General features: G+C 39.6%; 10 protein-coding genes, 1 long non-coding RNA gene and 1 other non-coding gene across 19 annotated transcripts; 8 read left to right on the forward strand and 4 right to left on the reverse strand.

Moving 5' to 3' along the window:
* Positions 1-751: 751 nt before the first annotated feature.
* LOC110059575 (mitochondrial transcription rescue factor 1-like) lies at positions 752-6619 on the forward strand. 3 transcript variants are annotated; one of them, XM_020766294.2, is made up of 4 exons: positions 752-1008; positions 1938-2010; positions 3537-3587; positions 4403-6619. In XM_020766294.2, exons 1-4 carry the CDS (start codon positions 779-781, stop codon positions 4475-4477), a joined length of 429 nt encoding a protein of 142 aa, XP_020621953.1. In that variant the 5' UTR covers positions 752-778; the 3' UTR covers positions 4478-6619. The 3 variants fall into 3 exon arrangements, with proteins under 3 accessions (XP_020621953.1, XP_020621951.1, XP_020621952.1); XM_020766292.2 differs by having other exon boundaries at positions 3537-6619; XM_020766293.2 differs by having other exon boundaries at positions 1965-2010; positions 3537-6619.
* On the reverse strand, positions 5020-30313 carry LOC110059570 (mannosyl-oligosaccharide 1,2-alpha-mannosidase IA-like). The gene is made up of 12 exons (XM_020766284.2): positions 29823-30313; positions 29409-29719; positions 23160-23375; positions 22572-22652; positions 20429-20523; positions 19006-19129; positions 18412-18505; positions 17950-18065; positions 11670-11768; positions 11152-11269; positions 10431-10603; positions 5020-9649 (listed from the first exon to the last, which is right to left on the reverse strand). The coding sequence occupies exons 1-12, from the start codon at positions 30079-30081 to the stop codon at positions 9425-9427; spliced, it is 1911 nt and encodes a 636-aa protein (XP_020621943.1). The 5' UTR covers positions 30082-30313; the 3' UTR covers positions 5020-9424.
* A 366-nt stretch (positions 30314-30679) lies between these two features.
* LOC110059571 (palmitoyl-protein thioesterase ABHD10, mitochondrial-like) lies at positions 30680-34192 on the forward strand. 2 transcript variants are annotated; one of them, XM_020766287.2, is made up of 3 exons: positions 30680-31169; positions 32617-32655; positions 33006-34192. In XM_020766287.2, exons 1-3 carry the CDS (start codon positions 30830-30832, stop codon positions 33503-33505), a joined length of 879 nt encoding a protein of 292 aa, XP_020621946.1. In that variant the 5' UTR covers positions 30680-30829; the 3' UTR covers positions 33506-34192. The 2 variants fall into 2 exon arrangements, with proteins under 2 accessions (XP_020621946.1, XP_020621947.1); XM_020766288.2 differs by lacking the exon at positions 32617-32655 and having other exon boundaries at positions 30750-31169.
* LOC110059676 (calcineurin subunit B-like) lies at positions 34108-42974 on the reverse strand. The gene is made up of 5 exons (XM_020766402.2): positions 42854-42974; positions 40443-40503; positions 38265-38504; positions 36770-36954; positions 34108-35425 (listed from the first exon to the last, which is right to left on the reverse strand). Exons 1-5 carry the CDS (start codon positions 42854-42856, stop codon positions 35369-35371), a joined length of 546 nt encoding a protein of 181 aa, XP_020622061.1. The 5' UTR covers positions 42857-42974; the 3' UTR covers positions 34108-35368.
* A 346-nt stretch (positions 42975-43320) lies between these two features.
* LOC110059648 (protein ripply1-like) lies at positions 43321-50144 on the forward strand. 4 transcript variants are annotated; one of them, XM_020766375.2, is made up of 5 exons: positions 43321-43725; positions 44050-44122; positions 44551-44617; positions 47042-47106; positions 48629-50144. In XM_020766375.2, exons 2-5 carry the CDS (start codon positions 44118-44120, stop codon positions 48816-48818), a joined length of 327 nt encoding a protein of 108 aa, XP_020622034.1. In that variant the 5' UTR covers positions 43321-43725; positions 44050-44117; the 3' UTR covers positions 48819-50144. The 4 variants fall into 4 exon arrangements, with proteins under 4 accessions (XP_020622034.1, XP_020622035.1, XP_020622033.1 ...); XM_020766376.2 differs by having other exon boundaries at positions 43321-43562; XM_020766374.2 differs by lacking the exon at positions 43321-43725 and adding an exon at positions 43732-43931.
* LOC110059646 (uncharacterized) lies at positions 49177-56763 on the reverse strand. The gene is made up of 7 exons (XM_020766371.2): positions 56562-56763; positions 54075-54256; positions 53751-53868; positions 53288-53431; positions 52141-52418; positions 51200-51310; positions 49177-50833 (listed from the first exon to the last, which is right to left on the reverse strand). Exons 1-7 carry the CDS (start codon positions 56761-56763, stop codon positions 50663-50665), a joined length of 1206 nt encoding a protein of 401 aa, XP_020622030.1. The 3' UTR covers positions 49177-50662.
* An 86-nt stretch (positions 56764-56849) lies between these two features.
* On the forward strand, positions 56850-61565 carry LOC110059647 (pre-mRNA-splicing factor syf2-like). Its single transcript, XM_020766373.2, has 7 exons — positions 56850-56922; positions 57047-57202; positions 57292-57417; positions 59463-59580; positions 59888-59978; positions 60271-60372; positions 61123-61565. Exons 1-7 carry the CDS (start codon positions 56902-56904, stop codon positions 61286-61288), a joined length of 780 nt encoding a protein of 259 aa, XP_020622032.1. The 5' UTR covers positions 56850-56901; the 3' UTR covers positions 61289-61565.
* A 3749-nt stretch (positions 61566-65314) lies between these two features.
* On the forward strand, positions 65315-99382 carry LOC110059645 (leucine-rich repeat serine/threonine-protein kinase 1-like). 2 transcript variants are annotated; one of them, XM_020766369.2, is made up of 34 exons: positions 65315-65558; positions 68022-68248; positions 68823-68863; positions 69300-69465; positions 70407-70445; positions 70726-70840; positions 72864-73121; positions 74092-74229; positions 75424-75788; positions 76529-77300; positions 78022-78939; positions 79561-79730; positions 80596-80741; positions 81106-81228; positions 81724-81991; positions 82462-82591; positions 83166-83257; positions 83608-83730; positions 83902-84208; positions 84869-85080; positions 85665-85826; positions 86148-86537; positions 87293-87477; positions 88374-88554; positions 89504-89697; positions 90608-90867; positions 91265-91460; positions 92306-92689; positions 93328-93477; positions 94014-94190; positions 95198-95340; positions 95831-96432; positions 96846-96899; positions 97599-99382. In XM_020766369.2, the coding sequence occupies exons 2-34, from the start codon at positions 68047-68049 to the stop codon at positions 97949-97951; spliced, it is 8016 nt and encodes a 2671-aa protein (XP_020622028.2). In that variant the 5' UTR covers positions 65315-65558; positions 68022-68046; the 3' UTR covers positions 97952-99382. The 2 variants fall into 2 exon arrangements, with proteins under 2 accessions (XP_020622028.2, XP_020622029.2); XM_020766370.2 differs by having other exon boundaries at positions 86148-86525.
* LOC149116955 (U5 spliceosomal RNA) lies at positions 87722-87842 on the forward strand. The gene has a single exon (XR_016205794.1). It is a non-coding gene; the product is annotated as a U5 spliceosomal RNA (small nuclear RNA).
* LOC149116956 (uncharacterized) lies at positions 98455-107381 on the reverse strand. Its single transcript, XR_016205520.1, has 3 exons — positions 106520-107381; positions 100757-104092; positions 98455-99796 (listed from the first exon to the last, which is right to left on the reverse strand). It is a non-coding gene; the product is annotated as an uncharacterized LOC149116956 (long non-coding RNA).
* Positions 107382-112096: 4715 nt separating this feature from the next.
* On the forward strand, positions 112097-118750 carry LOC110059634 (glutathione S-transferase 3, mitochondrial-like). Its single transcript, XM_020766357.2, has 5 exons — positions 112097-112258; positions 115102-115166; positions 116111-116168; positions 116992-117064; positions 118150-118750. Exons 1-5 carry the CDS (start codon positions 112136-112138, stop codon positions 118254-118256), a joined length of 426 nt encoding a protein of 141 aa, XP_020622016.1. The 5' UTR covers positions 112097-112135; the 3' UTR covers positions 118257-118750.
* Positions 118751-123833: 5083 nt separating this feature from the next.
* LOC110059593 (neuropilin-1-like) lies at positions 123834-140346 on the forward strand. Its single transcript, XM_020766320.2, has 13 exons — positions 123834-123946; positions 125480-125546; positions 126245-126422; positions 127654-127870; positions 128796-128897; positions 130634-130842; positions 131570-131729; positions 132406-132737; positions 134372-134546; positions 135890-135971; positions 136568-136614; positions 138174-138431; positions 139345-140346. Exons 1-13 carry the CDS (start codon positions 123886-123888, stop codon positions 139425-139427), a joined length of 1971 nt encoding a protein of 656 aa, XP_020621979.2. The 5' UTR covers positions 123834-123885; the 3' UTR covers positions 139428-140346.
* Positions 140347-141780: the final 1434 nt, after the last annotated feature.

Below are 141780 nucleotides of genomic sequence, written 5' to 3' on the forward strand. Positions count from 1 at the left end.
ATCGCTGAAACAAGGTGAGTTTCTTGAATTTTACTTCTTAAAAGTAAAGTTTCCTCTTTAGACGCAAACTTACAGCGAAGTTGTTGCTTTTTTTCCTTCAACTAGGTACATTTTTTTCTCAAACGCTAAGTTTCATCGGCTTAGGGTAGATGAATAACCGGTGGCAGACTAGAGACTTCATGTGAGTACAAACAGAGGCAAAGCTTATATTTAAGATAGTATAAGCTTTAATTAACGCTTAAGTTTCTTTTTGTTAGACAAGGCGATAATTTCTTACCAATTTAAACAAAGTTAAATATGACGTCTGAAATCAAGACAAGATGGGAGACTGTGCAGTCGATTATCTAAGGAAATATGGTATAAAATACCATGTCAAAACCAAAGACAAGAAAACACGCACCATGAGATTTGGCGTCTGTTTACTTCTCTTCAGTAATAAAGAGATGTATTTAGCCGATTTCCAGGGTCTCTTGTCCGAAATTGTATACAACTGAACCGAGCATTAGGCCTTCCCACTTCGAAAATCCCGATACTTAGGCAAACTCAAAGTGGGAGGAGTGTGTTAACCGCGCTCCCCTGGATGCAGGAAGTGAAAAGAGGTAACAGAGAGAGTGAAACCGCACAGCAAATTTGTGACCAAGCAGGATAGCAGTTTCAAGTGAAGCTTGAAGTGGGAGCACTTCACAGCTACATCAGCACCTCCAACTGGGCAAACTTTCGGCCCCTTTGGATTGCGTGACCGTGACGACTAAGAAAAGGCCTGCGAACGAAAGTAAACATGGCCGCCACGGCGATGTTTCAGCGTAGAAATATTGACTTGTTTAAAACCATTATATTACGTCTTCCTAGAAGCCGATTTTGCTCGGCAGATAGTAGTGATGAGGAGCAGCCAAACGAAAACATTTCTGATGATCCAGAAACTGTGCTTCAGGGGAAAAAGCTCGACTTAGTTGTGCCAAGCTTACGAGTGGACCGTGTGTTAGCCAGTGCCCTAGGCATAGGAAGAAGGTCGGTGGTCAATAATAAATTCTCTATGCTTGTTCCGTATATAGGTTACAAAAGTTTGTGGAAATTGTTTGAAACACCACGTGTCATTTGGTATATTGTAATGATCAACCGCAGTTTCAGAAAATATCCATACTACCCCCACAGAAGGGATTGGAATTTCCTTGTGGGTGGGGGGCTCCCCAAGACCAAAAAAATTGAAGAAATGTATGAAGATAAATTGGAAAATTATTTATTTCCAAAGCGGGTGGGGGGTGGTATTGATATTTTCTGGAACATGCACAATGTGCTTGTAGGGTCTCCCCAAAATTATGAACAAATTATTTGTAAGGCAACATGCGAATAATAGGAACATTTTCTTTACAAAGTGGAAAAAAAGTCTGCCCTCAATAATTTTCATGTAACCTTGATTGAAACCATACCAGAGATCAAACGGTATCCCAAAATTCTAGGATGATGAATGAAACTCTGAAATATTGCATAATTTACAGTATCCACCAGCTTTCTCTTTAACACATAAATTAAATTAAAGTTCTGACACACAACTTAAAGGAGTCAGAATTACCTGGTCATAAATGAATCACACACAAATTTACATAATTATGCCCATCAACTACTGCTCAAGATTGAAATACTTCTGGATGTAACCTGTCCCTTTGCCTTTTCTTTTTACATCTCCTGTGATATTCCCTCTGATGAGTTTTGTTTGAGCCTGCAATGTACTATGCATAACCCAGAGGCCATGTCTCAGTGGTGGGGATAGGGAAGGGGCACACATTTCCCCTGTCTACAGAATTTCAAACCTTTTCATGCACATTATTGTTAATTTATCTCATTGCTATCAGGATTTCATTTGTCATTTTATTGGCCTTCATGTTGCTGTTTCAATGCTTTGTTGCTTGCTGATCCTTAATCTTTAAAATAATTTGCAGCAAAGTGAAAGACTATGTTCTTTCCAGAAATGTATACCTCAATAAACAGATTACAAGCAAAGCAGCATCAGAAGTAAGCATATTCAGTTTCACTTTGACTGTATGCTTATGCATATACTGTTACTAATAAACATTCATTTTTTTGGTTTGACCTTCGCAAAGTCAATCATTTAAAACAATGAGTACAATAATATTTATATTTAAAGAGGCTCTACCTATCTTGAGCCTGACATTGAAAAAATCCCCAAAATGTATGTTTATAAAAATATATAAAATAAAATAAAAATCATTAACCCATTGACTCCTGTGCCGCCCGTAACCGGCCGTGATGAACCTTGGCCTTTGTTCCACTTCTGACATCATCACCTTTGACCAAAATTGGCATTGTCTATGCTCAGTTTCTACAGGAGGAAAAGATCTTTCCAATGATACCCAGATCAGAGTGATTGGCTCAATGGGGCCTGAAATATGCACAAAATGCTAAAAAAGTTGAGTGAAAAATTCAGAGTGAAATTTCATGCGACTACACGTGGCTACTCCATGGTAAAAATTACCCGTCTTGATGATACTTTCTCAGAATTTTTTGAACTGGAAGCAAGCCCACTAGAAGGTCAATCACTGCAGTAAGAAGAAAAGAAAAAGAGAGAAAGGAAAGGCGAAAAAATAAATTAAAAAATCGAAAAGCCTAAAGCCTAAATTTTGATTTCTGTGCATGCCTGAGCAAAAATGTCTTAAAATGTGATGCTTGTGGAAAGAAAGGCATGCTGTCATGTTGCAAATGCCTTTTTTGAGTAGAGTGGAGCTTATTTGGCCCATATCCAGCCTGAAAATCTCCAAAATGTCTCAAAAATGGGTTTGTGGCAAAAAGCTCTGTGAGTCAATGGGTTAGATAAGTACACTCAGAAGCCATGAAGCCATGAAATAACTGCTGCAATAGGTTGCACATGCACTAGGTTATGATGTGAGACTGAAAAAGTCTGGCTGTCAAATTCTGTTATTATGACTTACAAAAATCACGGTAAGTCTGTATTTGAGCCTTAAGTGGCCCATCAGGCCAGTGGTTATATCTGGTTCTCATAGCTTGAAGTGACTAGGGATATTTCTACTTCCTCGTGGATGGGACACAGTCCACAGTCCCTTGCAAGGCTACCCTCACATTTTAAAAAATTCTCTGTTACCGGTTGAAACTCCAGGTGGAGAGAGGCACTGTAAGTGTCCCATGAACACAATGCAATGAGTCACTGTCGTCTGTGACCGAGGCTGGTTGATCCATGTTCCAGCATACTAACTGCCGCACCTCCCACTTGAACTTAAATTACTTGGCAAACCACACATTACCAATCTCCCCAGTCATTTCAAGTCTAATGTATAGTCTTAAGACAGGGCTGGTCTTTGGGGTTGGGTGCAGGAGGTGCACACCCCCCCCCCCCCCCCCAAGATGAAGTCTTCTTCTTTGTATTTGCTTTTAAAATTTGTTTACCTCACCAGTCAGATATGCCATTCCTTAGTGGTGCACCTCCTCCTAAGAAAAATCCTGGATCTGTCCCTGTAAGATGTGCTCAAGTATTCACAGTAAATTTGCTTTTCTACCTTAATTAGGTGAATGAGGGAGATGAAATTGACCTCACAAGATCGAAAGAGGATGACAAGGTAGCAATGTTTAGGTTCAAGGTGTTAACAATTGACAAAGATTTTACAAAGAAAGCCAAGCGTCGCTTAAGTGGGATGCGATATGGCAGTCTGACAATACCAAGAGAGGATTTTGAGAAAGATTACACCCAGTCTTGGGACTGAAAAGTGTTACAATCTTTCAGTTGCTCAGTACATCCTGACCAAAGTATGCTGCTGCAGCAGATGGAGAATAATGAAATGACATAGAGCTGTAGTGCCCTTGTCAGAGGGGAAGTCAAGGATTGACAAATTAAGATGTTCGAACAAAACATTGTTGGTTATAGTGGTCAATGCGCTTAGCTAAACCTGGCTAGTTCACAGGCATGTCACTTAAACTGAAAGAAACAAATACATCAACCTACCATGATAGGCTTAAAATCCCAACTGGCAGGAGGCAGACCAGTTGGCTATTTACAAGGATGACCGAGGAGTTGATCTAGGGACTACTAAGACACAACTCCAGCTAAGTGGTCAAAGCGGGACTCGAACCCGCAACCTCTGGCTTTGAAGTCTGGCCCTAACCACTTGGCCACGTTGCCTCCTTTCAAGGGTGAATGAGATGACAGGAAACAAAAAGCATGTACTGAAACATTGTGTTCTTAATATCACAAATAATTTTGGTTATGAATAAGTTGCACAGTGAAAGTAAAAGCAACCTCCCACATTACAAATGAAATAGTTCAGTTGTCACTGGGATTCAAAACCATAAGCTGATGCCATTTTAAGCAAGATGGTGACCACACACAAACAATCGTAGTTATTAATTTTTTTTTCATGTATACTTATTCATGCAGCTTCATTGTTGCAATTCCATGCAAAATAAGGATTTAAACATTAAGAGAGATGTTTGTGGATGCATTGCACGGTAAGCTGATGTTAAAAGTTTCTTCAGGACAGTTCATTGTTCATAGAGAGAAGTGAATTGTTAAACTGATAGCCTGGTCCCTTTGAGTGTGGAGGCATGGTGGCCTCTTGGTCAGTGCATTTGTTTCCGGATTGATCGGTTTGGGTTTGAGCCCTGGCTAGGGACATTGCGATGTGTTCTTAGCTAGGCAATACACTTAATTGATCAATTAATCAATCAATCAATAAACTTTATTTAAGTGTCTAAAACTTCTAGTCAGCCCGAAGGCCCACTAATAATTTTGGGGACACTCCCAATAAAATTACTCTTTACTCTCACAGTGCCTCTCTCCACCCAGGTGTTTCAATGGGTACCAGCGAATTTAATGCTGGCAGGTAACCCTGTGATGGGCTAGCATCCCATCCAGCAGATGGAGTAGAAATACTCCTAGTCGCTTCATGCTACAGAAACTGGAGATAAGTGCTGGCCTGAGGAGCCACTTGGCTCATATGCAGACTTAACCTGGTCACTTTGTTAGGGTGCAGGGTTTGCGACAAAATGACAAGGTTCTATTCCTGTTTTTGTTGTTTTATTCTCACTACTCCTTCCACTTAGCATGTAACCAAAGGAAAAAAAAATCTTTAACATGACACAATGGATTTAGGGTGAAGTGTAGGAAGTAAAACAGATATGAATGATTATGAACTAATACTCCACGATATGAAGACTAATTATGTTACCCGAAATATTTAGTGTCTCCTGAGCTTATACATAGAAGAAGCCTTCCAAAAAGTACAAAGTACACTTGCTGATAATATGTACACAACCGTGCATTAAGTAAAATGTATTATAAAAGACCATAGTCTCAGCATTTGTTATGAGGCTATAAATTTTTCTCTCACTTCGTTATCATTCTGTGTATTGTGTGGATTAAGGTGATGCCAGACAAAGAACACAGTTCTTGCAAGTTGAAGAGACCATATATTTGTTCTAAAGCAAACAAATAGTCACTGCATGGTTGGGCCCAAACATTCAAGACAATTTGATTTAGGAATGGTGGAGCCTAAGCATCTAAGCAACCTTTCAAAATTGGAGAGTATTTAAAATATGACTAAGAGCAGTTTTCACTTGAGCGTTAAAGTTATTGGTTTTACATTACTACGCTGCACAATTGGCTAAAAAACTCCTGACACTTTTTCATCCAATCAGAAGTAAAACCAAAACCAATAATTGGTTTTGATTTTACTTCTGATTGGTTTTACTCTTTGGTTTTACTTTTTACTTCTGATTATTGTGACTTCTATGTGCAAGTTTACCTGCACTTCAGGTCAGCTACAGGTATTTATGTTGAGTTTTGATTGGTTCATTGGATTGTATGTTATTTTGACTGGAGTGATGACTTTGGTTTTGGTTTTATGACACTCAATTGAAAACTGCTTCACTATTTAATTCATTAATTATTCAATTAAATTCTGGCCTTTCACTGCCACTTCCATGATTTTAAAATAAACGTTTGCATTGCTTTTAAGAGGCCTGCCCCACCACCCAGTCATTAAGTATCATTAGCCTAATACCATCAAGTACATACCGTAATTTAATCCAAAGATGTGGAATAGAGCAATGCAAAACATGGTCAAAGTGTGTACTTCGTATAAGAGAAACAGTTAGAAAATAAGTAGACATTTTTGTGTGAACCTGTTATTTGTTCTATGACCAAAACATAAATAGCATGCATGATAGATAAAAATAATCTTGGCTAGTAATATAACACAATAAGTAAAAATACTGGGTCACAAGATTTTAATTTGAAAATTTAATAGAGATCATTGCATCATGGAATACAAAGAACATGTTTTCTATTTCTTTTAGGAAACACTACGAAAAAAGAAAGGAAAATCACTTGAGAATTCTATTTGCTTACACTGTCATTGTGTCAACAGCTCTTACTAGCTGCTTTTAACAAGTTACAGAACTAAGCCTTTTAGAGTGCTTTCTTATGAGAGGTTTCTGAGAGAATGGTATAGAATGCCTTCCTAACTGCTTAACATGAAACGACAAGCTGCAGAACTAAGTAAAACATGGACTGCATGTAGCGTAGCTCTGTTATAGTCATATGCTTGTATTGAATTTTTGACTTGTTGCCCAATAAAATGTGAAGGGAAGAGAACCTGTTTGAAGTCTGAAATGTTTCTGAACATCTGTTTGTGATCATGTATTAGTATGGTGACCCAGGATGAATTTGCAATTAGCATACAAGTAATAAACAAAATAATGACCCACAAAAACCCCACCCTTATCACTCTTACTATAAAAAAATACACCCAAGCTGCCCAGGGTGGTGTCAAAGGGATTTACCAAAGCTGGTGCAAAAACATTATCATAGAAGGAGCATTGTCACAATTAACACCAGTTTCCCCTTTTAAATTTCTAAGGTCATCGGTCTCGCCATATTTAGCAACATGTCTTGATTTTCTTCAACTTGACAAATTATCCTTATTCCTACTTTAATGGTTTTCTAACATAGAAAGCTATTACTCTAAGGTGATCTTTGATTTGATGACAATTTCTTAAAATTAGTTAATATGTTAAAAAAATAGCAACTATACACTGATGTTGCTCCATGCATACATGCACTGTAATAATTGTTGAAAGGTAGAATCATGATTTTGACATAACCCTGAGATTTTTGTCCATGAACTACATGATAAATGCTTTCAGTTGTTTTGTAGTCATTGGACATTGTCTATTCATTGTGACATAAACTTGCACAGATCCCACAGAAGTAAATGAGAGGAAAAAAGTTCATGTGAAGCCACAATAATTGAATACCTAAAAAAAGTCTTAAATCTGTGGAAAATAAACCCAAATTAAAATATAAAACACCCTGAATAAGGCAAGTCAAACCACAACAAAGCAGGCAATGATGCAGACCATAAAAGCACAGAAAAAAAATTAACCAGTATATGCTTATCTCAACCTTAACACCTTAACATACTGTATGTGCTAGAACAGAACATCCCCAAAAATATCCTAATTACATTTGATGACTCCAAACAACACCCAAATTGGCCTGTTGCATGCCTGAAATACACCCCAAAAATTCTTTAGGGTGTCAGTTCTTTCTTTGAGTGTCTCCTAGAGCAGATAAAATTTCAACTTTACCCATGAAAACCATGGGAGATTTTAAGACCAAGAGATTAAGATATCCACCATTGGCACCTTCACCTTGGTCAATAAACAACTTCTTTTAAGGCAACTTGCAGAAGAGGTGCTGTTTGATAATTTTGGATAGACCTGAACTTGGTGATGATCTTCAGGAACATATTGGTGAGACCACTTGGGTTAACCATTTTGTTCCTAATGTTTCTCACAACTCAGGGTCTTTTCTTTTGATGCTTTTTACATATTTACTCCAAATATTAACTCTGGATTAATAACATTAGATCCTTGGCTCACTTTGGTTGAGGTGAAGGCTTGAGACAATCATTAGGAAACTACTTCAAAATTTAGATCTTTATATCTATTGCACAATTAACTAAGAATTTTCATAACTGAAAACTAAAACAAAGGTGATCGTTGGATGTTGTGGTGATTGTTTGGACTCGCAATATCTGTTGTGTCGTATAGTTTGAGCTTCATTGGTTTAAAACCTCCAAAGTAGTTCTCTAATGGTCATTTCAGGCCAATAACTGACGCACTGTGTTTGACTAGTATTGTGACACATTTTACATGATCATGGATTAGATAAAAGCTATTGGATAAGTACAAGAATGAGCACAAGAAAACCCAAAGTGCACACCAAGGAGAAATAAGCACAAGAATAAGGAAAAAAGTTCCATTTTCTTGAGCTCATCTTCCTTGTGTCATCAAAGCAAACCCAAGCGAAACAAGTGTAATGACAAGCATGTTGCAACACCTTTCAGCAATGCTTTTGTCCCTAGATGTCCTCTGACATAATAGACTTCCATGCTGCATTATTGTTAGTGAGGACTGTGCATGTGTATATCCTTGAAGTTGATTGATTGAAGGTTCATTAAGCTTGTTAAGGCTCAAATGAACATAATTATGCTCAAATGCTCAAATGAACATAATTATGCTGGAAAGCAATGCAGAATATGGGGAGAGCACAGGGGTGGATCCAGGATTTTTCTTAGGAGGGGTGCACCACTAAGGAATGGCATAACTGACTGGTGAGGTAAACAAATTTTAAAAGTGAACACGAAGAAGGCTTCAACTCAGGGGGGTGCACACCCCGTGCACCCTCCTCCTAGATCTGCCCTGGAGCATACAGAACTTTCTTTCATGCTCTTCCTATTCTCCTCCTGGTTTGGTTTGCAACCTATCCATTTGTTCTGAAAAAAAATAATAAAGCCCGCCCAGACAGGCTAAAATTGACTTGTGCCCATGCTTATTGCAAGTGCAGGAACACCCCTGTGCTCAGTTTACTTATACTTATCTTGCAAATCTGGACCAGACTTAAAAAACAGTTCCAAGTTTGATTACATAAATCACTGGATATTGTCTTGTAATGGTGCATTGAAAAATGTACAGGAAGAATGCAAACATCTCTTACCTTGTTAGAATCCAAATATTATCATGAGCAGAGTAGTTATATTACTTATATTGAAATAACCTGTACATTTTAAGTTGTATGAATATTACTAAACCTACAGAACCTGGAAATGTAAGCTAATGTGTTGTTCCAGAAAATATCCATACCCCTCCCTGGAAGGTTTTTAAGTTTGAACCCCTACCCCACCCCCCTGGAAATTCCAGTTTAGCAACATAGTTTCTTTTAAAAGTTTGGTTTGTAGCCACCCTCCCCCCTGCCCCCCAACTAGAATTTCAATAAACCTTCCTTGGAGTGAGTATGCATGTTTTCTGGAAATGCACAATCTGTACATGTCAGGTTCCAAAATCTATATGTGAGTAATTTAATTTTAAACACATTAAAAGAATTAAGACGTCCTAACTATCTACTCTGCATTTTGCCGATTATAGGGAGTGGATGGGCCTCTGTGTTGAAGACCCAGTGGTCCAATGGAATAAGGCTGTCCTCAGAAAATATCAAGTACAAGTACTTCAGAGTTTCTGCCAAGAAAAAACTCTGTTGGACATCATCATGTGAAACTGCTGTTATGGCAACATCTCTAATTCCACAATATCCTACACCAACACGACAGTACTTCTCAATGTTCTAAAACATAACAGGAAAATAGCAAGGCGGTCAACTTAGGTAAACTGATACCTAAACAATTACATGAGTGGACTCTATAAAAAATAAATACCTCTTAGGTACTAACCGAGTTTGAGGTCCATACTGTAAGTTACGGACCAAGTTTTTTCCCCTTCAATTTATGGCCCAAGCGTGAAGCGTGCGGTTCATAAATTGAAGGGGAAAAAAATGAGGATCCGTAACTTACAATATGGACCGAGAAGACGAGGTTAGTAAAAGATATTTATTATATCTCTACTGTGTGCCTGACGGGTTTGGAAACGATTTCTATTCACGCGGACTCGGAAAGGCTTCAAATTTTTGACACACCTCGAAAGCAAAACGAGTAAGTTTGAAACTGTTTTTACGTCATTAGCACACTTCATTACATAATTTAGAGTATAAGAAAGTTTTAAACTTTCACTTGCTATAAAAGTGAAGAACACTTATCGATAAATCACGAAACAGTTTGGCAACAAAACCAACTTTAAATTTTAGCAGGCCATACAGGAGAGTACGGCCCGCTAAATTGACCAATCACAGCACGTGTACTAACTGAGAGATATAATAATAATAATAATAATAATAATTAATAGTTAATTACAATAATTATTCATGATTGTGGCGTAAGCTTGCAGTGTATGTGCCTAATGATACAAAAAGGCCAGTTAAATAAGGTTTGTCTGTCTTTTAGTCTGGCTTTGTTTGATTGGGAATATTTCAAGGTCAAACTGTGATGACTTAATCCTCGTTATATACTAACCTGAGCTGCCTCCCAGGCCCATTCTCGATATTTGGGATCATGCGTGTATCGCCACATGTAGAAGTATGCTTCGATAACTTCAGGTCGAAGTATGTAGTACCTCTCATTACCGCGCAGACCTACTGCTTCATGTGGTCCCTCAAATCTAAATGCCTCCGGGCCAATACCAGTAGCTGTAGAGATAGACAATCAGGCTATCATCTCTAACTTAGACAGCGTTGCCACAGCTCAGGAAATGGGCAAGGGGAAACATGCTTCAAGGCCAGGGAAAAGTCAGGGAATTTTATTTTGAGTCCAGGAAGATTGACATTTTAGAGAAAAGACAGGGAAAGACGAAATTATGACACCACTGTCTGATTTGATCTGAGTGAAGGTTGGCAAAATCACTTGAGGTCACTATTAATAAAATCTCAACAATATTTTTCCAGCAGGCACCTTTTTGGAAAACTTATCGGTACACGAATGTACGGGGAGGCCACTATTTTGGGCATTTTGTATTTGGTCAGGGAAACTTTGTTTTTATCAAGGAAAAGTTAGGAAAAAGTATGTGAATTTTTATAAATTTACATAATATCTGTGGGAACTATGTTTACATCGATTTGTGTGCAATATAGATAACCTAATTAATTGTTCAAACTGTGTAGTAATTCACTTGACTTGAACATATTCCTTTGTCCAGAGAAACTGATATGGGTAATCATTTTAATTCTCCCTCGATTACCTGTTTTGCGGTAGGATTCATGACAAGTGTTAGCAATCTCTCCTCCAAGATTAATGAAATGCTTCTCATTTCGAGAACCTTTAGCTCCAAGAGCAAACATTCCAGCGGTAAAACATGCCTTAAAATTGAGTTTAAAAGAGTAAAATTAATGTTGAATTTTTGATCAGATTATAAAAGGCAAAAACTCATGAGGAAGTCAAAGGCTGATCAACCCAGGCTACAACTAAATGTTGTAGCCTGTGCAAATATGCAATACATTTTGCAAAATGCAAAACACTTTGAGAGATGTTGTAAATTTCTGAAGTTTTGTTCATCTAAGAAATAAATTAGTCACTTTAGGCTCTGAGAAGAGACCACCAGTTTTTTACTTGGATGGCTTGCATTCTTGCTGTTAACCAGAAGGTATGCCTACGTTGAACACTATCATTATCATGTTAACTTGATAACTAAAGCTTAGCATTTTATTAAAGACAGATGTAATTCTGACATGAAACCAAAAGTCATAATGTGAGTCATACCAAGTGATCCATTTTGTGTTCCAGTCTGCCAAACTTGTACTCCGCAATATATGTAAGGTTGGATGGTGAAGACCTTTTAACCAACATTCTTTCTATTGCCTAATAAATGAATGAAGAAATTAGGACGATAAGAAAGGAGAAGGAAAGGGAGGGAGAGATAATGACATGGAGGCAGAGAAGAAAATAGGTAGGCAGTGGAGAGAGGATGGAAGGACAGGGAAGATATTCCACGTTTTCGCAGCGTACATTATAGAAAGCACTCTTTACGATATTTTGGGCCCCATCTTTGGAACAAATTAGACAAACCTGATAGAGAGAAGCCTAATGTTATGAGTTTTAAAAACAGTATCAAAAGTAAAGACTTATCACACTTAATAGATAATTGAAAGGACTGTGATATATGCTGCTACATACACATATTTGACATCTTTTAAGCTTTTTAAATCTTACTAAGTTCATCTATTTCATTTATTTATGTATTTACTTACTTATTTATTTACTTTATACATTATTCATTAAATTGTAAATAATTTTAACTTTAGCTAAAGTATATTTTAAAGAGTAAATAGTGTCCGAAATTAGTTTTTTTTGAAGCTAAGTACTAATGACACTCAAATAGTCATTCATTCATTCATTCATTCATTCATTCATTCATTCGTTCTTAGATTCTTCGTTGCTCCCTAACGTAACATTTTTTCAATTTTAGCCTTATCGTTTAAAATTTAATTTCCTTCAATGATTTTGGTATTGTTTGAAAGCTATTAGTGTCCTCTTTTATTGGTATGAAGATTGTTGAATTTACTTTTCGTTTGGCTGAGTAAGAGTCAAAATGAACAAAAAATGTTACATTAGGGAACATAGTTGTGGATTCGCCCAACTTTTATCCCATAAATCCAGAATTATGTGCTATCAGCGTTATAGAAAAGCGTCAACAAAGTGTACATATACCGTGGAACTTCCACAGAAGTTTTAGTTTGGAAGGAAAGGCGAGAAAAAATTCTGTAACGTTTTGATATACTTAACATGATCGAGTAAAGGTTTCAAGAAATCAAAAAGTCCGCAAAGGTTGCACTCTTTACAGAAAATTGTTATTACGGAAGTCTAATTCAATGAATTGTATTGAAACTCGTTGGGATGGTAGCTATATGTATTAAAAAAGTGCCACGAAAGTTTCAAGGCAATCCATCAAGTGGTTTTTGAAATATAGACATTTTTGTAAAGACTATTCAATAAGGCATAGAATGTTAAATTCCAGTTTTTACGTATTCTATCGAATTTCATGTGCGAAGCCGTATCGCTGTTCAAATACTATGGTTGATGGTGGAATTTTGGGCTTAATTTAAGCGATCTTTATATAACAAAAAGAAATCAATTCAAAAAATATATTGATATTTTTCTATGATTTAGGAAATGTTTCCCAAATTGTACATCGGTGCCGTAATGTTACAAAAGGGAACATTAGCGCATTTTTGAAAAAAAAAATATATTTTTGGCGTGATGTGATTTATTTTACATATCTAGACTTCCGTTTCACAAAGTATATACCACAGAACAACAGCCCTGTATTGATTTCATTTTAGATCTTTTTTTAATAGCCTGCATAAACCATTTCTTTTAAGTGACAAAAAGAAACATGGTCCGGAAAAAAAATGCCACTATGACATTTTGTCACTAACTATTTCTCGTGTTCTAGGTTTCTTTGTTATTTAACAGCTAATGCATGCAACAGTAGAGTTCTAACGCTGCAAAATGAATTTCCATACTTAAATGAAAATTATCAAACCGACGAGCGTGATACCTTCCACTACGTGTTAGGCGTGGTCAACAGAGCATCAAGCAACGTCAAGGTTACGACATTTTCATTTCTAGTTTTGAGTTTCTACGTCAGTTTGTTCCTCCTTTTAATTGTGCACATTTTCTGTTGCGATAGTTACACTGGTCATACAACATAGCTAACTGATAACATGGCACTTCGTCATCATCTTCCTGCCATGCCAGAAAATCCACGGCTATCATTTCCCTTTAAGTGCTGTAATTTAGGCCTATTTGTGGTACTGTGTGTCGTCCTGGTTCGCATTGCACAGCTCAATCAGAAATTGCCTTCTCAACTTTCATGGAGGAGACCTCTTAATGTGGATTGTCTAAATTGCTTTGTGCACAGAAAATGTTAAGTATCCAAGATGAACACGCACTGAACTAAAATGATCGCAGTGCTTGTCTCAAGCATGGACACAAGAACACAGTGCTCTGTCTTAAAACAGGAATTTTTCCTTAAAGGCCGCGCCCACTCAGGTCTTTCTCTGTTTGTTGACAGCCCTTACCCCAGAAAGGGCGTACACAGAGCGCATTCTCTTTCAAGTCCAGCGGGCATCGTTCACTACAGTGTTTGACATGATCTGATTTGACCCACACATCAAGTATATGGCACGTGTATCGTATGCGATGCGTCTTAAAAATGTAGTTCATCTTCTGAATGTTTTTTGATATAATAATAAAAATAATGATAAAATCTTTATTTATCCTGATAAATAACCGATCAGCTGAACCTAAGGGAGTAGCCGGTATAAACCGGTGATCAGCAATATAAAATATAGTCATCCAAAAATACATCCACACAATAATATCAGAAGAATATTAAAAATCAGAAAAATATGTACCCACTTACGAGCAGTACAATTATGTTCCTTGAGATCTACATCTAAGAAATACTAAAAAAAAAGCTTATTTTTAAAACCAAAAACAGAGCTGAGTTCCCTTAACTCTTTGGGAAGATCATTCCAGTCCTCCGCAGCAGCATACTTGAACGAAGACTGTCCCATAGCTGAAGACATAGTTCCCCTAAACCTAATAAGGTAGTATCCCTTAAAGATCGTTTGTTATCTCGATTTCTAATTGGAAAACAACTTCCAGTTGTATACCTGTAACTAGGAATTCACGTCGTTTAGGCATCAGTTAGTAATTGTAACTGTATCGAAAGGAGGACCACTCAGAGAGTAATCAGGCAAGAAAATTTCGAAATCAGCCTTGTGCCCCGTGTTCAGTCGGTTTTGGAATTGCGCGCATGATCACCCCCTAAATTGTGCTAGTCGATATCCAACTCTCAATTCATACGAGTGACATACGAGTACATACAAGTAACATAGGGATACATACCAGTACATACGAGTACTTACGAGTACACACGAGTGACATACGAATACATACCAGTACATGCGAGTACTTAGGAGTACATACGAGTGACTTACGAATACATACGAGTAACATAGGGATACATACCAGTACATACGAGTACTAAGGAATACATACGAGTACATACGAGTGAAATACGAGTACATACGAGTAACGCAGGGATACATACCAGTACATACGAGTAATTACGAGTACATAAGAGTGACATACGAATACATACCAGTACATGCGAGTACTTAGGAGTACATACGAGTGACTTACGAGTACATACAAGTAACATAGGGATACATACCAGTACATACGAGTACTAAGGAATACATACGAGTACATACGAGTGAAATACGAGTACATACGAGTAACGCAGGGATACATACCAGTACATACGAGTAATTACGAGTACATAAGAGTGACATACGAATACATACCAGTACATGCGAGTACTTAGGAGTACATACGAGTGACTTACGAGTACATACTAGTAACATACGGATACATACAGACGCATATGGTAACATACAGGTTACATACGAATATACTGGTTACATACGAATACATAGGAGCAACATACGATGGCAGGAGGGTAATAAACATGAAATGTATATACACTGACTAGTACATACCAGTACATATGAGTGACATCCAAATACAAACGAGTAACATAGGGATACATACCAGTACATACGATTACTTACAAGTACATATGAATACATACGAGTAACATACGAGTACATGCGAGTAACATACGGATACATACAGACGCTTACGGTAACATACAGGTTACATACGAATACATTGGTTACATACGAATACATAGGAGCAAAATACGATGGCAGGAGGGTAATAAACACCAAATGTACTATTTTTCTTGTTACATTACATTTTTACATGTGCGCGGGTCATGTTTTGCAGACACACATGAGCGTGTGCAAGTGCCACACATGCACGGGTACTGCACACATGCACGTGTGCCACATTTGCCACATGTGCCACATTGAATTGAACCTCTCTCCCTTTCCTCAAGTAAGGAGTAAAACGGTCTAACTTTTTTTTCAAATTTGCAAATTTTGATTATTCTCTTAACATAAGTACATTTAAAGTCCATATATATGTCCGTATGTATAAGTATGTTACTCGTAAGTAATCGTATGTTGTATGAACTCGTATGGTACTCAAATGTACTCATATGTATTCGTATGTCACTTGCATGTACTCGTATGTATCCTTATGTTATTCGTATGTATTCGTGTAGTGTTTTAGTCATGATCGGGCAAAACCGCTGCACATGCAGCTGATCGCGAAACTTTCGGCAGACTATGGTAGCCTATCAAGTGCTGATTTGTATATCCGTTATTGAATGAAACATAAATAAACTTATGCAGATCGTAGGAGTTTTAATAAGTCATGACATTTAATAAATGTGAACGCAGTATAAGTTCTTGACAGCAACAGTCAACCTTTCAGGAGATGAAAAACCTCACTGGACAACTCCGTCTCAATAATTGTTAATAAAGGTTCAAATGCAAAGCAAAATACTATGGGGAACTTAGTAACAGAAAACGGAACGTCAAATCATTTTGTCAACTTACGAACCTTACGAAACACGTGTCCTTTACCAAAGGTCTAACAGCAATCTTCTCTGACAAATAAAAACTTACATGTTCGTGCTCCGATAAAAGGAGAAGCTTAAATCTAAACTACAAAAATACAAGACTGCAGAACACTTCACGAAAGCTACAAAAAGTTTTAGGTGTTATTTTGTTGACTTAAGTTAAAGGCATCAAAATAACAAAAAAGAACAACAACAACAACCGAAACCATCGGTCATTGCTTTACTTGAAATTCATTATCAGCAGCTATTCCTTTTAAGACGAAATGCGCTCAAGTTTGCTTTGAACTGGAGTGAAAAATCAACCTAAGTCAGTAAAACTATGGATAACCTCAATACAGATTAAATTTTCTCTCGCAGGGTCAGCTTTAGAGCTAAAATCGTGGTAATTTCTTCCTGAAATGTTACCATGTTATGAGGTATTTTGGTAATAGTATTTTGGCTGTTATTGCTCCAATGCTTAGCAGAAACGGACGTAATATCCGACTAGTTTAAAAAAAAAAAATGAACCTAACGAAAATAGAGGCCTTCAGCGTAAAATTCAGTAAAAATAAGCGTTAAATGATATGAAAGCTATAAATAGCTAATTTGCATTGGAAGATTTAAGCCGGCTTAAATCTGCATTCGCCAAAACAACAAGTTTCAGCATTTAATACATTCCTCCTAAACAGAAAGATAAAAGAAAGAAGAAAACTGCAACTAAATAGAGCAGATTTACAAGTTAGAAAACACATCAGCCAGGTTACAAAAGGGAACTTGAGAAAGGTTACAAAAAGGAACACTTTTCTGGTCCCTTTTGTAACATGAATCTAATCATTCATTCATTCATTCATTCATTCATTCATTCATTCATTCATTCATTCATTCATTCATTCATTCATTCATTCATTCATTCATTCATTCATTCATTCATTCATTCATTCATTCATTCATTCATTCATTCATTCATTCATTCATTCATTCATTCATTCATTCATTCATTCATTCAAGGGGAAATGGAAAAGTAAAAGAGGGAGGAGGGGTAAGAGGATCCAGGAAGACATGGCAGGAAGGACATAGGGAAGGAGAAAGGGAAGAAGGGAGGGTGGCACATTGTGAGGCAGGGAAGTCCTAAGGGAGTATTGGAACAAATTCTTCTGTTTTTGCAGGCAAATAAAATACCACATAATTCAGAGGGTCAGCTGCAGCTAGGTCACCATAGGACAGCTGGCAGGTCATGTACATGTAGTTTTCCTAATGCTAGGTACTCAACGACCTCAACTAAAGCATAGCATAGACATTTAAAGCCATGTAAGACAACATAGTAATGGTCTTAGACCTGAGTGTCTTGCATTATCCAGTCCTTCCTGAACACATGCAGTGATCTCATATCTGATTAGTTATGAGACATACAAAGTAAAGCACTCCATAAAAATGTGTCTCTGTTTCAGGTTTTGTTCTGATATCACAGGCAAGACAGTGTAATGCTGGCTAGTTAACACAAACCTCCACAGCTTTGTCATACATCCTCCTGGCCACATTGTCTGTTTGTCCACTCATAACCCATGACTTGATCAAGTACTCATAAAAACTGTCTCCAAGGGCACCCAGGGAAACATGCTCTATTGATTTCAGAGAAGGTTTAGGTAAATATGTCATTTATCATTTTTCTTACAGATTCTGGTCAATTTCCAACAGCAGGCTTTTCTGCTGCCCTTAGTCCCATGTGATGTCTTGGTCAATAAATATGTAACTATTTGCCATACAATTCTGTGTTAACTGAGATGAAATAGTATCCTGTCCAGGGGACCTACATGCAATTTAAGAATATTTCTGGACAATTCATGCCACAAAAATGACAGTTGAACACCAGCTAAATCAGGATGTCTTTAAAACAAACAGCTCTTGTGAAAACATATTTATCTATTAATATCACAGTGACTGCAGAACTGAAAACATTGAACTTACGTGAGCCCCAAACCCCACTTCTGGGATTTAAATAGTTTGGATACAATCCATTTGGCTTGTCTATCTGATCCAGAACTTCTCGCACTCTGTTCACCTAGACCAGATAGAACAAACTTCAGTCTACTGTCACTATCTATACATACACTGTAACTTACCTGGGTATGAACTACATGCTAAAAACTCACAATAACCTCTAGTTTAGACATGGACAAAGACATAGCTTATTTTAATTGGTCGCAAACTTAGTTATGGTAATGGGGCGTCCTATAGACTTAATAAGCAGAGTCTACAGGATGCACCAGCTAGTTTACAAGTGCGCCAAGAAAACAAAATAACAAAGTAAAAGTTAAGTCCGTTAATGATTTTGTCCACAAAATAAACCACTTGGGACGTTTTTAGAACAGCCAAAGACATAAGAACTACATTTAAAACGCATGTTTATTCCATTAACTTGTCAGAAGATATGATTATTATTACCTTAAAAAAGTACAACAGGGACTTCCAAGAATTTCTGAAGAGGTTTATATGTACCGAATAGTCTACTCTAATCTCACTATTAACCTTCATGGTACATTTGCTTCCCACACAGCTTACCTTTTTAGCATAGATTGGGTCTCCTGTGATCTTTGACAGATAAACAAACTCCAAGTGCATAGTTCCAAATTCTGCTAGAATGGAACATCCACCAGATGCCCACCCCCAGTTATGTCCACTGCCACTAGGGTAAGCAGAATGAGAAGACGATTCAAAACCAGATCTTAGAACTTTGTTCAGGTAAACAGTCATATAATCAATAGAAGATCGGACCCGGGTACCAGTACCAGGGTAGACAAGAGTTCATACTCGCCTACTTTCAAATTATTCATAGAAAAGTTCAGGTCAAGTGTCCCATTCTTCCTGCTTACTCATCTATGAGTGTCCTCCTACTTCAAAAGTTAATAGGGACCTTAAGCACCGACGACGAATGGGACGATGACGACGAGTAAAACTGTGTAGGACTGGGTCAAGGACATCATTCACGGTGTGAAAACCAATTGCGAGTACATGTAAACAGAATTAAGTTCTTGTAAACATCGACCTAAAACTATCGAAAAATTTTGTCATGTCTTTCACGAGTTCCAAGACCTGTTTCTCTTGAGCTACGAAAACGGTACTATCGATGACAACAAATTTTCAGTCCTACATGAGGAATTGATGTCGAAAAATCCCGATTTCTCATAGCAGATTTTCATTCGAAGAGATGAATGATGCCGAATTTTCGGCCCGATATAATCTAAAATGACCTTCATGGTATAAAATTCTATCCTAAAAACATAAGCGAAAGCCTACGTGTAGATAGGAACCAGAGGAAAATGAAATAGAGAGTCATTTTTCAATTTCTGAATTCATTTAATTTTCTACTTTCACTGACAAGCAAATTCAACAACGGACAAATCGACAAACCCAAAATAATCTTATTACCAACGATTTCTACTCTAAACTCGCCGTAAAATCTAGTTAATACAAAGCCAAGAGGTTAAATAAATAACCAACTTTCATTTCAATAGTTTAATTTACATTTTCTGCCTGAAACACGGCACAAATAGATTAACACTTTCTCACGTTCGCTCAGGACGGCAAACGTGACGTTTTGACTTCCTAAACTTCACGTGGACAACGAGTTTAGCATGCGCAGTAGCGTGGTAAGGGGAAATTTTACTTCCGGTCGTCGTCCTCTGGGCTCATTGTCGTCGGTGCTTAAGGTCCCTAATGAAACCCATGTGACACACATCTATCAGGGCAACAGAACAACTCTGAAATACACTTGCCCATTGGACCTGCAGGTTTCAGTTTTCACTTGCCCCCACCTTTTAAACTCTAAGCCAGTTGCATTATTGGAGGGGAGGTGCCTTAAAGGTAGCTGAAAAGGAGAACAGCAATCCATTATCTGGCAAAGATTTTCTAATAGCCTCTGGCTCTAAAAGAAACACTACATTATGAGAGTAATTTTGATAACTGCATCACAGTTGAATCCTACCTGGCAAAATTGACCATGGCCCATGGTATTCCTGTTGGTGAGTTGAATGCTGGAAGGAGTTTGTCACCAACTTCCTTGGCTTTGACCTTAAATACCTAATGACCAAATCAACAAAAAGTGATTGCTGTAGTCACTATATAAATAGGGAGCTTAAGAAACCACGATGATTCAGATTTCATTTGTGTCTTTAAGGGTTTCCTGTTAACAAGGTAACAAACGAAACTAGTGAGACAATCTCAGATAGTGCAGAGTGTAATTTACGGCTCTGATGCATTAGTCACATAGGTCCTCACCCCTGCTGTTCTCTCCCTTGGTAGTCAACTAGGCCTTTTCCCCTTTGCAGAGTATGAGCCGACAAAAACTTGATAAGACATAATCTTAGCAGTGTGTGTGTTTCATGTTTGTATTTTGCCCAAAAATAACTTACAATTACCGTTGTGCTATTTAATCTTGAGTTTCGTTCATTTTGTAGCATTACTTTTCACGCCAACGTTTGTAATTTGATAATTTTGTTTTCCTCGCCAATGTATGCAACAAGATACTTTTGTTTCCACGAAAATATAAGAAAGAGGTGCACTTTTTTTAACTCACTGCTAGAGATAAATGGGATATAAAAGTTAAATATCTGCTGAAAAGTCAAAGAGGAACGATTTTGTTTTATTCAAAACGTAAATTTTCATTTCACCAATAAACAAGAACTAATTTAATCATCAAATAGTCACATCGAATCATGGAATAGTGCGTTCTAATTCTGTTGCCAGCCGAGTTGGTGTAAACAATAAAATCACATCAAACTAATATCCTATGCTATCGAGTAATACAACTGAGGAGTGTTCCAATGATTATTGAAGGTAGAGATATCCCACATCGGTGAGTGAGTCACCTCACCGGCGACTGATGAAATTAATTGGAGGTTTCAGTAAGTGCCAAGGAGTATGCGGCAATAGTAACGAAGTTTCTCTTGTCCGAAATTTACTTGTTTTACATGTAACTAAGGTGGGAAAGTATCGGCTGAATATGAACTTTGGGCTCTCTTTCATAGAAGGGGAAACAAACAAGCTGCTAAGGTGAAGCAATATGTTCCCATTCTCTATTTCAACCCTGGCAAACACACAATAGTTATAAAACAGCAGACGACATTTCTTGAATCAAGGTAGGGAAGATTCCAAAAGATACGCAGTCAGAGTAGCATTCTTTGTACTAAAAAAGGAGAACTGAAGTTACCTGAAATACAACCGCTATCCCCAGCCAAAACGAGAGTGTGATATCACATATTATAAAAAATTTAAAAAGTGGTCATCTGAACTCGAGAACAGAGTTTATCATACTAGCAATGTAGAATGCATGCATCTTACATTTTATGTTCTACCACAAGGAAAAGCACAGAACATTCGTGGATAGTCCCGTATGAAATGTATCTTTCACCTAACATATAGTCGCCTTTGACGCTAACTAATCTGCGCATACGTTTGGAGCAAATTGCTTTTGTTCTTAAGAGAATGGCACCACAAGGATAGCATGAGATTTGCAAAACCATATATATATTTTAGTCATGTTATCGAAGAAAGCAACGTAAGTATGACACGTTTTGCGTAATGCACTGGGGTACCTACCCTACTCAGCTCCCTTCCCACAAGGCAAATTGATTAATTGAAATTAATTGATTAAACAAACATTTAAGTTTACACCTTATGGTGTTAGTGCATATGGCGTTAGTGCCTTAGCGAACAGCAGACCCCTAAACCATCCCAATAGTGCACTCTACACTAAAAACTCCCATATGCTAACAACTCGATGCTGATATCCACACGCTCGCAAAAAATGTTGGTTATTACTCTGCCATTCAGTTAGTCTCCAGCAATACTGTTCTAAGAAGTATACTCAAGAAATCACTAACATTTATTTATGCCATTAATGATCAGTCAACAGTCAAAAAACATTACCACGTGGTTATATGTAGTATGAATGCAAAAAAATCATCCTACAGCAAATTTAAACTTCCATGTTGGGACAGAGGAATCAATTACAAGTCTATGCTAGAACTCTTTGAATTTTAAGAGATACATACTGTACATACAAAAAGAGATATCAGCTTGTTACATAATGTCAGGCACTGATATTTCATTATGATAATTATGCTAACCTCCTCTCCACTGAATGCATAGGCTGACAGGAGTCCACCAAGAAATCGAATTGTAGTTTCAAATACAGATACATCTGATGCCTATGAAAAGTAAGCACAACAACTGGGTAAGTTCTGGGAGAAACTCTCTTGTTATTTTTTTCACCAAACCGGTTCAATGAAATCTAATCAGATCTCATGCATAACTCTCCTGCTTTTAAGCTTGAAATAAAATCCTCATCAGGCTGAAGTGTCTTGTCCTGATTTCAGCACCATGAAGTAGCTAGCAGTATGTTTGCTTCCCCTGGTTGGGATGCTAGTCTATCGCAAGGTTTTAACCCCTCTGTAAAATAAACTTAGTAGTGCTCATTTATATACTTGAGCATATTTTACTCAAACTGAATGAGTAAAATGTCTTGGCCAAGAACAAAACACAGGTGACTCTGGCCAGGGACTGAATCCAGACTACTTGATCCAGAGTCTATCATGCTAAACAATGAGTAAGTGCACCTTCCCCCATCCCCAATATTACAGCAAAATGGTTGAAGCAGTCTAGTTCCACTAATATAGAAACAGTGTGATTTTGTTTCTGAAGTAGATGATACTCACATGATTGAAGCTAAGAGACATAGCTACCCATTTCCTAGCACGTTCAAACTCTTCCTTCATGTCCATAATGTAAAGGGTGTCCAAAGCATCAACTATTGTAGCACCAGATGATGACGCCCCAAATATTGAGGCTGAGTGTCCTGATTTGCTAATTGGTCGTAATTCATTACTACCCCAAGCATGGTTAACATATCCTGTCCATGCATGTTGCATCATCTAAAGGAAGAGAATGGAGGTGTTAGATTTGCTAAGGCCTGGCCCCTAGTCTAGGGACCTGGGTCTTCCCAGATACCCATACTTCTTTGCAGGATGGCCTAGTGGGAAATTGAATGGACATTTTGAAATTTGATGGATTGTAGTGGAGCAGAGTTGTATTGAGGTTGTTATAATATCAAGAAGATTATGAAAGAAGTATTAAGTACCAACGAGGATCCACAAATGTGTAAGTGTCGATGAAAGACTTTGTATTGCCAGATTTCCCTTTAGCATTGTATTAACTGTCTATGTTTAATTTGTATCGTAGCAAATGGCATTGGAGTGACTTAAAAAGCAATCTCGAAAAGTGGGTCTTTGTGAAATCAAATTTCATAAACAGTCTTAACAACCTCTGGAGTTGTGTCAAGTTATGTCAGAGAATTTGAACAAAGACGACAACAGGAGGCCTGAACTATTAACTGTTACATGTATTTGCCCACAATTCTATTTAAACAGCACTTACAGCAGTCAAAGTTACTACTAGTTAAGTATGGAATGAATTCTAAATGTAGCCAACCCAGTTACCTTCTCAGAATTAGCAACTCTGTAACTAACGATAAAGAAAGCCAAAATACTTTTAATTAAATTTCTAGTAGGTTGTCCATTCAAATTAAAGTAAGATTTACCACTAACATTCCAGTTTCTGATACATATAGATGTATAAATGCTGAGATTTAGCATTATGATGTAAACAAATTTAAAAAAGTCTAATTTAGAAAAGTCACACACTGCAGAGGACTGCAACAAAAGAAAATCAGCTCTTGAAAGCTCTTTACAGTGCGGATGATGATCCATTCTTTTAGACTAAACATACTGGAAGATACACTACTCATAAAATTGACATGAAACTACATCTGCAACTCGGGTGGCATATTTTCCATATTCTCACTAGTGAAGACATTGATGCATACCTGCCAACCCCCAGAGTATAAAAACCTGGAGAGGGCAAGAAATCTTTGCATTGTTAAAGGAGAAGGTCACTCCAAAAACCGTGTATTTTTTTCCATCACCAATAAAAAGTTCAGATTGAGTTGAGTTACTCACCCTTGTTTTAGCTTCTGAAGTGGATGCGATCCCAATGAAAAAGACGAGAAAAGTTCGACACTGGGAGCGCCATTTTGAAAGGATCTTGAAGGCCAGGCTGCATATCTGTGACATCATTCAGTCCGAATTGGCGTGAAGCTCAAAGGCTAAAGCTCTCCTTTTCTGTTCTAAATTCGTTTATTCAGTTGTGAGCTAAAATGTTGGGCCCTGAGCTGAAAAACCTGAACCAAAAAGGATAGGGAAAGCAGAGTGACTTTCCTTAATTTGCCTGCAAAGAACAAAAAATTGCCAAAGAAGTGGTTCGAACAGCTACGTCGGGATGAGAGATTCATGCCAAAAAAACCCCAAAATGTGTATGTGTACAACGAGCATTTCACAGACGACTGTTTCAAAATTGAATGCCAATTTGAGCTTGTGGGTGCAAACACAAAGAAGTAGGTCATTGAAAAATGCTTTCCGACAATTTTTCAACAGAAGGCCCTTGTAAAGGCATGCATTGTAAGCTAACAGCGCATCACAAGGAACGAAAAGAGGTAGCTATCAGTTATACTTTTCATTTTTTCTTAATATTTTTGCCCGGCAGAACTGTCATTGACTTGATTTGGTAAATATTATTTCCGCGCAAGAAATTGAAGCTCCTTGCTGGACAGGGACTCGGATTTCAAGAAAAAACCTTGGGGCCAGCTGGCCCCTAAGTTTTCAGGTTTGGTCACCAGCACAAGTATTTTAGTTGCCAGAAATTTTCAACCCTTCAGGCTTAATATATTTTCCTGAAAAGATGCTAAAACGGTGTGAATCACGGGTTTTGCATGTACATATCAGTTTGCGCTTTTTTTCTATAATAACAGGGAAAATGGCTGAATGAAATTCTATTCTTCATTTACCAGTCTTACCAGTATTTATAAAAAAGCTTCCATGTTGCAAACTTTGATTCATTATTTTTTGTAGACTGGCACAAGGTTTTTCGTGTTTTTGTGTTCATTGATGCATAGCGACTACATGCATTTTTTTGGGTGAATTTATCAAATTTCTTAGGGTACCGTGGGAACTTCAAATGTCCTGCAGATTTCTTTAAATTACATGTCAGACTAACCCGCTTCGGTTTTCTTTTATCGAAAAAGCATTTTTGCGATTTATAAATCTTCTGTGTGAACTGAAAACTCAGAGCGTGTTTAATAATCGGCCTTGACAGCCAGGGATGAGTTAAAATACTTACAAATTTTAAATGCTGTCTAATTTGATTTGAAATACATTGGGAGAAGTAGTTAATTGTACATCAGTCCTATCTATATATCGACAATTACCGATAACAAGTCCTGCAATAGCGAAATCCCATATCCACCTGTAAATAATATTTTGTCTGCAATGTGTTGCAATTTGGTTTCAATTTTATCGACACAATTCATCATTAATTAAGGACGGTTTTTTTTCATTCACATTATTTTTGGGAATTACAGTTGCTAATGAAAGCAGTGCTACGGTAAAAAAGGAAGCTGTAATCTTGCTCCATGCTTTGCCAAGTATCGATGCCAGTAAACACGACACATGTGATATGAAAAACACACTTGCAGAGTCAATTTTCCTTCCGCTGGTTTACGCATGTAAAAGTTGTATATACTTTTTTCTTCTATCCAAAATTTATTACATATGCTTAGCTTTCCAACAATACAAATTACAATTCTCACAAAAAATCTTCAGTACTGATAAGGTATGTCAATTTCACATTTCACGTCAAAGACATCGATTTCACTTTGCATCTTACATGTAAAGTCACTGCGTATTTCGTAAGAGTCCACGTAGTCCACAAGTGTAAAGAAACCTAGGCAAAGACGTATGAGTACGAGCAAAAAGTATCCACATCTTATAAGTAAAAACACAGACTTGTGAGGTGGAAAACATCTGCCCAATTTAAACACACCATTGAAAACTTGTCAGTTTCTGTGATGCCAGTAACATAAAGATGAAGACAAATCAGATCAAAAGCATTAAACTGGGGATTTATTTAAGCCAACAGTTCAATTCTGCGAGCAATTTACAATTAAAAATAAACTTCCTCTTCCACTAACTGCATCCATTGCAATTGCCTGCAAAATGTCAGCAAAAATGTACCTTCCATCTTGGTGACCTACTCCAGCTGTTCTCAGCAACAAACACATTCTCTTTGCTTCGGTATGGTTGTACATCTCTCACAAGTACACCACAGAGCATTTTCCAACCGATCATTCAATTCATCTTGATTATTACCTCCCCCAGAATGACTAGCATGTTCTGGCTTCAAGAGCAGCCATACTAAAGCTCAAAAGAACAAACACACTCTTGGATGGAACGACGTCACAGATATGCAGCCCGGCCTTCAAGATCCCTTCAAAATGGCGGCTCCCAGTGTCAAATTTTCCACTTCTTTTTCACTGGGATCGCATCCACTACAGAAGCTAAAACAATGGTGAGTAACTCAACTCAATGCGAACTTTTTATTGGTGATGGAAAAAAATACACAGTTTTTGGAGTGACCTTCTCCTTTAAGAATATAATTTTCGACAATGTCTGAATACTCTCCGAAAATCACCCAAAGGCCTTCTGAACATTTGCGACGTCTCTCAGTTAGAACAGCATTCTTTGCTTCGACTGATGTAAACAGCATGCGAAAACTGTGCCAATTTTGTACCATGTATTGTGCAATTTGATTGGTTGATTTTTGACCAATTAGGATACTCATTAAATATATATCAATTTGATTGCTCTGTTTTACATTTTCCGATCGAGAGCAGTTCAAATGAGAGCAACAAAGTAATGTCCTTTGTGTTTTATTTTCCTCTTTGAAATCTTGAAAATAACGAAATTAATGAAAAAAATTGAAAAGAGCCATGGTAGGTAGTTCCCGGGAGATTTGGTGCTCTAACAGGGAGACCGGAAGATTTGATGAAAAACTTGGAGACTCCCGGGAAAACAGGGAGAGTTGGCAGGTCTGTTGATGACTTCACTGATATCATGTTTGGCCCTAAAGCTGTACTTAAATTTGTTGGTGTATAATCGAAATATATTCAGATGTTCCTCAAAGTCTTCGGAAATCTTCAGTTATCTTCCAAATTTTTCGGAAAATATTCCAAATTGTTTATGTGGCCTGCAGACAATTTTTGAAGTAACTTCCGAAATCTTTGGAAAGTGGTCAGAAATCTTTGGAAAATCACCAAAAACATCATCATCAGTATGTTTATATAATAAACATAATAATATATGGTTGCTTGTAGATATAGAAAATCTCTTCTTGTGTTCAACTTTATATCTCACTCCTGAGATACTGAGTTGAACACTGTAAGAGATATTCCATATCTACACACACCCATGGATTATCCTTTATATATCATTAAGTCAATATCTAAAGCATATTGTTAATAATATTCATTTGGCTCTTTTAGTGGTCTTTAGCAGCTTTACTTCACAAGGACTACAAACATTAAAAAAAGTAATAATAACTTGAAGAAGTCCTGTTCTAGGAGGGGTCCCCGTTTTTATCAGTCACACAAGTATATGCATCATGAATCCATGTCTTTTAAATCAGTGACTCACAGGTCAAATTGCAGTCAGTTAACAGTTAACCTGGATATCACAATGGTTGGTTTGAATAGTACTCTGGTTAGCCTGAACGATTCTCAAGTTGACCCGTTGAAATTCAGCTACTCCAAGACACCTTTGACAGTGCATTTTTAGGAATTTACAAGACACTTTTGAATATAGATGGTTTTCACTGTCATGCAACAAAAAAATTAACTAAAAAAACTATTCAGTGGATAAAGTCAAGTAATGTTATAGGAGATAGGCAAAGAAGACCCTCTCCAAGTTTGAGGTCTCTGCGTTTTCCCAAACTTCAGACATTCGTCGAAATGTTTTGCAAATTTAGAGCCCAGTTTGGAGTCGCCGTGTTGGTGGAGCTCTGTGCTTCACCAACATGCGGCTGAAAAGTAGTGTAAATATCTGGAACTTACTTTGGCCATCTAGGCAACTTATTATATGAACCGAACAAACAAACATTTACACAAGCACTTTTCCTAACACTTTAACTCCTTAAGAGGCTAACATCACTACATAAGTGTATATTTTTCCACAAATGCGATCAGAGTGGTATGTCATGCACTGCCATAACTCTGAATGTTAAACTGCACTTGTAAACAGATATAAATTCAGACCCCCTTATGCCTGATGAGGATAAAAACTTTTGTGCCTCTTTAGCTTTGGATTTTGGAATTTAATGACGTCATGTGAAAGCCATCTATTGTCAGTACACAACACAGTAATTTGCAAATAGCTCTTGGTGGAGTTGACACTTATCAAATCCTCAAAATTGGAAATATGTAAAACTCGGATAAACACAAATTTCATAAATTTTCTTTATCTTCTACATCTGAGAGACAACAGCTGATCACACTCCTTCCTTACAAGGCAGCTACAGCTAAGTAAACATTACATACATTTCAGCTTTAAATGATAATTTTCACTGTTTTAAATAGGGTCTTGAGAGTGGATGGAAAAAAAATAAGAAGCTATTTCAATTCAAATTTGATCGTTGTCAATTTCGAAGAGAAAAGGCGGAAAAGTTTACAAAGTAACGACGATTCATTTAGAATATTAATAGGGCGCTTTGCGAACACGAACAAACAAGATTAGCAAATAGTAAATTAAATGTGGAAACTCTTATCAAGTCAGTTGCAACATAAATTTATTTCGAACTGTTTATCGCATATTTTTACATGCTTCTGTGAATTTTTAAGTACTGGGAAAATAAAGACTTTGAACGTATAAATTTTTTAACCTCTTAGAGCCCCAACTGTTTGGCACTCGTCTAATCGTTAGTCGACAAAATTAATATGCAGGTTTTTAATAGTGTCTAGAAGTGAGTGTGCACAATATCACTTATCAAGAGTTAACACGTCAAGAGAAATATATCTTACTCACCCTTTTAACAAAGTTTCTTCTTTCTTTTGTAATTTCGTCCAGAGGTTCTCCCCCAGTTATTCCCTTCGCTCCAGTTTCGTCGACTTTGGAACTATTTACTAATTTCTCAATTTTAGCTTGCTTTTCAGCATGTTCCTGGGATTTTTTCTCTTGAATAAATTTCTCTTTTTCCTTCTTTATCATTTCTATCAATTCTTTGTGGTTCAAAGCCACATTTGGTATTTTTTTCACCGGCGTGTCAAACGCTCCTTCACCATGGATTTCAGATTTAAGCTTAGGACTTTCTGTAGCGTCAGCGACTTGTGGATTTGCTTGCAAGTAAAAGAATGAGGAAAATTAGTAAATGCCACATTGACAATTCAATTCTTCATTGATACCATGTAGCCTACAACGTAACAAAAGTCAGGTATTTACCTGCTACTTGTTTAACAATCGGTGTTTTGGGAGCCTTGATTGGCAAAATGTCGCCTCTGGCACCAACAAACCTCTTGTACGCGTCCTCTAAATATGTCCTGTCTCTCAAGTCAGGCACGAAAAAGAATGCCCCAAAACATAAAAGAAGAAAAGCTATAAATATTAACAATAAAACATATTTTTCTCTAAGCCTAAGTCCCGATCTGTGGACGGGAATTGGGTGAAAATTCCTGTTATGGTGAGTTGGCAAGATCGCCATCTTTGAAGAACTTTACGCCGCCATAATGAGTAATGCCGCTGACACAGTATACCCAAAGCGCCTGGTATTTATGATTGGCTTGACGAGGGTTTATTGAAAGAAGTGCTTGTCATCAGCAGGATCTGTTTCACCAAAGAACAGATAAGAGACGGACCATTATCTTTTTGAGGGCGCGTGGTTGGACAATTTCCAAAAAAAAAAAAAAAAAAACCCAATTCCTGCCCAGCAAAAAGTAGTGATTTCTACTATTCAGGTTCTGTTATTGATGTTAAAAATATTATTGTACACGCTATTGCCCACAAAAAAATTCATGCACAAACAAACTCCTTCAGCTTTGCGGCCGTTTTTCGGGATGTTCATTTTCTCTTGTGCCACCCAACGGGAGAAAACGGCTGCGAAGGAGACTCATACCCCAGAAAATTGCTCCCCCCGGCCCCCCACCCCGCCACCGCTTTCAAAAAAAAAAAATTGGTACGTCCCTAACTATAAAATTTGTAAATCCTGGTATATCCGAAGAGTTAGCGGCCCCTGTGGCGGCGGCGCTTCTCCGACGGTGGAATCCGACGGCCCGTGTTGGAATCAACCTCATTCCCAGGGTCCCTCATCTTTCCGCCAATGTAGTCTCCGCTAGGCCCTGGAGCGAGAGAGGAGAGGCGAGATGAGAGACCCTGGGAACCAGTGGTGGAAGACAATATTCGTTTTTGCAGAAATTAAATGTAAGGGGTGATTGACCTGCTGGAATGGCGAGATGAGGAACTTTCTTTTAGCTCGCGTATCAGCCATTTGTTTTAAAAGAATGAGTTCTTCAGTTGAGTCAGTAGTTCAGTATATATCCCCAGCTCCTGGGGAATTTGTAGCATATCGACACTTACCGGGAAAATCTCCAGGGGTTATTTTTTTGCCGGGGCTGATGTCCAGCATGGAGGGTACGAAAGCGCTGGCACTAGAACGTTACTGTAGAAGCACTGGACAATCATACGTGAGATTCGACTACAGGGGTCATGGCATGTCTAGTGGAAGAAGCCAAGAATGTACAGTTGGAATGAGGAAAGCTGATGTACTCGCAATTCTTGACAAAGTAGCAAAAGGTAAGCTGCATGGCTTCCGAATTCTCCCCGCCCTCCCTCGATCTCTCGGACTTTCAAGGGTCTGTTGTGGAGATACAAGCGAGTAAGCAAACGAACGTGCGCCTGGGGTGAGCAAAAACTGGGAAGAAGTGGGGAGGGGTGAGCAAAAAAATAAAGGAAAAAGGGTAAGGGGAGGAAAGGATTCATTTTTGTTACCCCCCACCTCCCCTACTGCTCCTTTTCTTTTTGCACTTGACTACAGTTTTTAAAATTCGTTCCCTTTGCGTGCTTTTAGAAATATGAACGCCTGCTATGCAGGCTACCACCACCCCCTCTATTCCCTTTCCCCAAATTTCAGATTAGTGGGTATATCTAACTATCTCTCATTCCAGTTATGGTGAAGCTATCACTATTTTACAAGCTTTCTCTTCACAGCATCACACTTTATTTTTATCAACACCTAATGATCACCTTTGGAAATTTTACTTCAGAAAGTTTTTGATTTAATAATTTTGTCACCTTTTTGACAACTTTTTCCTGGCTTCTATTTGAAGCAGCCAATCTAAGGATGGGAAGTTGCCAAACTGTTGAGGGTGTAGATGTTGAATTGTCAAATTCTTTAGTCACTCTTTTGTGAATTTCAAAAGTCTCAACCTGCAAATGTTTGAAAACACTGGCAAGTTGTCACAGTTTGATTGGCCATCAGAAGTTGTCGAAAACTGACAAAAACTTTCCTAGGTGGCAACAGTAAGGCATGTAGCACTGGAAAAGGGTAATAAAATAGTTTTGATCTATACCTATAGGCTTAATTCCCTTGGTTGCATAATTTTCTAGCTCATCTGCACACCCAACTCACAAACAGTTTAGACGCAATGTCTACTTTGGCATGTCAGCCTGATGACAAGCCTCCATCCAGCTATGGATACAAGCTGGTGTGGCATGGACACGTTGATGCACAAGGTGTGCACCCTCCTTGCGACAGATATTTCACCCATTCGTAGATCTATAAAAAAAAACTACTGACTGCTAGATTGCACCTAGTGAACAGATGTGTGAAGGGTGCTAAGATTCATATTAAGGTGTTTAATCGAGGATGACCTCTTGACCCCCTCTCCCTGGTGGAAGGCCATGACAGTGGAGTAGTGGTTAGTAAACTGTCTTTGGATCAGGGTCCCAGTCGAGGCGTTGCATTGTGTTCCTGGGCAAAAATAGTTTTTCTCTCCACCCAGGTGTATAAATGGGCAGCATTGAATAAAATGCTGGGTAACCCAGTAGTGTACCAGCATTCCATAAAACGAGTAGGAATAGAAATACTTCAAGTTCTGAAAGTTCACATTGCAAAAAACAAACGTCTAGACCAGCAAAATCATTACATCACTCATGTAAATCTTGCAACAATAATTACTTCTGATTCCTGAAGACATGCTGGATTTGATCATGCCTATAATTTTGAAATTTTATTTTGCAGGGAGCCACAGTCATCAATCTAACTGTACATCAGTTTTGGGTACTTTCCTATTTTTAAAGCAGCTAGATCACTAAACGTTATGTACTAGTATTAAAAAGTTATCATACACAGTATATGACAGCAATTGACCTTTCAGAAGTGACATTAACAGTGGGTTAAAAACTTAATGCCAGTTTGGTTATGATTGTCACACTGTGAAATATGCAATCTTTTTTAACATAATAACAATTAAAACTTTATTTCCTTTAACAAAAGGAGTCCATCTTAAACAACACAATTTTATCCATAAACTGCAAGCTTCTTGTTTAAAGCATGATTATTTTTACTGAACTCTTGACAAATGTTAGACTGAATTCTTGACAGATGCCTTTACTGTGTTACATTTCTAGGTCCACAAATCCTGGTTGGCTCAAGTCTCGGAGGGTGGATCATGCTTCTGGTTGCCATGACAAAACCTGACCAGATAAAGGGTCTGGTTGGGATAGCTAGTGCTGTGGACTTTTTGTCACGTCGTTACAACAATCTCCCTGATGCTATAAAGACAGAGGTAGAGTCCACAGGAAAATGGATCATACCTACAGAGCACAGTGAAGAACCATATGTGTTAGATTTAAAGGTTATCAAAGAGGCACGGCAGCACATTTTAAAAGAGAATGAATTATACCCCATCCATTGCCCTGTGTGTCTCATCCATGGCATGAAAGACAGTGATGTACCATACCAGGTTTCACTTGATCTGGTAAACCAGCTCGAAAGTAATGATGTTTGTGTGACACTCATCAAAGATGGAGGTCATAGACTCTCTGATGTGGGTAGTCTTCAGTTTATAACAAGGACACTGGGAAATTTGATTGACAAAGTGAAGCATGGTGAAGAGTGTTCTCTTTAAGTTAAAATAAATTAAATTCTGTTCTCTTTCTCTTTCTGTTGCATGAAGCAACTAGAAGTGTAGACTTCATCAAAGTCCTTTGTGGTGGTACATAGTCCTTGCACTGCTCTTCCCATTGTTCTCAGTGCCTCAGACATTTTGTCAGTCCAAGTTTGGCAACTGGCACCTGCGGTTTCAGCTTGAGGGGCTGTGAACAATCTGAATAAAACAAACAGCTTACAAACACAAACTGGTTCTTTTGTTTTACATGAAACATTAATCTAGAGTTCCTTTTTTCCTTTAGCACCCTGTCGCTACCAATGCAATCTTTTTGGGTCTATAAGATATACAAATTATAGAAGAGATGGTTGCATGTTTCAAACATGAAGCTGACTATTGCAGTGTTACAATAACACATTGTATCTTGGTCACTTTTCACAAAGACCAGTACCATCTAGTCTGTTGCACTCTTGTGTGAGCTAATATAGATTATGTTAGCACAATGTGAGAATAATGCTATTGTTCAGGAATAATTCCTGAACAATTGTGGATTTAGCCAGCTTGAGAGTCCTGTTTTGTAGGAATTGTTATTATCGTTATTACTGAGTAAAACAGAGTTGTAGTTAACAGGAATAGAAGACTCACTTTATTGTAACCTGAACACAGGCATCTCTGATGCTGAAATTACATCAAATATTATCTTGGCAACACCTTTGTTAAATTGGATTTCTTTCTCCAAGCATAATAGTCAGGGAGCAAGGGGCCATTCTGCCAAGGGCAGTCCACTCCTCTCCAGATGGCTATTAACTCTGTACTCTCCCTGGGAATTGGTCCACGTTTCCTTAGCCCCCTTCTCCCAAAATTCATTCTACGGCAAGGATGCGGTAATCTTCCCTTTGACCCCATCCTTTTAACACCCTCTTTATTTGCCACTTAATTTCCCACTATTTTGGAGGCTTTTCAATTTTGCTAGTGGAGGCAGGGTGGTCTCATAGTTAGTGCACTCTCCTCCGGATCAAACAGTCTGGGTCGAGCCCTGGCTGTGGAAATTGTGTTGTGTTCTTGGGCAAGATACTTTACTCTCACATAGTCTCTTTCCACCCAGGGCCGGGTTGTTCAAAGCCCGATTAGGCTAACCCTGTAAGGTTTTCTGTTCACATTGTTTGCCCTTCAGTTTTGACTTTGAATAATATCAAACTATGCAAAACATAAGCACTGAGAAACATTTTCATACAACAAAAATTAATATCTCGGTTAACTTTTAATCCTGGGTTGGCGTTAACCAGCTTTTGAACAACCTGGCCCAGGTGTATAAATGGGCACTGGCAAATTTAATGCTGGTAACCCTGCGATGGACTAGCATCAATCCAGTGGGGAGTAGAAATACTCTTAGTTGCCTCATGCTATTGAAACTGGAGATAAGGGCCAGCCTGATGGGCCACTTGGTTCGAATGCAGACTTTACCCTTACATCAATTTGACAAATTAGAAAATAGTTGGGACACCAATACTGCCTTCACTACCAACCATAGAAAACAAACAAGCTACTTAATGTTACTTTGCCATTTCTCAAAATTAATGTAATGTTATATGTCTATCAAAGTGTTCAGTCTTTGTGCTATTGTGACGCTGGGATCCGCAAGCAGTGAGAATGACAACATCTTCCAACCTGTTCTTACATATGCCTGTCTGCATCATGTCGGAGTATACACAAGGCTTCACAAACACTGTCGTTCCTGTTGTTCATGTCTTGGGCCATACCTGGTTTCTCTCTTTTTCAGCTGTTTGTCATTACAAGTCTTTCGTCCTATGAAGCCCACAATGTCATGGCAGTTACAAAGGTGTTCTCTGGGGTGTAACCAGTTGCACCACATCAACCATTTGATTATGGAAGTTGCAATTCCACAGTAAACAGTTCTTCTATCTCCTCATCAGAGACAATCTAGCACAAAATTGAAATGAAGCCAGTATATTACAGCCATAACATTTACTGATAGTTAAATAATTCTTTCACTTAAAACACAACCAGAAGCTGACTATTAATAAACTACCCACACAGATGTCCTTTAGCTAGACACAAGCTTTCCTCTGTAATGATGGCAATGGAAACAGGAATGTCACTAATCAAGAGGTTTAATGAGCAAAACAATGGCTGTGTCAGCACATGCATCATTATCCTTGGTACATTTCTTTGCCATCATCTGGAAAACAATGTGAAATGACCAAATTCTGCATTGTGTGGGGCATGCAAAGCACGATTGCTAATGTTTCAAATTTCTATTTCAAATTTATCACTGTGTCCCAGATTCAGTTTCATGATAGTTTTGATAGTGATTAACAAAGTAAATGACTTTAGAGTATCGTGAGATTCGTAGGTAAAATATAAATTCATTTTTAATTGACATTGTCCTTGGCGTTGCCATTGTTGGATCTTAAGCATGTGCATGGTAAATTGTTTCTGCGCATTCTTACTGCACACACAAATTCACTCGCCACATCATGCATGAGAGCACGTGCTAGGTAATAAAATAAACAATGATAGGGCAGATGGCTATTGGTATAGCTTTGCCTGAATTTAACAATCTTGGACGTTCAGAGACCCCTATTTTTCTTTTGATGGATCATTTTCTCTACTGATTTTCTACATTTCGTGAAAAAATGAATAAAATTTACCAACCAGAAGTTTGAAGTTTTTGCAAAATCCACTGGCCATCAAATTCCATTTTTTCTACCTCTTTGTTTATCTGTGCGATGGTTTCAAATGCCTCTTGGAGGATTAAGTTTTGTGAAAACACTGGTAAAATTTGGAATTATTTACGCAACAGACCCACTTCTACAAAATACCGGTATGACTAAGATCATTTGCCTCTGCTGACTCACCTTTGATATTTTTAACTATAAAACCTCTGTAGACAATGCCGTATTACGTGCGCCAATTTTCCAAAATCAGGGTAGTTTTCCACATGCTTTATCTCAGAAACAAAGATGGTGACCCCCCATTTCTTTTTGCATTTCTGACACAAGTAACTCATTATCTGACTGCTGTAAAAAATTAAGAAAAAACTTTTGACTGGAAAATTTTCACACGAACGTCCTTAAGGTCCTTATTGATGCAGCTATTCTGTATAAATGTTTTAATTATTATTACTATTATTATTATTATTATTATTACGATTATTATTGTTGTTCTTGTTGTTATTCTTGATCCTGTTCTTGTTCTTGTTCTTGTTCTTGTTATTATTATTATTGACTATTCAACAGTTAAAAATACTGATCCATAACTTACATTTGTGAATTCTTCAAATGTCAACCTTGTAGGTTGCTGCAGGTCACTCCTACTCAAAATGCTTGTTATAATTCCCAAAACGTGGTCATCTGTTAATGTAGGGCCAGTTACCATTCTGAACAAGCTGAACAATTCGCTGTATGACAAGTACCCATCATTATCAGTGTCTAGCAACTGAAATGCAACTACGAAAAAAGAAAACAGTACAACTGTAAGACGGATTAAAGTAGACATGAGGTGTACATGGACACTCAGCTGGCTGATGAAAAGGCTAACAGGATCTACTAAAAGATCCTTCAAGAAGATAAGGATTTTCAAAGTTCTTTAACAAAAAAAAAAAGATTTTGAAAGATCTTGCAAAGATCCTTCAATTCAATTCAATTCAATTTATAAGATAAAGGAATGAAAATAGTAAAATATTAGGATATGGAAATTAAGCCATTAAGAAATAAATTTTATTTGATCTTCTAGAGATCTTTGCACGTTTCCTCCAATATCTTCAAAGGTCTTGGCAAGACCTTCTGGCAAATCTTTGAAGATCCTTCAAGATCATTAAAGATCTTGGTAAAGATCTTCGAAGATATCGATCCTGGCAAGAATTTTAGAGATCCTTTAAGATCCTCAAGATTCTTGACCAGGAAATTTGAGGATCTTGTTTAAGATTCTCAAAAAGATCTAACCTGATATAAGATCCTTGGAGGATATTCACTGGCAGTTTATAACACATTTTCTTTTCAAGTAAGAGATTTTCTCTTGTGATAGTTAAATACTATTATGCCTTTCTTTAGCTATCTTTATAGTCTGAAACACTTCATCAATAAATTTTCCCATGTTTCAGCAATACCTTCTTTCAGTCAAGAACATCATATTAAATAACAAAATTCAGGACGTCTGGTAATCATGGTGATTCCTTGAGTAGCCCTCATATTCTCATAAGGCAAGGCATTTTACTTTCAAGATGACCTAAATGGAGGGGACTGTCAGCAAATTTTTGGGAAAGTCAGATTATGAAGTACTGGGAAGCGAACTCCAAAACCCTTCTGGGAAGGGAATTGACATGCCTTTGTTCAGTCAAGGTCAATTTGTTCTTTAGGTCGGAATGATTTCAACATAGGTTAATTTGTGTCAAAGGAGAAGGGGGAGTCCAGGACAAATAACTTTTTTGGGCAAATTTACAATGATTGCTTGCGTGGCTTAGTGGAGATGTTAGTGGACTACATTAGTCAGAGATCAGGTTTTCAAATCTAGGTGAGAATAATTACAAAAAAAGTAATCTGGGGGGTTAGGGTTAGGGGGGGTTGATATGGGATCCTGGCAGGATAGGGTAGGGTTATAAAACTGAGGGGGTGGATGGAGGGCATGTTATTCTTTTTAAGACCCCCCAAAAAGTTAAACCGGTTTTAATTTAACCTAGGAGGAAAAAAATCAATCTAGGTTGAAATCATTCTGACCTTAAGAACAAATTGACCTACAACATACTCCTTGCAATACTCACATTGTTTCTTGTCATCCAGTGAGTTGCGTGGACTCAATCTAGAAAGGATGCTGATGAATGACTCAGACGTTAACCTGTTTGTCCTTCTTTCAAGATAAGCAGAGGCCACTTTAGGCATAATTGGATTTGTAGATATCTCTGGTATGTCCAGGAACTGTTTAAGTGTTATGCCACCATTTCTGCCCCCTGGATCATAGTATGCAAACCTCTTCAACAGCTTGGGTATTTCTTTTGCAGTGACTACAACAAAAGAGATTTCAGGCAGAGATTTACTGTCAGAAGGGGACATACACTGGGGTTTGCGGTATTATGGTACTGGACAATTTCTTTTGTGGTATTAGTGTGTGGTATTGTGGTATTCTCTGAACCTGCAGGATGCGGTTTTTTAGCATTTTAGATGGTAATTAAAATTATCCTCCAAGTCCTACAACATTTTCCGAGACTTTTCCAATTTCCGATTGGACATTCCCAATGAAACCTAACTCTCATGGTAATGGTAAACTGCAATTCCTTGTGTCGCAATCCGAAAAGGGTAAGTTATTTTTTGTTATTTATTAGCCAACACACCAGTGGATGTCACTTATTTTGTTTATTTTGTCTAAATTAAAAATTAAGACAGATTCCGCTCAAAGTTTGAGCAATAAGTGCAAAAACTATTCACTAAAAATCCACTCATTGCACGGTAACATCTGGCATACTATTTAAAACAACTCACTTTAGTTCATTTCTCTAAGTGACCCCGCAATTAAATTCTCAAGCATTCTCGAAAAAGTTAATGTCAAACCTCTTAAGAATGGTTAAAGTGTGTGTTATTGTGTTTTTAACTAATGCGAAACGTCTGTTTTCATTGAAATATGGCTAACTACAAGTTCAATTTTCTCTCGCGGAGTCAGCTTGAGAGCTCAAGTCTCGATAAGTTCTTCTTAGCTGTATTCAAAATATTACCACGCCATGAGGTCTTTTTGGTAACTTACATGTAATTTTTGCCATTATTGCTTGACTGTTCTGCAGAAATCGTCTTAACTTTCATTAACAAATTCATAGTTGTTATTTCCCTGTTATTAACTCTTAACTTAACATACAGAGTATTGGTTTGGTGTGACATTGAGTTTCCACTCGATATTGAAGTACTGCAGTATTTAGCAATTTTTTTTTTTTTTTTTTTGCGATATTGCAGTATTTGCCGATTTTTTTTTGTGGTATTGCAGCATTCAAAACCCCCCGATGTCCCCCTTCTGTCAGTAAGTAAGTTTGGGTGAGGTGTGTGGCCTAATGATTAGAGTGTGCTGACCCCAATCTAAATTTGAGTTCTGAAGGGGTCACTGCATTATGTTCTTAGCCTGGGTGAGGCACTGTACTCTGATGAGGCCACTTTCCATTGAGGGAAATATACAATTCGGAATGGTGTAAATTGTACTGGACCATTATGTCTTTCCATAGAAACGGGAGTTAAGTACCACTGGGCTTATGAGACAGTTGGTTAAGTAACAGGCTTTCCTTTTTAAATGTGTTTGTCTGTCATCTGTGGTGTGCAGGCTCCTTTGGTTGAGCTGGAAGGTGCTTGGGAATGTTGGGAGTTGCTGGCGATCTACTGCACCCCTCCCCTGTTTGTGGGCCCTTTGTCCCTCTAAGCAGCTTGTTGCCACATTCAGGTTTGCCATGGATATCTGCATGCTCTGCTCGACACTTCTATCTCACCTGGCTCCACCATCCCTTTAGGCACCTTTCCCATGCTCAAGCTCAAATTACTTGAGGAATAGCCAAGTACTTAAAATTTTGCGCTTCTTGAGTGTTCTTAAAAGTTCCCTAGTACTCTATTTATATAAATCAATAATGTACAAGAAGCATATAATTAGACAACTTAGTGTATAAAATAATCAAGAAATCTTATGTACACAAACTTGGGTGGAATACATTGCTCTTCCATGTAGTTTGTACAAGATGTACAGGTATATAGGCTATGTGCTTTATGGAGATGTAATGAACTCTGAGTAATAAATCATAGTGAGTGCAGTTTCTTGAACATTAAGTCTTAAATTCATTTTTATTATTATTTTTAACATTTACACAATCCTTTAGTAAGTCAATCAAAAAAGGTATTAATTTATTCTGCATATTAGCTGGCTGCATATTAGCTAGTACACTGTTTAAAGCCTAGAATTAGTCACAAGTACATACAGTTTGAATTAGATTCCGACTCTCTTATTTCATCCTCATTTGCAACTGAAGCTCCTGCCCCCTAAAATAAAGACAACAGAAATGTGATCATAATTTCTCAAAATAACAATCCTATATGATGTAGGTTCTCATATGTCAACATTATCAAATTAGTTGCCGATGCTGAAACACAGGTTTTTCTTTTTGCAGTGACCTCATGGTTAGTGCGCTCAACTCCAGATTAAGTAGTCCAGGTTTAAGACCTGGCTGGGACATTGTGATGTGTCCTTGGGAAAGATACTCTCCTCTCACAGTGCCTCTCTCCACCAACTTTTACAAATGGGTACCATACTTCATACAAATATGTTACTTAGGTGTTTCCCCATAGAAAAGGGAAAAGTCTTACGACACCCCACTGCTGTGCACAAAAGCATATGAAAATTGCTGATTTCACAACAAAAGAAATCATTTTACACCTGGGATAGTTTAAGGGTTGAGAATTTATTATCTTTTAAATTGAATGACTGTTTCAAAGGCACGATTATTCACTTTTCAACTGACCTCACATTCTAGGTTGTACTTAAGAGATCACTAATGTCCAGAAGTAACAATGCGGAAATAAGTCATTATGAGATATCATTCTGGTAATGGTCCTGGGGTATGCTTCTTCAGGATGAAGTTAATGCATATTTTGTATTGTTACACTTTGTTCAGTCTTGAGGATCATAGAGTCCATGCCAGTTCAAAACAAGTATAAATTACTTGAAAAATGCTGGCATAATTTTAAATGAAGCAGAATGCAACTGAAAGAAAAAAATATTTCAATCTTCACTTATAGATCACAAACCAGTGAAAATTATAACATTAAAAAAGTTCATGGGAAAAAAAAGTTACCGGTAGATAGTTTTATTTGCTGCAAAATGTTGTAAAAATAGCATGTATTCTAGAATTCTAAAAAATTATATTTAGCTGATTTGGAAGACAGTTGACCTGAATTAAATAATGGTACATCAGAATAAGACACAAAAAACAGATTTAAAACGTCAGCCATAAGAAAAAAATACCAAACATTCAGAACCTCATTAGAAATAACACATTTAATGAGATGTTACATAAATGGAAGTCAGCTTTTAGGAATTAAGATGGTAAAGCCCCTTGTTAGAAACTTCCAATAGAAAACTACAAAGCTAATGTACCCTTTTAAAATACCACATAATTATAATGCATTAGATTTGGAGATAATTTACATGTACAAAAGAAAAGTTGTTTCTTGGTTGATAGTGAAATCAAGTGTTATGAGGCCAAAAATGACAGGCAGTAAACCGCAAGATGAGATTTCTTGCTTCCTGTTTAATGAATAACTATTTACTATGGAAGATTTCAAGCTATATATCCTGAAGAGACATGTTGATTCACCAAAGTTTTACACATTTATAGCACAATGTCTTAGAACCAGAAAATAGACTATACATTAAGGTCCATTGAAGAAATGGGCCTTTAAAATAGGTTAATATATTGAAAAATGGTATACTTAATAGATCCATTAGTTGTCATGAAAACTCACTATCTAAAGAAATATTGCTGGAAACTGCCCGGATTGCCTTAGGGTGAAAAGTAATGTTGACATAGGGAGATCTAAAGAAAAAAACACATACAAAAGCTAGGAATTTTTTACATGAATCCATACACTTTTAGTTAATTTATTGCTTTGGCAGTGTAGCCACTTCCCTGTAATGACCAGTTGATTCTGTCCTGGGGAGGCCATTGCAAAAATCCACAAATGGACTACAACTTTCATCATTATTTTCCACACCGAACAACCTTTTGATTCGTAAACCATGCATTTTCATTAGTTCTTATATTATAAAGAAACACTGATTGATTGATTGAAACACTAGCTGTAAAATTGTCATGTTGACAGACTGTCCTGCCCACCACATTTTAAGAATAGACCACCATTTCCAGCTGAACTAACCTATTCAATATTTTTAATTAAAACCAATGACAATTTCCAAGTCCTTTCCAAGTCATTTCAGTGGCAAGAGCTTTTGTACAGGAAAAGAAGTACTTTGATAACCTCGGTTCCATCTCATCACAAAGGTCCCGCCAGGAAGAATTGTTTAAAACCATTATCAGAAAAAGATCCCGCTAGAATCACCTGTTTCGCTCTATTGTTCAAATAGTCCATTAACTTGTAGCATTAGCGGCCTGTAAACGCATTGAATTTCTCTTTTCATGGGCAGTAGATTGAATTTGTTGAGGTTTCATCGAACAAAAGTGTAGTTTTGACGCGGATCTTAGCGAAAGCTCTCTTCGATCTTATGTAAATCCGCAAAAACATTTGCTAAACGAAGGGAAAAGTACTGTTTTTAATACCTTGGAGTTCTAACACCTTTGGCTAATCTGAAAACAATACACATCTCACTTCTTACCATAACTGAACAAGCAGAAGACCTTCGATTCCTCCAAGACGCAAAAACATGGCGGAGGGTTTCAAGTCTGTTATCCCGAGAGGGTCAGCCCGGGCTGCACTGACGGGGGGTAGCGTGGAAACATGGCTAATAAATCTTTCATACGTCCCGTGAAATTTGGTGATAGTATTTTGCGAAGTATTTTACACTTCTACGAATAAAACGACAAATTAACAGGGTATTAAAAAATTTGTCAGGTTTACTAAAGATCTTGCTTTACTCCTTGCCCCCCGAAAAATATCCGCCAAGCGTTAAAAAGGGTTCTGATTAACGGCAAAAACCGGCCGCAAAAGATCCGATAATAGGCTTTGCAAAATACAGAATACAGATGAATTTACATTTTAAAATAGAGTCGGGCGAAACAAAGAAACAAGATTTTAATTGTTTTGCGTGACCAATAAACCATGTGTCTTCGCAAAACGTGTGTTCCGCTTTTTATTTACATTCTTTTTGCGTCTCCGACAGCACACATGTCACAGCAACGAAATTTGCATTAGTTTTGCCGCCTGAAAAGTACCAATTCGCTTTTTAAATGTGTGAATTCATACTCTGTGTTTACAAGTTTACGGCACGAGCAGTGCGAAGCACACGGTGTTGTGGAAGCCCTTTGACGGTCAAAACAATAAGTTGTCTTTGAGAGCTCGAGTGATTGGCCGAGTGCAGCCCTAAGGTGTGAAAATTTCCTGGCTCTGGACGACACACTAGGCACGTCCAGACTATATTTTGGCGCTTCTACGACATTTTGCCAAAGATTTCACACGTTCCTGAACTCTTCCCTCTTGATAAAGCTCAAATACGATTTACGCGGCAAGAAGATCTTTACGTGACTCATGGTAGGAAGTTTACGTGGGCAAACTCTTGTACAACATGATAAGATAACTCGAAAAAACGCACTTCGTTGGCCATTAACACCTCAGCTCTTGCCTTGTTCAGTAGTCAGTGCAATTTTGACAAAGTTTTGAAACTGCCTAGAACGTCTGTGTGCCGATTTGAAAGGAGCTTGGCAGAAATCCTAATCGTGTACCGAACATATTGTAAGGTAGTTTTACAACCCATGACTACATATTTGTCGTTATAGAATGATTTCGTGACTCAAGGTTAGCTCATTAATTCTTGAAATTGTAATAACATCGCTCCTTTCCTCTTCGAATTGACAGGAAAACTGAGCAAGCTAAAAAGAAGGACCTGTTGTAGCTAAAAGGATCTTTTATACTGAAGCCACAAGATGAAGTAAGTACTTTGTTGCAACTGATTTGTAAATTGTGTATTATGGAAGCCACCGTGTTCAAAACAAATCGGCTAAGGAATATTTCGTGAGCGCTGAATTGACGATGAGCAATGCAAAGAAGGAATTTCACAAAGCCCTCTGTCAACAGTCAATGTCGTGTTAAACGTTTTACTGAAAAGAAAGCACGAAGGGGCTATATGAAGAGATTTTCGTGTGCAAATGTTCTAGGTCGGAATCAATTGGGCTTACAAAGGGTTTCTTATGTAGTGGCCATGTTTTACCGGTGAATTATGGACGAAACACAAAAACCAATTACTCGTACACGTACACCCGCCAAATCCATGAATCTGGGCATTTGAACGTATCTGTGGCTCTTAAATTCGTGAAAAACGACATATTTTCTTGTCTCATCTGTGTTTGATCATTTCAGCAAAATTTGGCGCCCTTGGGTAGAGAGTCCCCAGGACTGCCAGAGAAAACGCCGACCACGATACACGGTAAGTTATTCCATTTCGACAACTTTAAAATTATATTCTTGGAGATGTATTTCGCAACACAATTCGTTGTGGCCGTAGCATGTAAATTTTACACAATAAAAGAAAAAAAAATTGTCAATTAAATATATCCAGTGAAGGTTGCACTTTTCGCCAAAATATGTCACGCGCGTCATCTCTTTGTTCCCTGTTAGTTCTGACCGCTTTTTCGTCAGCAATTACTTCGATTTTTTCCAATGACTGTTTTTTCTGGGCAAGCTTGCGTATTTTACAAGAGGCGGTGAGGGAAAGCAGCCCTTCAATAACTATTCATGGTTTTCCACGGTAACGAAATAAAAGTTTTCTTAGAAAAAAAACATTGTTATTCTCTCTTAATTTGGCTTAATTTTTCTGTATTGCTCTGATTTTAAAGCTCAGGCCAATGAAGAACGCACTTATTCCATCAGAAAAATTTCGCTTCTTGGTCAACGAAAAAAACAATGCAAATAAAAAATGAAAATGAAGTCTTTCAATGAATTGTGCTTGTCAGAGGCGGCCGTGAATCAGAAAATCTCAGGCCGGACAAAATGATCATAAATGGAAACGAAATACTCACTTTTCCAGTTCTTAAACGTGAAACTGGTCCACTGAATAGACATTTCTTATCATTTCTGACACTTGCTTGGCAAAAAAAGAGACAAAAAAAGAGTCGCGCTTCGATAAACGGGTTCGAAATAATACTGAGTCGTTTTCCATCGAACTACGGACATGTCAGCGATGCATTTTATTTATCGATATATTTTTTATCATTTTGTTTTCTCCAGTCGTATCCAAAGTTTGGAAGCAGTTAGCATCTATCTTTTCTTTGAGTTTCTTAGCAGGTTAGGCTGGTAAGGGTCTGTTAAAAAATATGGTAAGTACCAGCATAACTTGATGGTGTCTTGATAAGAAATAACACGCAAACTGCGGTGATAAACATGGCAATAAAACGCATGTTATCTTATCAAGCTACGATGGCCAAAGAAAAAGAGTATTTACGACATTGATGGTGTCTGTTTGATGTCCATCAAGTAAGAGTTCCACAACCGCTTTCCCTGCTGCTATTAACTCAGTAGTTTGAAGAAAATGGATTTAAGCGGAGCTTCCCCTGATTCAGTCTCTGGTTTTTGCCTTTATTGAACTTAGTTGGATTGCGAAAAGTTTATTTTATTACTTTCCAAGAAAAGTTTTCTTTTTTCACGTTATATTAAAGGTGTCGTAATTTTCTGGCCAAAAAGCGGCCGAAAAACATAGCCTGCGAGAAAATATAGATGTTGACCAATTTAGGAGCGCTTCGAATTGATAAAAAGTGTTCTAAACGGAGTTGGATGGTGTGCTTAAAAATTGAATTTTATATTATTCAGCTCTGGAAATATTCTGATAACAAATTAAAACATAGACCCGCTAGATTTTTTTATTCATGAAAACAATGTAAGCGGCCACTGAACTTGGAGATAACGAAGCTATTGCGGAAAGCGGCGAGTAAACTTTGTTTATACAGTTGATTAGTGAAATACCAATTTCTCATATCCTCGATTTTTCACACCTCCTGATAAATCGAAGCAAAAGTCGTTTCCTATCCCTCAATCGAACACTAATTTTACCCCCAATTTTTCGAACGGCCCGCTTTTCAACCCATTTTTTGCTACCCTTCGAGAATCGAACCTAGTAAATCAACCTCGGAAATGGTTTGAAATCTGTTGGGTTTCACACCCAGAGTAATCTGAATAACGAGAGCGATAGACAAAACTGTGTTTCACTTAAAGCCGAAACACTACTCAAACTTGATTACTGTAGGAACGGAGCACTCTTCGAATACATGCACTCGTTCTTGATAATCAATAATTTATTTGACACTGCGTCTACTTTCATAACTTCGCGTGCAACCGAGACTAAATATATCGGGAAAAAATGTAGAGAAATAAAAACATCCGGCTGTACCTAAAAATACCAACGATAGTAAAAAGGTCAACCCAGAGAATTTTGGGTGTTAACCACAACTAATTATTACGAATCGAAACATTTCAATGTTTTGTTCAGAAAAGAGATGACATTAACAGTAACTACGGCAGTTACTCAGTAGTTTTCCTTGAACTCGTTTGGGTACAGGATATCGGCAGTTATATAGTGGCGGTCGAGTTCGCTAAAAACAAACATAACTCGCGTAATCGCTGGAGAGGCGTTTGATTCTGCAGTGGGGTACAACTATACATCTGTTTGAGCTCATCACCGTGCTTAGAACTATAACGCGTTTTAAAATAAGTCAAAAAACAATTTTGCTGAACTGAAAATTTATGAAGACGCGGACGGGAATTGATTTCACACTGGGAAATTATCTACTAGTAAATAACATTCTGTTGTCCTGTCGCTTGTTCAATATATATATTTTTTTGCTTTTATTTTGAACAGCCCTATGGACAGCCGAATACAACAGGAAATATACAGCAACAACCACAATTTAAACATCCAGTCAGGTAATTTCAGCACACAAGAATCAGTAAAACTTGGAGACGTTATCTGTCGTTATTGAAACGGGCGACGACTCCAATAACACTTGTAGGAAAACAGCAAATTTTGGCGGGAAATTAAAGAGGTTGCCGGCAATCGGAAAAACTGAAAAGCTTTTCGAGGGAACCTAGAACTTAGTAAGACTGATATATAAGTATGTTGTAAGAAAAAAATATATCGGATTGAAGGATCGGACATATTGGGGGAGCTCGGAATGTTTGAGACAGCCCCTCACTGCATGGAGCGTTTATTGGCGACAGTTTTCATCCGCTGATGTGAAAAGACTGAAAACCTCCTTCGATTTTTTTGCACGAATATAAACCTGTTTGAAAATGGAATAAAACTCTTTGTAGAGCTTTCAATGGAACTGTAGTGTAGCTAATGCAATGTACAGATGGTCAAAACTGTATAAGATTATTGTTGGGCAGCCGGAAAGAAGTTTGCCCGACTCAGCAAACTACTGGCGTGGAAGGGTGGCCTCCAACATAGCGTTTCTGGCCCCGTCCACACTCTGTCGGAAGAATGTGAAAACGGAGGTTTCACTCTGAAGACGAATCAAGTGTTTTCCACCCACACTACGCCGGAGAAATTCAAAAGCGCGACAATCACCGGTCATTTTGGATTTGTGTTTGAGGAAAACTCGGTCAGAGAAATCACGTGATTATCGTGACGCCATCGTTTTCGAAAAGCTTCGTTTTCAAAATGTTTTCCGTCCACAAGAAAACGAAAAGCCAATGAGCAGTGTTTTCAAATTCTTCCGGTGTGAGGAGCCTTTTCTGAAAGCTTTGTTTTCGTGACGGATAAGTGTGGACAGTACGCCTAATCGTAGAAATGAAGCTGCGTTTTCAAATTTCTCCGGCGTATATGGACGCTGCCTCAGTAGTCAATGTTTCACTGTCAATTCGTCGGATGGGTACAACGAACAAACTAGTTTAATAATGTTTTCACCCAACGTAAATGTTTCACCAATATTTTTCCTTAACAGAGAAAACAGCTTCCTTTTGTACAGTCTTTTAGAAAAGCAAGTCAGCGAAACTATGTTTGAGCTGTACTCTTTTCTTAAAGTTTTCACCCCATTTTTTTCAGTGGGATGGGGTGGGGGGACAGCAATGCATGTTAAGGAGTGCTTTTTCAAGTTTTGGTTGTAAAACACAGATAATTCATGGCGTTACATCAGTGTCCCAAGGACTTTTTTCCATCATTGCAGCTTGTTTGCTACGTTTACTTAATAAGCTACATCAAGGTTTGCGAATCTTGAAAAGCTTAGCCTGAATTTTTCAAGTTCGTCGTTTTCAATCCGTATCAATCTTCTCCATTCTTAACCATCCTTGTTCCTTTATGGTTTAACATCATCTCTTTGGTGTTTTTTACCTTAGGAAACTGTTATATTGAGGTTTCCTTCAATTTAATTTTGTACCGTCAAATTATCTCAAAATACCGTGACTGAACTTTTTTAACGCGTACCTGACAGTATCATTTCCCTTCTAGGTTACTTTGGACGAAAGCTGCGTATGATTACATGTATGCCTCGGGTGAAACCCTATTGCGGAACTTTCCTGTTCAGGCGACAATTCAAGTCGTAGATGAGTACGATAGTGATACGAGCGAGGATGACGACGATGAAGAGAATGATGATGAATGTGGCGAACAAGAAAGTACAAAGAAATGTAAACAATAGTATTTATTATCAAAAACGAAACACCGTAAATGTAAATACCTCGGGAACGAACATTCATATATAATATACACACCGAAGTGAAAGAAAGTTTAAAAACGCGCTTTTACGATTTATATGATATACGTTTTGAACAGAGTTCGAAAATCGGCCATTTAATTTTCGGGTTACTTTGTGCCTCGGTTTCAAAACGAGTCCTAGTGCAAAACCTTTCACACGAAAATGAGTTCAATTTGCATGAAAATGAACCTGTCGGGGGGCACGTTCTCAAAGAATGGTTTCCCATGACTCATTTTGACACAGAGGCAAAATGCAACTTGGAAATGGCCCATTACATTCTTCAATCTTGGACAATGAGAAGTCAGTTATGCAGTTTATTGATTCAGCATGATTTTAATACATGTAGTATTTCTATTAATAAGTTAAAAGATGTTAATTCAGTTTCTTTTTACTTTGTCTGGATACACGGTTAATTTTTGTTAAAAAATAAAATATATCTTGTCCATAACATTTATCATAAACTGCTATTGATGCTACTATGCTGATGGCTTTTCTTGATACAGCTGTCTGTGTCAGGTACAATAGGTTACTTTTGCCATTTTCCATTCTGTTTTCGAATCTTTTTTATGAATTTTGTGAAATATTTTGTAAGAACTGCAGTCAGTGACTAATCTTAACTAATTAGTAAAGAATATTATACTCTATTGTCCTGATAAGATTGAGAGTTGAGAAGGGTTAGCAACAAAAATGCAATTTTTGATATTTACTGGTCTTAAAGAAAATATACAATTTTGTAAAACCAAGATGCACATGCATTTCTAAAAATATCATTATAATATAAATTCATGATTCATTCAAGCTTAAAAAAAGCATGTAATGTTGTGAAATGTCCTTTGGCTTGAAGCTCTTATTTCTGCTTCATCTGTAAACAAGCTCTCTAGTGGGGTATTGGGCAGAAAAATTGATAAGTAAAGTCCACAGAGTGATCTTAAGACTGTTCTAAGTTCATTTCAGTTATCATATGCAGCTCAAGAGCCTCTTCATGGTGTGATTACTTATCATTCCATTTTCTAGAGTGAATTGAACTAGACTGAAAGAAAAATTATTGTTATTCACGTGAACTTTATTACATATCATCTCTTCAATTAAGTACAATAATATATTATTCTCTTTTCGTGCATTCTTTGAAAACTTAGTCATTCAAACCTGTTGTAAGACCACATGTACAAATTCTGTAACCCAAGCTGGTGCCATTGTAAATGCCACTAATTAGTATAAATATTTTATACATATGGATGTAATAAATTAAAACCCGCTATTAGAATCTTATGGTTTTGACTCCCTGTTTAACACATATCAAAGTAGGTCCAATTTGCTGAGAGATGACTAACTTGCTACATTCGCCTTGACTGCCAAATTCCCAGGCAGGATACCCAAGTAATTCTTCAAACTTTTAAGATTAATTAATTGACATCATGAGAGCAGAGCATGTTTGCCTCAAAATGCACATTTTTTAAAAAACAAATCCCTCACTCATAATACTTTTATCATTTGGACTTAGTTTGAATATTGCCACATTAGTCATCTTTGAAACCTACTCGACCTGAACTATAACGAGAACAGGCAAGATCACCTGTAACATCAAGGCTCTGTCCATCGTACTTAGCCAAAACTGGCCCTGGATGCTTACAAGCAGAAAAAATATTTTATTTGTAACCCACTAGACAGAGAATCTAAGAAATCATTGGAAAATACAACTTAAAAGTAGTGTTTCTCCAGTGTCCTCACCATCCCTAGTATTAAAAAATGTTTGGTGTGAATGCTCCTCACTTAAGTCTTTCCTATTGTCATAACCTTTCCACACACATAGCAATACCCATTCCACCACCAATGCATAAAGCTGCCACGCCTCGTCTTGCTCCCGTTCGTTTTAAGCCATACAACAGAGTAACAAGAATTCTACATCCTGATGCTCCTATCGGGTGTCCAAGAGCTAGAGCACCTCCACTGACATTCACCTTTGGAAAAAAAAAATTAACAGATGTAAATATTAATTAATGCACAATTCACCAGTTAATTAATCATCAATGAATAATTTTTCCTTAGCATTTACACCTAAGTTTACCCTTCTGGTATGCTTTGGGTAACAGGGTTCTCATTAATTTAGGGTGTAGAGGGCTAGTTTCATGCAGGAGACAGCTGAAACTGATTCGAGTGCTAAATGGACAAGCCTCTAAGGAGGTCTGGGGGTATGCTGCAGGTATGACAAGGCTTCCGTTGAATAATTGCAAATTTGATTATGATAATATATTAATTAAATATATTCATATTTATTTATTAACAAATTAATTAATATATTACTAAAGTTTCAAAATGATTTTTACCTTTTCTGGGTCAAGTCCCAAATCTTTAACAACGGCACATGACTGGGCAGCAAATGCCTCGTTTAGTTCAAACAAGTCAACATCTTCAATCTTCCATCCTGCTTTTTGGAGCTGAAGAAAATGAGAAGAAAAAACAAACATTTAACCTCTTGTCATTCCAAGATTCTCCTGAGGTCCCTCTGAGTAAGTTTGAAGATCAAGTTATCATTAAGACTTCCAAAATATTTTAAACAGGCCCTTAGAATTCAACTTTTCAGATTCCTTCTACTTATTCAAGTACACATAATCATAATAAGTTGAGATTCTTTCCAAGTTTGCACTGATTTGAACTATAAGACAGTAAATGTTGGATATAAATTTCCGAGCCTCTGCAGGTAAACAGTAATCGCTTCTGGAATAGTGCTTCATTTACAATTTTGTACCTGGTCACACAGTCTTAATCTCAAACTCATGATAAAGTTTTGAGGTTTACAAAAAGTTGTTTTGAAATGTTGCGATTTTGTACACAAATTATCACTAGGGACCTTATGCACATGACGGCGACGGCAAGGACAACACCTATTAAAAAGTGTGTTTATATTTTACTTTGGAATTTTGCATTTACATAGATCTATTCAGTGTGTTTGTTGGTATTAAAACTTGGCCCTGCTGAATATGCTACGAATGCGTAGTGAGTACCAAATAGAAATATGAAAAAATTAGCCGTAGTGGATCCCATTGTCAAAATACTTGGAAATTGGTCATTTCACATTGTTGATTAACACAGGATGGCAAAGAAAAGTACCAAGAATGAAATTGCAAGTGCAAAGCATTAAACCTTTTGTTTGGTGATGTCCCATTGTCCTTGCGGTTGTGTTTTGCATAAGGTCCCTACTGATTGTTACTGGTGAACTTTAAAACAGAGTAATTGTATTTAATATACTCCAAAGGGCTATACTCACAGCTTTCCTGGTTGCAGGGATAGGTCCAGTACCCATCACTGCTGGGTCCACACCAGCCTGACCCCAAGAGACAATGCGTGCCAAAGGGACCACACCCCTCCTGGTAGCCTCCGCATAAGACATTAGCACTACTGCAGCAGAACCATCATTAATCCCAGAAGCATTCCCTGCTGTTACTGTGCCAGTGCCATCCTGTAGAAAACAGGGTTTGAGACGAGCAAGACCCGCCATGGAAGTGCCATGTCTTGGAAATTCATCTTCTGTGACATCTATTGTCTCTGTAAGTTTATGAAGTATTAGGTTATGTAAAGGACTATAAAATGTTTAAGCAAGCAACTGGAACGATGATCCTGCTGGTATACGTTGGATCAATAGTGATCTAATCAGCTTTACATATAAAATGAAGAATACAAAAGCAAAAACCGACACAATGTAGTATGATTTTTTTTGAAGGTGTACTATATTTTGGCTGACCAAACCAGCCATCTTCAGGTACAATGAAAATTTTACATTGGGCCACCGAACATTTCCTGTCCTCTCCTAACCACACTGCTAATGACATGCAATTAATCCCCACTGAAAAAATCTTTTCAGTGGGGAAAAACAATCTTTTTTTCTTTTCTCCAGGGAAGATTTTTTAATTCAAAAGGCAGAACAATTGATCCTCATGGTCTGAACATCTGCAAAGAAACATATTGTTTCCATTTGTTTTCTTTTATTATGTTCTTTTATCATGTTATTTTATTTTACTGTATGCTTATCTTTAATTTACACTGTTAATTACTTTTACGTATTTCCGGTATTACATAAATATTGGCTACATAAAAACATGTCCCAATGTAAAATTTTCATTGTACCTGAAGAAGGCTGGTTTGTCCAGCTGAAATATAGTACACCTTCAAAAAAATCATCCTACGTTGTGTCGGTTTTTGCTTTTGTATTCTTCATTATGTAAAGGCCATTTTCACACTTGGCTGATGTCAACAGGTATATATTTAAATCTAACAATGCATTGGTTGTAATCAGGCATTATTTTTGATATAGTAAAAGCCTGGGTTGACACCCAATTTGAATATTATTCCAAACAGACCAGTCATTCCTTATAACAAATATTGGTTGTCACATTTTGAATGCCACATCAATTTACCTTTTCGTGTTTTAACAGGAACAGTGACAATCTCTTCTTTAAAATAACCTTCTTTCTGTGCCTTCTCCACTTTGTTTTGAGACACAACTGCAAACTGATCTTGGTCATCCCTGCTTACTTGCCATTGTTTTGCAACATTCTCGGCTGCAAAATAAAAGTTACTGTCAGTAATAAAATTTAAAAAATATATATTCAGCTTTTTTGTTTATGAAATACCTTTGTTGATTTTTGCAGCAAAAAGTAGGTAAAAAATTGTACCATTTGAAAATGTACAAAATGTACCACAACATACAATACTTTTGTTCACTTTGTTGTACAAATAACTGCAGCAATTTTGATGGAAAAAACGCAAGAACTGAACAAAAGTGAAATTTGTGGAAACTGCTTGCATAATGTATGCATAATACTATAGGAAATCAGTAATCTTAACCAACAAGGAAGAAAATATAATTCATGCCCTTGCCTGTTATTCCCATGTGGTAGCCATGAAAGGCATCGATGAGCCCATCTAACATCATAGAATCCACAAGTTTAGCATCACCCATCTTCAGTGGAGACCTCATGTTACAACAATGTGGGGCCTATAAGAAACAACAAATATGCACTAAATTATAATGTAGTTATAATTAGCCTCAGTGGGGCAATTGGAATTTCTACCTCAGGATTCATTACTTAATCACAAACCAGCTCCAAAGGGAGTTTTCATACAAACATGCTCCTTTCCACTAGTGGACTAGAGTGCTGGGTGATGACTCAAACAATGACTGTGTAGGAGACTAGCACTTACTTGACTCATACTTTCTTGACCGCCTGCAACAATGGTAGCTGACTCGTCATTCAAAACAGCTTGGTAGCCTAATGCGACAGCCTTTAACCCAGAGCCGCACAGCATGTTAACACCATAAGCTGGAACTGAGGATGGGATACCAGCATTCATTGCTGCCTGGCGTGCAGGTCCTTGTCCCTGTCCTAAGAAAAATATTTTTTATTATTTTTTTCTCAAGCATCTGAGCGAGCTGGAATCCTAAATCCTTGAATTTGATTGGCTAATCACACGCACGTGACTGGTCCAGCTTTTTACGATACGGCCCACAAAAGTTAGCGGTAATCGTCAATCTTTTGCCTTCTTTACACATCCATCCACGATTAGTCAACACAAGTTTATCTCTGTCACTGTAAGTAAATTTAATTGAGTATTTTGAAGTATTGAGAGTTTGCTTGGTTGTTTGTAGCTTGGCACTGTAATGGCACGTAATCCTGTGTTTCTCTCGCCGTGAAATTCTAGTCAATTTCAGTCGAATTTACCTCTCTGATTGTTGCTGTATTCAGGAGACCTTCTGTGGAATACATTTAATGAATTTCCTCTCTTTTTGCTTTTCAGTTTATGGTAGAAAAGTCTGATTTCAAGTGATTTTAAAAGCGACGACTGATAGAAATTGTTTTTGTAGTAAAACTTCAAACTTCCCACAAAATTTCACACTGCAAAAAAAATTTTGGAGAACTTAACTGGTGAAATAAATGCAACTAACATAAAGTAGTTCGAAAAAAATCTGTTCTTTAATACTACTATCTGACTTACTCGCTCGTTACGAAGAGTTTTTTACAAATCGTTAGTAGACGGCACGGAAGTCGATTCAATGACAAAGTTGCGTAAACAAACCCATTTGTAATCTGTAAAACCAATTTACTGCAGGAAAAAAAATAAACATGTTATTTGCTGGCTTAGGGTCGGTCCTCGGGCTTGAAAATGCTGCCCGACGTCTCAGGCAGCATTTTTTCAAGACCTCGGTTACAGTTTACCACTATATGGACCTCCCAGCTGGCAAATAACATAATTATATATACTCAACATGACCACAAAAAAATGCACTACCTAACTAGGAAATTCAAAGCTTAATTTCACTAACAAAATGCTCCATTTTTCAATTTGGCATTCAGAATCAGACATTTTTCAGTTGCTCTGTTCCTACATGTATTATATTTATTTTGGACGTACAAGTATCCTTCTGTAGGGTTTAATCCACACAAAATATTGATTGTTTGATCAGATATGAACAACTCACCTGTTTTAGAAATTTAAAATGGCAAATTCTCTGGGCAGAGGCTCGGGGGAGGGGGGGGGACTCCCATATAAAAAAGACGGGGGTGCTTGTTGTACCTTTTAGGGGTTAAAAAAGTGGTTTTGCTACCTCTTAAGGTATTCAGCCTAGCACCTATAGTACCTATTAGGGGTGAAAAGCCACAAAACAGGATTCCAAGCACATTTCAAGCCACAAAACAGGATCTTGGTACTGTTCAGGAGGGAGGCGTAGGGGCCTATTAGAAACCTAACAACCGTGCAAAAACTCGCCGAAAACCATAAAACCGCAAGAAATTTCGTCCAAACCCGAAAACCAAAATAAAAGACCTCACTAGCAAAGCTTTGTTACTGAGTCTTCAGAATCTCTCTTTCTGTCATTTAATTGTTATACATCTAAGCTCATTTTACTTTCCGAAGTTCTTTCTGTGTATTCCTTCATTACAGCAGAACACATCGTAGTCCAAAAATCTCCTTTTTTGTGTAAATCGGTTCCACAGTATGATGTGTGACCCTTACCGGCTTCCGTATGATTTTAGGTGATTTTTGTTTGAAAGAAACACCACATTCTGAAACTACTTTTCGATTGCCATTGTCGGAATTTTCATTTGTGTTGGCACAATGGCAGCTAAAGAGACTAATTAAGTTTGTCATGCATTCCTCTAACTGTAAGTGGTTCTTTGGAATTACAGACCGTTGACAATTAAAGTTTTAGTGTGACTGTGAGGTGTAACTTCCTTGGCAAAACCAGAAAAACTGTAAAAAAGGAATTAGGCAGAAAAATCCAAAAAACCGCCCTCATTGTTGACAAAAAACGAAAACCAAAGACTAAATTGGAGAAAACCTGCAAACTGCACAAGACACCAAAACCGAAAAACCGCAGAATCTAAGTGCGAAAACCGAAAAACTGAACCAAAAATTGGCCAAATCCGCAAAACTGAAAATCCCAACACCCCCCTCTTTCAGGGGTTCTTTTCAACATTTCTGACGAACACCCCCGTCCTTTTTATTTGGGAGTCCCCCCGGGGGACAGAGGGTGGGGAGGGGGCGTGACAAGCACAGAATGCGGCCACGTGACTTTGTCTAAGTCAATCCCAAAATTCTGAAGGAAAGCACTTGTAATTGCTTTCACCAACGCAATCGAAGCTCTTTTGGAACAACAGAAAGGATTCAAACGAGTGTTTGTCATATGCGTACCTGCAGTGCAAACTTGTCCCATGATGACTTCCGCCACGTCAGACGCTGGAGTCTTGCCGCGCGACAAAACATCTCGAATGACTATGGCACCAAGTTCATGTGCTTTGAGTGAGCTAAGACAGCCGTTCAAATTTCCGATTGGCGTTCTTCCTGCAGCAACAATTACAACATCTGTATTATTGTATCCCGAACTGGCCGCCATTGTAAAAGTGCAAAGATTAACTCCTGGGAACGAGGTTGGAGCTTTACGTGACCTCGTACATGACAAAGTATTGAAAGATGAGAATTCCACTGTTTTGATTTACTTGTGGGCTCAAGTTTCCTTCAGTGAACAAGAAACATGGCGTCACAAGTTGATCATGTAAGTTGGTATACAAATTTTCCATTTTCCGTTTCATTCAACTGTATCTTTTGGCCGCTGACCTTTTCTTCCAAGAACGTAGATTGAATAACATACAGTTTGTTTTCTCCTTTTTTAACGTAAGAGCTCGGAATCAGCTGCGATGAACGGCCAGGCCAGTACTTCTGTCGTAGAAGACGATGATACAGAAGCCGGCCCATCATCATCTTCTTCATCATCTTCGGTCGCTGATAAACGAGCAGAAAGAATGAAAAGATTGCGAGATCTTCATCTTAGAAGGGTATGATGGTCATTTTTATGTCGTAACTGCAAATATTGCAATATCTTTTCTCATTTACAATCCTGTGAAATTTAATTTTGGTATTCCAGAATGAGGCACGTAAATTGAATCATCAAGAAGTTGCAGAGGAGGATAGAAGAAAGAAGCTGCCTGCAAATTGGGAGGCTATGCAACGTCGAGTAGAATGGGAAAACAAGGAAGAAGAGGCTAGGAAGGTAGAGGAACTGTGCTGGAAATCATTGATGACATACCACAAACATCTAGCTGTATTTATGGATCATTTATGGGTTGGCCATATTGACAGGGTTATTTAAATAAGAAAATGAATCACTGGGCTTTTGTGAGGGCAGAAAAAAGTTAACGTAATAATGAAGGGACGATATTACATGTAACTGGTTAGCTGTGAGGTAGGGTTCCACTGGAATCTGAAGACGTAGTTGTACTGATTTTGTTTACATTTTAAGGGTCAGACTTGTGATTTTTGAAACTAGTCACTAATAGGTTTTGTTAGATGTGTAATATCATTGCTTTGCAATGTAATTAATTTTTAATACGGTTTAAACAAAATATGATTTGAAAGGCATCAGCCCAATACCTTCATGTACACTTGGTCCATCCTGCAGGATTGTGTCTGGGGGTAACTCTCATATGAAAAGGTCGGCGTTACTCGTTGTTAACAGCTGCATTGCTAAATGGAGGTTGGGTGCCTGAGAAATCCAGGAGCTTCCACTATTGGCAGCCAGCTCTTAGATGGAGCCCAGTCCCATGGCAGGCAAATCCTGGAAACCAAGCCAAGGAGGGAAGGGAGGGTGGGAATGCTTGAAGATGTGCTCCCATGCAAAACAATGCTCACTGTAAACGCTATCGCTGTGAAGGCTGCCAACATGTTTTAGTTCAGGAGCACATGGAATCATGGTGCATGCAGATATTAAAACACCACTGACAACTACAGGAACACAGGCGCTCGTTGTTGTTAACTCCATTAAATTGCATTTAACTGCATGAAAATTTGAATTCAACCCCTAGAGGAGACCAATCTGGGCATGGCACAAGTTTAATTTGACCTCTGAAAGATACCACTTAAAATGGAAGAGGTTCAATTACCAGCTGCAGTTCAGGAAAGGAGCCTGTGCCAGACGTCCGGACTTGAAAGACTGGCGTAAATTGAGCCTAAAAACCAAAATAAGAGTGTTTATTATTATTATTTCTTCGAGTGCACCCTAAAAGATACTTTGGTAGCTTAAAACTAAGTGAAACCAGAATCCTTGATTTACATTGTATATGTCCCTAAGCAGTGCAGTTTTGAGCCCTGGCAGGGGTCAGTATGTTATGATCTTGGGTAAGACACTTTACTCTTGTACTGCCTCTCTAAGCCCAGCTGTGTAAATGGTTACTGTTGAATTTAATAAGGTAAAGTCTACATATGAACCAAGTGGCCCATTAGGTGGGAGCTCATCCCAGTTTCTGTAGCATGAAGCAACTAGGACTATTTCTACTCCCTCCTTGATGGGATGCTATTCCATTGCAGAGCCTGGGGAGGGGGGGGGGGGGCTACTCCTGTATATGGGCTATATAAGTATGTGCGGACCCAAAAGGTAGCATATTTCAGCCGTTTTGGTCATAAATAGGGTTGTATTGATTTTGGCCATTTTGGTTATGACTTGAGTATGGTTTTAGCACTCTAGTCTTGAATTGGGTATGTTTCTTAGAAGAAGCTACTTTTTCATTGTTATCAATAAGGCAGTTAACAAAAGCTCTTCATAACTTATGTTTAGGGCAACTGTGTCAGTTGCAATGGTCATAAATAGGGTAGCAAAAAATGCAGATTTTGGTCATAAATAGGGTAAGGGTTTTGGGAAGTGGGCCACACAGCCCCACCCAACTTTTCTGGAAGTACCTGGGGGGCACGGGGTTGCAAAATCACTCCCAGCATTAAATTTGCTGGTACCCATTTGTATACCTGGGTGGAGAGAGGCACTGTGAAAGTAAAGTGTCTTGCCCAAGAAAACAACAGGATGACCCTGGCCAGTACTCGAGCATGGACTTCTTGATCTGGAGTTGAGCACACAAACCATGAGGCCACTGTGTCTCCCACTGTTGAATTTACTGCTGTAATGGATTAGGATCCAATCCAGGGGGGAGTAGAAATTTTTCTAGTCTCTTAATGCTACAGAAACTGGGATAAACCATGGCGGTATACCCAAAACAGACTTCACATTGACTTGACTGTGCTTGTCTTCCTCCTTCTGATTCGTGTTAGGAAGCTGAATCTCGTGGAGAGGATTATGACAGAGTTAAGTTGTTAGAGATGTCTGCTGATGATGCTGATAGACTGGATAGGAAGAGAAAGAAGAAAAATCCTGATCAAGGCTTCTCTGGTACAGTATAGCTATTTATGTGTAGGATATTGTGCCATTCATACTATTATTAATTTATTGAAGGTACAATGTAATCAATTAGTTGTAATTTTCAATAAATATTATGGAGTCTCAGATGCAGTTGTTAATTATAAGGTAATCTTAGTACAGAGTCTAGATCTGGGTACATGATGCCTTCCTTCATTTCTGTTTCCAGCCCCATAAGCTTCCATTCAAAAATTTCAGTGTAGCTGGTATTCACAGAGAGGTAACTACTGAAAATTCTATGTGTTCTAATATTGTTAGTTCTTCTTGTAAAATGTTATAGGCTTTGCTGCTGCTCAATATAGACAATACCAACGCCTTACCAAACAGATGAAACCAAATAATGAAGATTACAAGAGAGAAAAGGAACAAAAGTAAGTGTCAAGGTTGTAGAAATGTTTCTGCCAATGTTGGGAACTAGACTCAAGTAGCCTCAAATGCTTTATTTGATCATACAGTACTCAGTATTTGATACAACAAGGTTTTTTTTTATATTTATGTAAACGACAATAGTTAATTAAAAATACTTTCATTTTGATGGTTTGTGGAGTTACAATTTCTCACTGCTGTTTCATAATTATTCTAGTGGTCATGCTGTTACATTTACAATTTGTTGCTCTGACATCTGAAAAAATATTTTAATGAACACTGTGCAATTTGTTGCAGAGGGGAGGGAATGTACCCCAGTGTTGATGATGTTAATTATGGAGGAGAGGGAAAAGTACCGGAGGCTGCAGTAGACAGGATGGTTGCTGACCTAGAAAAGCAGTAAGTACAGTTTAACAGATCTTGACACATTAGAGACAATCATCTTGAAAGTGGAAGATGCACCGTCTGTTTGAGACCAAGAGGGCCAGTTTCAGGCTTGATCTGGGTTCTGTGTGGGGATGAAACTTACTACAGCTTAGTGCCAGCAATTATAGATGTAGACCTAGACATAGACATAGCAATTTTTCTTGGAGAAATTTTTCTGTCCATGGATGAAAGGTGCAATGAGGTTAACCCTATGTGAAACACCAACCTGTGAGACAAGGCCAGACCACAACACTTTGAGATAACACTGAAGATGCCTTGGACAGGGCCTATGGTTTATAGTCCTTGTCTGTGAAGACTCGAGTGTCTAACCATATGCAGATTTAATTATGTACAAAGGTTGGACATTCTCCTCAGTTATTTTAAGAGCCCCGAGTGTTGGTCCAGTCTTGGGCTCAAACCCTCAGCAGTCTTGCATTCTACAAACTAAGCTAACCATTAGATGACACTAGACATCTTCAATCTTTGTCTTAGAGACTATTGTCACCACTGCCGTGTAATTTGTTTTCATGTTCTCAGCAGTGCCTACTCATTGTGTGAAATATCAATGACTGGCAAAAATAATCGATCTTTCAAACAACCAAACCCTCTTTTGCGCATTTATCTCATTCCCAGTCTGTCCTCATCAGGCAGACTGTGCTGTGTGGCAAAAGAACCAGCTCACTGGTAGTTCCATGTTACTTATTTGGAATTTTTACATTCCAGAATTGAAAAGCGTGAGAAGTACAGCCGTCGCCGAGCTCACCAAGATGAAGCAGACATTGATTACATTAATGAACGCAATATGAAGTTCAACAAGAAACTAGCAAGGTTTTATGACCCATTCACTTCTGAAATCAAGCAAAACTTGGAAAGAGGCACTGCAATTTAAACTTATATGAATATTATAAATTTACTGTTTCAAACTCAGAAGAACGTGGAAAACTGCCACCATTGTCAAGGTGATTTGATTAGAATCCAGGCAATATAAATGTGTGGTGTTTGCCATTTAAGTGTGTTATGTACTGTAAATAAAAATCACCACTAGGACAAATGCAAAAATAAAATCACCGTCTGAAAATTGCAATGGCTAGGAAAGTTATATGGTTGATAAGTTGCATTTGTACATTAGTGAGTGTTCCTGATTAAAATAACGCTTCTCTGACCAAGGCAGTTGTTTTGTTATGCTTTGCCACATTTGAATATTTGGGTCAATATTTGGGTCATGTGTAGAGAAACAGTTAAATTTGGAGGCTGTCAAATTTATTCAAACATCTTAGTGTTAAAACTTGAATGGAAGACTTGTCTTTCTGGCCAGCTTTTAGATGTCCACAAAAATTAGTAGGACTATTCCCCTCAGCTACACACAAGCTGTTAGCTAGATCGGCATCCTGTGGACAGCCACTTATTAAAGAAAATCATTTTATTTTTCATATGCTGCCTTATAAATTGTTCATTTAAGCAGGCCCTAAGCACATTTTGGATGCCCACTTTTCAAATTCTGGCTAAAAACCTGGCTACACATTATCTGCACATCAATAAAGTTTTACCATCATCATCATCATCATCATCATCGTCATCATTATGTTCTCTCCAGTAAGCATGTGATAATGTATACTAAAATGGTAGGGAGTAGGAAGTATCCCTAGTAGGGTGTAACACAAATTAATCAGCCTAGTGTGGAGACTTTTGACGTTTGTACAAACTGACTCATTCCTACTTCCATTTCCTCATGTTCAAAACAAGCAGTCCTTGGATACAAATAGAACTAACAGCCCCACTCTTTTTGTGCAGGGCCACTCCAAGCTCTAATATGTGTGGCAGTTTTTCAAAAGAGAGAGAGATGGGGGAAGACCAATTATTGAAGCAAGAAGGGCGAGGGTAGAGCATAAAGTGCATTACATAATTATTACATTACACAACTACTTGTTAGGGCTTTCATTAAGGGCCAGTCACCAGGCAAATTGACCGGCTGTGACGATGATTTTGCCTGCCTGGTTTATCATCTGGACGAAAGTTTTTCTTATCAAGAAGTTCAGTTCAAAAAGTTTTGTCCACCTGTGAAGATTATTTGCCTCCTGTGTTAAACATTTGTGAAACCCCTGACTTGTACGCCATAAAACTGACCAATCAGGACGGTAAATTTTAAATTAGTTTTTAAATATTTCTGACAACTCAGGATTTTTACATACATGTAGAGCATGTAAATGATAAAGAAAGCAATAGCATCCCTGCAGGTGTTCCTGTCCCCTTCATGATTGCTCTTTGCACCCTGCCCCCAAGCTTTGCACTCCAATTCAACTTCCTGTCTCTTCATCTGTTAAATCTGAATGGCTGCTACCACAAGAGGATGAAGGGTGAGAGAGTTCATACTCCTTATAGGTTTCTCTTAGCAGCTCTCGTAAGGTCCTGCATTAATGGCTTGATACCTTTTTGAGAGGACAATGAAACAAACAACAGAAATATTATCCCTAGCCCCAAAACAACAGCTGCTAACAAGCAAAAGAATTACAATCTTACGAGAGCTGCTACACTTCTGTATTCTTAAGGTAATCCCCCCCAAGTTATTTTCACATGTGGTATTCAGTCCTCCCCAAGGATGTTAGCACCTCCGCTGCGCAGATCACACTGTTTTCGTGGAGAACATTGCATGAAAAGCTGCTTGGGCTCTCCACATAAATAAATTTCGCATCACAGCATTGTGTAGTTCTAGACCCTCTAGGGATGTCTGAAGCCAGGAGTGATCTAAAGACAGCTCAAGAGGAATTACCTTAGGAATAAGGCCTGTATGAGGGACTAACCTGTCTTAGCCTTCTTCCTCTCTTGCTGCTATGCAGGCTTTCCAAGCACATGCTCGCAAGTTCATTTTGGAATTATTAAGAAGAGTTTATGAAGACAATTATATATTTCAGCTGTCTCGTATTGCTTTAGTTACTTGCAGAGTGAGAGATTACTCTGAAGAGAGATGGCTTGAATTATCTGGCTTTCAAATTTCTGACTGAAAAAAGAAATTATACCATAAACTGCTGCTTACAAGCCCTGAGGTTATACAACTTTGTAAGGGTTTTAGATGGGCTTATAAATGGAGGGGCTTATTTCTAAGGGGGCTTATAACCAGAATAAAAAACTGTTTCAAAACGAGTTACAGCTGCACATATTGATCTGAATACAGTGGAACCTCAGTTTAATGAACCTCTATTTAACGAAGTCCTCAGTATAACAAATGGTATACTTTGCTCCAGTAATAGTTAAATATATGGAAAAGTACCCCGAAATAACAAAACTTCGTTATAGTGAACATATTTTACCAGTCCCTGTGTTTTTCATTTGCCGGTAATAAGCTTTAAAACATCGTAATAAAACAAATTCAGAACAAGGAAAGCTAGAGGTGGGCTTATATTTGGAGGGTAACCGGATGTATTTTTTGATCTACGGGTAGATGGGCCTATAACCCTGGGGGGGGGGGGGGGCTGATAAGCAGGGGGGACCTTATAAGCAGCAGTTAACGGTGCTGATCATTGATCCTCCCATATTTTATCTCCTGAGTTTAATATCTAAAAAGACTTGTTTATGAGTGTTGAAAATCCACCCATTCAACTTGTTTCCTTCAAGTCATTGCAACTTAATCAATTTAAAAATTTACTAACAATAATATAAGCTTAAAACTCCATTTTTCCTCTAAACCAGAATATTGAGTAAGTAGAAGACTGGGCTGAAATACGAACACGAAACCGATTTAAAAGACAACAAAGTGCTTTTCTCCAAGGCGCAGGATAACGTTGGAGTTGATCGAAAAACAAACGAATATCTCGTCTGCCTTATTGACATTGTTTTACTCTTCGTGAACCTTTGCACGTCGCTTGAGCGTTGCCTTGGCAATATGGCTGCCATTCCTCCGGCCTGCCGGGGGCATTAAGTTTTTTTGGTCCGCTGCTTCTTGTAATTTCCCACCAAAATTAAACAATTGGAGCACAAATTTCAAGCGCCACATTGCAGTCTACACAGGAGAAAATATCTCAGAAAGAATCGCGTTCACGAAGAAGGAATGGTCCCAGTTGAATTGTCAGGTCAAATTTCTGAAAAGAGGTATCCACAACTCTGACCTGGGTTCCCAAGCTTTACTTTTCCTTCGTTTCCAAACTGCAAACTCCTTTTAGAACGCATTTCCTAATCTTCATCGTTTGAAGAAACCACAATGCCTTAGCAAAGGACTTTCATGATTTAACTGTTCCTCGCTTGTTTTCCCGCCGAAACCGTGTCGACATCTTCACACGACGCGAGCTTCCTTTTCCTCGCCGACAAATCGTTGCCAGAAAATTCCTGGGAAAAATCGTAATCATAGCCATAAGAGCTATCCAATCTGTTAAAAATTTGACATTCTTCCACGTAAGAAGCAAATACAGTTTCCTGAATCCAGCGAGAGAGTTCGTCTTCCATAATTTCCGAATATTTGAACAAGACTCACAGCGCAAGCGAGGCCTCTTACAGACCGGAAGTCAGACTCAAATGGCAGAAACTAGTCAGAATGTTTCAGTGATCGAACCGGAATATTTTTCATAAAAACGTTTTATGATTGTCGATACACCACGGTGGAAAAAAAATCCAGTCCAAATTAGAATAGCGGTTGATTCAACTTCGCCGTATATGTAGTCTTTGTGCTTCCGACTATTTTTAGCTCCTTTTTTGTTGAAGTCCTCCCGGTGGGCTAGCCGGAAGATGTGAGATTTGACAATAAATCGGGCATTTTCATTTATGTTAGTTTCTTTCGCGTCAGTGTAGGATATTTTTTTCCAAGTTTTGAATACATGTATTAGAAAAAAGGTTACAGTATTTCAGTTTCTTGTGAGCTTTCGCATTGCGAGCCTCGCTACACCAGCCTCCCCTACCAAGTTGAAATTTGCTCTCCTATCCCCAACCTTCGCTCACATTTAGCTGATGTCCGTCTTTTCGAAGAAAGCTCTCTGTCAGTTCGAGTGGGCTGATTTTGACTCTAGAATGCCTCCCAGAAACACGCACGAGTGACATTGGTAATATTGTTGTATAGTGGAATAATTCTCCGACGCCAAAAAGATAACCGAAGACGTAAAAATGCCGTCAACGAGGCAAATTTCACTTCCCGGTGGATTGTTAACGTCTAATTTCCCCACCTATTGAAATAAGAGGTGAGTAGACTTATTTTGCTTCTTCCACGATAATCTGGGAAAGCAGTGTTCTTGACAATGCATTAGCATTCTAAAATTATATGCCTTACTATAGCCGTCGCCAAAATACCGATATAGGCATCTCGATCTTCAGTCCGCACGAGGTGTATACGTAAACAAACATAACACTCGATCGTTTTAATACATAATATTTCAACCCATTCAACAAGGAGAAATTTCTAATCAAGATGAGGCTCGAACGACCGTATAATGGAAATTTTATTTTCAACCAATTGTACTGGCGAACTGTTGAAGACAGTGTGTAGCACTATCAAAGTAATTTGAATGACGAACACGACTGCGATTCTAAAATAAAAAGTCGGACTGCTGCACGATGCAAATAATGGGATTATTTCGTTTTTCGACTTTCTTTAAGCCTTAAATTCATATCGAAAGATTTTTGATCTCTTAATCAGAGGGCTTTGTTTCATTTGTTATCCCCAGGTTATTCCCTGGGATGACAATTTCTCAACACCTGATTTGTAGAGGAATTGAGCGATGTCGAACAGTTACATGAGCTTATATTTCCAATACTGCTTATATTTCCAAAAGTTATAAGTTCTAGTAATCGATGCTGGATAATATAGAATAAGGCTTAATTCATTTTTCATGTCTATATCTCTATGTAAACGGTCATAAAAATGCCAAAAAGTATGCCATTATGAAAATATATTTGTTCAAATTGGAAAGGATGCTCAAATAGTGAACTGAATTTCGTTTTGTCCTTGTTTTTATCATAAGCTTGTTTTGCATATGACCACGGTATTTTCATCAGGCCGGGTTTTATAAATATTTTATTGACGAAAAATAAAATTGCAAAATAAATAATCTGTGGTACTGATGTTTCTCAGGTACTGGAGAAGCAAAAAAGAAAATCCCTTGACTTAGTTCACATACACTTTTAACCCTGAATTTCTATTCTTAAGCAAGAATGGTTTTATTGTATGTAAAGTATGTCATGGTAATCAGTTCTAGAAAAACCTCAATTAATTGCATACAATCTTAATTAATACATAATGGAATCTGATAAATTTTTAATCAAATATAGTGATCAATATGGATAAACTTTGCTCATGAGTGGAGAAGGGTGTTTTCTGTGTACTCATGAGTGACAATAGTTGTCGACTATGCATCTCTTGCATAATTTACATATGTTTTGGCTATGTCAGGCTATAAAAGAAGTATGATGCCATGAATATGGCATTTTAAAGAAGGTTAATGGGGGGATAAATTGTGAAGTATATATGAAATAATTCATATTTGAACTGCGGTTGTAGATGAAAGTGAAGATTGATCATCACAGTAAATTTTCCAATTAAGCAAATGGAAAGAAGAAGCCTGAAAAAAATCAGGGCTTCAATGGGATTTGAACCCGTGACCTCCGCGATAGCGGTGCGGTGCGATGCTCTACCAACTGAGCTCTGAAGCCGCACATTGGGAGCGAGGTCAATTAATTGAGTTCATATCTTCCCGTGAGGAGTGAAATGATGTGATAATTCAAATATGAATGATTTCATATATACTTCACATCATTTCACTCCTCACGGGAAGATATGAACTCAATTAATTGACCTCGCTCCCAATGTGCGGCTTCATAGCTCAGTTGGTAGAACATCGCACCGGTATCGTGGAGGTCACGGGTTCAAATCCCGTTGAAGCCCTGATTTTTTTCAAGCTTCTTCTTTCCAATTGCTTAAAAAAAAATTACTGCGATGATCATTCTTCACTTTCATCGGGGGGAAAAATTATTCACTGTTTGCTTTTGACATGCCACATCCATGATTGTGTGTTGTATTTCTAAGTGATCATATAAAATTAGCTTAAAAGACCATCTGATGGTAAATTTATGTTAATGGATCAGTAACAATATGGCCAGTAAAGCAGTGTTTTTTGCAGCTTCCTGAGACAATAGGATAGTTAGACTGAAAGAACTTAACATTGACATGTAATTAGCAGTATTTTGCCTTTCTGCAAACTGGCGACCTTTAACTTTTTCTTTCAGCAGGCGGTCATTGATTTTATTGTGTCTTGGTTTTAAATTTCATTTGTTCAGCCTCCCTTCACATAGACCAACAAATACCACCTTGATCAGGAACATAATGGACAAATGTTATAGTCTGCGACAAGTTAAAATTGGCAGAAATCCTCTCTGGAACTCAGCAATTAACCTTTTCACTTTCCTTCCATTTATGCTTCTCACCTCATCGCTCACCTTTGTTTGTCATCACACTTTTTTCAGCTGCTTTGCTTTCTGCTCATCCCTCCTTCCCCAACTCTTGCCCTGAATGTTTCTTTCCCTCTTGTGACCCTCTGTCCCTGCTTGAGTCCCAAACATGAGCTCTGTGGGACTTATTGTCTTTGGATCTCCAGTGGCAGGGCGTAGAGGGGGTAATTACTAACACTAACTTCATCCATTCTTTGTAGAGATCAAGTGTTGCACTTCCTTTAAATGGCTGCTCTAGTATTTGTTTTTCAAGGGGAGCTGTTACATCAGGCAGCAATCTATGATCAACGTGACCTCCTGAAGTCTCTCCTTCAAGCAGGGGTCCACGGAGAGGCTAATAGTCCAGATCCTCGTGGGTTAACACCCCTACACACTGCTGCACTTCATGACAGTGTGGATTGTTTGAAAGAGTTGTTGGATTGGAAAGGTACTCTGGTGTTACCATTTTACATGTTTACAATAGTATTATTGGCATGATTCTTAACTATTTCTCAACTTTGCAAGTCTTATGTGAAAATGTTTGTGATCATCCTTCCTGCTGAATATTATTTACACTTAATCATGAATACGTTTTTAGTATGCTTAACAGCAGCATATTAGACAATATGGCACCTATAGCAAGACCAAATGAGCCTGATATGCTGCCAAGAAAGGTATAATTAGGTATTTTACCCTTCTCAAATTCAGCACTTTGACCATGATAAATTAGCCAATAATATAAGGACAGTGAGTTGATACTGCAGGATATCAGGATGGTAGACAAGGCTTTTGATTGGGTGATTGTGAATTTGGTTACAGTAGACTTTTATACACACACCCAATAAATTGAAAATAAATTAATTAATAAAATTAAATAACTAAAAATGACTGTCTGCTAATTATAACATATCACCTAAAAATGCTAAAATATAATTTAATAGGGTATTATTCTGTAGTTATAATTTTGTAATTGATAATGGAAAAATTTCTGACATTTCATGAACTTTGTTCATTTTCAACAGGCGATGCAGACTTGCAATCTTCTCAAGAGGACAACTGCTCTGTAGGTTTAGGGACAAACCTTGTTTTGTTTTGTTTTTTACCTAATTATCTCACTTTGTCTCAATGTGATTGACAGTTTCCATTTGAGCATCAAAAAGGAATTGGTTTTGCATCAGCTAAGCCACATGACTGGGTTAAAAACCTTGTGCCCCTTTTTCATCCAGTCAGAAAAAAATCTAAACCAATCTTGACTCACTGGCACTCATTTTCCGGCACTTTGCATCGGCTACATGTAATTACCTCAAGTTTTGATTGATTCACTGTATTGTCTGTGTCCTCTGACTGGCTAGAGTGATTACTTTGGTTTTGGTTTTATGACACTCAGTTGAAAACTGTGCCATACATATAGCTATAGGTACATTCTGAAGTTTATAAATATCATATGGCTACTCTTAGATAACACTTATTAAAAGGTTTAGTTTTTGTTTGATTGACAGACTGCCCTTCATCATGCTGCTCGTAATGGTCACCGCCGTTGTCTCAAAGTCCTCGTTGATGCGGGTGCAAGTATAGATATCAAGAACAAGGAAGGCAAGACAGCCATGGAGGTAGCATATGAAGCGCATGAATATGAATGTGGGGATTACCTAAAGACTGTCGAAGGTATGTTGCTATTTATGATCTCTTAATGTTTTGCAGATCATCAGTGAAAGATAGTTCATTATCATCATCTTTCCCTTCTCTTCTCATGGAGGTTGAGGCTCTCAATCCATCTCCTCAAAGTTTGCTGCAACCTCTGCCTCCCTCCATGTTTTGAATCCGAGATGTTCTCTCTCCTTTTTGATCATTCTTTGAAAGATAGTTCAAAGTCTTGTCAATTTAAACATGAGTCAAAAGTCTGCCAGTAAGGTCAAATTCCTTTGTTGTGAATTAAACAGATTTTATGCACACACCATTTGGTACCATGCTACTTAGTTGTAGGATGTTCAAACTCAAATGTTCATTGTTAGTTTACATTTTATTTGTACTACTGATATTCCTTTTAGCCTATTTGAGGCTAAAGGCTGGTTGGGCCCCACAAAGTCTTCAGTGATATTTATTTATTTGTCTGGGAAGTGCACTTGCCACATAGCCCTTCGGCTTCCTGACACCAGTGGTCAGTTTAAGTAAACAGGTGAGCAAGGCAAAATTGGGCTAGTACCCTTCAGAAGGAAAAATAAATTTTGAATCACACCCTCAAAACACTTAAAACCTGGTGGAATGTACTGTAATATGCTAATATGTGATTATGAGAGTGTATGAATTGCAATATACTTGTAAATTATTGGTAATACCTTTGTAGGTGTTTCTTTTCAAGTCTGTGATGAGCAGTTTATGCATTCCATTTAACAGTTTTCCAATCGTCTAGTCAATGCTTGAAGTGTTTATGATAAGCAGTATAATAATAATAATAATAATAATAATAATAATAATAATAATAATAACTTTATTTAAGTGTCAAATGTATTTAGCACCATTATTAGCACTGTTAGGCTTCTGAATACAAAGCATTGATATTGTGTGTGTAATACCTAACAGCTAACAGGTTCCCTGATATTTTGTAGGTATCAGAAGAGCTACGAGGGAAGAAGAAGTATCTCAAGGTGTGTACAGCTATTCGGCACCATACTGGGGGATGTGACTTCCCTTTTTTCCAAGTTTACATTCAAAGACAAAGGCAAGATCCTTAAACTTGCAAAAAAGAACATAAGACCCATATTACCCCCGAACAGACTTAACAAGCTGTTTCAATCTGTTTTTCATAAAAGTGGCTTCTTTCTGACTCAGGTGTTGCCAAATGGACATCCGTTCTTGACCAAAAGTGTATTTTATTGTCTTGTTTTTTTTGTTTTTTGTTTTGTTTTTTGTTTTGCATTTTCCCAGGACTTTATCGCTTTTGTACGGTTGGTGATTTACCAAGAGTGAAAGAGCTGCTTGAAGAAGCTAGTGCAGTTACTATCAACAAGTTGTACCAAGGAGGGAGTACACTTCTTTACAAGTATGTAAAAAAATAATTCTTTTTTTGTAAGTAAGCGATGTGTGTCAAGTTATGTTCTAAACGTTTTGGCTTGTTAAAATTATATATTTCTGGTGGCTTCAATGGACCTCATCCTATGCTCCACGGGGAGTGGAGGAGAATACCATGATTAAGTCAAAATGATATACTATTAAGGTATCATGGTAGGTGGATTTTTACGAAAAATGCGAAAAATCTTTTTTTGGCTGTTCAAATTGAGAAGACTGAGATAAATATTTTGCAAAAAGAATGGGAGAAAGGGCTTTTTTACTTTTTAAGTTAAAGCAAAAAAACTATTTTTGAATATTATCAACCCCTTACAGCACGTTGACACCTCTAATTAAAATTCACCACCAGTTGTCACAAGTAACGTGAATTGTGGTGTGATATTTCATATGTGCACGCGAACTGTTCTTGATCTGGTTGTTTCATCGCAAGTTGGCTTTCGTTCTTGTCAAATTTTCTTTATGTCAGGGCGAAAAATTCTTGCCCATTTTCATCTTCAAAGAGGCCGAAGAGGCGAAAATCTGGTGAAACCCACAGGTTCAGCGTTGAACAAGATCTTTGGCTCTGAGCAACTGTGGGTCGCACTGTAACCAAGAAGAATGGTTGAAAGAAACTCGAGGACACTAGTCCCGTCAATGAAGCTAAAGGACAAAATACAACAAGTGCTAGTCGCACGAAATTGTTGTAGAGCGGACGCAATTCCAAAACTTCCACAACGAGAGAGTCAAGCGCAGATATAGATGTTGACAATGTAGACCTTGAGATTTCCTCTTTTTCATGCTTTTTGGCTTCACGAGGCATGGTTTCAAAAAATGTCTGGAGAACGAAGGAGCCTAAACTTAAGCAACATAACACCAATGCCGCTGATGAAATCTTTTAAGTAAAAGATCACGGCAGTTTAACTTGTAGTTTGTCCCCTCTCGGACGACTTCACTGCAACGCGGGTTTCCGTGCCAGAATATTAGTCGTCTGTTTATTTCAAGTTGTCATAACCCATTGTTGTGGTAAACTGACCCATGCCGACATCTGTCATTGCGGAGGGGATTTTTAACACCTATTCATACAAATCTCATAAAAGGTTTTTTGTGTTTTTCTCGATAAAATAAAATTGCATGTAAGTATGAACATTTTTAGTTCGTTTACGCGCGTCTTCCGATGGAATTGGCTGAAAAACTGCAGGTATGTTCTAGGATACCTCCTTCGAAAACCGTGTCAGGCTTTGTTTAATTTTGCTTCCATTTCAAAGTTATGGCCTCTTTTGTAGATGGAAATGTCTGCATTAAAAATATCAAAGTTTAGGAGGGTGTAGAAAAAAACCAAACCACATCTGGAAAATCTCAGACACGATTTTTGAGGGTGATGTGTGAGGAAACATTTCCGATGTAAATCACGCCGTTCCAATAATTCACGCACGGAAGCGAACCAGTTTAAGCGAAGCAGTGTTTCTGAGTATTTCTTTTAATATCACTGCGACAATAACTTTTTAGAAAATTTCAAAGATATGATTGTGTTCTATAACTATTAAGCTTCCAGAAAATGTATAGGTTGATGGGGTTTTCTTTCAAAGCGCCAGCGTAAGAGCGCGATTTCCAAACACTGTCAATCCACCTACCATGATACCTTAATTATTTAGCTTTGCAGGGTATATTTTAATTGCATCTTTTAGTTAGGTTTTTATTCTTTTTAATCATATGCAATTGTAAGCACATTGAGAATTCTAAATGCGCAATAAGAACCTTTTTATTATTATTACTATTATTATTATTATTATTATTATTATTATTATTATCATATTTTTTTATTTCTTTTCAGTCAGGTTCTCTCTGCAGTTTTTCCTTGCACTGCAGTGTGGCAGTCAGTTCTTCATAGAACATGACCTTCCTAATTCAAGCCACTCCCAAAATGAAAGGAGAATCCTGATAACTATCTCAAATCACCATTAATACTAGTTGTCTATCCTCAACCATTCAATTGAGAACTTTCATCATGTTTTCCCTAGGGCTTGTCAGGGTGGCCATCTTGAAGTTGTAAAGGTCCTTTTGGATAGAGGTGCAGATGGCTCCCCAAACACTATCACAGGAATTGCTCCTCTCTATGCTGCTTGCCTTAGTGGGAACGTTGAGCTGGTGAGACTCATGGTTCAGACTATGCCGCACACAGTCAATATTCCTAGTAAGATGGACAATTCCACAGCTCTTCATGTGGCAGCAGGTGAAGAGAATGAGGAGATTATTAAGAGCATCCTGCAAGTTCCTAGGTAAGTGGTGATGTTGCATATAGTTTTAGCATACCAGTTGTGTAGGATGTTGGAAGGGCACAGAGCTTTTTAATTGTTCTTCTAGCCGCTAAATACTCGGTTTATTGGTGAGTCAATAAGTGTCTTATTAACCAAGCAAATGGCATGGGCCACCCTGGGAGAATGTTATTGACCCTAGGTCAAGGCAGAGTGCAGATTGGGTGCAGTGAGGTCCATTCAGAAAAGACAAAAGGCACATTACATCATTTTGTCTTTTCCCAGTACTGTCCTGAGTAAGCTTGGATAATAAGAGATTTATTACAGTGTTGGAAATTAACCCTTTCCTGCTCACCAATGCGAGTGTGAAAAGTGCTGGGTGAGTACAAATCATTGATTACTCGCCCGTTTGGTGAGTATGATTTTCATTTTTAGGAAATTATTTAAGCTTATATATTGATTACACCCCTTTATTTTCCTTTTAGGCAAGAATATCTCTAAAAGAAAACTTAACTGCTTAGGTTGTGTATATAACTGTGATGATCAATCATGTCTTCAAAACTTAACTGTGCTAAGCTGGCAGTAATAAGTGAATGAGAATTGAAGATTTGCTTGCTAAGAAATGAATCTCAAGAAGAATTATCTTGGAATAGAAATGCTTTGAAAACAAAAGTGCTTTGGTTGTAGTCATCTTTGGTTTTAAGGTCTTTTAGTATAATTTTTCATTGAAGGAAAAGATGACTGAGTAACATCCTCTTCTTGTGTTCTTCCAGCATACCAAGTCAGTGGTTTTGTGAGTTTTGTGGTTTGTTATTATTGGAAGTGCAAAGTGTACCTGGGCTGTTTGCTAACTTCGGATATATATACAAGGCAAAAACTTATGAAAAGTGATAAAAAATTGTTTTCTCATAAATCACTTTCAACCATGTCAGCCCTGATATCCTTAATGTAGGTATTCTAATTTACTGGTTCATGTTTCTTGTTTGATCCCCAGAGAGGGTGAGGAGTTGGCTCCTTGCAGCAAGATTGACATGACCCTTCGTACATCAAGTGGCATGACTGCTCTCCACCTCGCTGCACAGGGAGGCTTTGTAAAGGTTGTTGAGCAACTTTTAGACTGTCATCACAGGTGGTGAGTGGCTTAAATCTCTTTTTTCTGCTGTAGTGGTCTGCACAAGGGATGTGTCTGTTGGGTGTATAATTTTCACAGGGTTTGGTTAGAATTCAAGAAAGTTGTGATAGACAATGATATAATATGTGATAATAAATTTAGGGTTACATCCATGTAGGAAAGAATGCTTACTTCTCATATAAGAATGTAGAAGATGGATAAATATAATATTAGTACACGAGGAGACATAATTGCTTGGGATATTGTTGACTTAGGGGACGGGAGGTTGCTGTCCTTTAGCTTAGAAGTGTTGGCTTATTGGAGTTGTCTGACATTAGGAAGGTTCTGCGTGGTTAAGGGGGTTGTCTGTTTATTAGTGTACGGGAGGTGTCATTAAATGTGAGATTGATGTCTGGTAGCACTGGTGTCTACATAGAGGAACTGCCTTTAATGCAAGTGTCTTGTTCTGCTTGTGGGTGGTATTTACTTTGGAGAGGCCTGTGCATAATCAAAGGGGACAACATTGAAAGCGCAATGATGTGCCACACACCTGAGGGGGGTACTTGACCCATGTTTGGGTATAGGGGTGCTACTGCAGTTTTGAAATCCTGACCCTGTTTAAAACAAGAATACTCTATAAACCCTACCATGTGTAGGACAACACCAGTATGATCTATTCTGTCCGTACACGCGAGCTTGTTATAATACTGATAAGTGGGAAAATGATTCGAATTAAAGGGTACAGATAACAATAGGGTTCTTGACTTGAAAATGATCCAATGTTGATTGATGACCTTGTAATGGTCGGTTAACATCTCTGGGCTTGTAATGCCATACCCTGTTTGGGACATGTTCTGACCGTGTTTAGGACAGAGGAGAGTAAAATTATATACCCTGTTCAGGACAGTGAGGCCAAAAAACCATACCCTGTCCAGTGGCATGTCCCTGTATAACCCAAATAAGGAGCTACCGCCCTCCCCCCGGGGTCACACAGCACTGGTGTTAGAAACTAGAACGTAGAGAATTCACTCTGACTAAGAAATTAAAGTAATTTGGAGCCCAAGTTTTTCGCTCTGAGCATTAGCCCTAGAAAGAATATGGGGGACCATGTGAAGTAAAGAAAATTCTTTGAGCTTGCTGGGATTCAATTCCAGATACTTAAAGGAGTAGGAATGGTGGCTGTTAATGGGTTGTTTACCTTTCCACTTTTTACAGTGCTGGGCCATGCCAGGCAAACTTGACAATTTCTGCAAATACGAGAAACATCATGGGGCAGACAGCCTTACACAATGCCGTCACAGTTGGTTATAGAGATGTTGTTAGCTTACTCATAAAACATGGTGCAGATGTCAACCTTTCTGCTGGCACGGAAAGTCATCACGGAGAGAATAATACAACTGAATCACAGGAGAATCTTGGTGCTAGCACATCTTCCCCTCTGGAGATTGCCTGTCGTCAGGGTGACTTGGAAATGTTGAAGTTATTGTTAAGTAACGGAGCTGAAGACATTGATCACAAGTGCCTGAATTCTGCCATCTTAGCTGATAATACTGAAATGATCATGATCCTGCTTCAACGAGGTAATGTATTGTGAAAGTACATAGAACTTAAGGAGGCAGTTTCATGTCACATTTTCCACACATTTCTTTGTCAAGCCCAGTTGAAGTCCAGACGAAAGTTTTGAAAGCTGAAAAGTGGATATCTTGCTTGTTGCTGGATACCCAGTAGGCTTGATTTCCGCCACTCTCTCGTGTGTGGTCACTCCTTTCCCGAACAGCGGCTGGTGATCGAGCCTAGATACGCAGTCCAAAAGATTGATTTGTAAAATCTTGTATTGAGTATGCTTGCTTACCCACTGTCAATACCATTGATGCTGTATTAAGTCCTAGGGGGATGTATTTCTTTTCAAGATCTTTTAGTAGGGTGGAGGGTGGGGGCTTATCAGAGAATAGGGGGCTAAATTCAAATCATAAATCAGGATTTCCACAGGGTCATATTTAAATAAATGTGGGAGACTCTTTGGAGCTTATGACTCTAAAGACATGTTAAACTGCCATGAATTTGAAAGAGGGAAAGACCAAAGGGGCACCATATTTTTTTCAATTCAGCACCCATCCATGTGTACATCACTTCCCTATAGTTTTTTGGTGATTTCTCAACTGTCAGTTGAAATTTCAGTCCATATCTCGGGTATTAGTAAATTTTGCAGTTCTCGGATTTTTCAGTTTAAGATGCTCCATTTGTCAGCTATCAGTGAAACCCACTGAGACACTCGTGAAAAGGTGAATCTTTGTTATGCATTCGTTTTCTTGATTGATAGGTGCTCAAGTTGACCAGGAACATAATCTTCACCCATCAAGAACAAGCAACAGTGCTGAAGAGATCTGGAGATTGGAAGCGATACCCATCTCTTTACTCTGGAATAACATGACACTTCCAAAGTTGGAGTATCAGTGGATTTTTCTGGCTGCCAGTACAATTAATCCATATGATGGGATGGTTACTGGGCTACACCCGTCACTTAAAACTGTAACGCGAGTGGATGTTTCATCCAACAAGCTTGTGAAGCTGCCAATTGTGTTATTTCAGATGCCTTCGTTGAAAACTCTAAATGCGTCGGAAAACTCCATTTCTGGCCTTCCCAGTCTTTGGCTTGGAGGCAAAAAAGATTTGGCGCAAAAGAATACTTTAAAAGCTGGAAAGAAACCGTACAGTTCGTGCGAGAACATTCAGGAAAATCTTGCTTTTGAAGAAGGCGAGCAGGATTTCACTTATGCTGAATCAGGCTGGAACTGCCCTCACTTAGAAGACATTGAGTTACACCACAATGACCTAACGTCCCTGCCTACTTGTCTGTTTGAATTGCCGATGCTGAAATATCTGAACGTTTCCTACAACGATATACAGAATCTTCCCTTCGAGATGTGGACTGCCCCTGTGTTGAAATCACTTGATCTGAAGGGAAATTTTGTGAGGAAGTTGCCAATTATGAAAGCAAGACAAGGAGGACGTGGAGGAAATGGAAAAACGTCAAGTCTTCCTCGTGTTAAAGTGCTGTCTTTGAGCAAAGACAGCTTGCTAGTAGACTTGAGGTCAGAATAACTATAATAATATTATAGTCGTGTATCTACGGTTCTCTGTACGCATTGCGTGCCTGTGTTTTTAGCACGTTATGTAGCTGTAGTAGAGACTAGCGTAATGAATGCAAAGTCAAACCCAAAATGATGAAGTCTTTCATATACTAGCGACCTTATGAACGCCCTGATTTGTGATGTCCACCTCGGCCATCTAGCTTCAGCTGATAGTACAAATCTCGGCCCTGATAATTCTGAATCTCTCTATCATCATGTTCAACCTCATCCAACAATGTTGTGTGTTATTATATAGCTAGCTCCGTGAGCGGGCAAGATGAATCCTTTGCTGTTATTAGCTACCCGAGCGAACAAGATGGCCATAAACGGTCCATAAGCGCGCAAAAAAAAAAAAACAAAACAAAAACCATCCATCTTGCACTCACGCTTGGTCAATAACCCACACGTAATATTGCCACCCTAAAAATCACATACTTGCGCGCGCAAAATTATGTGTAACCAAAGTAACAAGTAATTTGGACACTTCTGTACGCAATATAATTAACAGATAATACGACTTCGTCTTAGTCCATATATATATTTTTTTCATTCAGTTATTTGCAAATTGAACAACATGTTTTCCTATTGCATATACAAATATCTAAGCTGTTATTTGTTCATTCGCTTGTCTGTTTGTATGTATGTTTGTTTATTTACTTGTTTATTTATTTCGTTTTGACAGCCACGTGAATGGAACCTTGGAAAGAAAACCAGTCAAGATGCCAACTGTTGAAGCAAACGGCAAAATAAGTCATCCCCTGAAAATGTATCATCACAGTCAACTGTGGGGAACACGACATGGCGACGAAATAGAAGACTCTGATTCAGAAGAGGAAGACATTGATCCCACAAAAGGATCTTCTCTACAAAAACTTGATTTGTCAGCCAACCAAATAACAAAGATTCCTTTGGGCTTGTCTTGCTTGGCCACCAATCTTGGAACGTTGAATTTATCAAACAATAGCATTTCTGAAGTTCCCTCACTGGCTCTGTTTCCAACTTCACTTGGGACGTTAGATTTGTCGCACAATAACCTGACCGCATTCCATCCCATAGCTGAAAATATCCCGTATGGAAATGGGACAGAGAGTCAGTGTTACAGTGTCACTGAAGGTCAGCGGCCGAGCATGAGGCGGCGAGTTAGTGCAGAGAATGGACTGCAGGTTGGCAAAGCACGACTTTGCCGGCATTCAAAGCACAGGATTCTTGCGCATCTTAAGCGGCTGGACTTGAACAACAACAAGCTTGGAGAAGTTCACTTTGTGCTTCCTCGGAATCGGCCTGCATCGGTTGCGTCTGCCGCAGACACATCTCCAGCGAACGCACGGAGCCCAGGCATTCTGTTTCCCAGCTTACAGTCTTTAAATCTGAGCAGCAATGAGCTGTGGAGTTTACCCAAGGATGTAGGGGTCCTCTCTAAGCTTGGTTCACTGCACGTGAGCAACACTAAAATCACACGCCTACCCGCAGAAGTTGGGCTTCTGTCTGAACTGTGGGACTTGCAGTACCAGGGACTACAGCTACAGGATATCGAACCTAGTGTACTGGAAAGAAAGAAGACCAAAGATATTGTTGGATATCTAAGATCAGTTCTAGAAAGGTGAGGTGTCCACTGACTCTTAACGTATCTTAGCTGGTTTATGCAACCAGCTTCTACTTAGTCAGTCACCATCACAACCTATCTGTTTCGTGACTGGTGTCACGCAACGCTAATCTCGTACACAGATCTCACTCTGTTTGACGCTGAAAAGTTGGATCTCCCTTCCACATGGCCGTGGGAGATCTGGACTCGAGATTAACGCAACACTTCAGGAAGAGAATCTTGCTTATCATTGTCCGTTTCCATTCTATCTATCTTTTGTCATTCTCACTTCCTAATGTGTTCCTTTCATTTATCAAGTACAGTAGTACTGTTCTACAACACCGAACCACTATTTTAAGTCTCTAATTATCTGCGTTATGTTAGGAAGGTTTTATGCACAAGTTATTGTTCGAAACTGTCATAAATACGAAAGATGTACTCTCAATTTACAGAATCTAGCATTGTAATCCGTTCCCCTCTTCGCCATCGTTAGTCATCCTCTCTTTATGGAGGATGCGGGTTTTACTTTCATATAGGTATATTTGGCAGTTCATGTTTCAAACCTATCGCTGTCCTTCAATAAGTGAGTTAAAAAAATCTCACGAAGGGAACCGTTTAGTACTTTCTTTAATTCGTCAGGTCTGAGCCTCACCCAAGCATGAAACTCATGTTTGTCGGAGTTGCAAACATCGGCAAGACGACATTGTTGAACCAGCTGAGACAGGAGGGAACAGGCAGCTACCAGAACTCTCCTCCTGTGGGATGGACAGAGAGAAAGGTCAAGAAAAGGCGGGCTGGATCAATCACCGGTACGTGAACAACTGTAGTATTCGCTGCAAAACTGGCCTTTTCTCGAAGAACGTACCATCCTTGTTCCTTTAGCTTGCGCGAGCAAAAGCACTTCCGGCAAAGTTACCACGTCAGCTTAAAGTTTTGTACATTGTGTGTGAATAGAAACCGTGGGCTCAGACATTCAGCTGCTGATCGAATAAGCGACTCAAGTTTTGTGCCAATTCATGTGCCCTGTCATAATAACGCTTTGTCGTTCTATCTGAACAAAAAAACATGGCCTTATGCGGCAAACAAGCTGTGTTCGTTTTGGGAGTGATCATGTTAGTAGTTCTTAGGTTGAAATGCGTATCCTTACTTAATTACTTCTGATGGTAGAATAGTTATCCGCTATGCCGCGAGCCTACGACAGTCCGAAAACAAAAAAAAATTCAGATTCCTCGAAAAGTTTCGAACCCGATCGGGGACTCTGGATTGTTTTCCCACTGGTTCGCGCTCATGGCATGATGTTTGTTCATCGATGTCCTTGGTGACCGTGAATTCACCGGTTGGTTGAATGTGTACGAAGGTTACTGATTAATCCGATCTAGGCGCGGAACTGTGATTGTGCATTGAGGCCGCTCAGTGGCTGTATGGAGGAGTTAGCAACTCTTGCTTTCAGTGCTGCCCGTTTGCTTTGTTTGCTCGTGGCTTATCATCATTTTACGGGGCTTCACATTTACCAGTATTTATCTCTATTATTTACTTCTAAATGTATGTACGTACTTATTTACTCCTTATTTACATACTCTTTACTCCTTTATTTACTTTATTAGTATGTACTTTAATTTACATATCCTGACTTATTTCCTCCCAACTAATTTTAAACATATCCCACCTTTTTAGGTCGTTCTAAGAAAGCTGAGGTGAACATCTCCACTGTTGGTGTTGATGTATGTGACTGGATCTATCCAAAGAAAACTGATTTTGCCTTTGGGCGGGCAGACAACAGAACAAGCATCAAATTCAGCACCTGGGACTTTGGTGGACAGGTGAGGCTTGGAAGGGGAAGAGAGGGTAGGGAAGGGAGGTTAGGGAAGGGAGGGTAGGGAAGGGGAGGGGTGAGTGCCATTGAACTTAGCAAAGCAAGCAAACTGACATCTGATTATCAGTTTTGCTTTGACGAAGTGGTAACTTTACTAAAATAGTTAAGCGACGCTTTCTTGTGGTATACCATCACGATGGAGTCCTACGAGTCACTTGTATTTTCTTGGTATACACACTCGCCTAAAGGCTGGTGTGTACACCAAGAAATACGGGTGACTCGGGGGATATTCCATAAGGGTTGGATAACTAGTATGTAGCGTGCGTTTCAACAGCTAATTTCGAACACAATAATCACATTTTGTCTTCCAGCGAGAGTATTACGCCACACATCAATGTTTCCTGTCTCATCGCTCTCTGTACATCGCTATGTGGAAAGTCACAGACGGTGAACAAGGCGTGAATGAAATTGAACCATGGCTGCTCAATATCCAGGTTTGTTGTCTTGATTCGTCATGAATGTCCTGTGACTTACCCTGGCTTTCAGTTCTTACCTAACGTCTGGCCTGCGTTTTGGTGTTAATTGTGTGAGAGCAGTTCCAGTTGTAATGGACAAAGAGGATTACATGTCAGCAAGGCTGGGAATGGTTGAGCTGGATTACAGGACGTTCTGTAATTTTTTTGTAGTAATACACACACTTTGTTGATCAATATACATATTATTATACTAATTATTACGCTACGTAAAATTACTACAGACTTTAAGCCAGCAAATGAAGTTCTAAAACATTAAACACCGAAATATACTAAGACATGCGGAAGCCCTCTTAAAACGCTATGCCTATCAAATCTAACAGCAAGCCCTATCCTTGAATCCTAGCTTTAAATTGGGATATTCCGAGCTGTTTGATGTCGAAGTGTTTGCCAACTGAAGAGCATTAGTTTTTGATGACATGCCCGTTCAGAAATTGTCTATGTTTATTTCTACAGGCGCGTGCCCCAGATTCTCCAGTCATTATTGTAGGAACACACTACGACATGCTAGAAGCTGACAAACGATCAGATTACCTCACAAACTTGAGGACCATGATATCAGATAATTACATCGCCACTGAGTTCGGCGGAAGAGTCCAAAACACACGGGAACGAGGCTTGCCCAAGGTGATGGCCATGATCGAGGTCAGCTGTAAGACTGGGTACCACATCCGGGAATTACGACAACTGATCTACAACACGTCATTTGAGATCAAAGAGAAAGGTAGTAAAGGATTCACTTGTGTATAACTAGTATGCGTCCTTTGAAAAAAAAAAACTTTTGGCTGTGGCAGCCGAAACAAAAATAGAGAACGGAGCAACACAAAAAAGAGGCGCGTCGCTCGATGTACGAGAAGAAGTCTTCTCTGAGGATGACTTAACAGAGAAGAGTTTTTCCCTTTAGTCTTGAATTACCTCGTTAGGACAGGGTCAACTTGAATAACTCATAATTAAATTTTGAGCTACACTAATGGATTATAGCTCAGCCAATCAGATTGTTGAATTTGCATTAGTATAGTCGGCCGGTTATACTAGTAGATTTCTGCTCATGAACACTCAACTAAATTAAAACGACTTCCATTTACGCGTATTTTCTGACTTTGCGAACGTAATTTTTCTACCTTGAGATAGGTCTCGACCATGCAACCTCTTACAGCTGTCCATTGACTCGATTTCACGTCTCTCACTCAACAGGAAGTCGCGTGCCTCTGCTGAAAACTCCAATTCCCGCCAGTTACATCGCAGTTGAGGAGGCTGTTAGCGTGATTCGTGAGAGATGTTACCGTGACGACCAGACTCCTGTCCTCAAGTCCGAGCAATTTAGGTATCGCTGTCGTTGAGGTTGTTTTTACGTGCAGGCTTACACTCTTTGCTTTCACAGCTGTAAAGTGATGCAATGATTTTCAACTCCGCACATCGCAATGACTCTCACTTAGCCCCCGTTCACGCTACGCCGGAGGAATTTAAAAACGCAGCAATCACCGGTCATTTTGAAATTGTGTTTGAGGAAAACTCGGGCAGGGAAATCACGTGATTATCGCCGTGACGCTATCGGTTTTGAAAAGCCCCGTTTTCAAAATGTTTTCCGTCCACACGAAAACGAAAAGCCTGCGTCTTCGAATTTCTCCCTCCAATTTGAAGAACATTTTCGAAAAGCTCTGCTTTCAGTGTGGACGGTAGGCCTAATCGCAGAAATAAAGCTGCGTTTTGAAATTTCTCCTAGCCCACTGCTCAGACGTCCTTTGAGTTCGTCACACAATATTCCTTGGGGAGGAGTGCGTGACAAACCATAAGAACGTTTGCGCAGGAGGCTAACTTAGAGCTTATCAGTTACTCAAGTTGACAGGTCCATGTCGAAAAGCTCATTCCTTTGTTGTGTCGTTGTGTTTCTTTGATAGTGCTGCGGTTGAAGCTGAGCTTGCGAGACAGAAGGTCCATTTGAGAGGACCAGAGGAGCTACAACAGGCAACAAGATTCCTACATGACAATGGTACGGAAAATATTACAATGAACAGTAAGCGCACAGGTTTGCATGACCCGACGAAAACATATAAGTCAGATGACGAGGGCTCGAAAGTTATATGAACCTGAATCACAGAGACGGTATATAGAGATTTTTTAGAGGTTTAGTTGGCGTGGTGGCCTAATGCTTAGCTCGCAGGATATCCAGATGGAGAGGTCTGACTCACAATGTAAGGTCTAGAGTTTTTTGTCATTACATTAGCACCTATAAACTTATCTACAATAGTTGATTTAGTTGCCATGAAGCCAATGGAACTTCTAACTTTATCTACCTATCTTCTCCGTTATCGTTCAAATGTTTTTCGCCTTGTATCGCAGGTGTACTGTTGCATTATGACGACCCATTGTTGCGTGACTTGTACTTCTTGGACCCACAGTGGTTGTGTGACATGTTGGCGCACGTTGTCACCGTCAGGGAAGTGAACCCTCACATCAATAATGGTAAGAGGCAATTGTCTGAGCATACGGTTTCAGGCAGGGACATTTGCTTTGCATAGCATAACCCATTTTTCCGGGCACTTCGGGGGAAGGATTTGTCGGGGGCGGGGATCAAATGTAGGTCTAATTTTTTTGAGCACAGAGTTTAATTCTCATCTTTTTACTGTTTTTCAGGTGTAATGAAGCGGTCCGACTTATCTCAAATCTTCCGAAGTGAGCGCTTCCCAGCGAATCTCATGAGCCAATACATCAACCTGTTGAGCAAATTTGAAGTGGCGTTGCCATGGAGTGCGGAGTTCTTACTTGTCCCCTCCCTACTCCCAGACAGTCAGCAAGAGACCAACCAGCCCGTGGCAGCTGGGGTCAGTTCTGCAGTGGCTCAGGCCATGAACACGACTGCTTACACCAAAGGCAAGGTCCTGCGAAGACAGTACGTCATGTCATACGTACCCAGCGGGTTCTGGCCGAGACTGATCACTAGGTAAGCGATAGAAGAGAAACAGTAATAAGCTAAATAAACTAGTGCAGTTTTCATTTGTTAGTAAGATAATTTTACCATTTTCCTAGTTTTTCTCTGATTCCACGTTTGCCGAATTTGGTAATTGGTTTGAAAACTCGTTCAACATTCTGGCCAATCACAACGCAAGTGTTGTTCTCACAGCCAATCAACTCCAAATTCAGACCGATCGTAATTTGGCTGACGTGAGTTTTCCCGCCACTTTGCATTCCGCGCCTGGAACTGCTTGCATGTTTTCCCGCGCTTTGCACTGTTTGCATGCTTCCCGACGTTTGGTATCGCTGACATGTTTTCCCGCGCTTCGAGTACTGATTGTTTTAAACTGCATGGTCTTTACGCAATTTACCTTTAAATTTCAAGTTTTATAGTTAATGTTAATGATTTCTAATTTGAACGCTCATGTAATGGTTTAGAAAAATTATACTGCTCTGGCATATAAGTTATCTTTTCAGTTACCGGTTTACATAACAGAGATTTCTCCGTGACATTTCTTTGAAAAGTCTTCGAATTTCCGCTCTGGAAAAGAATACAAACCATATTGCTGCCCTGCTGACTGGTTCAAGTTTCTGTAAGGATGGTTTAAATTCACAAGTTTTAAGATACTAAAGCTTGTTTTGTTTTCAGGGTGATTCCAGACGAACGAATCCGCGATTCAGTGAAGTCATGTTGTCAGTTGTCTCCTGATGGGCCAGTGCAGGAAGGTGACAGAGACAAACTGGCTTCTGTGGCCCAACCAGAGTGGTCATGCTGGAAGACTGGGGTTGAACTGTCGTGTTTTGGTGTAAAGTTGCTCAGGATATGTGAGCTAGAAGGAAGACCTTTTTATGGCGCACCAGGTATATCTGCATACAGTTGGTCGTGAGACTTGCTCCTCTCGTATAATTTTGTTGGTATTTCATAATGCGCTTGTAGTCAGATACTATGTTCTTTTCGATAGACTGTGAGAACGGTAAGAGAACGTCAACAAACAGTAGCAGAACAGTGACTGTGCACGTGCGTTGTAACTTTGCGGTTTTCTGTAAAACAACAACGTTAAAATGACAAACTTCTGGGTATTTTGGAGAAAGCAAAAGATTGTTGCTAATTTTTTGTATTTCGTTTTGGAACTGAAACCTGTCATTACATGTTTATTTTGACAAAGTTTTGAGACCGATATGAACACGGAACAGGTCTAGATAATTGCGATGTTCGAAGATAAAATATAAATTTATTTTTAACTGGGCGTCGTCCTCGGTGTTACAATGTTCATCCTATTAAAAAAAATGTTCCAAAAACTGTATAATAAAAAAATTACAGCTATGGTAACTTAAAAATCATTTAGAACCTTCCTTTGCTCATGCGCGTTGTTAGATTGCGTGAAACCTTGCAGAGATTATGAGAGGGTAGTACGAAATGTATGAAAAACATACTTCTGTTTCAGATGACATCGCTAATCCATTACACTACAGACGTGAGGTACACGACACCACTCGGTATTCCACCATTGAGGTTATCACACCATGCGTCCGTATCAGTATGGAGAAGTTTGAACAGCGGAAGAAACTGTCTTCAAAAAGAACGAACCGAGGAAGGTCAGAAGAAGGTCAGTGCTCACAACGACAAGAACTTTAGTAAGGGGAGCCCCTTGGGTACAACGTCCCTCGTCAATATTTTTTGAGATATAAGTAAAAATTGATTTGTGTAAGAAGCCACCTTGCACCGCTTTTTCGCTTCAATCTCGCGAAGACGTTTAAAAAGGGATAACAAACACGCTGTAACAATTTTCTTGACAGCCGATCCAAATATTAAAAGAAACTTTGACAGCATATTGTACATGATGATCAGGAAACTCAGGAAACATTGTTTTCTTTCCTGGCAAGAAATTTCCAGAATAACACCTTGATTTTGTGAATTGTCTTCGCAGACCGACGCGAGGGTTCTAAGTTGATCGGTTTTAAAGTGAAGTCCGTCTCCGAGTGTAGTGTCCAGACTGCCGCTCGGCTGATCGCTATAACTGTGGAACACATGGACACACTCATCACTGACTGGTTCCCAGGTCTTGACGCCATCACGGTGCATGGATATCGCCTGGTTACCAGGATTATCCCATGCCCCAAGTGTATCATGGCGGTGTGTGGAGTTGAGAGCGAGAAAAATGAAAAGGAAAGAGTAAGTGCTGCGATAGATGTTCTGATCTCATCTTCTGGAGCAGATAGCGGGATTAATCTGTCCATGACTGATGGCAGCAGTACGAGTGCGTCGCCATGGCCGAGCCCTGTACATGTTTCAAGAAAACCTGGAGGTAATGGAGAAGGTATGCAGCTCCCTAAAGACTTCATGTGCGCTTTCAATTCAACTAGAAATTGAGGAACTTTGGAAAAGGGGCCGGGCAAATAGTACGGAAATTTCCTGGCAAACTTTCCGGAAAATCCGAAAATTATTGATCCTCCGGAACGCGAATCATTCAACCGAAAATTGAGGAAATTCCAGGAGGAAAATCAATTGAAACGGAAATTCCCGGTTAGGAATTTTCGAAAATTTGAGTATACCTCGTGCGGTTGTCCTTTTTCCCCGGAAATTCTCGAAAAGCTGTTCTGTTCGCCTTTGAAAATTTCTGGGTATCCAAACCGGATTGTTTTGACTTGGAAAGAGGAAAGAGGGAGTCCTTATGGACACAGCTATGGGGAGAAGAAAGTCCCTAACATAATAATATTATATCCCAGGGAGGAGGAAAGAAGAGAATTCATAGCGGTATGATTTTACACTGGGTGGAAGGAGAGAATATGGTTTCTTTACCTCTAGCCCGTGTAGTGGTGTCGGAGGAGATGAAGGTAACTCATAATATCGAGTCCAGATCTCCCACGGAAAAAGAACACTGTTTTTTCGCGGGACACAGCGGGTAATTCCGCACATTATTTGGTTCATCTTGTCCGCTGACGGAGCTAGCCATGAGATAGCAAAAATTTTGAAATGTTTTACTCACGGAGCTAGCCATACAATAGCAAAAATCAAATCTTTGCAATGTTAGTTGTGTATTAAGTATGAACGATTCATCTGTGTTGTTTCCAGTGAACCCAGCTTTGCAGACCACTGGCTCTTCTGACGTGCCGTATGTACTTAGCCATGGTTCTCCCCAGACCCCTTCACGTGAACGTTTCTTGTCGGAGCCTGAGAGATTTACGTTCGGATCCGTGAGTACCGAGCGGGAGACTGAGGAGGAGAGTTCGAGTTGCTTTGACTACACTTCTGACCAGGTGAGGCAATTTCTTCATCGGCACGCATGCTTTGAATTTTCTTCGACCGAAAAAGAAGCAGAGAGATTGTAAACTCGTATCGAAATCTCTAGATTAAATCGCAATTGAAGATTGATTTCGAATTCTCCAGTTTTGTCTGATGCGCATGCGTAATCTAAGGACTAATCATGTAAACTTATCTTATTGTCCCATATGTCTTGTCACATCACTTTCAACATACCGCCGAACTTCGTCGTTGCTATAGTAACTCTGGTTTTCCTTCAACACGTATAAATCTTTCGCCTTTTACTAAAGATTTCCGTGGAGGAGAACAACTGAATGAGTCTATAGACTAATTTTTCGTCGCCCTCCCTGTCGGCGGGGCACCCAAAAACTGTGAAAAATGATATTATATGTCAACATACCCGGTGCTAACCAAACATCGTGTTGAAATGCCCCGTAGAGAAAGATTGGTTAGAAAAACTGTTTTCCTACTGCGCCAAGGTGACGCAAAAAAATCTTAGAGTATTCAAGATGCACGCTTCGAGCATTCAAGAGTATTCAAGCATGTGAACGTCAATTATTCAAGTTGAATCTGGGCACTAGAATCCTAGCACATTCCGGAGAGGCGCAAGAAAAACGTGACGTAAACCTGGAGTATTCAAGCGTGTTTAAGGAGTAGACGCGAGGTATTCAAGGTGAATTCGGAAAAACAGGCCGGACTCAAATAGGATATCCCTTGTGTATTTCGAGTCAGGCGTCCTTGAATACGCGACCTGCGCCGCCGATCCGTATTCGGGCGAATTTGGGCCAGAATATCTGGCATTTTACGCAGTGCCCCTTGCCTACAGTTTTTCCCGCCCTGTCACGGTTCTGGAATATGTTGTCTGGCTGAACACGAATAGTTTTTCATCTAGAGCACAGACAGTCGTGGAAGTGAAAGCAGCCATTCATTCTCCCCAGAGAGGGGTGGCAGGGGAAGGAAAGGCCGCAAGACGCGAGGGAGTACCGACAGTGAGGAGGGTGACGTGGCGGACATGAATACCAAAACCAAGAAATCTGCTCAGGATAAGAAAAGTCAGGAGGAACCTAAGAAAGGTACGTACACGAGCAAGATGGTGACAGTCACATACGTTATAAACATGCATGATCTCGGATATCACAATTGCAAATTTCCGTCGTCTTAGAAGCGGAATTTTTCCTGTTTTGAAAGCAAGGTGCCTTGTTAAGAGAGTCAAGTATTGTTTTATTGTTATTATTGTTATGTTTAGAGTAACAGGGCAGGAAAAGGTCAGACAAAGACAACGGTTTTTTTGTTTAAGACAGAAAAAAGTGTTATTATGGTCAATGAAAATTCAGTGCTCTCCGCGAAAGAAATTAAAGCAATGTTTTTCAGCGCAATGGGGCTGTGTTGATCTTGCTTTTATGTTCTTAAGATTCATTTATACCTACGATTTGTCGGTCCCATTTGCCGACCACGACAATTCACGAACCTCACCGGCGCCTGTGAATAGCGATGCGCCCGTCTGACTAAACTCCGACTGACAAGTCGGCCCGATCATTTATTTCTGCTTTAGCCCCTGCCGTTTTAATTTGTGAAAACTCATTATATCCCGTTGAGTGGCAAAGCGTAAAATAAAACGTGAACGAGAAGTGGCACCGCGAAATTTTTTAGGGAGGCGCGGTGGCCTCATGGTTAGTGCGGTCGACTCGGGACGGAGCGGTCCGGGCTTGAGCCCTGGCCGGGGACATTGTGTTGTGTTCTTGAGCAAGACACTTTACTCTCACAGTGCCTCTCTCTGCCCATGTGTATAAATGGGTACCGGCCAACTGGGTGGTAACCCTGTGATGGACTAGCATCCCATCCAGGGGGAGTAGAAATACTCCTTGGTCGCTTTGTGCTACAGAAACCGGGATAAGTTTGGCTCGTATGTAGACTTTACCTTTACCGACGAGTTTCCAGCCAAAGAACTGCGGCGATAATTCAATCGTCCGTTGTCACTGAGTGAGTTCCTGTGATAAGTTTTTCTTCGTTTTAATTCCTCAGGAAGCACAGACAGCACGGAGAGTTTTAAACGTGGATCCAGTAAGTATGGTTCTTTCAGAAAGCGACCGACCAAGGATGACACGGTGATTTATTCATTTGAGTTTGAAGAATGTGTGCTGGCTGCCTACAATTCTGAACCCGTGGAATGCACCGTACATGGTCAGCTGGAGCTCAAAGAACTTGCCCCGGATGCTGTAAGAGTTTAAAACCTTTAAGCTTTCACCCCCTACCGCCAAAGATATATATCCGACTTTAACCTTGTATGTCGTTGTTTTTGCCTTATTGTTAACGTTTTTCCAGCTCAGTTTTTAACAATAGTACCCTTCAGTGCGTACGAACAATAGCACCAAAGCGAGGTTGAGGTGGACATTTTCATACATTTGCTGTACTTTTGTCCACCCTGACCTCGATTCGGCGCCATTGTTTATTGGAATACAGGAAAGGTCCATTTCAGCAAGCAGAAATTGGATCACATGTGGCTATAATGGATTTCAATTGACTTTCAGTGAGCTATGTGCTACTTTTGTTTTTGAGGTCATAATCGGTTTTTCATATCATGGAGTGTGCTGTAGCCAATCGGAATTCTGTTCTCATTCAATCAACTACAAAACCCGTACAAATCCTGATTTGGCTTGCATAACTTTTCCCGCGCTTGCCAACGGTGACATATTTTCCCACGCTTACCAGCGGCGACGCGTTTTCCCGCGCTTACCAGCGGCGGCACGTTTTCCCGCACTTGCAAAAGGCTACCAGCATGACTAGTGTTTCCTTCAAGTTCTGATTGGTCAATCACGCTATTTCGCGGTGTAGTTATCAGCGTTATGGTCACTTTGTTTTACGACGTTGATATCAAAAAGGGCATTGATCAAGAAATACATAATTTTTTTTATGAGAACGAGAATGGAAGTGTGGAGCACAGAGAAATACTTAGATCTAGAGATGTATGGACTTCTTCGAAACCTTGACTGGTGTTTCCTTTTACTCTACAAGAGAGAACCAAAACTGACGGGTTATTTTGCGTTAACGAAAACACAGCCAGCGTGTCTGTTGTGCTGAAGAGCATATGTGCTTTTAGGTTTTAATTTTGATTTTCGTCTTCCTCAGATGTTTGAAGACATCGCTCCCAACATGAACATTCAAGCGTCCGACATAACACGAGGTAAATTTCTGGGCAAAGGAACGTTCGGCTCAGTTTTCCGCGGGGAACTGAAGCAGACATCCGGGGACTCAATAACTATCGCCATGAAGATGCCGCTGAACAATGAAGTGGGTGACGAGGCGCGACCGGAAGAAGTACAAATGGCTGCAGCAGCCAGGAGAGCTTTGAAAGAAAATCCAACTATGGCACTGAACGACGCGTATAGGTGAGAAAACGCGTGGTATTGTCTGATTTTTTTTTTTTTTTGAGCAATGATATTACTCCTTGGGTGCGATCGTGAATCTCTGACTGGGAAATTAGTCATCAATTTGATCAATTTGAATCAATCAATCTGTGCGGGTGAATGAAGTGACTGTCTGTCTGTCTGTCTATCTGTCTGACTCGCAGACTAATGGTTGAGTGTCTGATTGACTGATTGATTGGTTGATTGATTGATTGATTGATGGATGGATGGATTCAATGATTGATTGACTGACTGAATGATTGATGATTGATTGATTGAGTGAGTATGTGAGTGAGCGAGCGAGTGAGTGATTGATTGATTGATTGATTGATTGACTGACTGAATGATTGACTGCATGATGCACTGATTAATTTTAAAGGACTGTACGTCAGGAGATGTCCATCCTTCTTCCCTTGAGGCATCAGAATATCGTCTCGTTGTTAGGTTACTGTCTAAACCCGTTCTGCATGGTCTTGGAATTCGCACCGCAAGGGGCCTTGGACCGAATCCTCGCCAGCTACAAGAGAGCTGGAGTTCGCCTTAATGCCTACGTCATTCAGAAATGTATCGTGCAGGTATGGACTGTTATGTTCAATAACCTGGAATTGTCCAGTGGCTTAAATCAAAGCCAAAATACACAAATGTTGGCCACAGAACTAATGTTTCAAGAATGTAACAGACAGTGCTGCTTCTTAAACATATTCTGAACTGCATGGATTTTAGGCAAAAGAGGATTTTAAGTTATATTTTGTACTTTTTATTCCTCTCTCTGACGTCTGAAATTTTCAAATGCATAACTTGTTTTAATAATGACTTGCTTTCCGTGTTTCAAGCTTAGAACTATTGATAACCGATATAGGCTGCATAGCGCCGACTGAGAGCAAAAATCATGTCCCTAAGCTTTGACCAACTTTTGTGCGCTTAGAAAGGAAACGACTGCTGACACAGGCTAGCGGTCGATTTTGTCGCACAGTAGATAGTTGTAGTCTATGCTCTTGTTGATTATACAAGAAGGGCCTCCATGGAGTAAGGCTGTCGCTGGTCGGGGTGTCACCCTCTTCCATCTATAGAGAACGTTTTTCGTACAGTTCATTATAACTAAGAGACCCGGGGACTAAGGTGACCCTGGACGTAGGCGCTTGTTGAAACTAGGGTGACCGTAAGGGGTGGGGCACCTTTTTCTATGTAAACACTTTGGAGATGTTTGGCTCACCTACCAGGGACAAGTTGAAATATATAGATCTCGAGCGAAATCAGGAAGGCTAATTTGTGGCTCGGTCAGGGAGGGACACTTTTTGATGTCAACGATAGGTAAAAAGATGGCACGTGGAAAGAGAGATAGATTAACCCTCCCAGCAAGGACAACTGTTCAGTTCTCCATAAAAACAGACCCTGAGTTTTCTTTTTCTCCCATATCTAGTGCGCTTCAGCCTTGAAGTACTTACACCGTCATCACATCATCTATCGAGACCTCAAGTCAGAAAACATCTTAGTGTGGCAGTTCCCAGCTCCCACCGGCCCATCTCAATCCACTCACCAAGTCACTATCAAACTTGCTGACTACGGTATCAGCCGGTCAGCGGCACTGGCAGGAATGAAGGGCCTGGGAGGAACTCCCGGGTTTATGGCTCCCGAGATTGAAAAGTATGTCGGGAAGGAGTTGTATACGGACAAGGTGGACTCTTTTTCGTTTGGAATGTACATTTATGAGCTGGTGACGCTGCATCAGCCCTTCAATGACCTCAACCCAGCACAGGTCAAACAGCTAATTGTGGAAGGTCACCGACCGCCATTAACTGCCAAGGTTTGTGATAGACTTTTGCTTTTAGTGATTTGATGTAACGCTTGTTATAGGATAGACTACGAGTAGTTCCTCTTTCGCTTAGTCCGTAGTGCGTGACGCGAAAGAAAACCGCGAGAAAAATAATGGCCGCGGGAAAGTCTGGGGGCGAGGAGCGCTCCTCGCCCCCAGGCTTTCGCGCGGCCATTATTTTACCGAGATGATTTTTACGTGACTGCCTGGAAGTCAACGTAGTGTTTTTACTGCAACGTTGCCTCACTTTTGTTAATGAGCTCTTTCCTTTTCTAATTGACTAAGATATATCCTCTTTGCTGGTAGCCTTTTGCTAATAGGCGGATTCCTCTTCCCTCTGTTTCAGAACTATTTTTTTATGCGAAACGTTTCACCTAAAAGTGTGTTTTATTTTCTCGAAAATGGACGTCCGGGTGAAACACATTTTTGTGTAAAGGTTTTCACGCAAAGACTCGTTTTGAATCAGAGGTAAAAGGCAACTCGGACTTAACCTGTTGGTATATCAAAGGTTCTGCTTAAGGTCTCGTTTCCAAACAGAGGCATAGAATGCTACTCGTGTTACATAAAAGTACCCACCTGACTAGGCTAACAAACTATCCAACTAATACGAAGGTGATGAACTGTTTTAGGATAAGAAAGCTCCAGTGTTTGTTCTTGATCTGATGGCATGGTGCTGGCAACATGATGCGGACAAGAGGCCGCCATCCCATCACATCTCGCTACTGGCTTCAGCTACTGAATTTCCACGCCTCTCTGACGTCATTACCTTCGACAAGCAGGTCAGCTAAACGGCAACAGCAACAACAACAGCCTTTATTTGTTTTCATTCTTACATAAAACGCACATTTCATGGAGAGACATTTGAGAACACTTGAGAAATGAAGAAAACACTCGCCTACGGCTCGTGTTTTCTTCATTTCCCTCGTGTTCTAAATGTCCGTCGTGTTTTATCACAGTGTAATACACGGTTTAGGCTTCTTTATTTGTTAGATAAACTGAAATAGAGGCCGTTGACTTAAACACAAACTACCTACCCAACACACACACAGCACTCGTACAGCCGGTATCATAGATACACTGACTCGGCGAGACGTACTTCTAATTTCTCCCAATAGTCTGCCGGTAATGCAAAGAGGAAGCAAGGAATCTTCCACTAGTTTTTTTCCTTCACAAAATGTGTTCCTTTTGTCGTTAGCAATGCCCAGGCAGTATGGTTTCATCGCCATATTGCTTTTTTCTGTACTTGAAATGGATCAGTGATCGTATTTTTCACACCGTGTAACGATTTTGTTTTCCCTTTCTTGGTTGTCTTTAGCTGGGGTTGAACTGCGCAGTGACAGCTGGGTCACGTGTCAGTCAAAGCCGCGGGGCGGATGACAGGGCCAGCGTGGGCTCAGAGGTTTGGCTCTGTCGGAGCGAGCTGAATGCTGGGATAGGCACCGGAAAAATTAGCGTCGTAGGGTACAGCCGCGGGCGGTGTTATCACAAAAAGGTAAGTAAATTGAACTTTTTTCGAGACTTTTACGTCTCTCTATTAGACTAAAATAATACTGGACGGCTTTGCTTTTATTTCAGATCAGTTTTCGTCATACTCTTAAATTTATAAACTCTAAAAGTACTATATTATCTATCTTTGTAGTAGTAAATGGTACCACAAGCGTGCACACTGTCTTTCAAGATTTCGTTCAAAAACAACAAACAATAACAATAGGACAGCTTTCCTTTTGAGGTTGACACTGAGGTTTTTCACGTGAATGTACTGCTCAATAACTCAGTTTCATGAATAGGTCACGCACTAGGGTTTTGTCCACAGACTCAAAAGTTAGAACCACTTGGTACAGAATAAGAAACAGGACACGTTAAATGTAATAGTCATAAAGCGGGTTTCACTAATTTACATGTGTTTGGTTTTGCACTGATTACTACGATACACGATTAGCTTTAAAAAGTCGCGCCACTTTGTCATTCAATCAGAAGTAAAACCAAACCCACTCTTGAGTGACTCGAAAACGTTTTACATAGTAATTGCAGAAATTCTTGCTCGCTCATTGGCTAATTTTCATTGTCAATAAGCGGACAGACACATGAATTTCTCACGTTTCGACTTTTTGTTATTGTAAAAAAAGCAAATTGACCTCAGTTGTTCATGCGTCTGTCCCGTCATAACATTGTCAAAGTAATTTGCGGATCCACAGCTACTTTGACAATGTTATGACGAAATTCATGATCAATAACAGGACAGACGCATGAAAAACTGTTGTCAATTTGTTAATTCGCGCTTCGTGTCAACTACATGTATCTTCGTGCTGTGATTGGTGACTGGATTGTCTCTGTCTTTTGTGACTGGGCCAGAGTGATTACTGGTTTTGGTTTTACGATACTCAATTGAAAAGAACTCTGCTACATAACGTTCACTTGAATGATAACACACGGGTCCAGCCACAAGCTTCACCTCCTATGTTCTTTTAATTTCAAATCTGAATCTTCTTTGTTCCTCAGGAGTTTTCTGTTGGCAAGCCCTGCATCCGGGTTGCTTGCAGTGTGGGAAGCACGGTGTGGCTGGGGACAGAGTCAGGAACGCTCCACGTTTTTTGTGCAATGACGTACAAACAGCTCTGCAAAGGATCGATCCGGTCCAACAGGTTTCTGAATCATATCTATTTACTTTAAATTAAGCGTCAAAGTGATCATCTTGTCGAAAAAATGCCAGAAATGCAAATCGAGATTCCTGGATCAGAACTTGGCCTGGATTAATGCTCACTTTACTCTCACAGTGCCTCTCTCCACCCAGGTTTATAAATAGGTACCAGCAGATTACTACGGCAACCTGAGAAGAGTAACCTCCGATGGACTAGTATCGGATCCAGGGGGAGTGGCAATTCGGATCCTCGTAGGGTTGGAACAGACTTGAACCTTTTTTGTGCTCTGATAAAAAATTAAAATATATATTTTAAAACCCAACAACAGCATGCTTTTAATTTTAGCAAATCAGAGGAGGGGCAATACCCAGGCGATGTTCTAAAATAGAAAAGTAAACCGAGGTGTTTTGTTTTCTAATAAACGCACTTGTCGTTGTATGGAAACGTTACTCTTCAAAATATCCCAGGCTCACCCTGTATGCATTTTGCTTAGGTACATCTTGAGCATGATCCATGTGCCGCGAGCCAACTGGGTTCTAGTGGCGTTGGCGGATGGTTCTGTTTTGGCGTACAATGACAACATCTCTAATCACTATCATTACTCCGACTTGGCGGGGCAGACTCCAGTTCACGAGCTCCTGCCCAACCGGGTGTACACCGGCAACGGAATCCCCATTCATTGTATGACAGCTCTGCTGTTGAAGAAACCCCAGGGAAATGAAACCCCGCCGGAGGCTGCGGGGGACTCATCGGAGGACTCTGATGATCGGAACAGTCCGTGCGACGAGTACGTGTGCGAAGTTTGGTGCGGACAAGAGAGAGGAAGAATAACAATTCTTGATGGTGAAGAGCTCCAGCAGATTTGCACCAAATCAGCTGAGGACAGTGAGCCGGACGCTTCCTCGCAAAGAGAACACAGCGTGTCACATCTTGAGACTTGTCAGACTACCGGGACTAGCATCAGCGGAGATGATCCCGTCGGTAGGTCCGTGTGGGTGGCTTTGTTCCCCGCCACTCGTGTGTTCCGGTGGGATGCCCTGGAGAAGAAGATTGTACGCAGTGTGGATTGCTCACAACATCCACCAAGATTTGAAGGTAGCAACCTAATTTCTGATCTCAATCTCTACTCTTATCCCTTCTCTACCCCCGCCTTCTTTTACTTCCTCGTTTTCCCTCCCTTCGTTTCTCCAAGGAAGTTTGCCCATGACTGAAGATTAAAAAAAACATCCCTTCATGATCTCTTCACCTTCCAATTTTAGTGGTACTAAGAGACTCGAATGTTATCCCTCTACGATGTGACAAAAATGCTAAGGGTGGTAGTGTGAAGTTTTGAGCTACATTCTCATGAAGGGAAGCACCAACACTAACTCTCATGTCACGCTAACGATAGCGCGAGAGAGCGAGATTAGCCGCCGGCCAGACGAGACGCCACCCTCGCAAGCGGGTTTGATTGTTTGCATTCTTTCTATTAATTCCGTGAGAGGTTAACTGTTTTGCTTTCTTTGGAGGTCCAAAAGGCAAAGTGCCTGTGAGGAGAGGAGCGGATCCGAATCCTTTGAGTGGTGAGCATGCGTGACAAACAACGAAGAGCAAACCTCGTTCCCAGTGTTTCTCTTCTTGCCGCCCCGAAAGAAGAGAGGCCCTGGGATTGAGGTTGATGAAGAGCTCTTTCTGTGATAACTTGCAGCTGAATTTGGATAACTACCAACATCAAGCGAACTAACAAATACGTGCACTTTCCTCTTCCATCTTTTAGTGAAAAAGAGTCGTGTGATATGTTGCGAATACGTGAAAAAAAAAACAATAGGTCTTTTAAAATGTTGCGATGGTTAGACTGCTGGCAACATTGAGATGACGTCCGTAACACTTTGGGAAAATAAAAAATGTTTTGACCGAAAAGGACAATGAAAAAAAGTACGATGGTGTTTCGTAGCCTGAATTTCAACCTTCTCTTCGAGCCACACACTCCCTAAGAGACTCCTGGAAAATGTGCCTTCGCTCTGACCACAACGACGTCATGGTGCCCGGCGACAAGATTGTTGTCAGACTTTTTGTCAAGACCATTCAGTTTATGAGAGAAATATCACTTATAAAGAATAAATGGAGTGTGCGACTCGAGGAGAGGGCTGAAAATTAGCGAGGTGTGTCTATTAAGTAAGCTTAACAGTGGACATTGTTCAAAGCCAGGCTGCTTTCAATACCTTGTTGAACAGTCCCTGGTATTTCGTTTTTATATTTACTTTACTTTTTTTTTCCACAAGCATCCCGCGCCCAAGTGAACTCCCTCCTTGCGGTGGACAAAGAACTGTACATTGGTACAAGCTTTGGGTGTATTCTCGTCTGCAATAACCTGTCCCTTATGGTTTACACAATTATACGCTGCCATGACGAGTCGGTCAGACACCTTCTGCCTTTGGTAACCACCCCTGTAATCACTTCGCACTCGGCGAGCGAACAGACAAAGGCACTGGTGCTAAGTTGCGGACGAGGTTACCGCAGTCTTGGCGCCAGTCTCTACGGTCACACCTCGTACCCAAGTCGACGGAGGGGAAATACTACCTTGAAGAAAGAGTCCGTTTGTTTGGTGTGGCTTGCGGACGTTTGGGAAAGTTGATGTAGGAGAAATACCGTAGAAATAAACATAAACCCGTGCTAAATAGTAGAAAATGTACGACAATGAATGTGAACCATTTCGCATTCTATATGCCTCGAAATCAAGCAGTGTTGCAACAGACACAGATGAGGGACGGCCATTATTTTTTGAGGGGGGGGGGGGGGAGACGGGGTTGGGCAATTTCCAAAAAAATATCGTGCATGGGGGAAAAATCGAGCAAGTGCTTCCTACATACTATCCAGGTCCTGTGTGTTACTTTAAAAGATATTCTTGTATGCACGAGCTATTGCCCACCAAAGAAAATCATTCTCAACATAAAGGTGAGAAAAATATTTCACGGCCCCAAAAATTGCCCAACAACCCCCTCCCCCACTCCCTCAAAAATATAATTGTATGTCCCTAAGTGAAGCTGCATCCCGTCGCACACACATATAAAGAAACTTTACGTGAATATGAAATCAGTGTCTGTAAGACTCTAGGATTGAACAGTAATCATGCTGAAGTTAACTCAGACATCAAATTGATATTTAATATATATTTTTTCATTGCCTTTTCAAATTACCGTTTACAGCACTTTCTTGTTTGTCAGGAATGTGTTTATAAAAGTATTCCTGTTACTTATTTGTTCTGTTGGTCTTTCAATACATCTCAGTTGTCGAGCATTGATCCAGCGTGGTATTCAGTAGTAATGGTTTATTTGCTGAATCTTAAAGAAGAATTTGAACCAAATTGTTAGTCAGTATATAGCGGCCCTACTGAAGGGCCATAGAATATCTGTGAAAACGTAATAAATTTACTCCAGATAAGAAACCATATACAATATAATCCCAACTAAATATAATATAGGTAATGAGTTCAAAATGTGGTAACTATAGTTGAACCTACGCTGGTCATTGGTCAGTAGTTTACCGAATCAAACAGTAGTAGAATGAAAGAAAAGCTCAGTCATGGAATGCACGTGTGTACCACGCGTGGTTCACTCGTGATGTAGGCGTGGACTAGATTATAAGAACGTATGAAAATCGCTGCAATTTGGAATGAATAGAACAATTTAATGGAATTTACCTCAAAGATTAATGTTTCAGCTCTTCATTACTGAAAGGATTAAAAGGTTGGCTGGTTTGCAAAATCGCCGCTGTTAATGCCTTTTTAGATTAGGTTTAAAATCACATTCAAAATGCGGTTAATTTTTATATTTTTCAAATCTTCGATCAATTGATGCCTTAAGTCATATTTTTTACTTCGTTTTTGCCATAGATCTTCTGAAGGAAGAGATATTTTTAACAAGATTATTAAGACTTTTTTTATTTCCATCAACGTCGTTTTTCTGTTATTTTAGTTTATAACATTCTTTTTAATTTATTACGTTCAGCTGGTGACAGGAGATTATGGAGAGAAATGCTATGAAATAAAATACTACAGAATTAAAAATATATATATTGTCATTGCTGTAAATACTTAATCCTTTAGGTTCCTAGTGTAGTAAAGGGCGGTAACAATGCTCCGTCAGCGGGCTCTGTTTGGTGCCTTCTCAGCTTTGTTCCAGGTGATTTTGGCCATCTTCATGTCTTCTTCAGTCGACTTTCTCCATGTCTTAACTGGTCTTCCCACCTTCCTTTCGCCCTGCGTATTCAACTTCAAGGCCTGCTTAGTCGTGTCAGCGGCTCGTTTTCGCAGCGTGTGGCCTATCCAAGACCATTTTCGTCTTGCTATCTCAGTTGATATGTGCTCTTGTCCTTTCCTGCTTCAAACTTCTCCAAAGTACCGTCCACACTAATTCATTTACAGAAGTCCCAGTTTTCGTTTCAGGCCGAAAACAAAGCAAAACTGATATTGCTGTTTATACTGTCGTAAACAAGAGAGGATGAGGGTAAGAGAGGTTTAAACCCCCTTATAGACCTTATTGGTACTCTCCTCAAGTTATTTTCAGATCACTCCTAATTTCGGAAATCTCAGAAGGGTCTACAAATAGCCAATCCTATGACGCGATTTTGCTCACGTGGTCAGCCCAAGCGGCTTTTCACGCTTATTCATACTCCAATTAAACATCCTTGTAACGCGCGTGGTAACATTATTCGCGAACTAAGTAACATACCTTATTACATGAAATTTTGGTGACACTTGAATTTAGCGATTTTTAGAAAAATCGCTAAATTAAAAAATGCACTAAAATTTAGTGTCGCTAAATTTAAATCGGCGCTAAATTAAAGTTAGTGCAAATAGTTGTCATGATTGAAATATGTCACGCCTTGCATATTTCCCGCCTGTTTCCTTGACGCATTACCGTGTTTGTATATCCAGTGTTTTTTTACGAAATGTAAAATTCTGTTTGTGTTTAGGTATATATACAGGAGTAACCAACGACACTTACACTGGAAATTTAAGATGTGACTTCCCAAGCACTAATTCTGTGCTCCCACGTCAATTACCATTAATAATTAGTTTTCCTGGGAAAAAAATATCCGCTCTTCACTGCTAGCAAGATCGACTTTATTTCATAAGACTCCCAGCCAGACATAATAAAAATTTTGAATACCGAGCTAGAAAAATGACAATCAGCCAAGTAGCCAGCCAGCAGTAAAGAGTAACATTTGAAACGCCAGCAAGACAATTATAGGCGAAAAAATGTTCTGGTCAGCGTTTTGACCTAGATTAAAAACAAACGCATTGTTTAGGACCTTTATTCAACAGCCTATTATCTGTTCACTATTATTAGAGATAAATTAGCAATATGTGGTTATTTTTGCCGCTATGAGCAAAATCTACACTTTGATTATCTTATCCCTTAAAAACAATGCAACTTACCATTTATGTCTTAAGCCGATCGGACAAGGTGTCTCCCAGCACGTTGTTTTCCGATACTTCAGATGCCTTCCAGGTTCAGCATACGTGTGACAGTTTGGCACTTTACGTTCTGACATCTGAAATGATTCACGCTAATGTTTAAAATAAGATCCCTCTAATCCTTCTAGACATTCAGATCAAACTTGCTTTCACCAAAGAAATGCTTTTTGCAAAATTACTTTTATATAATGCTGTAAGGGAAATGAACAAAAAAATAATGTTGAAGTCCTTTACTAATACCTATCGGCCTTACTTCTACATTGCTAGCCCAATAATGATTGTAGTTTCAACAACAGCAGCACGCTTTATATGTTTACCCCGATTTAGTAGTTTACAATTATTTCTAATGATTTTTTTGAAAAATAAAGGGTTATGCCAGCTCCCTAAAACAACTAAAGGGAGCTGGTTTAGTATTGATTAGCAAACCATGTTTACATCAAAAGTATTGAAAAACGTCTTTTTCTTTTTCTTTGGACAGCTGTCTTCTCTTAGCTTCCTACTCTGGAATTGCGAGATAAAAGTGCATAAACACATTAGAATCTTTATCATAAAATGAATAAAAAAATATCTTGATAATACATACCTTGAATATTGTTGATCCATCTCAGTCCATGTCACTGATCCATGCCTTGCCCAAGACTGCAAAGCACTGTCAACACAACTTTCACAACTGAATTAATTTAACTTGAAAGCTGTTACAAGCTGCTCACCGTAAAAGATTCACACAGTTAAGTGCGAAGTTTCGCAGCAAAGACCCCGGCATTGTTGGGATGTTACAGGCCGTTCACCGTAAAAGTTTCACACAGTTAAGTCCAAAGTTTCGCAGCAAAGACCCCGGCATTGTTGGGATGTTACAGGCCGTTCACCGTAAAAGTTTCAAACAATTAAGTGCAAAGTTTCGCAGCAAAGACCCCGGCATTGTTGGGATGTTACAGGCCGTTCACCGTAAAAGTTTCACACACTTAACTGCAAAGTTTCGCAGCAAAGACCCCGGCATTGTTGGGATGTTACAGGCCGTTCACCGTAAAAGTTTCAAACAATTAAGTGCAAAGTTTCGCAGCAAAGACCCCGGCATTGTTGGGATGTTACAGGCCGTTCACCGTAAAAGTTTCACACAGTTAAGTCCAAAGTTTCGCAGCAAAGACCCCGGCATTGTTGGGATGTTACAGGCCGTTCACCGTAAAAGTTTCAAACAATTAAGTGCAAAGTTTCGCAGCAAAGACCCCGGCATTGTTGGGATGTTACAGGCCGTTCACCGTAAAAGTTTCACACACTTAAGTGCAAAGTTTCGCAGCAAAGACCCCGGCATTGTTGGGATGTTACAGGCCGTTCACCGTAAAAGTTTCAAACAATTAAGTGCAAAGTTTCGCAGCAAAGACCCCGGCATTGTTGGGATGTTACAGGCCGTTCACCGTAAAAGTTTCACACAGTTAAGTCCAAAGTTTCGCAGCAAAGACCCCGGCATTGTTGGGATGTTACAGGCCGTTCACCGTAAAAGTTTCAAACAATTAAGTGCAAAGTTTCGCAGCAAAGACCCCGGCATTGTTGGGATGTTACAGGCCGTTCACCGTAAAAGTTTCAAACAATTAAGTGCAAAGTTTCGCAGCAAAGACCCCGGCATTGTTGGGATGTTACAGGCCGTTCACCGTAAAAGTTTCACACACTTAAGTGCAAAGTTTCGCAGCAAAGACCCCGGCATTGTTGGGATGTTACAGGCCGTTCACCGTAAAAGTTTCACACACTTAAGTGCAAAGTTTCGCAGCAAAGACCCCGGCATTGTTGGGATGTTACAAGCTGCTCACCGTAAAAGATTCACACAGTTAAGTGCGAAGTTTCGCAGCAAAGACCCCGGCATTGTTGGGATGTTACAGGCCGTTCACCGTAAAAGTTTCACACAGTTAAGTCCAAAGTTTCGCAGCAAAGACCCCGGCATTGTTGGGATGTTACAGGCCGTTCACCGTAAAAGTTTCAAACAATTAAGTGCAAAGTTTCGCAGCAAAGACCCCGGCATTGTTGGGATGTTACAGGCCGTTCACCGTAAAAGTTTCACACACTTAACTGCAAAGTTTCGCAGCAAAGACCCCGGCATTGTTGGGATGTTACAGGCCGTTCACCGTAAAAGTTTCAAACAATTAAGTGCAAAGTTTCGCAGCAAAGACCCCGGCATTGTTGGGATGTTACAGGCCGTTCACCGTAAAAGTTTCACACAGTTAAGTCCAAAGTTTCGCAGCAAAGACCCCGGCATTGTTGGGATGTTACAGGCCGTTCACCGTAAAAGTCTCACACAGTTAAGTGCAAAGTTTCGCAGCAAAGACCCCGGCATTGTTGGGATGTTACAGGCCGTTCACCGAAAAGTTTCACACAGTTAAGTGCAAAGTTTCGCAGCAAAGAGCCCGGTTTGGTTGGGATGTTACAGGCCGTTCACCGTAAAAGTTTCACACACTTAACTGCAAAGTTTCGCAGCAAAGACCCCGGTTTGGTTGGGATGTTACAGGCCGTTCACCGTAAAAGTTTCACACACTTAACTGCAAAGTTTCGCAGCAAAGACCCCGGTTTGGTTGGGATGTTACAGGCCGTTCACCGTAAAAGTTTCACACACTTAACTGCAAAGTTTCGCAGCAAAGACCCCGGTTTGGTTGGGATGTTACAGGCCGTTCACCGTAAAAGTTTCACACACTTAACTGCAAAGTTTCGCAGCAAAGACCCCGGCATTGTTGGGATGTTACAGGCCGTTCACCGTAAAAGTTTCACACACTTAAGTGCAAAGTTTCGCAGCAAAGACCCCGGTTTGGTTGGGATGTTACAGGCCGTTCACCGTAAAAGTTTCACACACTTAACTGCAAAGTTTCGCAGCAAAGACCCCGGCATTGTTGGGATGTTACAGGCCGTTCACCGTAAAAGTTTCACACAGTTAAGTGCAAAGTTTCGCAGCAAAGACCCCGGCATGGTTGGGATGTTACAGGCCGTTCACCGTAAAAGTTTCACACAGTTAAGTGCAAAGTTTCAGTTCGCAGCAAAGACCCCGGTATTGTTGGGATGTTACAGGCCGTTCACCGTATAAGTATTGCTATTAACAGCATCATTACGTCAAGAGACTCGTTAACAAAATGTATCAATCAGATCAATGTAATGTCATAAATATACACTGGACGATCAGCATAAAAGATTCACAAACTTAATCTCGTGGTTTCATCAACAAATTTGCTCATCTGTTCTTGGGTACCAGTCCATGACATCGGGTAATGTTTGCAGCGTCTTTAGCTGTGCTTCTTATAGTTCACGCAATTTATTTTACACCTGAAAAATGATATGTTTTAGAAAATGTAACATACTGCATGATCCCTTTTATACCGGCGTCCTCCCCGCGTCCACACACACACACACACATGCATCCAAATACACATACAGCCACGGACACATAATAATATACAAAACTGGTGATACTATCGGGCCCCTCAATGTAAGATCTAGATCAAGAACTATGTTCACAAAAATAGCTCATTCATGAGAGTATTCAATGAAATGTCTTAGATTTTAACTGATGTTACGCTGCTGAAAATTACATTCCCTGAGGCAAGTCAAAGAAGCAAGGATTTAACTGTTTAAGAAAGCAATAATTGTGGAATAATTTTTTACCGCTCATTTCGTCATCAAACAATAACCCAGAAGCAGACGACGATCGAACAGTATCCCATGATGCATCTGGTTTAGGTTTATATTATCACTACATACGTGACGTCATCATTTATTCCACGCTCTCGCGATGAAGCTATGGCGTGCTTTCACACTTGTCTGGATTCCGGGGCTTCTGCTTTTAAGAGTACCGAGTTAGTTTATATTCACTGCGTTTCAAAGGAGAATTTTGCCGTTACAGTGAAGGGTTTTACTTGTGTTTCGTTGGTCTGTCGAGAAATACATATAAGCTATGTGGAAAGCATGGACGAAAGAAGAAGAGCTCTCGTCTCTGTGGTTGTTGTGAATTCGCCTACGGACGAATTATTCGCTGGGGCAAGAAGCCCTGCGCTGATACGAATAAGTTACAACAGGTACATTCTCCGAAGAGAAGTAAAGGGGTTTTCTGATTTTTCTTTTGACATCTCTTGTCCGCTTCTTAGCAGGCTTGTTCCGTGTGGTGCCGTTTGCTGCATGACATCTCTTGATTACGGCTCCACTGAACTATTGAAATTTACGAAGTTAAACACTCCATTACTAAGGCTAGTTATCACTGCTGAGCATTTTGCTGTTTCGGAAAGAATAGTAACCAAAACACCTTCGAAAATAATCATTTTGACTCTAAAAGATGACGAAGCTCGGGAATAAAGCGCCAAACGAACTGAGACTTGAAGCAGACATTCACACACGCAACACTGGTGTGTTACGAAATTTCAGTCCACTTCGATCGCTTAAAAGGTCATAAAAATGTGGGTACTTCTCGGTACTTCTTTGCCAAAAATCCTTATTATGTCTATATTTTGTGGCGTAATGCCCAAAAATCGAAGACATCAACATACTGTGCAAAGAAGCGAATATTCATGACCTTGTTACGGGTCAACGAACACTTTGTGATGCGAATAGTCATATAACACAATCAAAGACAAGAATACTGTAATAAGGCTGCGCTCTTAAAAACTTACAAAACATTATAATCGTGTCAAAGATTTAAATAATGCACTTTTCTAACCTTTTACTGCAATAAATATAAGAAATAGACTGCGGAGAAACCACGTTATTTCACGCTGAAATCCATGATAACTTCGATGTTGCGTCACGTACGTAGAAAATTGCATCATGGGATACTATTCGATCGTTGTCTGACCCAGAAGCGTGAATTCAGTGAATGGTGTGAACTGGTGCCACGCCCCTCCCCTATTTTTTCGTGTGCCGTGTTTCGCGTCACCACAAAATCACTGTCTGTGCCATGATAAAAAGAGGGACAATAAGGCGAAATGTCTCCATTTCCGGTAGCAACGCAGGCATGCAAAATAACTTGTTCTCTGACAGAAACTGTGCGCAAAACACGCGCTTTAACAAATGGGAACGCATAAGTAATTAAATTACACATTATTGTCCTGGCGCTACCGGCACCGAAAGAACGAAACCTGGAATGATATGATTGCCTACTTTTAAATGCCAAAGTACAGTACAATTAGCATGGAACTAGATCAATCAGGTGTGTTGGTCAACAGCTCTTTCAGGGCAAATTTTCGGCGATACCAAAAGGCAGCAATAGGTAATCAGCCTTCAGTTATATAAAGAACATGATCGGACTTCAGTAAAGAAAGCGATGGAAACAATACTTTCTTACACCGGGAAAAAATGATCATTTCAATATCTCGTCAGTTTGTCCAAGACGCGGCAAATGTGTTTCAATAGCTCATGTTTTAACGTTTGACGCGTTAAAAAGCGGTCATCATCGACTGCAGCACCGGGATCGGATTTTACTGGTCGTTAAAATTACAGAATTGAAGTTACACTTGGAAGTAGGATCACTGTGGATGAATGGACTGACAATTTCGAAAACCCTTCCAAGTTCTGAGACATATTAGGCCTTTTCTTGCTTTCACTGTCTTCCTGAAGCTGCACTTTCCGTTGGGTTTGAAATACAATGCAGTGGCGAATACAGTTTGAAAAACTGCGCCGGCTCTTCCCACACACATTGCTTAACATTATCAATATTAAATACATAGGCTGATTAAACTAGTTCAACTCCAAAGTAGTTCTTACCTGAACCTTTGAATTTATCAGTGGAGTCCTCAGAGTTCTCTGGCAGCCAAACCCTCAAACAACTAGTCGGCAAAATTTGACCGCGCTTGAAACCGACCGTTGGACACAAAATTATACGGGAACAATGTTTTAGTTCCAAAATATTATGAGGTTACCGGAGTCTCACCGGGCCCCAGGGAAAAATGTGAAAAGACTGCACGAACGAAGAAACGTCATTACCAGATAACCAGTTGTGTCACGGTAGAACATGAAAGCAGAACAGATGATGATTTTCCACGACCGGATCAACGGTGGTTAAACATACAACTGAACGTGGGATAAAGGAGCGTCAAGGGAAAAGAAACCGATCTAATTTCACGCTATAAATGACAGCAGAACAGACTTCTATTGTTTGCTGGTAAATAAAACTTTAATAAACAACTAACATTATATTGTAAGCATGTTTTCAAACAAAAGGTCAAGCAGTCAGAGTGTCAAGTGACACACAGTCAGTGATCGCATCCGGAACGTAATTTCCAGCCAGAACTGATTCGTAAAACCACATTGTAAGCTATTTGAACACCAAAAAAAAAAAAAAAATTCCCAGCTCGCTAGCTCTCGATAAGCTAAATTCTCAGCAAGATTCTGTTTATTGCTAAGATTCCCAGCCAGCTCAACTTTAGTCTGCAGAGCGGATATTTTGCGGAGCGGATCCGACGGGTACTCCTGTATATACAGGTATACTTGGTTGTATTATAAAACTCGCTGACGAAGTGTGCGCTAGTCACACGAAACGCGTAGGAGAAAATAAAAATGGTTTTGCATCTCAAATAGTTCGCAGTGGTGCTGCTCACCTCGGGCACTGGTTTAACTTCAAAAAAAATAATAAGTTCGTGAAGTCACGCAAGTTAAGTGACTCGTGTTCCAAAATTTACGCGGAAATCACTAAATTAACGTGTGGCCAAAATTTCATACAGGTATCTATAAATAGGTTGAGAGGGATTACCTTGATAACAAGTCATATATGGAAGACGAAATCTCTTCTCTTTATTCTCTCTTGCGTTAACTATTGGGGTAGGTATGATTTCATTTCCCCACTGCAAAACTATAGGGCTGCATCTTCACTAGGAAAAGGTTTTTGATGAAAACAATATCGATATTTCATCGATCGTCTGCATCAAAGTAAAGCGCATTTATTCGGGTGGAACTAGTTATCAGGCCCTCTCATTTCGAAACTGATGACGTGGCACTGAAGATCAGTGTTGTGTCCCTGATTGGTTGTCACTAGGATCTCAATTTTGGCGCGCAAGGATCGACCAATCAGACACCACACAGGTGTACTACCATGCATTTCTTTTATGTTCGACGTAAGAACTCGGTGTTACTTCAAGAATATGTTTAGTGATCTATCCAGTCAGTGTGAAACCAGACTGCGGACCGGTTGTAAAATGCAGACTGCAGACTATATATACGTTTCCATCATTAGGCCAACCGTAAACAGGCTAACCGGAGCATTGACGCTAACCTTATTGATATTCAGGCTAACCTAAGCTGAGTGATTTTCAGGCTAACTGGAGTGCAGACTTTCGCTGTGATTAGCCTGAATAATATTGTTTTCAGTCAGCACTCGATAATGGAAATAGCACAATACAGTACTGCAAAAGTCTGCAGTTACCGTTGCAGTTACCCTCGGCCTGCATTTTACCCCCGGTCTGCAGCCTGCGTTTTACACTGACTGGTTATCTGTCTATGTATTTGAGCAATGAACTGTCCAAGCGCAGCTTCATGTTGATGACCTTGGGAGTAGGACTGAATTCTGCCAAAGCACCTGCAACAGATGGGAACGTGCCCATATTTTATTAGTAATTTGCACTAATCAAAATTATAGCAGTCTTGCTGTTACGTTGTTGGCGGGGCTTTGTTAGCGTGATGAATAATGGATGAGAAGCCGACAAACACGGCAAGAAGCACTTGTTTGTCTCCTGAATCGCCAAGACTCGAAAAATCAGTTTCAGCCGTTGTATTTTTCGTCTATCCCTGTCTATCTGACTGAGGCTTAAGATATTTCAGTTTAATCTCTGCACTGGTTGTCATCCTATCAAAGGAGTTTACCGGTAACTGTTTTTCACTCTCCGATTTCAAACATACAATGGTCCATTAAATTGTTTTTTCAGAACACAGTGTTTAAAAGGATCCAGGGGTTACCATCTTTTCAAAACATCTTAATTTTAGAAAGGCACTGGGGGCTGTTAAACAGCTGAAGTGTCTGTCGCCCACTCGTTCGGTCGTCGTTTTTCTACAAAGGAACGCATGCAGTTGCCATGCAAGCGGATGAATGCAGATGGAAACTATGTTCTTCCCTCAAGCTTCTTCATTAGCCTGTAAACTTCCATAATTTTCCCGAGCTGAGAGTATGGACTGATATCGTTCTGCTCAAAATTATTGCATGTAAACTCATTCCAGTTTGCCTGAAATCAGGCTTGCGTCCAGCAGTTCATGCAAATACAAACACGGCTGGTGTTGGATTTCTGGATATGTTGTTTTTCTTAGCCTGCGGAAACATGTGTGTCTAGAGCAGGCGGTTTTTTTCGTTTTGCTGCCTCGCGAAACAGCTTGTTCCGCAGGCTATTTTTTTACGAACCGCAAGCAAGTTTAGTTACCAAACCCTCAGCTGTGTTACCTGGATACAAAGTTTCCTTAGCTACCGGTTAAAACACCATACCTTTCCGATATCGTCATCCTGAGAGAGGCACTACTTTTAAAATTCCTTTTATCAAACTGTCAAGAAACTACATTATTAATGAATTTTGACTTCAACAACAAAGCAAGCTTATCAAAACAATGATAGTTTGGGCACGTATGTAAAAACCAAACTTGATTAAGTTCGACTTTAGCGCGACTTTGGAGCGACAGCTCGTTCAGACGGCGTACTTGCGTCGAACTTGATTCGGGAAGCCGGTGGTAACAATTTTCGACGAGAAAATATGCGTCCTGAATTCACGAACTCTGTCCAAATGGAAAAGCTGTGACTAACATTTCGCTGTTATCTGCTGTTATCTGCTGTTATCTGTGTGTTTGTATTTAGATAGGTTTTCTCCCGGTTAAATCGACTTGTTAAAGTGAAATCTAATAAGCTGGGCTATTATCACGAAGAAAAAGCAAAAAATGAATTTGCGCTAAAGAAACTCGCTTCCACAGCCCCGTTTCTCATAATGGTATTTTGCTGTCTTTATTTTTAGCGACGACTTTGAGCTTCATGCGTGACTGGTCACGCCACTCAAGTTTGAGCCAATCAATTGAGCCAATCACGAGTCCCGTTATATGAAAAATAAATTACAGTAATTTATGCATTAGGTTCGACGCATGAGGAGAACGCCGTATGAATCAGCTGCCGCTCCAACGTCGCATAGTGCGACAGACCCTGCCGAATTTAATGTTGTTTGTCGCACCAAACCTCACCTGCCGAACCAAACTGATTCAAACGCCGCTCTTCTGCCGTACTTAACTCTTCAGTTAGGTTCGGCGCATGAATGGAGCGGCGTTTGGAACGGGCCTAATTTTCTCTATTATTAACCCACCAGTAGGTATTGCAACATTTCAAAAATATCACTTTCGGTCATTAGGGAAATTACGATGCCATAGCAACAAAAAATAATTAAATGAAAATGGATTTTAGCACAATTAATCTTTTGAGTGGTTATCAAATCGAATGCTGTTTGATTTTAATATGTACCGCAAACAGAAGCACAAGTCAACAAACCCTCATTGACAAAATCTTCATCTTTAAATTGATTGTTGTTTACAAAGTCGATTCGATGTCACTTAAGTGACCATTAACATGGAGCTGTAGTTTATTCACAGACTCAACATCTTATTCGAAGCAAGACAAAAGCCATAAATACTTAATGACGACAGCTGCCTCATAATTATAACTGGGAATCAAAACAAATCAAGATCACCTCTACACTTCTATCTTCAAACCATGAAGCACCGAGAGATTGTTTCACAGATTCACTTCCTGAAGTTTTCCCTAATTTCTCAAGTCCGCTTCAAGAAACTAGTAACATCAGTAAATACCAACCGAAAGTGGGCATAATTAAAATCTTACGTCAAAATATTTATGTCAAAACCAAACAGTTGTTGCTTCCGAAATGGCGGACAAATGCCAAGGAAATTTCACTTTGGATGGCCAAATGCTCTCTCCCACATCATGTTCACATTTTACAGTCAAGACCACCCCGGCAGGCAACAAAGGCAAAAACGACCATAAAAGAAAATGCATTCGACCGAAGGAAACCTCTCGATGGTCAGACAAGCTTACTTCAAACTTAATTTTCACAAAAATTGAATATTTGGGGGTTGTCAGATCACACCAGAAACCAATTACACATGTTGATAAGCGATCAAGTTTATTGAACTCAAGCAGAAAAACGAGAAAACCTGGACAAAATCTTCACATCGGAAAAAATCTCTACCCTCAAAACAGTAGATTTCAAAGGCGCTCGACAGCGCCCATGTTCAAAATGTGCAAGGTTTATTTTCTCAAACTACATAAAGAGAATAATGAAAATTACAAACAGAAGACGACAAGTACGAAAGATGGAAAACATACGGTGTCCGCGATTATTCACAGCAGAGCAAAAATTACCTTAAATTGTAAGCGTCGTTTTAGAAACGATAAAGTCGGGATTTCTTCCTCACAAAATGCAAATTTGTGAAACAAGCACAAACGCCAAAATAATGAATAACCTAACATGACAGTTTGTTGTATTAAATTGAAGACGAAAAAAAGCTTACAGTTACACAAAGTTTTCTTGCAGGCCGCATACTCTTGTGGAAGGCCACGCCATCTTCACGCGTTCGCAAAGTTTTTCAGTTTTGTAATAGCACCATGTGGTCCAGAAATCTCTTTGTGGTAGAATATCATGAATTAAATACATTGAAGTTTGTCAGTAGGAAATGATGAAATCCAGTCTATGTATCTCAGTATTGAGGAAATGGTCCAAAGATTGAGGCAACAACCAAACTAAATGTTATAAGCTTATTTGCAAGTTCGTCGGTGTAATTAGGTGTGGCGGCAACTGCATTCACAAGTGACACGAAAAAAAATGTTTACTGGAGAGCAGCTACCAAGATGGCCACACTCATAATAAAAGCCGATGGCAAAACGTTAACCCCAACGCTTGTTGTTGTAGTAGGTTCCGTCGTTGTCGCTGGTGTAGTAGTGGCGTTGCTGGCTTGTGTTTGACTAGCAGATGCGTTTGTGGCGGCGCTTGAAGGAGCAGCAACAATCGTAGTAGTGGCGCTGCTATAAACAACCATCACGGCCAAAAGGCCCACGGCAACCAGAAATACTGAGCACTTCATTCTCTATTTCCTTTGCTAATCTGAGACAACCTTCGACCTCGGAGTGTCACCTTCTGCAAGAACTCCACAGTTCAAATACGTCAAACGGCAGTAAATGAACGAAATTGCCGGTAAGTCTGGTCAAATAGCGTGGAAGACAATACGTCACAAGAAGATTGATTTGATTGGTTTGTTTGATTGTCTCAGTTTTTCAACCAATCAAAACCTTCCAAGCACGTGGTAAGCATGTGGTCTAAGCCTCGATTTAATTCCAGGCAGCTGGAATCCAAAATGGCGTCGTTAGTTGTAGCAAAGGAGTACGGATATGTTGTCCTCACAACCGTTTCCTCTGGGTTCATGATTGCTTACCTGGGAATGAACGTGGGGAAAGCACGAAAGCAGTACAATGTACCTGTATGTATATAACTTCTATTTGATTTTCTTTTGTAGCCTGGAAGAAGCGAGTTTCATGCTTCCATCTTGCTAGTGATTTTCCAATTAATATTGCTAGTCCATGTTCCTTATACCAGCACTGTACAATAAATATTCATTGTGATTTTAGTTTAACAGGCGGTATATTATAAGCTTACTTGTAGTCTTGCACGTGACTCTTCCTCCAGTTTCATAGCAAAGACCTTTGGACTTGTTCGGTTGTGAGTAACTTTTAGGAATATGCAAATAAAGTAAATTAAAGTCATGTCTTTCTTTTGCAATTATTCCAAAGCATTTGCTGCCATTTATTTTAATTTATTTATAAATTTCCTCCCAGGTTTGTAAAATTTTTACCATATTCATGGTAAAATTCTTTGTGGTGTAGTCGAACCTCCGGTTGTGACTACCTCTCCTCAGCAACCAGTTTTCTAAAGTACTTAAAGGTTTCCAAGACATCCCTCTATTTGAAACCTCCTGTAAGCAGCCACCTCTCGTATACTAAACCACCGCAACCACTTTTACAGCCTGAAGATTGAAATTTTCTTTTGTTTTTAACCTCCTATAAACAACCACCTGACCAATAATAAAGCAGAAATTGGATAATAAGGTGTTGTAACATTATTGCATTCCTGGGTAGTACAAGAGATGCAAATTTCTCAATGGGAAGCACTGAATTTTTTCTCAAAATTGACTCTTCACATGAATAAAACATTAAAACGTGGGATAAGTCTCTGCAGTTACCATATGCTAATGACATAAATTTTGACCAAAGATGGTCGAAGCTCCTGTAAGCAACCACCTCCCATAAACAGTCACCAAGGCTTGACATTTTGGGGGGTCAGTTCTGCAGGTTCAACTGTATTTGGAATTGCAACTTTAAATAAAAGGAAATACTTCTTGTGCTGTCATGTGAATTTCTAAAAGAGCAATCAAGAAGAAAAACAAGTAAAAAATACATCTGGTACATGTGTCTTTGCAAGAAGCAAATTACGCTATGAACAAGCATTATTTATTAACAAAAGTGAGAAAATATAAGCTTGATGTCTGTGAATGACAATGTGCATTAATTTACCGAACATTGTTGCCAAATGAAACTCAAATAATTCTAAGAAACCATCTTGAGCAGGGTATAAAAATGCTTGACTTGTACTTTTCTATCGTATTTAGACATTTGAACACCAGTTGATTAAAAGTCTTCGATCATCTTTTTAAATTTTCAACTGTTAAAGCAGTGAAGGAGCACTGTGCTGCTTCTTCTCACTCACTAACTCACTCAATCAAAGGGTTTTAAAATTTTTTGTTAATTTCACGGACAATTGCACAAGGCCCATTATGTATAATTTTATTGATAGGATTTGGGAGATAAGAGAAGATTGACCTTTTTACTCACCAACATAGCGTCCTAAAGGACAGCGGTTGAATAAAACATCAAGGTCTGCATTGGGACCATCTTAGAGTTGTTCATTCAGGCATTATATATCCTTGAGCAAAACCCAGGGACAGATAGTCTTTGGTTTGCTTGGCTTTCACCTGTTTGACTTCCACCAGAACCGACTATTTCTCACTGGGCCTCTGAGGATGGCCTTCTTGTATCTGATGGAACAAACACAAGCTCTTCCAGTGTTGCTAGCAGTAGGCAAATAATGTACTGATGCCAATACACTGTAGAGACCAGATACTTCCCTAGCAGGCATTTTATTGCATTTCCTGATACAATGTTTCACACATTTTCTGCAAATCACGCTATATTTTATTTTTGTAAGTACTATACATGTATAAGTTCAAAATTGTTTTTTGGTTACAACTGTAGTAAAGAAATTTTTTTTTTTTTTTGGCATCTCCTTTTGGTTTTACACTGGATGTCTATTGAACCACTGCAAACTGATTTCCAGTGCAGTAACCATGATCTTGTGTCCCAAGTTTTCATTGAAGTAATTTGCAACCCCCTGTATGAAAAAACATGGTGGCTGTACGTTTTGCCACAATGCCTTGCAAACGTAACACAGCCTATAAAGCACAAAGAAAGCTACATTTTTACAATATTTGTCCCTGTACTAAGGACATTGAGTAGCCTAGGTTTGAAGATTTTTGACGTTTCCGTACATTTTTATGAACGTTAAGGTTTCCTTGCGCTAAGAACTATGGTTAAATGTATCGCTTGGCATCTTTTTTCCTACGGAGGATTACTTCAGTCTCATTTTCTGTCCAATATCACAGAATTCTAAAGAATTTGTAGGCGTTAAGTCTCTTTGCTCATTCTTGTGATAAATATAAAATTAAGGGGCAATCTCACTACTAGTTAAATGTTATTTCAGATCTGTTAAATTGCTGTGATTCCTCAGGCAAAAGTACTGTACCTAACTTCTCCGCATGAAGTAGCTGTTTCTTTGAAAGGACTGTGTGCAACGTAAAATATAAATATCTAAAAATAAATATCTGTACTTGACAAATTAATCTGAAATAAAGATGTGATCTTTGTAAGTCTTTTACATGAAAAGCATAGTCCGTGTTACAGCTTCCTTTAATTTTGGTTGTGAATGTGATTCACCTCTAAATATTACTATGATTATTGGAAGTTAATCATGGGATGTACATGCATGTAGGTTTTTGAGAAATTTGGGTCAAACACAGGTTTTTATAACACGTATTAGGAAGGAAAAATGAATAGAACACATTGTCCTTCACTTCCAAGCCAGTGGAAATTGAATCAATTATACATTCATTTTATGTACAAAATTATACACCATAACTTTGTTTTATTTTCTTGGTTGTGTGTTGTTTGATGATCTTACAGTGTATCTTGTGTTTGTTTCTTTCTTTGACAGTATCCAAAGATGTATGATGAAAATAAACCCATTTTCAACTGCATTCAAAGAGCACATTTAAACACGTAAGTTAAAAAATGTTAATGTATGGAAACAAGTAACATAGCGTTAGTGAGATGTAAAAGAAATTATTGGTAGTGGTGTATCAAGGGGAAGGCCAGCTACGCCTTGGTCATGAGGCAAAACTTATTAAATTAAATGACAAGTCTTTGTTTCCATTCAGATTTCTTAAAGGTGACAAAATCCAGGGGTGTTGAACATTTGTCAGAAAGAACCAATGGATAATGCAGTTTTTCCTAGCAAATCAATGGAAAGAGACAGTGGTTGTCATTTATAATTTGACATTTAATTGTTGTTTTCCTTTGCTGGGAGACTAGAAAAACAGAAATGAATATATACAGTGTCCATGGGATTTTCAGTTAAATGATACTAAAACAGCCCTGGAATACAATTTTTGATCCCTGAGAAAGTGTAGTTCTTCATAGTCAGTTAATGTCAGTAAATTCAAAGGAGAGCAGTTTGCTATCTTTTTGTACAATACTGCATGGAGGGAGTTTGATTATCACTAGCTGATCATGTTCATTATAGTCCAGGGCCCGAAAAAAAACTTTAATTCCAGCTTGCCCATGGGACAAGTAGCTCTTGAATATATCTTTCCCAGGGCAAGTCTTAGTTGGTTCTTTTAATGATTTAGTTGGCAGATGACTTTCCTGATCTCTTGCCCATTGGGCAAGTGAGAATGAAAAGGCACTTGCCCAGAAGGAGAATCTATTTGTCCCAGACGACCGGATGGCACTTTTTTTGAGCCTGGATAGTACCGTGTTACAGACTCCTACTATTTGCAATACTTTGTAATACTGTTAAGCTGGTTGCTCAATCTCCTGCCAGCTGGGAATTGAACTTCCACTCAAAATGTTTAATCCTCAGGAGCAAAATGTGTGACTGCAACAATTATAAGCTCTGTTTAATTTATATGCATTGGTAATTTTGTCCTTTTGTTGTTGTATAGGCTTGAAAATTATACTCAGTTTTTGTCCCTCCTGCTGCTCGGAGGTCTGGAACATCCTGTGAGTCAGATGAAAAGAGTGAATTATCATAGCATGTGTTGGGGGGAGTGGTTAATGAATTCTTTATCTCGAGGAAATAAAGAAATTGAGTGGGTGGGATGATTCCCCTGTTACTCATGTTTACAAAATACCTACTTGGGAATCTACCCATGAATCTAGACTGTTAGTTAAATTTCTGAAAGGTGGAAATTTCGATAGAGATCAGATGCCCCAGGTGCAGTACACTTTCTAACCATCCCAACCTCTAGAATGTCTATATAAACTCAAGTTAGGATTTGTACATTTATTTATCTTTTATCAGTGCATGTTATAGGGCTGCAATGATGTGACAGTGTGTACATTTTCCCGTGATATGATACGTACCTCAATAAAAGGGCCAAAATACAATACGAGAAGTGACATGCAACAACCCCCGACAAGTAAGAGAAACAGGCAAACACGTGTCATCAGCCTCCCATGTGTTTTGATGACTGTGCACAGTGATGTGCAGCTGTCAACCAAAGGGTGCATTTCTTGCCACCATCTTCAATGAATCAAAGCAAGTGAAACCAGTGCAGATCGTATGTTGTTTCTGTTTTTAAAACAATCACTAGTCAATGGATCAAAGGCTGTGTTTTGGCAAGGACTTTGTTACAGTTATTAGGCACAAACTTCTACACTTGTTGACCTATCACCACTTATTTGCTGTATAGTTATGTACCAATGCTCTCTTCAACTACAGTATCAATATTCACACCGGACAAACAAGATCACATGGTATTGGTGTATTGGTGCAGCCTTACATGTTGGCTTAATTTTGTGTTTCCTTTCTATTTGTGTTTAGGTTGTATGCTCTGTAGCAGGAGCGGTGTGGGTTGTTTCCCGCTTGTTCTATGCCCATGGATACTACACAGGAGGTAAATAGAGTTAACATGAAGTATAATATTATTTATACAAGATAACCCTGTCAGTCTGCAAGTACTGGTATCAAAGGGGGTCCTGTTATTAAAACACAAAAGATAAAAAGATACATCTATAAAAACACAAGCAGTCCCTAAAAGGCATAAAACAGATAAAAATCATAACAGGCTGATTTAACATTTGACTAAGAAAAACGTCTTAAGTGTCCTTTGATTTATATATGGCATGGGCCCTGCCTTGTGAATGAGCAGGTGAGTGAAAAGGTATCTGCGTCAGGCCAAGTGGTGCCTACTTCTGGAGCTGATATGATTTCTGTGGCAGTATGTTATTAGCAGTGTTTCCTTCCTTTATGCCGTGCTAGTCCATCACAGGGTTACCCCCATCATTTAAGGAGCTCAGTCACGGTTTGTGCACGTTGAAAAGTTTAGCCCTCAATTTTTCAAATTTGTCGTTTGTAATCCGTGTTAATCTTCTTCATCCTTAGCCATCGTTGTTCCTTTATGGTTTATCATTATCTCTTTGGTGTTTTTCTATCTGATTAAACTGTTATTTTCAGGTTTCCTACCATTTAAAGGAAATTTTGTATGTGGCCAAAATAACTCAAAATACATTGAGCCCCTTTAAATTTGCTAGTGCCTATTTATACACCTGGGTGAGAGAGACATTGCGAGTATTTACAGGGCTTGAAATTATGACTCACTGTTGGCCAATGTGACCAAAAATCAAGTGTTTGCAACCAGTTATTAAGAACTGGTCGCGAGTGGGCGACTCACCTTTCCTCCCCTCACACTTGTAACCTCAAAGGAAAATCGACCTTACTTGTGGATGAAAGATACGATTTATTCGAATTGGTATAACGAGACAAAAGTGCTGACTGGATCGCCATGTTTGATTTAGCAGCTCCTTTATTAAGAGCTATTACGGGCGTTTTTATCTATATCACATTACACTTGCACTGTTCCCATACACTGTTCACCTCTTCTAATACAAACTACTAGTGCTGTTGTTTTTTTTTTTAGCATCATTTTGATTGAAAAATTCAGTGACTGTTTCTTTCAATGTGAATTCTTTGTCATTCCAGATCCTAAAAAGCGCATGAGAGGAAGCTTTGGCTACCTTGGTCTCTTCGCCCTGTTAGGCTGCACTGTAAAGCTAGGGCTCCGTTTGACAGGTGTGATCAGCGCCTAAGCAAGAGACATTTCTAGAGTGAACAAAGTTTTAACAGATTTGTGACGTTGCTCAGCAGACATTTTCTTTTGACTTGTAATGTAGCTACATGTGAAACAGAATGTGCGACGAAACAAAAAAAAAACGAGTATGAAATAACGACACTTGGACATGCAATGTAATGATTGGTTTTCATTTTGCTTTAAGTGGCAGTTTTGAATTTGAGATCGAGTTAAAATTTCAAGATTCTTTCTTTACCCTGAATAGCATCTTAGTTAGCTTAATTACATGTTCTGCTCCAGTTGGCCTTAATACATGCATATTTAGTACACCAGTTAGCCTGAATAGCACTCTGGTTAGCCTAATTAGCACTCTGGTCAGCTTATTTAGCACCTTTTTTTAGCACACTCAGTTAGCGCTTTATTTTATGTAGCACTCTAGTTAGCTGAATTAGAACTCTGATTAGTCTGGGACTGGGTAGATTTCATTTGTAGGTATAAAGAGTTGCATAATACGGTTATGTTTACACTATTGTCTGTAAAAAGCTTTTTCCATAAAGTTCTTCAAATGCAGATCCATCCCCTAGTTGTTGACTCTTAAACTAGAACTCAAAATTCAAACTCGAGTCAAATTTAACCGAACTCATAAACTGTAAACTCCCTCTTGTCGTGCCTGTACTAGTGAGGTAAACTAAAACAGTAAACCACGATTTTTAATTAGTATCGCACTGATATGTGTTCTTTGTTTTAGTCGATGTTGCCAATACATTTTTAAAATGGTAATAAACAATGATGAGAGATGTTGACAATATTCTGATATGGATATGACAGTAATCAAGAAGTCTAGTGCAAAATGTGTAAGCACACTAAAACCTCAATCAAAAAGCATCCACTCTTCGATTCCTTCGCTCGACCTCCTGAGGAAAGCAACTGTGCACAGTAATTAATAACACCCTTTTTTCCTGTGACAAGGTTAACGAATGGAGAAAAACTATGAAAATCTTTCTCCAGACTTACACATATTACTTGAAACTGGAGGCAATGGAAAAGCTTGAAAATTGTGTAGGGAGTATTATTTGTGCTCGTTGCGTCAAGCCAAGAAGACAAAAGTGAAAAGAATGGTTTGAAAAGAATGGTGAAATCCAGTAACCAGTGTCATCCATCACACGCAATAATCTTGTTAAAAAATTGGCGAGAGGTCGGGGAAGGGCTCCTGACAAGACTAAAAGTGCTGGAGGCGCTGGCGAAATCGCCTATTTTTTCAAGCTGCAGAATCTATTTTTTAACGAACGCGAAGGAAAAGGCGAGCGCGAATGCGAAGTACGAGGGGGTGGGGCGGGCATGCGAGCGAAGCGAGCCAAACAAAGAATAGAGACCCCACCCTCTACCCTGTCAAATCTTCCGTTTTGGGCTGGCATCCAGTTATCTCGGGATTCTACCCTTGCGTTCAACGATGGAACAAAAATACGAGGAAATAGAGCGCTGCGAACAGTCTATTCAAGCTGGGGCGGGTGTATTGTGACTGGTGATCTGGGACGTATTTTGCGCTCTTCGACAAGAGGCTTCATCCTCAGGGTGCCTCTCTCCACCCACCGTAAAAGGCGAATTGTTAGGGTAATCTCACGAAATGATGTAGTGTGGTTGACTGGCATTGCTGCCCGCTTAACGCCTCGTTTTACTCAGTCGCTTGGGCCGGTTTTAAAAACGCGATTAATTTTTTTTTCCTTCCTCAACTCGCATAGGAAAAAAGCTTAAAGTAATGCGTTCAAATCTCGGACTCATCGGCTTCCGTTAAGATTGAAAGTTATCTAATATCAGTCCGTGAGTAAATAAAGCTTTTCAAAGTATGTTGTGTAGCAGTGTTCCGGGGTGCAGGGGGGTTCTCGTGGTATCTTTTGGGGAGTGCAAGTGCAATTTGTCGATTGGTATATCTTGAAGTGCTTAGTTTGAAATGACCGCCGTTGACAGTCTTCGAGGTATCTTAAAGGTACTGAGCCACAAAACGACAGCAAATATGCGGCACTCAACGGCTTTGAATTTGAAATTTTTGACTGATATTTGAGCCACGCCTCCAGTAGGTTCAGGTACACGCCACCGTTTTGATTTCCTCTTGTATGAGTGTAGACAGAAGCCCTGAGCAAGTTGAAAATTAAAGCTAAGCTATTTCCACAAGTTTATGTGTAAGCTAAAAATAGTTATATTATTGCAAGAACGTGGTGACCCATGCATTCACACCTCGTTTCTCACAATAGAACACGGACTGTCAACAAAAGCTATTGAAAAGGCTATAAAACATATCTACTTGTTCAGTTTGGATGTTCTTCAAACTACAGGTGGACAAAGTGACAGGTGCTTTTTTGCTTGTCGAGAACAATGTTTTCTAGTGACAAGTCTGGAATGAACTCGAACACTTTCAAAGTCATCTTGCGACAGGTGCCTCAAACCACGTGTTTCTTGCTCTGAAAAACCACGTGCAAGAACTAGTAGAAACGCTTCTAAAATTCATCAACACCTCGTCAAACTTTTATTGGTACTTAACCGAAAACTACCTTTACGTGCGGTAAATACTAAAACAACTGGTGGTAGTAAATGGACCTTAACAATGTTTGTTGTTAACATGCTGTGAGCTAACACCAGAGGGAGAATTTTTCCGCAGACGAAACCCGCCAAAACCACGTGTAACTTCCTTTTAATTGAAAATCGGTGATAGGTTGTACCAGGCGTAATTTGCATAACATATGGCCACTTGATAAAGAAATAACAACGATAAGACCATGTGCTTGAGGTTCCCATCGAACGGTTGATGATCAGAGGTGAAACCTCGAACAAAGTATCACTGGCTAGCTAGAAACCCGGAGCATAACTGTTTTAGTGTAACCCAGTGACTGGTCGTTTCAGCATATAATGAGAGTCTTGTTACAACACTTATCTGCCAATAATGATGAAATCCGCGCGTTCAAAAACTCTCAAGCCTACGAAGCCAAACAGATCGAGAACTTGCCACAGATAAGTCATGTCAGCCACTGGGTTAGAATGATGAAAATTAGTTCGTTTCAGGCGCATTCACAATGTATATTGTTTGTCTATTATTTGTAAAAACAAAACCCTTGGAGTTAATTAAGACATTATTGTGGTATAAAACTTAACAGGCGTAAACCGCATTCAATAGAAAACATCTAATTGTCAAAATAGTTCAAGCTGATGAAATGATTCAAGCGCATGGTTAGTGGACACCTGTACACGCGGACAGAAAAAGATGGAGGACTGGAGTCAACGAGCAGTAAGCGCCAAAGTGAGGGTGTTGGGAACGAGGGCAAGGTTTGCTCGGAGAGTCCAGAGGTAGTTAGACACAGTTGGCACCAATTAAGATTTTGTCGAAAACTGCGGGGAAGAACGCAGAAGGTCCCTATCTCCTATTGACTACCTCTGGATCTCCGAAGACTGTCTACTGCGACTGGCGTTTATTTGATACAAAGGAAAATCTGCAACGCACACGTAAACCCACACTTTCAATTATATAACCAACTTTTCCGAATTTTGCACCTCGTCCTCCGATGCCCGCGCTACTCGCGACTCGCGGGCTGGCTTCTGCTTGTTCACTCAGTGTTTTGCGTTTTTCCCCTCACGAATTTTCGAGCAAAAGGAGAGACTGCGCGCAGTCGGGGCTTTACAGTACTCCAAGACAGAAAAATCGTTTCAGTCGGGACATTTAAAGAAAAGCACAAATTTTCTCCAAAACTTTCTCTTTCTCCATAATTCTGTCCAATTGACCATTCTTAGCCTCTAACGAGCAAAATTTGGCTCGATGAAGGAATTCGTACATTTTTGGTTAGGCTCTTTTACTACCGTAATCCTGTTGTAAGATTGGTGTGGCATTAATCACCGATAAGAGCCAATACCTAGCTAGGCCTCCGGCAGGGAAGGCTCCATGCGGGCTCTATTAGATAATGGTGGGTTTTCTAAAAGCCTATGAACCGGCTCCCCAGTGGAAGAGGAGGCTCCCCCCGGGAGAGGAGGAAGTGAGAGCGAGCGACATCCGACCGTCCCCCGGGAGAGGAGGGAGCGAGAGAGATCGACCTCCCAAAATGTTTGACCGTCTGAGAATCGGGCTATGTTTTGACTAAGCTCTAACAAGAGAAAATCCTTAGACTCCAGGCCCCAGTTGGTAACCGGAAGGGCTTAGTGAGCTCATTATTTGAGACCTTAAGTGGGTATACTCTATTTGTACAAGATTTATCTGCACTCATACTGAGGTAGATGTATGTTTTGCGATTTGTGGGCGCGCAGAGGAACAATAATGAACCAGATGGTACAAGGACACTAGACTCGAAACCCCAAACACAAAACTCAAAACTTTAAAATTAACACATTACACCAGAACTTAAGCCTTCCAAACACGGCAAGTTAGAAGACTCTAAAACTCATCGTGACAATTAATGTAACGGAAAAGAGAAACACGGAATGACAACGCGAGAGAATTAAAGCCATTGTTCCCATCTTGACGACAGGAAAAAAGAGCAAAAGCTTATGGATGATTGTTAAGTTGAACCCTCGAATGACAGTGAAATGCAGAGATGCTCTGTTCCATTCATTTCTTTTTAAATATAGGAGCTGCTGTCAATTTAAATAACTTGCCAGTGAGTTTGTCAGAACAGATCCGTGATACTTATGGTACTTATGCAAAGGCCTGCCAAGCCCCTTTTTCCTCTGGTGTTCGTAAGCCTGTTGTGAGATAAGCCGACACTAGGGAAATAAGCATAAGCGCAAGCACAGCAAAAAAGGAACATGTTTCTTTTTCTTGTGCTAGTGCTTGTGCTTATCTCACAAGTGTGAACCAGATTTTAAGAAGCACTTCTGTCCCAAAATCGTTACAGGGTCTCTCTTCTTCACGCCCAGGAAGAAAAGAAACCCTGCGCGCTAGGTTATCGGCTCTGTCCATGCTCTACCGGTTCAACTTACCATCGTGTTTATCTTATGTAAATATGGTTCGCGTTTTGAATTAATCGATCTCAGATTGAACTTTTCCCTTATCAAGAGAAATTGTTGTTTATTTCTGCAATCCAGGGGACTCAGAGTTTTGCATGGTGGCAAAAGGTTAACTTCATTTATCCGAATTTCTCCTTAATATTAGAAACAAAATAAAATATCAGCACTTCATATGTACTGGGAATTATAGTCCATTGTATATTTAACTGAACGCATTTGAGGGATTGATTGAACACTCGAGGACAATAGTTAAAATAGATATTTTGCTAACTTAATTTATCGTTTAATAACTCCTAGAGCGATTGATTTCATTGGCAAAGGAAAAGAAACCTCTGCTTTTCAAACTCGGAATGTTATCTTAATAAATAGCGGTGACTGGTCCAGTTAAACAATTATACATCACTGGTTTGATCTCATCCAGCTGAATCAGAATTGCACCGACGTACGCAGACAGCTGGAGGCCTCATTAAATATCGTTCTGTGCAGCTACTGGGCAAATTCTCCCGCAAGGACCCTATCTAATTGCTTGCGGTTAGATCTCTTATCGGTTTTTCAGTATCCTGTTTTTGATATAAATATTTAAAAGCCTCATCTTTCGAAAGTTTCAAAGTAATTAAGTTCATGCCCTAACGATTTCATCTAGGATATAAAAGTTTTTCAATAAGATGACGCCCGCGAGCTGGTTGTTTCAGGTGGCGTTTTGCGCCATTTCAGTTTCTGCAACAGGTAAGAACTCATTTTTAGCGTTAAACATCAATGTAGATAGTGAGTATCTAACAAGTTTTAATCATATCAAGAAACTTGTAAACATAGTTAAAGGTTCTTGTAATGAATAACATATTGCTGAAAAAGAGGGATTGAGGGCTATACTTGCAAGTCTGTACAAAGATTAACATTTAACTTATGTAAACACCGCGACCCAACTGCAACCAGGAACCTATTTGTAATAAAAATGTTTAAAAGACTGATTTGGCAATAATTAGGAGAAAATAGGGTCAAACAGAGGTGTCGATCAAGAATCTTCCAGAGTTCAGCAGTTCTTGATGGAGCTAAAAGGTACGATTCCTAAGAATAAATTTTCCAAAATCTTCTTTGCATAACTGTTCTCTGCTGCATTTTAATTGTTGGCCTAATTAACGTTCCTGGGTTCCTAGATCGATTTAACACTTATAAAAAGTTATCGGTTGCTTCGGTGAATCAAATAATGTAATAATCGCTGATTTGTTATATCTAATCTTCACGGTTTTGCTTTAATAATTTCTTTGCCCAGATTCTCGTCTAGTTCCATAAGGAAATTACCCTGAGATTGTAACGGTAATATCCTGTATTTTCAAGTGGATTTTCAATATCCTAGCAAGACAAGAATATTCTAGAAATGTAAATAATTCATTTGCATACTCATTGTTTTACTAGGTTACGCCTTTTATTGGCGATACCATTGAAAAGAGAAATTATGTCTCCATTTCTTCTAAATTCATTTAGGGAGAACAAATAATGCTCGAAACGAATAAAGATTGTTTTACGGTATCTATGGAGTACACAACCGGTTAAACAGGTTAAGTTTAGGGACGGATCATTGGGGGGAGGAAGGGAGGTGATAAATTCCAAAAAAAAACATTCCTGCGCAGCAAAAACTACTGACAAAAAAAATCTTGCAAGGGGAGCCTTGCGGAAAAAAAACCCAAGAAAAAGTGCTTTCTAATATCGAGCTCTTGCACAAACTATTACGCACAACCTAAAGGTGAGGAAAAAAAATTCATGTCCCAAAAAATTGCCCAGCCCCCCTCCAACCTTTCAAAAAAAAAAAATAAATAAATAATGATCTGTCCCTTAGTCCTGGCAGTTCAGTTCGGCTGTATAAAAGGAGGACGTTAGGTTGTTGAATGGATTTCAGTTCAAAATTGAGGGGGCTTTTTAAAGTTTTATTGCATCCACTGATGAACTTGAGGATTAGTAGTGCCAGAACGTACAGAACTTTAAAACTATCTAGCGCTGAATAAAGCTCAATGTTGAACTGAAATCAATATATTGGCGCTACACAGTGTCTAAAATGATTATGATCTTAATAGTTTGGAGTTTAGTTGTATATAATGGTATTCTGACTGCCATTCTAAATCGAACCACGAGGATGCTCACCACAACTCAGACACACCTAGTAAAAGTGAACGGCTGTATTTCATTCTAAGCTACATTAGTCATCTAAATGAATGAAATAATTTATTTTAGTGTCACATTTCATCTTATGGCCATCTCTTGTAGCCAGTTTGACTCCTATACTTGAGATCCAAACATCCTTTGTGAATGTGACGGGTGTCTTGAGGCATGGGTAAGGACTTATTTGTTCTGTGTCTGACGAGTAGGGGACGAGGAGGGGGTGGGTGGGGGGGGAGTATAGTCGATAACAGTTAAAGAAAACACTTTTTTTCAATAGCGAAGACCATGCAGTGAATTAAAACGAAGTACCTTTGAGAAAATCGTATTTGAAAGGGCAATATCGCTTTGGTCATAATGGTTGGTCTATGATAATTACCTGCTTGAGTCGTTAGTGAGCTTTCGAAGCGCCAAACATGAACTGACTTATTTTAAACTAATTGCATTTTCAACATAAATGTGCAAGAATATTAAACACAGGTTCGATGAAGTTACGATAATTGCAGTTGAACTACCTTTCTGCGGAAAGTGAGATCTCGTTTTTATAGACATTACGTTTGGTCCTTATATTAGCTCGTACGTTATCCGCTCCAAACAGACACCTCGTTAATGTGGAGCTTTCCCGTGGCCCATTACCAAACCAGTTGAAGGAATTAAGCTTATTTAACGGTTCTGTTATATAGAGAGGTTTTCAGTCGAGTGTCATAAAAGCAAACCAGACCAATTACTTTCCAATTAGAATACTCGGGCAATCTCAAACCGTAGTGAAACAAAACCAAAATCAAAGTAATTGCTGATTACTTTCGACACTCAATTGAAAACCTCTCTATTAGCACAATGAGAGATAACAGCACTTTCTTTTTGTCACTATAGCGACCATTTCGGGTACGTCACCACCCTTAACCACGCAGCTGGCTCACAGATTGCCGCCAAGGGTGTGCACGTTACTTGGATGTTGGCACCCTTCATCAAATTTAGTAATTTGGTGTCGTATTCTCAAGGCATCAGTCCTCCACGGGTAGTGCAAAAGGATGACAGTGTCACTCTTAAGGTATTGCAGAATCTTTTCAGCAATGTCTTTGCTAGTTAAAATACTAATTTTGGGTGGTACAGTGACCTAATGGAGGGAGGTGCGGTGGCCTCATGCTTAGTGCGCTCGTCTCCGGATCGAGCGCTCTTTGTTCGAGCCCTGGCCGGGGACACTGCATTGTGTTCTTGGGCAAGACACTTTACTCTCACAGTGCCTCTCTCTACCCAGGTGTATAAATTGGTACTGGTAGGGGTAACCCTGCGATGGACTAGCATCCCATCCAGGGGGAAGAAGAAATACTCCTAGTCGCTTCATGTCACAGAAACCGGGATAAGCTCCGGTCTGATGGGCCACTTGGTTCGTATGCATACTTAACTTTCCCTAATGCAATGAGTATAAATCTACTAGCGTTTTATCACGAATGCCGTTCTCTGATTGGCTACGCTACTCACTATCTATTCTGTTGTAGATAGTGAGGAGTGTGGCAGTGTGCGCTTGTTAACAAAATGATTTGCGTTTTCGAGGGATCTGTGAAGAGGATTTAGATAAAGCTTTGAACGACTAGTAGATTTATATTAAAGATCTATACTTAAGATTTATACTAAAGATTTATACGTACTATTGCGCAGCCCTCGTCAACTATCCGGCACCGATAGAAATCAGTCAAGAGCGAATAATCTAATTGTTAATTATAAGAAAAAGTTCAATCTGTATTTCTAAAGGTTTGATAGCACCGCTGACAAATTCTGTTCAATCTGTTTCCACTTTAATTTGAATTGCGTCAGCAGGGGCGTGGCTAGGAGGGCCCCCTTTTCTAAGCCGTTTTTAAGCAAACAACCTACATCAGGTGGAGAAAACGGCATGACGATCTGGTGAGTACCCTCACTTTGACACAGTGTGACACCCGCTTTGAAAAATCCTGGCTACGCCCTTGGTCAGTTTACCCTTTCTGAACTCTCGGGGACGACTTCCATATAAACATGCAGGCAGAGTTGTTTTCAAAAATGTAAAACTCGTCGCTTGATACTACTTATTAGACGTCAAAAGTTAACATTGTCAGGGTTATTGTAATTCCTTTGAAAAAAATTACAGGGACTAATTGTCGTTTTATATTTGGTACTTTTTCTCAAGCAGCAGCCGCAAAGCGGGACTGTAGCTCCTTTAATGGGTTCTTAAAAAAATTTCTGACGCTTACTCCTTTCACGTTTAAATGGAATCCCTCATACCTGCTAATTATTTTTCATGTGATTAGATTGACGAGATAGTCTGGGGACTTGTGAGTACAATCTCTTTCAAGGTTTTGTTTGATCCAGAGAAGAGTTTAAAGCCTAAGCATTACGACATTGTCACTCCTGTCCATCTTCTCTACTACGACGAGTACATCGAGAACTCTGACGGGGTGGTAGTCAGCAACGGAACGGCATACTCTCACCCACTGGGTAAAGTTTCCTTTGACGTCGAACTACCAGGTAGGATACTGTTATGCGTGGGCAATAGCACCTTTTTCCAGAGTTTTTACAAAAATATGAGCGGGCCGTTCAGAGCCACCTTGAATGATCGAAAATTTATGGTGGCTCTGAACCCCTCACACATATTTTTTAAAGAACTTTGCAAAAAGTTGTCACAACAAGCCACTTTCGATATATTAAAATTCAGCTCGATAGCGAGGCCTAGAGGACACAAACAAAAGAAATGAATAAACATGGGGATTCAATTTCCTTTGTTTGTGTCCTCCAGGCCTCGCTGCCAAGCTGAAAGGGTCACCGAGCTGAATTTTGGCCGGGCGTTTGTGTGGTACCAATATCGTAGCATCGGTTGATAAGCAGTGGTAGTATTGATCCGTCAAAGAATAGCTGTGGGAAAAGTGCTGGAAACTGTTGCCAGCCAGATTATTATTCTTCTTAATGATAAAAAAGCAATAATTTGAACTGGGAGCTTGTTAGCTTATCCCAGTCAATGCACTATTAAAAATAAAACAAAAAATAGACTTTGAATAGACCACATTCGTATTCCCGGTATTGGACTGGAACTAGCTTGCAACTGAGGCTAATGCGGGGAGTCTTTTCAAATGCAAATGACATTCATCTCTTTTTAATGATATTCCCCCGCATGAGCCTCAGTTGCAAGCTAGTTCCAGTCCAATACCGAGAAAACGAATATGGACTATTGAACTCGGAATCACAGACGTTGGAAGATTTGGCGAGATTTTCTAAAGTTCACATGTCACATGAAACATCACTAAACACTGTAATGAAAATCTAATGAGTTTTACGACGAGTGAAAAAAAAAGTAATTCAAAGTTTCAATTTAAAGGCTAGCTCAGTTTGAATTCAATTCAATTTTCTCATTGAACTTGTTACTGCCTTCTCTGTTCACTTTACTTTTAAATGTCAGGTTGTTCAGAGCCTTTGGGAATGAAAAGTGGAAAGATCAAGGATTATCAAATCACGGCTTCTTCAAGTTATGCTGACGCTCAGCCTTCCAAAGCAAGAGAAAGTAAGTACTTGGTCACGAACAAACCAACAGTTATATCAGCCACATCGTAACGTACACTGAAGTGATTTTTCACGTCGTTTTGTTGAAGGACTTCCCTTTCTCCATCGTATGTTTTAATTTCCCAAGACGCTTTCACGTGTTGACCATGCAGCCAGAGTAATTTTAAAGGCCAATTATGAAACTAGCTTAAGCTTCCTTCTCGAAACACTTAAATGGGACAAACTAGGAGTAAGAAGAACGAAACAAACAGCAATAATGATGTTTAAATCCCTTAACGAGTTAGCTCCAGTGTACTTGCAAGACCTATTCAACGAACGAAGCACAGACAATGATTTGCGTAATTCTTTCGGTACATTGTCATTGCCCAGGCCGCGTACTAATTATTTGAGACGTAGTTTCAGTTACAGCGGTGCTTTATTGTGGAATTCATTACCTAAAAGAAAAAGATTAAATCAATAGCGAAATTCAAGACGCAAATCAATCGCGTATTTGAATTATCGGCATTGAGAGTACTACTGAGTTGAAGACGAATGAACGAGCGACGGAATCGGAATAGAGAAAGTTGACACAAACGGGACAATAAAATTATTTGGCCTACCTGGAGCAGGAAGAGTCGCTGTGACCTGTGGAAGAGGTGAAAAACCAGCGCAAGAGGCAGCTAAAGACGAAGCTTGGGCATCAAGCTGACCGAGGTTAGCGGGCTCAATGGGAACGCCTTCTGAAATAGACTCGCTTGCGAGTGAACTAGAAGCTGGAAGGCTTGCAGCTTGCTTGGCCGACAGCGCTTGCTTCGATTTTTGATGGCGGCCGGAAAAGCGGGAGACGGGTTGCCCAGTAACACAGCTTGGGCGTTAAGACAGGGGAAGAATTAGACAAATTCTTCGAAGCCACGCCAGGATCCAGAGGCACTGTAACAGATCGCGGAGGATTTTCCTCGGACTCAGGCACGAGAGACAAGGCATCGAAGGTCGCCGCTTAGCTGTTATGCGTGTTTCTGGTGTGCATGTCGTCCAATAGCAACACAACGAGCAATTATCGAGGCAAGAACAACGAAGTGCAAAGCAATCCGGCGGGAAGGAGTCTGGTGGCTTCGCCGCTCGATATCGCGCTCTCGGCTACGCTGCGCGCGCTTGTGCTCTAACTTGAGCCCGCTCGCAGGCTAGTGAAGCATTGCAAATCCCCTGAGAGCCGCCCCGCAGGTCACGTACTGTCAAACGAGAAATCGCTGGCTGCATTGGGTCGAGTCTAACTTTGCCTAAATTATATTCAGCCAAATAAAATATACTTTTACAATTAAGCTTTTATGCTTAAACATAACCAGTTAATGTGAAAATGTTTAGCGCGAAATTTGAAGGCTAATGTAAATATTTTTGTGAAACCATGGAAACTGTCGCCGTCATGCAACGTATCAACAAATCGTGGTTTTGTATACAGGGGACCTCTTCACTGACATAGACTTTAACAGTATGAGTCCACTATGATATATCTGTCTGTAAAACCCCGGGTGTTGATGAAAAATGTTGATTTTAGCAATAGACTGAGGTTGAAAGTCAGCTAGTGAAATCATTTAAGGTATATAATATATATATATATTAAAGCGACGGGGTCGAACGCAATCATAATCTAGTAGTAATTAATGTAATATTTGTATTTAGATTGATGTCCTGTTGTACTATTTTAACCGAGTTTTTAAATAAAATGATTGATTGATTTCACTTTTGCTACTAAACTTCCAGCGGAAGATGCCTGGTGCACAAGAAAGGCAGACAATGACGAGGACAAACGAAATCAGTACATTCAAGTGGATTTCTTACTCAAAACTCGCGTGACACGTGTGGGAATCATGCGCCGTAAAAATAAGGACCACTGGGTCTCGGAATACTACTTGAAGTACAGTGACGACGACGTCAATTGGATTGATTACAAGGAGAACGGTCACGCCAGGGTGAGGGATAATTCTCAAATTATTGGCTAATTGTAGAGTCTGTGGATTAATGTTAGTCGGTTGTTTAGTGGTTGGTCCGTTGGACTCCAGAACCGAACAATGACTACTGAAAAAACTTACAGCCAATACCGCCCAGGTTAGTCTTACAGCCAATACCATCAAGGTTAAACTGACCAATCACTTTCAAAGGACCAGACTTATAACACCATCGACTGCCAAACACTATTCACTTGACTCTGAAGATGACTTCCGCTCAAGTTGTCGAAACGTCAGTCACCAACGATCCATGCGGCTAGACGTGATGACCATGAAAAAAGAGTTGCATGTTTTTCTATTTCTATGCATACATGTAGTTCTGTTCCTATAGTTATGGGGCTCCGCTTGGCCGCCGGAGCTCCGCTATGGGTATGGGGCTCCACTTGGCGGCCCTTCTGGCAGCCGGAGCTCCGCTACAAATGGTTTAGATAGTTAAGGGCATTGTTTTACAGTTTACCCTACATATTTAGATCATTGAGTAATCGTTATATGTTCTAAATTTTTATTGTTTCTGCCCAATAAATATCCTAAAATTTCCGTTAATAAAGCTTGTTGTTGTTGTTGTTGTTGTTGTTGTTGTTGTTGTTGTTGTTAACTTTAAGTCCCAGAGTCAGAGATGATTCGTTCTGGCATGAGTGTGGGTGCCCTCTATGGTTTACCTAACGAGACTCCTCGTTCTCTTTATACGAAGCTGTTCCTGGGCCCACAGTCTAAAGAAGACACTGAAATGATCGTTCATCGTCTCCGCCACCCAATAGAGGCTTACAGCATTCGTTTCCATCCGTGGAAATCTGAACAACTGGTGTGTATGCGGCTCGAGGTGTACGGCTGCGACATCCTCGGCTCACCAGGTATGACGTCATAGGCGTGACTGAATTAACGTGAGGTCGGTATTTGAGGGGAAATACCGTAAACTGCCGCTTATACAACTTCATCACGGCTTTTTAATGGGCTTATAAACTGAGGGGCTTATATCCGGGGGAGGGAGCTTATATGCGGTATAAAAAAAAAAACATTTGGAAATGAGCTACTGCAGTGTTGATCGAAAAAAGCTTTTCGTATACTGGTTTTTAGTTAAGCTTAAATCGAATTCATTTCATTTTAAACTAGAAGGGGCTTATATCCGGAGGAGGTTATTATCGGAAGTAAAATTTTTTTTTCGGTAGAGGGCCCTATAACCGGGGGGAGGCTTATAAGAGGGAGGACTTACGGTAGTTTGTCTATGTTCTCACGTTTGTGGACCAATCGGAAAGCCGAGCGGAAAGCAAGAATCATCTTAAAAAAAAAAGAAAAAAACACTCTACCGTTAGCCATAACTTAAAATGGTTCCAACTCAAGCGAGAACACTTTGTGTCTTTTAGATTTAGCTTTCCGAAGTTTTCTTTTGTGTGTTGTTTTAAAAACGCACATCAACAAAACTATTCAAGAGTAGTCTTCTTAGCGATCCGTCTTGCAAACCTCGGACCGCTCAAGGAACTAATCCTCCAGGGTTCTTTTCACCATGGAGTATTTTGCCATGTTTTTCAGCCAGTTGCGTGTCTCCACTGGGCCTTGAATCCGGAGAAATACCGGACGAAGCTCTATCACACAGTCTTCCAGCCGATCATGCTTCCAAACCACAGTACATTCGGCCCAACGTGGTTGTGAAGAGTTTCCCTTACGGATGGTATTCGCGGCTCTACGAGACTCCCTCTGATTATTTACAGATCGACTTTGGCTCACTGCGGAAAGTGACGAGGCTCTCGACTATGGGCGGATATGATTCAGGTCGTTCCGACCGTAAGGTCGCAACTTACAGGCTTTCGCACAGCAAGGATGGCTTGTCCTGGGTGGAATATCGTGAAAATGGGCAAATTAAAGTGAGTGGTTTGAATCTTTTTTCACCTGTAGATTGAAATGGCTAACAGTGTACCATTTTCATTCATTAATTATGCCGCTCATTGTCTGGCGTGGTTAAGTTATGGGAAAAGATTGTGGCCGAGGGCAATGAGCGGCTGGATGCGAAAGCACTGGTTGTGTATCACGCCGCCGAAGGGAAAGGGGGTGGGTCGAAAATCCCTCCAGACTTACCGGCTTCTGTATCTCTTTCGAAATGCCCCGAATCTAAGAAGACGGATCTTTAATTAAGAAGACATTGTACATGGTAATTCATCACTTTATTACGTAACAAACATTCAACAAACAGGGTTACATAACCTACACATTCTGGAATTCCGCGGCATAAACATGAATGAGAATAGTAGGACTACTCAAACCAATACTGACCGATGGCATTTATAAACGTTACAATGATCAAAAAAGAACCACAAATTTACTGCATCTGAAATTGACAGCTTAATTGTATGGATAGTTTGTTGGAAACCTATGGTTTAAATCCAAAATCTCCATTCGTTTAATTTGCCGAACACTTTGGTGGCCGACCAGTGGCGTTGGTTGTAGAAGTCGCACCGTAATCTTTGAAAAATCCGAAAATGTTGGAGGACCAAGAGCTCTGCCACACCCGAGGCTGTAAACTTAACAGGTATACAGTTAGTCAAAATATCGTAAGATGCATTTTTTCTTCCTTTTCATTGGCCGAGAGCCCACTGCGTGACCTGCAAATAACTGCCTTCAAATAATGGTCTGCTCATGCGTAGTACCATCTAAATGTCTTTTGCTTCAAATAATATTCTGCTCATGCGTAACTGTAACGACGCTCTTGTGTGAAAAATGGCAAATCGCTTCCCTGAGCTGTCAGAGAGTGATTTTTAAATCTGAAATTAAATATGAAAACAAACTTGGTGAACAAAAGACTAGCCCATTGAGGTTGTTTCGGGCAGCCTGTACTCTTTTTATTCTAACTTATTTTTGTTCATTTACTTTCTAGCTGAGTACAAATAAAGTTGTTGTTTTTGATGAAACAGTTATTGAACTCGTTTATTGCAAAATATCGTGATTTGTTAGTGTCTCGCGGATCAATTATAGACTGCGGCAAGTAATTGATCTGCTCGCCACTGACAATCACAATATTCTGCTCAATCTCATCTAATAATCGTTAATTATTCTCGTATTTTGATTGGTCTCTACTTATGATCTACTGGAGGACAGATGTATAGATGGCGTCAGTAACATTCTTTTTTTTCTTTATTGCATAAAACAGACTAAATCCGTGTTGCCGTGGGTCTGTTCAGTAATAAATCACCAAGGACGTCAAAATGTGGTAAATACATCAGTGACACACTCACTTAACGGCTCACGTGCCACCTTTTGGTTCTTATCACGTCATCTGTGATCAATTGCTGAACAAACGCACGGCAACATGGAATCTATTTGCTAAACAGAAAACGATGGGAGAATCAATCAGATTCCCGGATTTTCAATAGAATTTAGCTGAGTGGCTACTAAAAGAGTGTAAACCATAGTTGTGGTCAAGTTGTTAAATATCATCATATTTCGTCACTTGTTAATGTACAGCCAGTCTTATATCCGATCTTTGGTCTGATAATTTCCGTAGGACCTTAGAGGACCGAAAAGCCCGCAAGAATCGGTGTACCCAGTCCTCGCCAAACTTGCCGAACCATTTGTGACGCGGTATTTACGAATTATCCCGAACGATAAAGACAGCACCTTCAAAGTTATGAGAGCGGAAATTTACGGATGCTTTGCTGAAGAGCTTCCTCCTTATAATGGTACGTTAATGCTTATTACTTGAGAGAGAGACGGGAGAGAAAGAGAGGGCGGGGGAGGGGAGATACGAGAAAATCAAAGAGAGAGGAGAGAGAAGTAAAATCAGCAAGGCGTGAACTGCGAACTTTGAGATATCACTCTCATCAGCCGTTGACCTTTGAACGGGACCATAGTTGCTGCTGCCACCAGCCTGCTCAAGCGTCATAGTGCAAACGCATGATACATAGAGACAGAAGGAATGCTCCAGGCAACAGATTTTAGAGGTCTTTGTTGGATGCAGTTTCAGTGGATATAAGAAAAACTGCAAGGCCGATGCAAACTAAGTTGTGTGAATCCCTGCGCGTTGATTGCCACTCATTCAGTTGCATGCTGCCTCCGCTTCTTCTTGGAAAGACTAGATGTTTGGCCGGAAAGTTTTTTTGGAGAGTCTGATGTTTGACAGGGTGGACATGGTCGATGTAACGATGAAGCCACCGTCGCCAACTTCGTCGGCTTAACGCCGCAGAACCAGCTTCCCCTTTCAGTTAGCTTTGCTCATTATAGCATTTAACTGCTACTAGATTACTACTTCTAAGACAAGACTATTCTGGTAAAATACTGTGAAATTCTGTAGACATCGTCTTACTTCTATTAATGGCCAATTGTTAGTCTGAGATGTAGGGAAATTACGTTGTGGTCAAATAATGTTTTTAAAATAATTAATCGATCGATCGATCAAAAAGCCAAGTTCAGTCAATTAGTCATTTAGTCCCTCTGTCCGTCCGTCCGTACGCCAGTCGGTCGGTCGTCAGTCAGTCAGTCAGTCATTTGGTCAGTCAGTCTGTCTGTCAGTCAGTCAGTCATTTAGTCGATCAGTCGATCGGTCGGTCGGTCGGTCGATCAGTCAGTTGCTCGGATGGTCAGTCGGTCAGTCAGTCAGTCCGTCAGTCGGTCAATCCGTCTGTCCGTCCGTCTGTCTGTCCGTCAGTCCTTCAGTGCGTCAGTCAGTCAGTCTGTCCGTGAGTCAGTCAGTCTGTCTGTCAGTCAGTCAGTCTGTCAGGTCAGTCTGTCAGTTCAGTCTATTAGTCCGTAGGTCACTCAGTCAATCAGGCCGTCAGTCCGTGAGTCCGTCCATTCGTCCTTCCGTCAGTCAGTCTGTCCGCCCGTCAGTCCGTCAGTCTGTCCGTCTGTCGATCTGTGTGTCTGTAAGTCAATCAGTTAGTCAATTTGTCCGGTCAGCCAATTAGTAGTCAGCCAATTGGTTCTTCGGCCATGCGGTCATGCGTATATATACGATGTAGAAAAACGCTGCAACAGTTTTCTAGCTACCGCGCTGATTCCGTGTACTTGTATTATTTCGCTTCAGGTGTCCCTGAGTACGCCCGGCGTTCCTTCCTATTGGATCCTGTTACTGACTGGTTTTATGCCTGTATGTACACCGCTGAAAAGTGAGTATTATGGTCTCTCCATAGAAATGTGTGACTGCTATACAACGATAACAAAGTTGGGCAAAGCGGTATTTCAATTGACCTATCACAACATAACACAAATAGGCCGATCAGATCTCGAGGCAGAAAGATGCAAGTTCAGAAAAAAAAGATTAGCTTAAATTTTGAATAACTGGGCTTAAACAAAGAGAGCAAGGGGTTTTCTGAAACAAAGATAAGCTTTGTGAAGCTATCAACGTGGGTACTCTGTAGTTTACGTAGTGCTCACAGTTGCCTACCCCGTCCCACCCCCTTGCTTCAAGGCTAATTAATTAATTTAATTTATTAATTAAACAAACATTAAAGATTAAACGCCTTAATGCCTTACTACCTTTTGAGCCTTAGCACCCTAGCTATTTAGGATCTTATCACCTTGGCGCCTTAGTACCTTAGTGCCTTAACTAGCAGACGGCAGCCCCTAAACCATCTCAACAGTGCACTCTGCACTAAAAGCTAATTATGATAGAAATGCACAGTAATAACTTAAGTTCAATATTTAAGTTTTGCAGAAGAAAAAGCTAACACAACATGGACTTAATTACATTTTGTTCTTGTAGAACCGAAAGCAGCTGCTTTTCAACTGCTGACGGTGTGGAATGGATTGGTATGTTCTTTAATTTGCTTCGCTATTAAACAATTAGATTACGAGCCCGAGTCAGCTATCACTCATAGAAATCGAGAGCGAAAAATCTAATTGTTTTGGTATAAATCTACAATTCGTTCAAAACTTTATTTAAATCTTCTCCACAGACATTTCGAAAAGGCCAAGAAGCGGCCGTCATTTCGTTAACAAGGGCACACTGCTACGCTGCTCACTATCTATCAAAGAATAGATAATGAGTACCGTAGCCAATCAGAGAACGGCATTCGTGGTAGAACGCTATTAGATCATTTTATACTAATAAACAGTTAGATTATGGGCTCGAGATTTCTATCACGCATAGAAATCGAGAGCGAATAATCTAATTGTTTTAGTATAAATCTACTAGTCGTTCAAAGCTTTATCTAAATCCTCTTCACAGACACTTCGAAGACGCCAAGAAACGGCCGTCATTTTGTTAACAAGGGCACGCTACTCACTGTCTATCACAGAATAGATAGTGAGTAGCGTAGCCAATCAGAGAACGGCATTCGTGATAAAACGCTAGTAGATTTATACTAATGTGTATTATAATCCATCAGATATTTCCGCTCGCGCGCGATTGGTCTAAACATGTCACGTGACCGAATATTCCTTAGCTAAAATTGGGGAATATCCGAGATTATAACCCAGGCTTAATTTTCGCGCAACTCTATTGGCTACTTTACGTCACGTGATGCAAAATTACTGGGCAGTTATCACGCAATAATCTCCGCCTGCGTCGGTAATTGCCCTGCGACTGTTTCTGTCGAAAAGAAACAAAGCTAAAAAGAATAAATCCAGCTCTAGAATTTCACCTTTTTATCTTTATTATTTTTCATGGAAGAAAAACAAACTCTCTTCGTGGAATCCGCTGATAATGACATTAGAAAGTAAACTGGTCGCCAATGCTGTCCCGACAAGTACAAAAGAGTCAACAAAAGATGCAGAAAATTAATGGGAGGGTTATAAGATAAATAAACCCCTTTCTGGCTCGCTGGTATGTTGGCTGATAATGTCCTTGGCTGAGAGATTGTCCTCAAAATTTCACATTTGCCCTCGGAGCTTCGCTTCTCGGCCAAATATTCATTTTTTGGACAATATCTCAGCCGCGGACTTTATCAGCCGACATACCAGGCGCCAGAAGGTGTTTATTTACTAAATATTCATCAATTTTCAAAAATGCGTGTGTTGCGAAAAATATTTGAAGGATAATAAACACAATAGCCTCCATTTGGCGCAAAAAATGCACGGATATTTGTCCTTGGACATTATCTGTCCCTTGAAGCTCACAGTTTTGCTCACAGTCACAAACTGTTCGGTTCTCGGAACATATAATGTCCGCGGACAAATATCCGTGCATATGTTTGCGCAAAACATGCCTCCTTCCTTAACAGAGAATTGAATTCTTGTGAGTGTCTCCGTAGGAAGTTATGCAGTTACCATCTTTCGCACGAATTGCGGGCCTATATGCTGATGCTGACCAAAGATTACAAATTTAAGAAGCGATTCTGTAAGTTAAAAGCCAATTAATTTTTTTTTAGCCATAAAACCTTCAATAATCAGTGTGTTATCGTGTAATCCAACTCTGAGGGAAATTTACGGTGTGGATCGACAAATGAACTTCCATCGCAGTTGCGACTCCGGTGAATCGTGGCAGCAGCTCACGGATGGCTATCTGAAAGACGTACAAAAAGAAACTAAGCTGATAAATTCCACGGCTCTCCCTGAAAACCTTGTGGCCGGTTTACCCACGGCTGACCTGAGAGTGACGGCCAACTCCACTGGAACCACTTGGGGAGGTGAGTGTATTTGAATACGTGTAATTCATTTTAATTTATAATTTAATGCCCTTTGAAAAGGAAGGCATAATTCAGAGTTTGGATAGGATTGGTAAGAACGTCGTGCGACATGCTACCCGGGGGGTAATCCCGTATAAAAAGGACGGGGGGGTGCTCATCGGAAATCTTAAAAGAACCCCCAAGGGGTACCAAGGTCCTGTTTTGTGGGCGTGGCTTGAAATTTTTTTCACCTCTATGAGGTTCCAATTCTAAAACAACACATTATCTCCCGTCATATGTTTCTAAGCTCAATATCGTAAAAGGTACCGCAAAAGCTCATGTTGTGAATCTTTTGAGGCTGAAGAACCTTAGAGGTAACAAAACCGCTTTTTTAACCCCTAAAAGGTACGACGAACAGCCCCGTCCTTTTTGGAAGGGAGTCCTTCCAGGGATGTTAACTACCTGTTCAAGTTTGGTCATCACATGACTGTTTTAGGTTAAAATATGTAACTTTGAATAGTGAACGTTTTAGATAGTGAGTGAATTATATATCTGACGTTGCTCCTTGTGAATTTATCACAACTCATTTTTATATAAAGTATGTTGGTGTTACTGAGGATCGTTTGGCCACGGATCATAAAAAGTATCCTGCATGAGTAACAGACGTTTTTGTTTTACTTTTTATTAGATGAAAAAGTGGCGCGAGTTTTTTTTAAGCCAATCGTGTAGCGTTGTAAAGCAAAACCAAAGGAAACGCGAGATATTGTCGACACAAGTGAAAGCTGCTCTATCTACGAGTTACCAAGTCTTATGACATTTTATTGTGTACTTATCGCTGTATTATGCTTTGGGGAACTTAACAACGACCCTCTTGCTGCTGGTGAATGAACACAGGGAAGGAAATTAATTGTTATTGTTTAACTTCATTTTGTAGTGTCTGGATCTGGAATTCACGTGATGACCAATGCAAGCAATGTGTGGAGCCTGGTGGGCTCATGGAAATGTTGCGGCCAGTAACCAGAAGCTCTACAGGAGCCATGTAGCACTGCACATATATATTAAGCGTTCAGAGACTTACTTCTCGAGGCACATAATCCCTCTTATACCAGTATATCACGAAGTCAAGTAAATCTTACAGAAATAGGCCATATTCGTTGTCTCGGTATTGCATCACTATAAAAAGGGATAAATGTCATTTGCATTTAAAAAGACTCCCCACATTAGCCTCTACCGAGAGTACGAATGCGGCCCATTAGATTCGCAAGTAGGCTGTAATAAGAGCTATGTTTCACTGGACAAGTATAGAAATTACCATTATGTGCAATGGTAATATCTATACTTGTCCCACGAAAAGAAAGTAACACTGAGATTAAATTCCCATCATGCGAGGGCTATACCAAGTTTACATACTACGTAATAAAGTTAAAAAAAATTTCGATTGTGAAAGGCGGACACTGAGATTAAATAACTTGATTGCTTAAGGAATGTGAGCTTTATAAATCATTGCACCGTTGATTTGGGACAATTTTTTTCCTTACAAAACTTGATCTATAGATATCTTTTAACTCATGAACATAACGAGCCTCACTTTCACTTACTAGGACTTCTCATTAAGGCATATGCTGGATATACTGCACTTTATTATATCAAAGACATTTTGTAGCAGAAATCCTGATGAGTTTTTAAAAGTTGTAAAGGGTACCCAATTTATACTAATGAATGACGAGTTTGAATGCTTGAGTAATCAGTTATAACCAGCTACAAATGTTGAAATTCACTATGTTCATCATACCGTAAATTGAATGTCCTTTGTTGTCCCTCTTTTATAGCAATTTTACTGGGGTTTGAGTTATCGAGGGTTTCAGAACAAATTGTGACATGTGGTCATATGACTGCTAAATGAGTTAGGAATTAAAACACAGTTGCAACAAACCATGGATTTGCTTAATCGTTGATTTACCGTATCTCTCCAGTACAACGGTGTTATCGACAAACACAGCCTACGTGTAGCCGTACCCACCTCCTGAGGAAAAACGGGAGGGAGGGAACGACGTTCCTCCCCTCCCGTTTTTCCTCGGGGTTGGGTACGGCTACACGTAGGCTGCGACAAACACTGTTATCATCGCTTTCATCAACATTACCATCAACCTAATCACTCACATTTGTTCCTTTCATCACAATAACTTTTCTCCGACCGATATAAATGTTTGTTTTTGGTACCCTTCTTCTTTAAAACGCGGTGATTTTTAAACCACATAGCACTGAAATGCTTAACCCTTTTCACCACGACCATACTTCTAACAGTATACACCAAAAGTTTCTTTTTTTATTTTTCTACCAGTCCAAGCCAAAAACGATTTCCTTTCACCATCATGATTTTTCTACAAATCACCACCAAAATGTGTTCACATTTTAACACGGTAATTTTTCTACCAATCACCACCAACATAAGTTCACTTTTCAGCCCAGTAAGAGTGACAATAAACGAGACAAGAACGCTCGCCAAATTCACCGAGAACGCAACGGGAACGCACAGAGAAACGCACGAACAAGAAGATATGGATGGAATAAACGCAGAGACCGCACAGATAGGCAGAAGTGACTGAAACTGAACGCAAGGTAAACACGCAAGGAAAACCGCGTGGAAACGCACGGGGAAAGCACGCACAGGAAGATATGGATGGGGAAAAACACAGAGACCGCATAGAGAGGTAGACGGTACTGAAACTGATTAACGCAAGGTAAACACGCAAGGAAAACCGCGTGGAAACGCACGGGGAAAGCCCAGAGGAAGGTCGGGAATGCTCCTCGAAAATTTGAATTCAATCCCCAACGGAGACCAATCTGAGTGTGGCTCGAGCTTTATTTGACCCCTGACAGCGGTATTTTATTATTTTTTCGAGTGCAGCCGTAAAAGACGGCAAAAATAGTGTCGTTTCGTACTAAACATCCTGAGTAAGACCAGAATCCTTGATTAATACCCCTAAGCGAGACGACGAACATCCCCGACCTTTTCATACGGGAAGCCCCCGCACCACCCCTGACCCATGTGTTCCCATGAGTTCCCAGCATTAGCTTGTTTTCCACAGGGATTTTTCCAAACCTCTCTTGGCGCTTCATCTTGCTTCCCCGTTGGTTATCTCCCGTGTTTCTTAGTGCGTTGTCTCAAGGTACGTCATTATTATAATGCTTCCGGTGAATTTAGCGCGTGTTACCGTCTGTTCCGGTACTATAGGGCATCGCCAGCTACGCAGACTGTAACAAGGAAGGCAATCAACAAATAAAAGGACGAAAAGCTGATCAGTTTAACATTTTATATTTATTTTGTGCAGCGAAAGAGAGGACAAGACAACCGTGCGATCAAATCCTC

This window comes from Orbicella faveolata, unplaced genomic scaffold, assembly GCF_042242905.1.
Source record: "Orbicella faveolata isolate gen_17 unplaced genomic scaffold, um_ofav_v1 contig_12, whole genome shotgun sequence".
Classification (NCBI taxonomy): Eukaryota; Metazoa; Cnidaria; class Anthozoa; order Scleractinia; family Merulinidae; genus Orbicella; species Orbicella faveolata.

Excerpts from the sequence above, each read along its gene's own strand:
- LOC110059575 (XM_020766292.2), top strand. The coding sequence starts at position 779 with ATGGCCGCCACGGCGATGTTTCAGCGTAGAAATATTGACTTGTTTAAA. Across the intron at positions 1,009-1,937 it reads GCCCTAGGCATAGGAAGAAG|CAAAGTGAAAGACTATGTTC; the intron begins GTCGGTGGTCAA and ends AATAATTTGCAG. Across the intron at positions 2,011-3,536 it reads CAAGCAAAGCAGCATCAGAA|GTGAATGAGGGAGATGAAAT; the intron begins GTAAGCATATTC and ends TACCTTAATTAG.
- LOC110059570 (XM_020766284.2), bottom strand. The coding sequence starts at position 30,081 with ATGGCGATCTTGCCAACTCACCATAACAGGAATTTTCACCCAATTCCC. Across the intron at positions 19,130-20,428 it reads GCCATGGTCAATTTTGCCAG|TGGCAGTGGACATAACTGGG; the intron begins GTAGGATTCAAC and ends TGCTTACCCTAG. Across the intron at positions 9,650-10,430 it reads GGGCCTGGGAGGCAGCTCAG|AACATTGAGAAGTACTGTCG; the intron begins GTTAGTATATAA and ends GTTATGTTTTAG.
- LOC110059571 (XM_020766287.2), top strand. The coding sequence starts at position 30,830 with ATGAGGAACTTTCTTTTAGCTCGCGTATCAGCCATTTGTTTTAAAAGA. Across the intron at positions 31,170-32,616 it reads TCTTGACAAAGTAGCAAAAG|GGAGCCACAGTCATCAATCT; the intron begins GTAAGCTGCATG and ends TTTATTTTGCAG. Across the intron at positions 32,656-33,005 it reads TAACTGTACATCAGTTTTGG|GTCCACAAATCCTGGTTGGC; the intron begins GTACTTTCCTAT and ends TTACATTTCTAG.
- LOC110059676 (XM_020766402.2), bottom strand. Across the intron at positions 36,955-38,264 it reads ACTGGATGACAAGAAACAAT|TTGCATTTCAGTTGCTAGAC; the intron begins GTGAGTATTGCA and ends CTTTTTTCGTAG. Across the intron at positions 35,426-36,769 it reads CATTTGAAGAATTCACAAAT|ATTGTCTCTGATGAGGAGAT; the intron begins GTAAGTTATGGA and ends ATTTTGTGCTAG.
- LOC110059648 (XM_020766375.2), top strand. Across the intron at positions 44,618-47,041 it reads AACGCCGACCACGATACACG|CCCTATGGACAGCCGAATAC; the intron begins GTAAGTTATTCC and ends TATTTTGAACAG. Across the intron at positions 47,107-48,628 it reads CAATTTAAACATCCAGTCAG|GTTACTTTGGACGAAAGCTG; the intron begins GTAATTTCAGCA and ends TTTCCCTTCTAG.
- LOC110059646 (XM_020766371.2), bottom strand. The coding sequence starts at position 56,763 with ATGGCGGCCAGTTCGGGATACAATAATACAGATGTTGTAATTGTTGCT. Across the intron at positions 52,419-53,287 it reads TCCTGTTAAAACACGAAAAG|AGACAATAGATGTCACAGAA; the intron begins GTAAATTGATGT and ends ATAAACTTACAG. Across the intron at positions 50,834-51,199 it reads TGGGACTTGACCCAGAAAAG|GTGAATGTCAGTGGAGGTGC; the intron begins GTAAAAATCATT and ends TTTTTTCCAAAG.
- LOC110059647 (XM_020766373.2), top strand. The coding sequence starts at position 56,902 with ATGGCGTCACAAGTTGATCAT. Across the intron at positions 57,203-57,291 it reads GAGATCTTCATCTTAGAAGG|AATGAGGCACGTAAATTGAA; the intron begins GTATGATGGTCA and ends TTGGTATTCCAG. Across the intron at positions 60,373-61,122 it reads GTTGCTGACCTAGAAAAGCA|AATTGAAAAGCGTGAGAAGT; the intron begins GTAAGTACAGTT and ends TTTACATTCCAG.
- LOC110059645 (XM_020766369.2), top strand. The coding sequence starts at position 68,047 with ATGGCTGCTCTAGTATTTGTTTTTCAAGGGGAGCTGTTACATCAGGCA. Across the intron at positions 74,230-75,423 it reads TTAGACTGTCATCACAGGTG|TGCTGGGCCATGCCAGGCAA; the intron begins GTGAGTGGCTTA and ends CACTTTTTACAG. Across the intron at positions 81,229-81,723 it reads CATGGCTGCTCAATATCCAG|GCGCGTGCCCCAGATTCTCC; the intron begins GTTTGTTGTCTT and ends TTATTTCTACAG.
- LOC110059634 (XM_020766357.2), top strand. The coding sequence starts at position 112,136 with ATGGCGTCGTTAGTTGTAGCAAAGGAGTACGGATATGTTGTCCTCACA. Across the intron at positions 112,259-115,101 it reads GAAAGCAGTACAATGTACCT|TATCCAAAGATGTATGATGA; the intron begins GTATGTATATAA and ends TTTCTTTGACAG. Across the intron at positions 115,167-116,110 it reads CAAAGAGCACATTTAAACAC|GCTTGAAAATTATACTCAGT; the intron begins GTAAGTTAAAAA and ends GTTGTTGTATAG.
- LOC110059593 (XM_020766320.2), top strand. The coding sequence starts at position 123,886 with ATGACGCCCGCGAGCTGGTTGTTTCAGGTGGCGTTTTGCGCCATTTCA. Across the intron at positions 131,730-132,405 it reads CGACATCCTCGGCTCACCAG|CCAGTTGCGTGTCTCCACTG; the intron begins GTATGACGTCAT and ends CATGTTTTTCAG. Across the intron at positions 136,615-138,173 it reads TGACGGTGTGGAATGGATTG|CCATAAAACCTTCAATAATC; the intron begins GTATGTTCTTTA and ends ATTTTTTTTTAG.